The following is a 121,623-nucleotide window of genomic DNA, read 5'->3' on the forward strand; positions in this document are numbered from 1 at the left end:
ACCATACAACGCTTCATAAGGGGCCATCCCTATGCTTGCATGAAAGCTGTTGTTGTAAGTGAACTCGATCAATGGCAACATCTCATCCCAGCTGCCTTTGTGATCCAGCACACAAGATCTTAGCAAATCCTCCAAGGATTGGATGGTCCTCTCGGTTTGCCCATCCGTCTGTGGATGATAAGCGGAACTCAAATTCAGCCTGGTTCCCAAAGCCCGCTGCAAAGCTTCCCAGAAACGCGAGGTAAACCTCGGGTCTCTGTCCGACACAATGCTAGATGGCACACCGTGCAAGCGTACAATCTCAGCAATGTAGATCTCCGCCAACCTCTCTACCTTGTAGTTCAGATTGATTGGCACGAAGTGAGCAGTCTTCGTCAATCGATCAACTACAACCCAAATTGCATCGAACTTCCTCCGTGTAAGCGGCAACGCCGTCACGAAGTCCATGGAAATGCTATCCCATTTCCACTCCGGGACATCCAATGACTGCAGCTTCCCTGCTGGTTTCTGATGTTCCACCTTCGCCTTCTGACACGTCAAACATGTCGACACATACTCAGCTACTTGTTTCTTCATCCCAGGCCACCAGAAATGAAGTTTCAAGTCCTGATACATCTTATTCATCCCCGGATGAATACTCAATCTGCTTTTGTGACCTTCATCCAAGATCAGCTTCCTCATTACTGCATCATTGGGTACACAAACTCGTCCCTTACAATGCAGAATATTGTCGTTCCCAATAGCGAACTCATACGCTTTTCCTTGTGCCACAAGCTTGCGCCATTCAATCAACCCTTCATCGGTCTCTTGTTTCGACTTTATCTCATCCAAGAGTCCACTAGACACCGTCATCATTCCAAAGCTCAGCTTCCCCGGTGCGAGTTCAACATTCAAACTCAGATCACGGAAAGCCTCCAACAATTCTAACTCCTTGACCATCAACGAGGATACATGTATAGCCTTTCGACTCAGAGCATCAGCTACAACATTGGTCTTCCCCGGATGATGCTGTAATGAGAACTCATAGTCTTGCAGAAACTCCATCCACCGTCTCTGCCTCATGTTCAGATCCTTCTGATCAAACAAGTACTTCAAACTCTTGTGATCACTATAGATCGTGAACGTACTGCCATACAAGTAATGTCTCCAGATCTTGAGAGCATACACTATAGCAGCCAACTCCAAATCATGCGTAGGGTAATTCTTCTCATGGACTTTCAACTGTCGCGAAGCATAAGCAATCACCCTCTTCTCTTGCATCATCACACAACCCAAACCATTATGCGACGCATCACAGTACACGTCGTATGGTTCTCCCTCCTTTGGCAAAGCTAGTACAGGTGCGGTGGTCAACCGCTTCTTCATTTCTTGGAAGCTAGCCTCACACTTCTCCGTCCACGCAAACGGTTGATCCTTCTTTGTCAAATGAGTCAACGGTGCAGTCAACTTGGCGTAATCCTTCACGAAACGCCGATAGTAGCCAGCAAGCCCAACAAAACTTCTGATATCACTTGCTGTCTTCGGTTGTTCCCATGCCAAAACTGATTCAATTTTGCTGGGGCGTTACAGCCTTCACTACCATTACAACTTTTAGGCGCACACTTGCTTCAAATCCTATATATTTTGGCTTGAGTTTCAACTTTCAAATTTTTAGTGATGATGACTGTAACATTCCCATGATATTCTACAAATCACATGCAATTGTAGTGCCATGGTAACTGCCCATTTAGTGCTGTAATAATAGTGTAATAATTTTCAACTCTAGAAATTCTACAACAGAATTGAGCCTCTAAAGTTCAGCTACTGTTCATGTACTGTAAAGAATATTTGCAAATGATAATCTTTGAATTAGAAAGGGTGAAAATTAAGAAGCTGAAGCAGTAGAGTAACATAGCTTGACAGTCACATTAAAATCTGAGGTGGCGAATTTTAGTAATTGAAAAACAATGAGATGTGAATATCACTCTCGCGCTTCAGAATTAATATAGATATATAGATAGATAGATGGGTAAAGGATTAAGACTCTATTATCTGCTCCAAAAGTGTCTCATTCTATGTCTCACCAATAGAATTATATAATGTCAATTAAAAACTACTCACATAAATAGTTTACAAATGAAATGCCCATGGATTTTTTAGTTCACGTGCCATAATTATATTGATTGGGACAGGAAAGGAAATTACACCCATTGAAAAGAGAAGATCTTAGTCCATGGATAGACATCTAAAAATTAGACGCGCGGTAGCGTACATATTGTCTGCATGAAAAAATATCGGTTCAATTCCACCTTATCTCCAAATATATTTATATATAGGCTATGTATATATCTGTTTCTTCGATCAGAGGGATAGAAATAACAATCAGCCATGGATCTGCTACTCATTGTCTTAGTCAGTGCAAGCACTCTAACTTTCTTCATCTTTAGATGTTTGTACAATCAAACCAAAAGTTCTTCCAATCTTCCACCAGGGCCACGCCCCCTTCCAATAATTGGAAACATTTTAGAACTTGGTAGGAATCCACCCATAGCACTCTCCAAACTCTCCAAAATTTATGGACCCATCATGACATTGAAACTAGGCTCCATAACCACCATAGTCATCTCTTCTCCACAATTAGCCAAACAAGTGCTGCAAGAGAATAGCCAAGCATTTTCTAGCAGGATAACTCCACATGCTGTTCAAATATATGACCATCACAAATTTGCAATCACCTGGCTTCCCCCAACAGCTCAGTGGAGGAACCAAAGAAGAGCTTGTGCCACAAAAATATTTTCCCCAAAAATGCTTGACTCCACAAAAGTTGTCCGTCAACAAAAGCTACAAGAATTATTGGATTATGTAAAGGACAAAAGCTTGAAATGTGAGGTTTTGAGTCTTGGTGAGGCTGTTTTCACGCCTGTACTTAATTCATTTTCAAACACTTTCTTCTCTTTGGATTTGTCTCACTCTGCATCTGATGAGAAGTCTCAAGAGTTTAAGAACATTATTACGGGTGCAATGGAAGATGCTGGAAGGCCAAACGTTGTAGACTTTTTTCCCATTCTTGGTCCACTTGACCCTCAAGGTTTTCATGCTAGGATGTCCATTTCTTTCATCAAGTTGCGTAAAATTATTGATGCAATTATTGAAGAAAGAATGTGCTCAAGAGTTTCAAAAACTGATTCCGGATTCGAGGTGGCCAATGATGTGTTAGATTCACTTCTTAGCAATGTTGGAGGTAGTTCTCAGCTGAGCCGCGAAGAGATGTTACATCTATTTATGGTTAGTACTTAGTTTTCCGATCGCTAATAATACGTGAACATTCAAAATTTTAAGACACCCAAACTCACCTATCTCCAATGTGATTAGATGATGAGTTATTTAACCCAAACTTTATCATGGGTCATTTAGACAACCTCATTTTATTTTCCTCTATTTCTCTCATCTTACATATAATTGCATCAATAACTTCTCTCTCATCTCTTCTTTCTCACTTTAGATATCTACTAGATATAATATTCGAGCGTTGTACGGGTTTTTTACAATATTTTTCAACATTATATAAAAAATATTATACTTTATATGAATATTTAAATAATTTTTATTATAAGTATTATAAAATAAAAAATAATTATCTTGAGACAATTTAGAGTTTTTTGTGTGTATAAAAATACATACTAAAATTTAATAATTAATATTAAGTTAATTTTAAAAACTTTAATAAGTCATTTATTTGTTTGTATGAAAAATAATTATGCAAGTTTGAAATATTTTATATTAAATAATAAATTTTTAATATCATCAAATGAGTCATAATAATAACATAATTTGTGTGTTTTTTATAAAAAACAAATTAAAATTTTAAAATTATACTAAATTATAAATTTAATAGCTTTGTCTGAAAAAATTTAAATAGCGCAAAAAGTTAGTTACAGAATTTAAATTTATATAGTTTTTTTGTAATTAATTTCCTTTATTATGTCTTCTCAAGTCATTTTCATTCATATATAATAGATCAGAAAATATATTTTATTTTATTTCAAATAATATATAAATACCTTATTTCGAAAATTTTAAAAATATTTTGTCTAGATTATTTATAATAATTAATATTTTATTACTATTATTTAATTTTCATTCTTGATGTTAATTTGTTTATGTAGGCAGATTTGATTTTTTATCATGAAGGATAGTGAGTAAGTACTATGAAAAATGAAAAGCCATGAGTTTAATTTTTTTTCATGAAGGTGAATAGGGTGGTCTTCATTTCTACTATATTGTATTTAATGCTATAGTCCAAGTCTCGTTTACATATATGTACACGATTCGAACCCGGGACATTACTTAAGGTGAATAAAACATCTACAAATATACTTTAAATCATTTATTAATATATTTATTTACATAACTCATTTCTAATATTCTTTTATTATTATATAACTAAAATTGTTCACATGTAAATTATGGGTACTTTTATAAGTGTAACTTTTTGGTCGATAAACGTCAGTGTAATTTTCTTTTATTGGAGTGTCTTATTTCACTCATTTTTGGAGAATTAAGTGTTATGTCCTAAAGCCTTTTGTCATGTTTTGTTTTACATTATACAACAAATATAAAAATTAGTTGGTAGTTGAATAACTTATTGATTTGAAAATTGTATTGATCAGTTTTTAGTTTAATGTATATAATACAAAGGAAATTTTTTAATTTTTGATGTATTTATAACAAAATTTAAATTGAGTTTTACATTTTAGTAGGTAGTTGAATAGCTAATGACTTAGGCAATTTTATTCAATTTTAATATTTTAATTTAATTTAAGGAAAATGTTAATACAAAGGTTCAAAGTGACTATTACATTTTAGTAGGTTGTTGAATAGATTATTACTTAGAAAATTATATTTAGTTTTTTGTTTTATTATTTTAGATACTAATACAAAGGAAATGTTTTATAATTTAATGCATTTAATATAAAGGAGTGCAACTAAACTCAAGTCTCCTTAACATATGTACTAGAAATTAAACTCGTGCGTTGCACGGGTTGGTTTTTAAGTTATGTGTTAAATCTATCTTGGCATAAATAATATATGTAATAATATAAGAAACGTATTGTGTAGTAGATAATTAAAAATAAGATAAATATATAAAATGTAATTACATTGATATAGTTCAATAAAAGATCTATTTTAAACTAAATTTTTAGTATATTAAAACAAATATTTTATGTTTGCTTAATAAAACTAATTTTCAATTCATTTCGTGATTATATGTTTACATAGTAGTACACTCTCTATAATAAGTAAAAGGAGGAAAATATATAATTAGAGTTGAATAATTTGGTCTGTGTTTTGTGTAAAATTTTCTATATAAAAAAATATTTTTATAAATGGTGTTTCTCTCTCTTACTTTCAAGTTTTGGCCTTGAAAGCAATGTTTGTGGTTGAAATTTTATGGGAGCTGTGGTAGTATAGAAAGTTTAATTCTGAAAAATATTCTTAGTCATATGCATATAAAAAACTATATTATTTATTGTATAATGAGCATTTAATTTGTTAATATACAGTTTGTAATAGAATTTGTTTTTTAATGTAATTAGTTGATAAATGGATTAAAATAATAATTTATCTTATTCAATATATACTTTTACAGTTTTGTAGATAGTAAAAAATTGTGAAAAATTCATAAGCGCAATTTACAAACACAAATCGTTCTACCTGATGTATATTTATCATAGTGGTTAAAATTAACTTTTTAACCCCTAAGATTTGATCGTTAAGAACCGCACTCTATGAGAGAGCTTTGACTTTCATCGCACTCAAGTAGAACATAGTAAACTAACACAAATTTAAAGACTTAGTTAAAAAACTTCATAAGCTCCTCTACTATGACTATAAAGATAAAAATATGCAAAAGTGGAAGTTGGTTAGGAATAATTTTTATTTTTTATCAATTAAGAAAAATTGTAGGTATGTCAAATATATTTTGCATTTAGAAAGTTCATTAAACACTTTATTGGATACTATTTTTTCTTGCCTATTATAGGTGATTGCAACCATGATAAATCTCAGGGGAAGTTAGTGCAATATGTCCATATTTATGTAAAATCATATTAAATATTACTACTAAAAACATATTTTTAATCAAAATTATAATAATTACTAACCAAAAATTTCAAAATGATAATATTTTGATAAATAAATTTATTTGAATTATTCTATTAATTTTTTATAATATACTACATGATATGAATAATATTTTATATATATTATAATTTAATTTATTTATGATCATATCTGTATTTAAATAGGAAAATTACTCTATGATAATCAATAATTACTTGATAAAAATATAAAAATAGAATTATTAAGAAGAATCATTAAATGATAACCACAATATGTATTTAATGTAAAAACTCAAGTGAGCTTTACACACACATATATATATCGAAGATTGGATGATTGCATTATACTGATATCTACATATCATTTTCCTTTTCCAATAATTGCCTTTAATAAGTTATAAAGTTCTTACTTTTCTTGCCATGTATGATGTCTTCTTAGAAATTACAAAAAATACATGCTATTATAGGATTTATTTATTGCTGGGATCGATACAACAGTCGTCACAGTTGAATGGGCAATGTCAGAGCTATTGCGTAACCCTGATAAATTAGAAAAAACAAAAGATGAGTTGCGTCAAGCAATTGGTGAGGATGCAACACTTGTAGAATCACACATATTAAAGTTGCCTTATTTACAAGCAGTTGTAAAGGAAACTTTACGCTTGCATCCACCAGCTCCATTTCTGGTACCACGCAAGTGTGATGAAGATGTCAGCATATCTGGCTTCCTAGTGCCAAAAGATGCACAAATCTTAGTCAACCTATGGGCCATGGGGCGAGATCCAATCATTTGGGAAAATCCAAATATGTTTGTGCCTGAAAGATTTTTGGATTGTAAAATTGATTTTAAGGGTCACAATTTTGAGCTTATACCCTTTGGGGCAGGAAAAAGGATGTGTCCTGGATTGCCATTAGCTTATAGGTCAGTGCATTTATTGTTGGCATCTTTTTTGCACTACTTTGATTGGAAGTTAGCTGATGGATTGACACCTGAACACATAAATATGGAGGAGCGTTTTGCTGGATTATCCTTAAAGAAGGCCCAAGCTCTTCGAGTTCAAGCTATTTCAATCAAGCAATAGTTAATTACATATAAGAGTAATGTTGTTGCATTTTATGTGGATGTCTATTTAGGAATAGATATGTGTGAGGGTGAAATGCAGTAGTTGCATGTGTTACTTACTCCTATTAAGTAATGAAGGGTGGAATTATATTTATCTACTTATGTAGCAAATTCATTTTTCTCTATTATAATTTGTGATGTCACCATATAGTAATTTAAATAAAAACATGTTATTTCAAATTTTCTCTATATATAGTACAGTTACAGGTTTGACTTGACCCATACTGTTTGTCGTGATTTTTACTTTGAGAAATGCTTGAGATCCAAGGATCTGAATTTAGGTTTATGGTATCAAACTTCAAAAGTAAAATAAAACTTGAATGCCTAGAAAGAAGTAATAAAGTTAGACAATTTCTTAAAATAAATGAAAGGAATAAGATAATGTAAAGAATGAAACAAGTTCAAATTATTTTTGCCACCGTCTTCAGGACAACAATACATTATACATGTTCCTGGTGACGGTTAAAAGTAACAACAATATTGGCAGTTCAATAAGTAGCAGGGAATCTGTTTGTGGGAAAGAGGTTTTACAGGAGTCCTAAAACCGCCACAAGATGCATGGCCTAAGGATTTTGGTCTTTGGATGTGTTGCAACAGTTGAAAACTCTCACAAAAACTACAAGAACCTACCACGGTTCACACTCCGGTAACTATCGATATGTTTTATAAAAATTTGTGGTGGAACACGAATATGAATAAATTAACAGTTAAATAAATAAGGACAGATATAGCGAAGAAGACAATGCAAAGAAAATATTAGAACACATTAATCTGCAAATGAGAAATCATTCTAATTCATAGAGAAAGTTCATGATCTAAAGATAAAATGGTGCTAGATATATAGATCAGATATTAGCTAGGAAGAAGGATAGGCCTTGGAAACACTTTGGTAGAGTCAAATTAACACTACAAATAAATCATGTTTTTGGTAGCACCTCATTAATGGTAATTAAAACGCCACTAATTACTGTATTTCTGTACACGTTTAGTGATCCTCTTCCCCCTACTTGTTTGGGTTGTTGAGAGCTCGTCTTTTGTTTGCATTTCTTTTTTCCTCAAATATCAATTTTGGCACATCTCAGCCTAATATGGTAATTTGTTATCTTGTTCTGATTTTGTGAAGAATTGATGAGGTTGTTTTTATTTTCCAGTCCATGAATCCTCACTCATTTTCTGTCTGTGTTATGAGAACCTTCAATGAGGCACCTCTTTGTTAATCCTATTGCAACCAAGCATTGGAACGGTTCTGGAATGAACATTCAAGAAGGCTATAGGCTCCAAACCCTAGCAGAGCAAGGGTGAGGTAATAACCTAATCCTTCAGATCAAATGTCAAAAAGTCTTTTACAATGATTATAAAGTCCCCTCTTATAGAGAGATCACGGAGCCCTAATTCTGTCACAAATGGGGCTAGTTGGGCCTTAATACACTCAGTCCAACTCTCTTACAAGTCCAGATCGCCCCCGACATTCTCCCTAGGGGTGTCCCTAATCTTCCTAAGTCTTTTTCCTCACCCCTAGCAGGTTCCATTCCACTTGATCTTTACTGCCCCTGGGCGAGTCCCTCTAGGGGATGGGGATCTCGCTCAGTCCACAAGACATCGAGCTTAAAGTATGAGAGCGCAGTGTGTCTTTAAAATGCCTTGATCGTCGATTCTTTTCAATTCCTAGTCAATCGCCACTAGGTAAACGTCTTTCACCCAGTCCACAAGACACTGAGCTTGAAGTATAAGAGCGCAGTGTGTCTTTAGAAACTTGCTCGCCTCTATCATTGCATTGGAGATTCCTCAAGCAGATTTCCCTTTGCTATTTTCCACTTGCTACGACGTTCCTCGGTTGGCAGTTTCGACAAACGTGCAGAAACTATTCCCAAGTTTCAAGTTACAATAGCTTCTCCGCCAAGGGAATCACACTTTGCTCGCCTATCTTCTTTATCTATTGTACTTCGTTGCTCGCCGTATTACCTCATTAATTTGTTTGCACGCCTTTTGTCTTTGTTTTTCATTTTACCTAATCTCTGACATTTCGCCAGAAACACAACAATTCAAGTTAGCAATAATTCAAATTTTTTCATGGTTTTGGTATACCTTTAACAGCTTTTGGCCTGGCACGCCAGCTGTTCTTCCCATTTCCGGCCAAGCCACGTGCCTCATCGTTTCCCGTCCCCTGGCGAATGTCACACTCGCACTAAACCGTCACATCAATATCGAATCAAGTCATTAAAAGCTTCGCATCTTCCCAAGGTTATAATCATTAGGTGTTTCAATTTCCCCCCTTAATTCAAACGACGTGCGCGTCCAGGCGACGCGCCCCATACCAAAGGTTTTTCTTTTGGCTATAAAAACCCCTCCATAACTTCATTTACCACTTTTACTGCTGAGACTTTTGCTCCTCCATCCCTTGCTCCAAAATCTCTTATCTCCCTTCGTGCCAGTGCTCCCTGCTTTTGAGTTTTCTTCTCCCTTTAGCCCCGAAACACCGTCTCCTCCGGTGAGTCCCCTTTCCTTCCACCTTTTGTGTTTGTCTTGTGTTTTCCATTTTATCCTTTCTTTACACTTTTCTCTCTGCAATTCCGATCTCAATGGAGTCTAATAATCTTGAAAATAACACCAATGTGGTAATTTCGTGTCGGAATCTAACCATGCGTCAACCTTCGGCGGCGGGACCTTTGTATCGCCCCCTCCCCCTTCATCTAGAACCTTAGGAGAAATACTGAAGAATCAAGCGCCATGATGCCATTTGTAAGACCCCGAAATAAATGACTAGTTTATTTATTTAATTTCATTATATTAATTAATTGAGTGTTTATAATCTATTATTTTTAAGTTATTTTCCTGACTCGATTTTAATTATGAATCAAGGAAATCATTTAAATGATAATTAATTTCAAGATATTTTATTTTCTATAGTTTCATTGAAAATAGAAATAATATCATTAGTCTTCTTATTTTTAATAAGCCATAACTTTTGTTTTATTCAATAAACTCAATTCAACGCTCCGTGAGCTATATGACAATTGTCTTTTCTCTCAAATGATGATAAGTACTATTGTCATTTTCTTATAATTTATACTTAGCTTATACGCATAATATGACGACGTCATATTTGTTCTAATTGTCTCACAGTTATTCTTTAGCTCAGTTTCTACTTATTTCTTAGTTTATGAATCATTTTATTTTGCTCAAAGTGATTCAAATTTATATTTCATCATTTCATAGAGTTCCTCATAATTTTTGATATAGTAATATATCATCTTTATATTTTTTTCTTAATTCTATGAGTTAAATCATTTAGTGTCTAAATCAATTTATACCAATTTACAAAATATCTTTCCTAAATATCTATCCATCCTTATCCCTCCACCAATCCGTTCCTATCCTCACTCTGTCGACATCTCTCTCTCATTACACTTTTCATTTTCCCTTCCTTCTTCTTCTTCTGCAGACCCATTTCCTACTTCTTCTTCTATATATATTATGTCTTCTTCTCCTTTCTTTTCATTTTTCTTTCTTTTGTGCAGCAAACACCACCACCAACATATATCAATTTTATCTCCATTCACCTCACAAAATATGTATCCTCACGCTGCTCTCTGTTTCTCCCACTCACGATTTCTTCTCCCATCATCACCAATATTTTCTTCTTCTTTTCTCCTCCTCCTTATTTCTCCCAAGTTGCAGCACCAACACCAACACCATGTTCTCCTTCCTCTCACCATGGACGAACCACCATGGCAGCACCTCAACCATCATCTTCTTCTCCATTCACTTGCAGCAGCTACACAACTCCATCCCCATCACCATGCTTCTTATCTTCCACCATGAAACAACCATGGAAGCCAACCACCTCCATGGCCACTCCTCTTTTCTCATGGCCGAGTGCCACAACCACCACGCATACAAGCTCCAGCAAAGGTCACTTCTCCAACCACCATGGACGGCCACACCTACAACACGCACAACCATGCCTCCTGCCTTCATGAGCAAGCCGCCAACACTCCTTCCTCTCACGTGAAGGCCACCAACGTTAGCCATCACCACCGCTGGTCACAACAACCACCACCTTCCAGCCGAGAACACCATGGCGAAGCTCCATGAACAAAAACAGAGGAAGCAAGACGAAGAACAGAGGAGAACGACATCGCCGACGCCGCCGACATCGTCAACTTCGGCCGTCGATTCCGGTGTACTCGGACCTCCGCTCACACCGAGGTTAGTACCGTTGGAACCCTTGCGGCGTCCACAACAAAACCCATATTCCGGATCGTCGTTCCGCCGCCGTCGACCGCCGCTGCTGCCGCCTTCGGGAGCTCTTTCCGGTCAACTCCGGCGACCGATGGAAAAACGGAGGATACTGCTACGATTCTTGCCGTGAGGAGAGCAAACCACTATTTTCAATTTCATATTTGGGTTATTTTATTCGACGACCCCGACGACCACCGTCGACCTTCGGCTGAACTTTCTGGGCAAACCGTCGACTCTTTGGGGAAATGGACAGCGCTGTTGAGTTCCTGGCCGCGAAAGGGTGAAGGAACAACCTTCCTTTGTGTCTTCGGCGACAATCCCTCCGTCAACCCCGTGAGCCGCAACTTTCTCTAACGACCCTTCGCCGACAAGTTTCCGAAACTTTATTTTCGTAAGCCTTCAACTCTTGTATATGTTTTAGCCTCGAGTAAGCAAGTTTTAAAGAAAAATAAATATTTTTATTGCTATTGTGAAAATTGAAGTTTAACAGTTGATTAGGGAGAAGTTGCGATTTGCTTTACAAAATGATTTAAATTTCAAAAGAGATATGTACTCTATTATTTTGTTGTAACTGTTGACTGAGAAAGAGTCGTTTAAATTGCGTGTGCTTCTGGTCAATTGTCTAAAGTCGTAGTTAAGACCTTGAGTTAGTGGGTTAACTTAGTTAGTAATTTCGTTAAGTGTACTTATGAAGGGTACGAATGACGGGAGCGCTTGGCGACGAAGCCAAATAATAAAAGGAAGCAAGACGACGCGGGAAAACAAAGATGTGATCGAAATGAAGTCACCGTTTAGGAAGAAAATTGGCTAAGGTAAGGGTAACTCAGTTTTAGAGCGTCTTTGAGTCTTGCATGCTTTTATCGCACTGCCTGTGTTTGAGATGAAGATGTTTATATTGATTGGCAGATGATTATGATTATTATGCTTGCTTATGTTGACTATTTCTGAGGCTTGTGCCAAATGTTTTCTGAAGGCTTCGGCCGAGTAAACTTATTGAGACGTGTGTCTCCGTTTTCTGAGAGGCTTCGACCGTTTACTGGTTTCTGTCATTGAATTGAGTTGATTTATGTTCGTTGATAATAGGAATAACATGTGGTTACTCCGAATAAATCATTGGTTTGGGCATTGTGGTTGATTGACTTGGCATATAGGGCTTGGTCTTGAAGTGACAATGTGGTGGTGATTGTCCCGTCTTTTAAGGCGTTATAAAGTGGCGGTGTAGTGGTGATTGTCCCACGTGATCGTCCCATCTTTCGGGATGTCCTAAAGTGGCAGTGTGGTGGTGATTGTCCCACGTGACTGTCCCGTCTTTCATGGGCGTTATTAAGTGGCAGTGGAGTGGATATTTTACAGGACTGTCCCGTCTTTCATGGGCGTTATTAAGTGGCATTTAGGGGGTTCGTTCTCCGTCTGTCCCGTCTTTTATGGGCGCTATTTGGTGATAGTTCAGGGGAGTCTGTTTCCCGCTCTGTCCTGTCTTGAGAGACACTATTGATCGATCCATTTTGGTAGCAGCATATAGTTGCATTATAGGGAACTAACACTTGACCCTATGTTGTTGGATTTTGGTTATTGGTTTATTGATATTATATTGTTGTGGTTTTTGATATCTGATTTGATGTCATATGTTAAGTTGTTGATATACGAGTTTAGTTATGTTGCTAGTTCATTTACCATGATAGGTAATTAAATTTGAATAGCATGATTTTCTCTTTCATACATGGTATTTGCATGGAGTTAACCATTTCTATTTGCTACTTGTTGTTTGGGCGCTTAACGCTATTAGGCGATGGAGAGCCTTCCGCTGAAGCTTAGCCGATCGAGTTGGAGACTGTGACCGTGGGCGGTCGTGTAAAGGTGGATGAAGCAGTTGCTTCTTCCTTTTGGTGGACTATGTCTGAGTTTCCTTCCCCATCTGAAAACTCTGTTGTTTAAACTTTATCTCTGCCACTGTTCCAGTGAGCGTACTTATTTTGGAAACCTGCTTACGATATTGTATGACACTATTATTATATGTCGGGAACGGGTTGTTGAATAAAGTCTGTGTTATGTATTCAATTAAGTTCAGTTGTTTCGAAAAGGAAAAAAAAATATATTGTATTTTCTTAGGATTACGAAATAGTCCTTAGATTTTGTTAGGTAACTAATGTGACTCCTCAGTGATAAATTGGGGCGTTACACCATTGTATGAAAAAGTTAAAGGGTTTTGCCACGGCGAGTATGACAAGCAATTGCGCGTCATCGGGTGTAAAGAGGACGGGTTCCCTTTCTTTCGTAGAATTCCTAATGATCCTGCCGCCCACTTTTTCCATGTTTATGACTTTCTCTTCACTGACTTAGGCATCAAATTCCCTTTTTCCCCTTTCTACTGTGAAGTCATCAACTACATCAACGCTGTCCTCGTCCAATTACATCCTGATGCTTGGGCATTCATGTGATGCTTTGAAATTGTGTGCGGCGCCATTTGCTTGATTCCCTCTATCACCCACTTCTTCTACTTCTATGACGTTGATCGCAAGTCCTTGCTGAATTCGGGTTAGGTGTCCATAAAGGCGAGGCCCGGCCGCCGACGCTGCACTCTTTTCAAGAGCAACACCAAGAATGCCTTCGCCCGAAGGTTTTTTAGATTGATCGTGCACCGGGATTACTCCGATCTCTTCACTCATAAAGATGGGACCACCCGATTTCCATTTTACTGGACTGAAAACCTCGTGGGAGTGATTGAGGTTTCCGATGATTCTTGGTGGGAAATCCGCAAGTGTACGAATCCACCCGGTTTTAATTATCGAACCACATGAATTGTCAGTGAATGAATTCAGTTCAAGCCTTGAGTATGAAGGTTTGTTTTATTGAAAAAGAGATATGTCGAAGTAGTAATAAGGAAAAAGGAAAATAAAAAGACAATTCAGAAAATAACATGTTTTGGGTTCTTGTTCAACTAGTCAATTCAAGCACATCATTCTAAGCACATGAACTCATGAATCTATCCTTGATGTTATAGCCTACGCAACTACCTATCGATGTCTCGCATAGATAATTTTTTCAAACCAAAAGATAAGCTCAATTCCTTGTGTACTTAAACATTTGTTTGAAGCATAAAGATTATAAAGTTCAGGCCAACAAACCTCAACCCTTCCTATATTCATAGTAGTCAAGACAGAAGAGGTAATCTCAAATCGGTTCCCTAATCTATAACAAACTTCAGTTCCAATTATAGAAAAGCATAAAGCAAGCATGCATACAAGCTTAGATTGAAATTCAGAAAATGAGATTCAAGGGAAGAAGAAGAACATGTGGGAAATAACTTAAGATTATAACTCAAATATAAAAAGTATTACAAAGAAAACCAAAGCAATAGAAGAGAGATTAGCCAAGTGCTAAGAACCTGAATTACAAGCTTGGATGCCTTCTCTCAATCACCTAGATGCTCCTCTACCTCTGAACTTTTGTAAAAATGGAATAGATATCCAAAATTTTAAAAGAAAACCACTAAAAACCTATTTATAGGCAAAAGAGTCGAGTTGGGGCGCTTAAGCGCTGCCCTGGGGCGCCTAAGCGCTCCCTAGGCAGAAGCCAGCAGCCCACCATCTGGAAGGCTGGCGCTTGAGCGCCAGCTGCTCGCTGAAATGAATTTTTATCTTTTTTGTAACCCCCTTTGAATGCTTCCATCAATTCTCCATGCTCCTTGGCCTTCCTTCTTCAGTAGTTACCATCTGATTACTTTGGACAAAAGCTAGAGAGAAATATCTAGAAACTCAAGAGGTTAATAGCACAATAATCCTCACATTGAGTGGAAAACACATGCAAGTCCTAAACTTACTTAAAATGCAAGAAAGGTCCCTATAAAACTACAAAATTACTAAACTAATGCAAATGCACAAATAAAAGTAAAAATGCATGAAACACTACATAAGACTCTACAAAAAGACTCAAAAGAAGCAAGGAAAAACCCTAAAAAGTAGGACAAAATCCGGGTCATCAATTCTCTTACCCATGAAGATAAGAAAGTCACCGCCTTCCTCGCCAAATTCAACATGCTTGACAATGTGGTTCTCTTGAACGTTGCTAAATACGAGGCGACAAACAAATTTCTAGGCAGATACTTAACCGCATTGTCTCTCCTTTTCTTTTCATTTTACTCGCCATATTCTAACTTTGTTTTTGTTTTTCCAGCCCACATGGATTTCACCGATGAAGCATTGCACGCTGCCCTTAACTAGTCTCACAATTAAGAATTGTTAATAACAATTCTTTGAATTTTCACATGTAGTGAGTGTTTGGATTAGCATTATTAAAAGGGTTAAAAACTATAACCGTCCCTGTACTTTGAGCGAGTTTTGAAAACCGTCCCTCGCCGGAAAATTATCTGAAAACCATCCTCAAACTTTGAAAAACAATATCAACCCGTCCCTACGGCCACCATAGCTCCGGCAACCCCCCTTATGTGGCATTCCACGTCAATTAATGAGATGATGTGTATTTTTTATTATTATTTAAAATAAAAAAAATTCCTAATTATTTTATTTAACCCAATTATCCTAAATTAACCATAAATCCCCAAATTAACCCTAAACCCCCTTTGAACTCAGAAATCTTGCAAGGTTCCATCTTTGTACATTCTGCATTGAACATCGTTCTTGAAACAGAGTAAAAATAGAGCTGGGGAACAACGGGTTCGTGCCTCACCAACACAGCAAGAAAAAGGGGTGGATCATAACAAAGGAAAAAATCAGAAAAATGGCTCCTTTCAGCTGGGAACAGCACTACTAGTATTGTAGAAACAGAGTAAAAACAGAGCTCAGTTCAGTTCAAGAACAATGTTGAAGAAGAGAAGGAAAACACTGCATCAGAAGCAGATTGTGGAACGTACAATGCAGATTGTTGGGTGGGGGCTGGAGAGGGAAGAGAACCAAAAACCACTGCCACCGCCCCCAACCTCACGCACCACCACACACCACCAAGCCCACCCACCACCACGGCACAAACCCATCACCCCCCAACCTCACGCACCACCACGCCCACACACCACCACGCTCACCCACCACCACGGCACAAACCCATCACCCCCAACCTCACCAACCCAGAAACCCATACCCACCTCCAGAGCAAAAACCGACCACCCTTACTCCCACCACCCTCACCCCCATCGAACAACCCCCACCACCCAGAAACCCAAACCCAACCCCACAGATCTGTCAAGAAAACCAGAAAAAAAAAAAGAGAAGAAGAAGAAACTAATAGAGCAACAAGAACATGGGGCTGCAACAAGAAGCAAGAAGAAGATGAAGATGAATGAATATTTTGAAAATGAAGATGAATGGATATTTTGATTCAGGGAGATGAAATGAGATTTAGGTTTTTTTTTATGGAAGGGAAGGAGGTGTGATGAATGAATATTTTGAAAAATTATAAAAAAATAATTAATTTCTAATTAGGAATTTTTTTAAATTTTAAATTATAAAAAAAATCCACGTCGGGCTCTCATTAATTGACGTGGACAGCCACGTAAGCGCTGCCCGGACCTGGGGCTGCCGGAGGGACGGGTCCAAATTATTTTCAATAGTCTGAGGATGGTTTTCAGATAATTTTCCGGCGAGGGACGGTTTTCAAAACTCGCTCAAAATTCAGGGACGGTTATAGTTTTTAACCCTTATTAAAAACAATTTTGGATACACTACAAGAAAAGTCTATTTTAGTGTTAAAATATCAGTGTCAGCCCGACCACAATGCTCATTTTGTTTGTTAGGTTCAGCTCACTTTAAAAATGTGTATTTAGCTCCTTATTATGTCTTTAATAATATTAAGTTTATATAATTTGACAATAAATGATATTCAAATAAATTAAATTTATAATGATAATAATTTGAATTTATATGAAACATCAAATTATAATTAGAAGAAAAATAGTAAAAGATTTAATTTTTTGTTTTTCAAAAATAGGGATTGAAATTTAAAATTTGAAAAGTATTTAATGTTCGCCTTATGACAATTTCACTCTCAGGTGTGAAATATACAAAATGCAATGATTGAAGAGAGATAATGTTAAAAATATTATAATTGGGAGAGTGAGGAGTCACGAGAGTGATTGCCTTACTCTTCAAATTAAGGACTCTAATTTATATGATTCAAAGTAGATTACAGAAGCACATTAGTCACATGCATAATTCTTCAGAGAGAAGCAAGTCTACACGCAAAACATAACCAATCAAATGCTTTCTGAATAATAACTAAACTATAAATATGTACAGCAATGTCATATTCAAAGGATGGAGGGCACCAATAAAATTCAAAGCAGCAAAAACAGAACCTTAATGGTTCAACTTGACTTGATAACATGAGATACCCTTTCGAAGAAGGTGGGGCACATGGTTGGGCTGAACATGATGTCTTCCCTCATCCATTCTGGTGCTACTCTTTCAAATGTGCCTAGAGATAGAACATGGTATAGCAGCTCTACTTCCTCTCCAGATGCTTTGCCAATCCATGATAAACTAAAGGAGTAACCTACAATGATTCCAATAAAAGAAACGTTTTAATCAAACACTTACATTTCCACAAATGTTGAATGACTAGAATTAGACAAAAAGGTTTAGCACTAAAGAAAAGACTCTCCAGAAACTACTAAGATTAGCCGAGTCCATAAGTGACCCACAAAAGAAACAAGAATCCAGTTAAGGTTAACCTTGTGAATTTCTTACAGAACTGAGAAGAAAACAACAAAGTTTTCAGTTAAAAAACCAACAGAAGTGATTCAAAGGATGACTGTGTCTGATCTTACTAAAACTAGAATTGACATTTGTTTGTATAGCTTCCCAAACAAATCCTGTTTGTTTATGCAAAAATTAGATGAGAAAATAGAGACAGGAAAATAAGGAAGATAAAAATATCTTTGGCAACCTTGTATCCAGTTCTCTGTATAGCTAGTTTAATCCAACTATATTACCATCAGTCTCAAGTATGGCCATAGTGCGAAGCGAACATATGAGAATGGGTCAGATCTATTGGTCGACAAACAAGTTAACAACTCTTTTAGAAGGTGCAATAGTAGCTATTGTTGGGCAGATTATGGACAGAGAGACTTTTGTCCCTGGCGCAGCAAGCCTATTGCCTGTATTTTATGTCATTTGAGTTCTGTAATACATTTTTCATCAATTCATTTCTAGTGCTCAATCATGAACCATCTTCACCCACTGTCTAACTTTTTGTGCTGTGTTTTCTTGCTCATCTTTATTCCTGTTTTGATGCTACTTTTTTAATAACTTTAACTCACATTAACTTCAGATCTTTAGTAGCATGTCAATAAACCCAACCGTACTTTTAATATGTTTTTTTCACATGCTTCAGGTAATACAAATCCAGGATCTTTGTACCAGAAAATGTTTTCATTTGCACTTATTTTTCAAAAAATAATTTACCATGACATGAATTGTGAACTTTTGATTAATTAAAGGATAAAACTTAGATCAAGTTCCTTACCTCCATTCCATCAAGTTTATGTGTACTTTTTCAAATTTTGACAATAAAGTCTTAATAAATGACAATTTATTTTTAGAAATAGTTGCACATGTGTCATCACATGATTGGTAAACTTGATGAAATGGATTTAAGGAACTTGATCTAAGTTTCTCCCTTAATTAAATTAAGTAGGTTTTCAATATTTTGTAGTTCCTTTAACACAACCACCATACTTCAGCTATTTATATCCTATGGTTTACATCTCCCTCCCAGACCAATTTGTATGATGGATCCAAGATACGGTTCGTAGTGGCATGGTAAATTTTCACTTCTAAGATGAACTGAGCACTCCTCTAGGTAAACTTACACTCCATATATTCCAATTACTTCTACTTAAATGAAAATCATGCACATCCAAAACTTATTCCCCAAATCTCTAGCTTCCAATATATTCATTTTCTTGACTCTCCATTTGGGACTATATCATATCATATGCAAAATATGCATCATGTCACTCTTTGGTATGTCCAGGAAGCACATCCAAGACAGTCAAAAAGAGTCCAATACTTATATGAAAATCTTTTGTTTTAACCTAAGTTCTCACATTAGGCGTGGCCCCATCATACATATCTTCTATTGTTCTATTATGTACTACTCAAAATCCTACTAAAGTATTAGTTGCTATTTCAGGATGTTGGTCTTTCCAATTTCAATTGCACGATTTTGGTCCATCGACTTCAAATGCTTTCAAACAGTCCAATCATAATCTCGTTATTGTTGGCAATGTCCACACTAGCCTCCCTTGCATCACCCACAATAGCCCTCAAACCCGTATCTAATGAAAGCATTTTAAAACTCGTGCAGCAATTTTAAAGTTGAGGTTATATTGTTGGACCCTATTTTAAGTATTTTAAAATTAAAAGGACAAAAATTCTACAACTGAAAATGAGAGAACACAAATATCATGCAATAAATGTCACAGCTTGATATATAATAGTAACCACTCTTAAGCTAGTCCAGCTCATGAAAGTATTTTGAATCTTCTAAACACCATATATCCTCATTTCCCATTTCTTTAAACTTTGAAGTTTAAACTACCCACAATATTGTGATCTTGCCAGATCATCTAATTGCTAAAATTATATTTATAAGCATTTCAGTACTAAATGATATGGTTGATTGACATCCTATTGCACCATTGACCAGGATATGTTCACTTGAATTGAACCAAAGTCTAAAGAAACAATTTGTAAAACTCCATCTGTTCACAAGGTAATAGGCGATCAAATAGAGCAGAGTGCTAATCTTTCAAAATCTTCCTAACATATATCCATATTAAAACAATATAGACAACCATATTAGCATTCCAAATTAACTCAAAAACAAGGTATAGTAACTAATAAAAACTAATAAGATTAACAAATAATAAGTCAGAATTCAAGTGTACAATTCAAAAGTGAGTTACCGCTTGATTGATGGAGTGCAGACAGGCATACTCGTCCAGTTTGATCCTGGGTGCATAATTTCATGCCCAATGCATGCTCAAAAAGAGCTTTGATAAGCCAGTTACAATGATCACTTTCCTGAAGATCAATGCCTGTGTAACACAATGAAGGTTAGATAAAATATGCCAAAATCTAAATAAAACAATTCACATATAAAGAATCATGAATACTGGTTGCTAACACCAACCTGATTGATCATTTGCCTTAGCACAGCATTCCAGCAGCTTCACAACAAAATGTCAGGATATTAAGGTGCTTACATTTTCCACCCAAATGAACAAAATGAGATGTGCATATATAATATTATACATACATGCTCACATATACACTTCAAATTTTAGGTTTTGAATGTTCACCTTATCGGAAGCCGTCTCCTTGCACAAGTTTTGTGGTGTTACTATCTCCGTAGAATAACCTTCACTATTTTCACACGATATATACCTTTCTTCTTTTTCCAATGCATCCTTCCCTTTACGTTTCCTTGTCACTCTTCCAGAAGTGCTATTGGAATTATCCTTGAATTGATCATCTCCAGTGACCTTACTACTTTTATTTGAACCACCAGAAGTTCCTTCCTTCAGCAGCTTCTCAATTTCTTCAATAAGAGCTTCATCTGCCAAAAGTTCACACCCAAATTTTTATAAAACATGAATCAATTAAAATGAGATCAATTTAAGGGCAGGGGTCCAGGGGAGAATACTGTGGTTAACTTCCATTCACAAATCACATCAAATAATAAAACAATCACATTCAAGCGTGGAATAAAGATTCCCATGAAAGTTCCAAAGAAGAACATTAACTAGTAGCTAACATAATGTTAAACCTTGCTTTACTACTTCAATAAGGACTTACCAGAAAATATGAAAAGTAACAAACAATTTCAAAGTGACAAGCTAAAAAACAAAAAGTTAGTTACATGAAATGAAATTCATGCAAGTCAGAACACACCTGGACGATTACTAACTTATAAAGTTCTTTGTTTATTTGTGATGAAGATATGTGAATATATCATTGAAAGTAAAAATCAGGTTTACTCTGCCAAATAAGGAAATATTGTCTGATATAAGCTGTTAAGCGCAATTTTTAATCTCATAACCTATCTAATATCAAAGATTTGGTTAGCAACATTTTTTAAACCAGCACGCACGGGGTATTGCCGGTAACTATCTCAGTTAAGTAAATGCCTAGCAAAAGGATAACAGAAATGAAAAATGTATATTATGCGAAAGTTAACAATAAGACTGATCATAACATAATCTTCAGAGGAAGAGGGATGCAAATGCAAGAGGTTGAAGATATGTATGTGCTACGAATAGCTTGGTGGGTAAAAGATGCTTGGCCAAGATGCCCATACGACATTGAGGAGCTCACAAGAAACTTGGGAAGCATTCAGTTTTCCACCTCTCAATCTGTTCCTAGACATGTTTCTTGGCTCCCCCCGGATATTGGGATGTTGAAGTGTAATGTTGATGGAGCATCCAAAGGTAATCCCGGAATCAGTGGGGTTGGTGGTGTTATTAGGGACTCAAATAAGAAGTTCCTGGGGTATTTTGCACTTGGAATCGGGTTTGGTTGGGCTTACGAAGCCGAGGTAAAAGAAATCCTACAAGGGCTGTTATTCTGTCAACAATTCCTATTCAGGAATGTGATTCTTGAAAGCGATTCCACAACGGCGATTGGATGGGTAGCTTCAAGAGACAAAAGGCCTTGGAAGCTGATTAATGAGCTGAATCAAATTGACCTACTGATGAAAGAAGTCAATTGCATGGAAATAAGTCATATTTGATCTTTCAAAAAAACAATAAGACTGATCAGAGATCCAGAAACCATGACTGCAGACAGCAGGTGATAAGATGCACAGAGGCGGTAAAAGAAAATAAAGAAAACCATAAAAAATGAATGAATTATGGTCTATCTCAAATTATATAATTAAAATTAACATTTACCCTGCTTTGGATGTACTATAAAAGAATTAAATTAAACCTCACAGACGTGCACAAAAAAATCCTTTAGTTTAAGCAACTTACATTATTCCACTAATAAATAATTAGTGGCAACATTTTAATTTTAAACAATAAAAAAAGTTAATCTTTAAACATCTCAAATCATTAAGAAAAATTTAGGAAGCAATAGCATGATCTACATGAAAACAAATTAAAACCTTGTAAGAAGTATTGTTTCCAACAATTACTTTAATCATCATTGAGAGCATCAAGAACTATGAAAAGTTCTTCTTTGTCACCATCTGTACTAGAGTTATTCAACAAGTATTTCAAGAACCATAAAAATAATTCAGAGTCTCACTTTTCTTGCTTTCCTCCGTCAAAAGCCTTTGATAATCAGCTACTTGTTTGTCTTTAGCAAGCCTGCACAGTAGTAACATATTTGAGTCTTCCAAAGTCCACACAAGAGCCACCAGCGCAAATAAACAAAAGAAATTCAAGGAAGTTTGCAGAACAAAATACAAAACCGAAAAGAAAAAAAAGAGGTGAAATTGCAGAATACATGCCTAACTGAAACCACTTCATTTCTCAATTCATTCAATTGTCCATGCAGCTTGTCATTTTCGCTCTTCAAGTGCTCTATCAACTCTTCCGCAGCTGCAAAATGGGGTTTGACAATAAGGTAAACTAGTTCGCACAAGCATTAAGAATAACACTGAAATAGTGCCTAAGTTTTCTGAATCATCATATTCATACCAGATAAAGATTAGTAGAACTATGAATTCCATCTAAACCTAAAGTCTGCAAAAGTTCAGCACCAATATGCACATTTCCTTTACATATAGGTTTTGAATATGTATGATGTACTTGATACCGATATGCTTGGATAATTCACATATACATATCTGTTACGTGTCCAAAAAGCCATTTTTAAGGGAAAAAATGTCAGATTCTGGCACAACTAGATGCTTTAGGATACAGTAATACAGCTTAACCCCATTTATCTAAACACATGACTCTTCAGTTTCTCTTGCAAGACACAAATTTTTTCTTGTGGCCCGGCATGAATGAAACTCACAACTCTTTACATCTTTGCTCCACGCCCAACTGCCCATATGTGTATGCATCATCTTCTGTTCTCCGCCTAAGTCCATTTCAACGCATGACCCTTTTCATCCTCAGGTCGTTGCACAATTGTGACTTCAAAACTTAGTTGCCGATTACTTTTCTCCCACAGTTATATTGCTACATAATTGTAGTCACCTTCAATAATTCTAATACTCCAAAGTTCGAACACACAACGTGCAGTCAGCATGAACCAAAATCTATTTCTATGAAATACTAATGTCTACGCATGTTTTTGGTTCAGAATTTCTGGAACTGCAATAATAAATTTTATGATTTATGAATTTTTGTTATGCCCATATATATTTTATATGCATATCTTAAATGTATCGTATTTCATCTCAGCACCATTCCCCCAAGAATGAGGCAAATCCCCACACAACTGGCTGTTTCATATTTTTTCCATTTTGAATATTCAAAAGTAGAAATTAGGGAACAAGAACAGGACTAGGCAGAGAGTTCTCCATAACAATTCATTTAACCGAAGAACTCTCATGTTATCTCAAGCTGGTCAAACTCATGTCTTCTAAACACTTGCAAACATGGAAAGAAAAGAAGAAGAAACATTACCAGATAAGTAACTCATGAATTTCACTTCTTGTTCTTTATTTAGCTGATCAATCTCAGAGATTTTCTTAGTCTGAAACAAGATAGAAAAAACAAACACTAAGAATCAAATAATGAAAACCGAACAAGCTATGTCTAAACCGAAGAACAAAGAAAACTAAACCGTAAACATCTCCACGCGAAAACAAGAGCGTCTCTTAGCGAAGATGCGTGAGAGAGAGATAGAGAGAGAGAGACCTTGAGTTTGGTGTACTTGTCGTAGAGCTTTTTGTACAGAGTCTCCATTTTCACTGCACCAAAATTCAAAAAGCACAATTTGATTTATGCAGTAAGCACAATTTGCCTTCACAATTTACATCAATGCGAAATGCAGAATACGATAAATCAGAAGACGAGCAATTGAATAAAAATACTGAAAATTGAGAGAGTTGGATACGAAACCAGAACAAGGAGTTGGAGGCGAACCCTAATCGAATACTGGAGAGTGGAGATGAAGTTAGAACAATTGAATATACGGCTTCGAAAGCCCTCTTCCACAATCTTCAGCGAATTTCCGAGCGAATGGGAGGAGGTAGGAGCAGATCTGGATACGACGGGTTTGAGAGGTTAGAGGCTCACGGCGGCCACCGTGGACGGTGGTGCTTGTGGTGGCTCAGGGTGGGGATTGTGGAGGCGAGAGAAGGGAAGCGGAAGCGGAAGAGGAAGAGTGCGGTGAGGGAGGTTGTGAGGGTGCGCGGTTGCCGGATTTGGGGTTCAGAGAGGGGTTGTCGGAGGAGACGGAGAGGAAGAGTGAGGGAAAATGGCCAGGGTCTTTTGCAACGGATACTTAATTTTTTTAAATTAATATATATACAATTTTTTAAATCTAATTTTAGGTTTATTCACACTTTTGTCTCCCAGATTTCTCAATTGTGTATAATGGATCCCTAAACTTTAAAAATAATATTTTGGTATCCTACGCCACGTTAGGCTCCTAACAACTTTGAGGGTAAATATGTAATTAAGCTAACAAATTAATTAAAATATAAAAAAATGCTGAAAAATATCTCATTATCATCAATATCCCCTCATCATCTTCATCACCTTGCTCAAAAAACCCCAGAAAAGAATATCTTCCTTTCTCAAACATCTTTATCTTCTCCAATTTTTTTCCTAGAACATTAAGTAATATTTTTCAAACCCAAAACATATTACCGAGGTGCATTTTAAATTAGATTGTTAAATTTTATGTTCAGAGAGTTTGATGACTCATTTTCTAACATTTTCTTATGCTTTGTTGTTAAAGGGTTACGTGTGATCTACATTAGGGGTTTTGATCGACTGAAACTACGTAGTTTCTCGAATAGTAGGGACTGAGTTCAAACTTTGCTCAAGAGAGGGATCATTTTCAAACTTAGCGTACTATACAGGGACTAAAATCTTATTTGACCTAAAAATAAAATAAAATATAATATAATACTTTGAAAAAAAAGATAAGAACTCAAACCACATTCACACCTACCTTGGCTAATCCATGAACTTGACTAATTAAGCTTCAATCAGAAGTCTTAGAGAAGGATTTGTACATTGTGTCGGCTACTTGTCTTCAATGAAGAAAGATGAAACATATTCTACGAATTGAAGCAACAAGGGCTGACAGTGGCGGAGCTAGGAATTTTTTTGAGCCTGGGCAAGATTAAGTCTAAGACTAATTGCCCACACTTGACATGTGACCTAAGATTTTAAATTGCGGTTGCGGTCACAGTTTCAGGTGCTGCGGTTGCGGAAATTACGGGGTTGCAGCATAAATAGCGTGTTGCAATGACAAATATGTCTCATTCTCAATTAATCACATAACCCAAATATATAGTTACATTTTTTGTAGTGCCATTCTTAACAAATAAACCGCCGCTAAAACCCCGAAATTTTTGTAGTGCAAGTTCATAGTTACCTGGTTCGTCATACGCTTTGATACGTGGTACGAGTACGCGGTACATGACTTGTAAATTATGCAGTAAAGAAGGGGTATATAGATTAATATCAACAATATAATTAATATAAAAGGCTTGCACCATTTTTTTAACTCTATAATTAATATAAATTAATTTATTCATTGAATTTCATTATATTAATGATAGTATATGAATAAATTAATTAATTTCATTAATTCAAAAATAATATATGAAAAACATACATGTGGTTTGCAACTTCCAAGAATATAACAAAATAAAAAATATCATGTAGTTAATAAAAATACTTATAACAAAATGTAGTTAATAAAAATAAATAAATGTAGTCAATTTTACATTAATTTATTTTTCCAATTCCCCTCTATCTTTACCTCACGTTCCCTCCTTCATTTACTGAGTGATTAGATTCATTCCAAAATAGACTCCTTCCTATTTAGGTCCAGGAAATGTTTCCATTCCTAATATTAATTAGACTAAAAAATCAGGACCACACAAATCAAATTATTTACGTTTCTTTCCTAATTCTCTAATTATCCTCTGTTTCCTTTCTCTTTCACCTTACCCAGTCACACATCAGAAATTCTCACTTCCCCTCCCCAAAGTTACACGACCTTTGCTCTTTCTCCACTATCCCTCACAGTGGTCGACACCATCTACATCACGTCTTCAGTACCGTCCACGGATCTACATGCAAGAAGCAGATACAGGTTTTGCTGAGATCTACATGCAAGAAGGGATTTTTTTCAGGGCTGAACAGAGCACTTTGGATCTAGAAATTGAAGGACAGATGATGAAGCCATGAAGGAAAAAATGGTACAAAGGGAAAGGTAAAAAACTCCTTTGAGAGAACCCATTCAGGGAAGATTCCCTCTGATGCTTCAACCAAAATCGAGCCTGCCCTTGCTCTGTAATCGATTCTCAGTGCAAGAAACCCTTCATGTAAATTTTGTTGAGGATCCACGGAGCTACACCTCACCAACTCTTCACTCACTCACTCACTCACTCACCCACCCTCCCACCGCCTCACTCCCTCACCTACAGCGACACATCTGTCTCCCTAAATTTTGCCCTTTCTCTCTTCTATTTTTTGGTCCAAAAACTGACCTAGTCCAAAGAAAAAATTAAAAAAAATTCCTAGAGCCAGGGCAAAGGCCCAGGCAAGCCAGGTGGTGAATCCGCCTATGAGGGCTGAATCTCAATGGATCGTGGTAGCAAGGTCACTTTGCCACTTACAATACCTCATCGCGTATTTAAGTCTTCTGCAAAGGATTCTACCCGTCGCTCGATGGGAATTGCGCTTCAAAGATGTCCCGCAAGGTGTATCCACCTAGCGAGTGTCGAAGATGAAATATATTCTAGAGGGTAAAATAGAAAAATAAATAATATTTTTCTAAAAATTAACAAAATTAACTGTATGTTTAATATGTATTTCTTCTCTATTCGAACAATTAAATTAGGATGGTTTTTGTTAATCAATTTCTGTTTGTGACTTTTGTAGAGTTGATCTAATTATATAATTTTTTAAAAGTGACCTAATTATAAATGGTCTACTAAGAATTTGGTCAAACAATCCTACACCTTGACTTATATATTTTAGTTCAAATTAGCTCTTTCCGGTGAGGAAACGTACTAACATGTTTTCCACCATGTATGATTAGAGTTAGTTAATGATTAGGGGCCGTTTGTATACTGTATTAGACATGATAGTATAAGTTTATATAATGCATTATGAATTTATCTATTGTTTGGTGCTCACATTGTATTGTATAAGTTTATACATCAATCTCTTCTTATACATTAAAATGATGAATTATTTAATCTACCCTATAGATGATGGATATGACATGATAAGGATGTGATGTATAAACTACTTGAATATATTTAATCAACCTCCACCACCACCATCGCTGCCGCCACTACCACCACCATTGTCGTCGTCACCACCACCGTCGCAGCCACCACCACCACGCTCTACCACTGCCACTATCGTTAATACCGTCATCGTTATCGCTACTACTACCACCACCACCCTCCACCACCATCGCCACCACCGCCCTCCACCACCCTCCACCACTGCCACCATCGTTGATACCGTCATCATTATCTCCACCACCACCACCCCTCCGCCACCACTACTTCCACCACCACCATCGCCACAACCACCACCGCCGCCCCCACCACCACCACCACTGTTGCCACCACCCTCCACCACTGCCACCATCGCCGCTACTACCACCACCGTTGTAAGACCCTGAATTAAATAACTAGATTATTGATTTATTTTCGATTTATTAATTTAATTGAGTATTTATATTCTATTGTTTTTATGTTTGTTTATGGCAAGTGTTCCATTACAAAACTTTTGACTGTAAGATCGATATGTTTCGCTTTCCGGAAATCCGATAAAGTTAGACCTTATCTCCGCAGGGACTTGCGAGACCCTGAACCGTGTTCGAAGCTCCTTTCGGAGTTTTTGTCCGCGTTGTTTTAATCCTTTCATCTCTATAAATCTTTTCCGTGAATGAAGTTTTCTCATCCGGAGAATATTTCCTTAATCAGTTTTGTGTCAGATTTTGGAGCAGGTCGTTTCCAAAATATTTTCTCCTCAAATGATAATAATCACTATTGTCATTTTCCTATAATTCATACTTAGCTTAAACGCATAATATGACGACGTCATATTTGTTCTAATTGTCTCGCAATTATTCTTTAGCTCTGTTTCTACTCATTTCTTGGTGCATGAATCATTTTATTTTGCTTAAAGTGATTCAAATTTATATTTTATCATTTCATAGAGTTCCTCATAATTTTTGATATAATAATATATCACTCTTATATTTTTCTCTTAATTCTATGAGCTAAATCATTCAGTGTCCAAATTAATTTGTACCGATTAGTAAATATCTTCTCATTTATCCTTGGATATCCCTCCTCCACGTCCCACATGTCAAGGTACCACCAATCAGATTTCCAACCTCTCATTCTCGTCCACTCTCTTTGACTTTTCCTTCTTTCTATTCATAATATCTTTCTTTCTTCTTCTGCAACAAACTTCTCTTTTCTTCTTCTTCCTCTTTTCTTTTATTCCTTGCAGCACTTCTTCCTTCTTTCATTTCTTTTGCTGAAGCACCCACACCACCATGGTACCTCTCACTCACGTCCCCTTCTCCCTCTCCACGAGATGCTACTGCTGGCCACCATCACCATGTCTTCTTCCTCTCAACACCATCGTCCCTCCTCCTCACCGTGGCTGTATGTCCAGCCAAGAGCCACCACCACCTTGACTTTTCTTCTCCTTGGACAACCAACCCATGAGCCACCACCATATACAAAAGCTCCGACCATGGCCACTCCAAACAGCCATGAACACGCGAGCACCACAGCCACCGCTGGTCACCACCGCCACGCCTCCTTTCATGAGCGAACCACCATGTCTTCTCCAATCTTCAAGGCTGAAGCCATTTTTCCTCAAAGCTTTCCTTTTTCGTGCTTTTCTCCTCTCACACAAAGAACAAACAAGGTAGCTTATGTCAAGGGCTTCAAACCTATGCTTTTAGTTTTCAATTTGGTTAAGTTTTGAAAATGTTGTGCTAAAAAGTTGTTTGGACCTCTTTCTACTCTTTGCTAAGCTTAATCTTTATGTGGACAGTCTTGTGGTGATGCAAAGTTTTTGAGGAAAAGATGAGAAAAGCTTGTTATGTGACTGTTAAAAATTAAGTTTTGAGTTAGTGATTCTAGTATGTTATTTCTAGTGGTAATAGCTTTCTATTAATGTAAATGTTTTATGAAAAAGTTGAAATTTTACTCATAAGTGATTTTGGAAAAAAATAGCTTTTCATAGAAAGGGTTGGAAAAGATTGTTCTTGGAATTTTTCTAAGCTTAGGCATGTAATTTATTTTGGGAAACATCAATTCTTGAAAATTTCTTAAATTGTATGAAAAGAATTTTGGGGCCTAAAACACAACATGCTTAGAAGTTTTGGGTTAAACTTGAGTTTTAAAAGTCTTGAGGTTTGTTTGATAAATTTATTAAAGATTGAGGGTTGAAAAAGAACTTACTTTTATGTGAGGACCTTTTCGTGATTATGTGCTTGTCAAGGGACTAGAGTTGAATTACTTAAAAGTTGAGGAGTTGTTTTCTAAATGGGCATTTAAAGGGGCTTTTCTTTAAAAAACAAATATTTTATCTTTGGACTTTAGTCCTTGAAACATAAAGTTTGTGCATTTAGCCTAAGTGAGCGAGAAAGATTGGCTAAGTTTGTTATGGAACTTTAGATGTGACTTTAGAGGCTAAGGTTTAGTATGTGAACTTGTGAAGGGTACGAAGGACGAAAGCGCCTTGCGACGAAGCTAAGGAATAGAAGGAAGCGAGCCGACGCGAAAAACAAAGATGAGATAGGATTGGAGTTGCAGTTTAGGAAGAAAATTGGCTAAGGTAAGGGTAACTCGGTTTTAGAGCGTCTTTGAATCTTGCATGCTTTTATCGCACTGCCTGTGTTTGAGATGAAGATGTTTATATTGATTGGCAGATGATTATGATTATTATGCTGAATTTGGAAAATGTTTTCTGAGAGGCTTCGGCCGTTTACTGGTTTCTGTCGTTACTGCTTCCTAGTGGATGGAACATGTGGTTACTTTGGATTGGTCCTTGGGTGGGCTTTGTTATTGTCTGACTTGGCATATAGGGCTTGAGTCAAGTGGCGATGAGGAGGTGTGTCCTATCATTGTCCCATCTTGCGAGGTGCTAAGTGGCGATCAGGAGGTGTGTCCTATGATTGTCCCGTCTTGTGTGACGATAAGTGGCGATGAGGAGGTGTGTCCTATCATTGTCCCGTCTTGAGAGACGATATTGATCGATCCATTTTGTTAGCGGCATATAGTTGCATTATAGGGAACTAACACCTGACCCTATGTTGTTGGATTTTCGTATTGGGTTATTGATATATGATTTGATGTTACATTGTTGAGGTTATTATTATCTGAGTTCGATATATGTTTAAGTTGTTGATATATGAGTTGTGTTATGTTGCTAGTTATTTACCATGCCAGGTAATTAAATTCGAACAGCATGATTTTCTCTTTTATACATGGTAATTGCATGGAGTTAACCCTTTCTATTTGCTACTTGTTGTTTGGGCGCTTAACGCTATTAGGCGATGGAGAATCTTCGATGAAGGTTGACCTTCGTACGAGTTCGAGATGAGGACTTGAAGAATTATGGAAGACTCAAAGAATAGAGTCGGGTCTAGGGATAGAGCCTTGGGTTAGAGAGCTTACCGTTATTGGTTTAAGGTTGAGATAATGATTTTATGAATTTATATTTGAGGTTTCGGGTAGGTTCCGATGCATTGCTTTCCTGCGGTTCCCCGATGTGGAGATCGTAGGGAGTATTTCGGATTTATGGTGTCATTGCATAATAGGTTCTTTGTTGAGTTGTTTCTATTGGTTAGGTTTTGTAGGTTGGGTGATTTCGGGTTTACTTTCGGGTACTCGCCTTGTTCAAGGCTTGATGTAAATCCCATTGTAGTTGGGAGTATGCATGACATGTTTTGGAAATACATTTGAAAAGAAAAAAATAATACTCGTGTTTATGTATCATTTTGGAAAACATTGCATATTTACTTTAATAGGTTACTAAAGTGACACCCGAAATTCGGGGCGTTACAACCGTCGTCGCCACAACCATCAACCACCACCGCCATCATCACCTTCCAATACCACCACTATCATCACCACTACTGTCGTCACCATATTATACATGCTTTATCCTATCAGACCTCATACAATCAGACCTTATACTATCAGACCTTATGCTATACAACATATCAAACGAGCCTTTAGTATTGATTCTGCTTCAAATATACGAATAGTTTAAGAGTACTTTGTCGGCATACATAAAACATTTTATATTTACTCTCACATTTTTCTTTATAAATATGTATATCACCTATTTAAGTTTTTGTTTCTAATCTTAGTTACATTATATTTCCATTTTTTTCTCCTAATTTGTTATGCTTTGAATCAATATACTAAAACCATTTGAATCTTCAAGATGTATATACTAAAACATAAAATACAAAAAATTTGAGTTAATTTTTGAATCAATCCTTTAAAACTATTTGATATCCATTTTTTTGGCATATTTGATATCATTTTGAACGTAAGATATTGCATTCAATTTCTTATTTTATAATATAAAAAATAACTATAATCATTAAAAAAATGACTTTGTCAGCATACATTTTAATGGTAGAAAAGTCACAATATACATTTTTTAATTATTCTAATGTTAATTTCAAAAAAAAAGTTATTCCAATGTCATTAAAAACCATTAAATGTTAAATTAATACAGTGATTATTTTTGAAAAAAGATATAATTGACTAGAGCAACGCTATTTGGTACGAGCTGCCAAGGCACGAGAAAGCACGAACTAAGCAATTTCATTAATTTTTATTTTTTTTAAGTTTTTGAACCCCTGATATTTACTTCCTCGCGTCCTCGACCCACACCTCGCGCCTCTCCTTCGATGGCAGCTACGTCCAATGGGATTTAGAAACCGACATGTTGTGTTTCACCGCCACAAACGACGAGGGTGTCGGTGCATAAATTCCCCTCTGGTAGAGCTTCAATTTCCCCACCAACACCCTCGTCCAGGACCAGAAGTGTAGAACCTCACCACCGACAAGTTTCTGGTGTCCCTCAATAGCCTCTACTCGTTGCAATTAGCCAACAACTTCATGGGCCTGTATGCAATTTATGATGACGAAGAGGACAAAGAGTTTTCAAGGCAGATATGTACTTGAATCACAGGTGATGGAAACAAAAGATGAGATAAAGGATGGCAAGACACCCAAATCTTGTGAGTGTTGGTAAGAGCAGACAAAAACCTGCAGAAGAAAGCAATTCTTGCTTCAAAAACACCCAAATCTGCTTCATCAATTTCTTCTCCCTCAATTTCCCTTCCTCTTCTCACCTGAACCCCTCTCAAACCCGCGATCTCTACATGCTGAATCTTCAAAGTCCCACATCGTGAAGGTGAAAAGTCCTGTCGTGGATTTGAATTTACAGAAGACAACACGTCATCTCGTGCCTATTCGTGTGTCTATAGCTCGTGCTACATATCATTTTCCAATTGACTATTATTAATTATTTTAATGTCATTAATAATTATTAAATGCAATATTAATAAATTAATTAGTTTTGAAAAAATGGCTTTAGTTAATATTTAATTTACTAAAAAAATAGAAAATATAAATATGACATCATCTACCTACTAATTATAGTATGAGAGAGAAAACCTATGAAGAAATACATAAAATGAAGGGGTGACAATTGTCGGAGTTGCTACTCTTTGGTTTCATAAATAATAATATATGTCTCCAAAAGATAGCTCAAGTGGTAAGAGTTATAAACATAAGGGTTGAGTAGAATGAGCGGTGAAGGGTCCAGGATTCAAATCCTGAGGATGACTAATTTACTAACATTACTAACAACTAATATTTGCCTGTAAAAAATATAATATATGATGATTTGAAAAATAAAGAAATAACATTATATTTTTATTGGGAACCATTGCGTTCATAAAGATAGTCCTAAATTCCAAAAGTAAACATAAACCATGACATGGAAGGCTAAAATAAAGGTTTTACACTAATCGTTGATAAACTATATTCTCTTTAATAAATAACCATCAACAGTTGACGAGAAATAAAACAATTCACACATAAGATCCCCCTGTAAGCTGGATGTAATGTGACAATATATTATCTTTATTCCTATTCGTAAGATGTACTTTAAGAAATTTATGGAGCTTAGGATAGCTTAAGTGGTGGGAGTTGAGGGACATATGAATTGGGTAGAAGATGTCCAGGGATCAATTCCTAACAGGTGCAATTTATTTTTCTGATGTAAAAATAAATTATGCAGTATATATTATCCTTAATATTTAATCTTATATATATATATATTTAATTGCGTAACATTTATCCATAAACTCTTATATTTTTGTATAGAATAATTTAAGAAAAATAATATATTTTTTTAATAAATTTAAACCAATTAGTAACTAATTTATCGAATTTTATTAATTTGTATAAAGGCCAATTATGATAGAACAAGTTAAAAGCTAGTCCATAAATGAACCATATTTTAATTACTAAATTTTAGTACATATTATTTACAATATATATTCTTCATGTGCTAAAATTAAATTTTCAAGAAACCTTTTTAGCTTTCAGAGCATTTTTTTCACGGTATATGAATAGTAACACAGTGTACAATGCTTCAAAACTAACATATGTTGAATTAGTTGGAAAAAACGAACAATTTTAATATTTTATCTAAGAAATTAATGTTCGACTTGTGGTGTCTATGTGAGGACTGTATTGACAAATAATCTTTAAATATATCTATAAACAAAAGTGATCTCGAAGCCCGAAGGTTCGGGAGGGATAGTATGTGGAAGTCATGTCTAACACCCAAACTTTCATTAAAAAAACTGTTAGAGAGCATCTTACCGGCTCCACTCGTTCCCCACACGATTTCAAACGTTATCCTCTAAGTGTCGGGTGCTGGATTGCTAAAAACAGGTGAAAAAATGGTGTCCTTGATTTGTGCATACTTATTCTTTTTATTACATCATCTATTGTACTTATCATTTGTTACTTTTATTTTTTTCCTATCTCTTACTTAATTAAGTTAAGTGTGATTGAAGTGTGAATAACATTAATCCAAAATTTATCTTAACATAATTATTCCAAAGGTTAGGTATTTTGAGTAATAATATATATACACCTCATTTTTTAAATACTCAATTTCCACATATTTTTATTTCTATCTCTCTCATCTTATCATCTATCACATCTCATATTTTCTCTCTCTTACTTTTTCTTTTTTTCCTATCTCTCTCACCATTCCACCTCTCCACCTCAAAAGAGAGGTGTGGATAAAACATTACGCGTTAGGTACGTACTTCATTATTAGTTAGATTGTGCGCAGATCTATTGGCAAGAATAGCTAGCAGTCTGGAGCCACACATGATTTAAATGTTGAGAGTGGCTTTCCAATCTCTATCTGGGTATGATACCATTAAATGCAACGACTTTCATCTTAATATAAGTTTTCTGTTTAAGTTTTCTTTTCAAATGAGTGCTATATATAGCTTTACTTCTTCAAGACTATAGTAAGTGTAAGGTTCAAATGAGTTCTCACATACAGAGATGAAATGTTTTGTTGACAAAACGACAAAACTACTGTTGAAAATCAACATGAAGAATGAGAAAGACTAATTCAAAGCAAGAGATGAAACCCCGAAGATAAGTCAGCTGAAGTTCACAAAACCAAGTGCTATACTTGTCAAGCAGTATCTATCTTCTGGTATCGTCCGCACAAGCATAGTCGTCTCACCTCTATCGTTCAAGAAGACATTGTCCATTTCACTATCTTCCGGCTACAATCTTCAAGATCACAATCGTCTGACCATAACACTTATGCAAAAGGTTCCTATTACAAGATGAACTACAGTCATGAAGAATGAGCTAAGAAAAAGAAAATCAATTCGCTACTGAAGAAGGTGAAACAAAGAGCAATATTTTTTCACAAGTGACTTGCCTAAACACTGTCAAATCATCAGAAATCTATGAAGCACGAAGAAAAGTCACACCTGACACTTAGCATCAACGGCCAAGAAGCTTTTTAGACTCAGCGGTAGCTCTGAACATTTATGGTTGAAAAGAAGTAACAAAAGTACAATTCACAACTATCATAGACGATGAAGACATGCTGAAAAGCTTACCTTTGTACTATTAAGTCTTCATCTATCTGATACAAGCCATAACAACTGTTTCGACAGTACTTGTGGTCAGAACGACTCTTTTCTACTCTCTAATTTCTACAAGAAGATCTTCGGCAAACTACCGAAACATACAAGCCCTTGCAACGGTCATATGCTGAAGACTGAGTATAAATGAATTGATGAGAAAAGATCTGGGAGAGTTGGACAGCTGAGAGTGAGAGAGTGAAAGAGAGACACCTAGAGAAGAAAATAGAGATCAATAAAAGATGAAAGAAAAAAGAATGAAACAATGAAAGATACACCATGCACAAGTTGAGGGGGAGTATACTCAAACGACTTTGAAGTGCATTACCTTCATGAGTCTACACAAGCTGAAATTGTTCATCAATACAAGAAGCATGTAGGCAGTTCATACAACTCTTGGAAGCGGAGGTTCTACTTAAGCAAGACTATGTATTTGAAGACCTAAAATAAAAGAGCAAGAGTGGAGTGGAAGAAAAAGCAAGGCCCAATTGAAATAGATACAATGTCTATGCATGTGCTAGAAAAAGCAAGAGTGAAAGAGAAAAATGCCCAAAATAAAATATACAAGTTCTAAGTCTTAGAAAGAACAACAGAAAGTGACAATGATCATGTATCTTCAATGTCCACTCTACTAATTGATCAAGTCATAGAGATTAGGATTGAGAGCACCATGAAAACACCAACTCTATCCTATACAACTCATTGAGATGAATGTTTTTGCAAGATCTGTAAGCATCTCTAGTGCATGTATAAGCCGCACCTCTTGTAAACTAAATGTAATTCTTGGAAGCCTGATGAGGCTTGTACAATAATATATGCAAGGAGAAGTCCTAAGAATACTCGTTAGTGCCTGAAGAGGCATGAGAAACAATACTTGAATGTACAAAGAGTCAAAGAATACTTGTAAGGAGAAGTTCGAAGAATACTTGTTAGTGCCTGAAGAGGCATGGGAAACAATACTTGAATGTGTTTGAAGAGGCATGGTAAAAAAATACTTGTAAGGAGAAGTCCTAGGTACTTATTAGTGAAAAGCTTGGTGGATACGAAGGACTGGATGTATCCCTCTAACTTTGGGTGAACCCGGATAAAATATGTGTGTACATTATCTACTGCTCTCTATATCACTTCTACTGTCATCACTGCACTTCATTAGATGACGCATTCATCTAAAGCTATTAGTAGCATCCATGAAAGATCTAGTTAATCGCAATCAAATTCCATAGATACAATCCAAGCTCCCCATTGCTGTGTCCTTGTGGTTTTTCTAAGTAGGGTTGTGCTACTCAAACATTTCAAAGTTAGGACATTCAAAACTTGTCTGAAATTAGTTTTTAAATAAAAAATCTAAAACATAAATCAAGAGATGTTTTGTTTTAAAAAATGAAAGGATGAACTGTTTCTAAAAACAGTTTTTAAAAATACATTACATTTTTTTTGCTTTTAGCAACTGTTTGCTACAAATCGGTAAAAATTGTAGTAAAAAACGCATCAAGAATCAGTTCTCACCTGTTGCAAAAAATGGTTTAAGGCAGCACATTTTTCACAATACTAAATAAGTGTTCCATACAATAAGTTACACTTTCACAATGTTATCATATAGTACAAAAAATTGCTATCAAAATGAGTAGGTAACACCGGAACATGAGACCTTTAGAGACTGTTGCGTAAACTTTAAGACATATTTTATGTGTCTATTTGAACTGTTGCTAAAGTGATAGATTATTTCTAACAAATTTGCAAAAAAATTTCAGTTTTTAAAATCGATTTTCAAAAGCTACAAAAGAACAAAACCTCAATCAACACACCTAGTTTTGGTGACTTTTAAGGGATTTGGATCCCCTCGTATGTTAATTTCACATGATCATGTCATGTGAAAGATCTAAACCATTAATTACTTTTTTTAATGAAATCTGATGGTTATTATTATTTTCTGCACAATTTTAATTTTCTCTCTCTCTATATATATATCCATTAAGGGTCCAAATTTCATTAAAATAAAATTAAAGGCTGAGATCTTCACATGATCATGTTATGTGAGATTAACACATGATGGAATATAAATATACTTTTAAGTGTCATATATAGATTGTATAATTAAAACAAGACGTGACAAAAAGAGGGCTTAATTGTAACGTTGGTCCCCGACGTTTACCAATACCACGATTTTAGTCCCCCACCTAATTTAATTACATGGATGGTCCCCGACGTTGTAGGTCGTGTGCAACGTTAGTCCTACCGTTTATTTTTTAATGGAGGAGGCTTACGTGGACGTCAAATTGGAGAGAGAAAGGAGGTATGAGGAGAGAGGGAAGCATGTGAGTATCACGTGACCCTTATCTGAATCCATTATACCCAAACCCCTGACCTCCCTAGAACGAAGAAGGTAACACGATTTAGATCCCTAAGGTTTCAGATTTGGGTATAATGGGTTCATATAAGGTTCACGCGAGTTCACGTGATACTCACGTGCTTCCCTCTCTTCTCATACCTCATTTTTCTCTCCAACTAGACGTTCACGTAAGTCTCCTCCATTAAGAAATAAACGGTAGGACTAACGTTGCACACGACCTACAACGTCGGGGACCATTCATGTAATTAAATTAGGTGAAGGACCAAAATCGTGGTATTGGTAAACGTCGGGGACCAAAGTTGCAATTAAGCCAAAAAAAGAATGGGAGGTGTTTCAATTTTGAAATGTCAAAGTCTAACCATCATTTTCCATTACACATACCAAGGGATAGAACAAATATGATTCACATGTACTACTCAGATTTTCTACTAGTTTTGTGGGAAAAAAAGCTGCTATTATTGTCAAGATAAATAATTGTATCTGACCCGATTCATGACTATTCCACGCTTGATATTTAATTAATAATAAAAATAGATTTATTAATTTCCTGTCAAACTTCATGTAATTTCACCATGTAAATATTTTTTATATTCTTTTATAAATACTAAATAGGTGAAGTTTTATTAAAATTTGTAAATACACGCACGAACAACATGTTTTATTAAGATTTGTGTCAACCATTGTTGTGTAAGTTTCAGGGGAAATAGTGAACTGGTTTGAGCTTGTTAGTCCTCGGATTGTGCCTATTGGTGTTGACGGATGGACTTGGGATGATAGTGACTCGGGAAAATACAGGGTGAAGAATGCTTATGCATGGCTACATGATCAACACCAGCCTTCTACACTGGGAATGGATTTGGAAGCTCCCTATTCCAAAAAAAGTATGGATGTTTGTGTGGCTCTGTATGCATGAAGCTCTTCCATTCAACTCTAACCGGTTTAAATGCCACATGGCGCTGTCAGAAGCTTGCTCGCGTTGCACTACTCTGCGGGAAGATGATATTCATGCTTTGAGAGATTGCTCTATCTCTCTCGCATTATGGAATAAGATGGAAATTTCGACCTGGCCGGGCTTTGGATCGCTGGGCATGGCAGAGTGGATTACTCGCCAAGCCAGAAGCACTCATGCTCTTCGTTTCCTCGTCGGGCTCTAGGGCGTCTGGAAGTGGCGATGCAATGCGATTCTGGACACGACGCCTTGGCCCTTGGATGTTGCGTGGCGTAAGATCTGTCAGGAACATGATGTTATCCTCCGGGCTCAACGTCCTGATGGTATTGAGGGAGATCATGACAGGTTGAGTGTGGTTTGGCAGACACCTTCAGTAGTCATTAAGCTTAATGTTGACGACAACCACCGGGAGGAGAACAATTCCATGGGTGGTGGTGGTGTGTTCCGGAATAGTTCTGGCGAGTGGATCAGTGGGTTTATGTCTCATGCTATGAATGAGAGTCCCTTTTGTGCAGAAGCCCTTGCATTGCGTGATGGGCTTCAGCTGGCGTGGAGAGAGGATTTCGTAAACTAATTTGTGAATCAAACAACTTAGAGGTGGTTAAGGCTGTGCAACATTGGGGCAGCTTGGACACCCACGTTCATGGGCAGATTCTGAGCAAAATTCGTGAGCTTCTGAACAGGAACTAGCGTGTGGAGCTTGGGTGGGTGGCTCGTGAGGGAAAATGGTTGCGGATTGACTTGCGAAACAGAGCTCTCTTATCTCTTTATTTGGGTTTAATGTGGTTGAGGTTTGTACCGTCATGGACTTTGAACTAGATGGTCAGATCCCTACCGAAAGGCCAGGCTGCCGTCCGAAGTTTGGACTAGACAGGTGAAGTTCGGGCTTACATGCTAGAAGACTAATGTAAAAGCCCACTCCATTACGAATACATCCAACCGCTGATAAGGACGCAACCCGACTGTTGATCACGCGCTTGGTCAAAGGTCATGACTGTCGCTGACCAACACAGTCTGGCACCAAGTCAGCCGACCAGGTGATGAAGGGCTTCCTTGACAGACGGGATTGTTTCACAAGTCAACCGACACAGTAGTTATTAAGCCTCATTAACGGGCATGATTGGTCAATTGTAATAATTACATTCGTTAGGGTTTAGAGGTTGACCTTCTATAAAAGGAAGACCTCCCCCTTCTATGTAGATCATCGGATAGACACTGAAATAATACTATATACCTTTTCATAGTCTTTTATGCTTCTGACCCCTTTGGAAACCCTTGTCGGAACATTGGCGCCCATGGGCTTTTACATTGCGTCCTTATCAACGGTTGAATGTATTCGTAATGGAGTGGGCTTTTACATTAGTCTTCTAGCATGTAAGCCCAAACTTCACTTGCCCAGTCCAAACTTCGGAGGGCAGCCTTGCCTTCCGGTAGGGACCTGACCATCTAGTTCAAAGTCCATAACGGTACTCAATTTTTTTTCTTGGTTTAACGTTTGTTGTCGCCATTGTCACCCTTTTGCCCTATTGATTCTACCAAGCTTTCTTTCATGTTAACATATTTAGCGTGCTCTTCTATGGAATTCTGCCATATCTTGCTTTGGAGACTTTTATAGTGAGGTGTGAAAAGTATTTCAACTCTGATTGCTTACCAAACTAGATGGAGTTTGAATTTTTGGTCCAAGCTTGGGACTAGTGTCGCTTTTGTCAAGAAATCTTACAACCATTCATTTTTTCCTCGCAAAAGCTTTCACAAAGTATGAGAAATCTTTGATAAAACCTTTCTCATAATGAAATGACGAATGAATTGAGTTGACAGTTCCTCATAATCCTTATTCCTAATGGAATTAGGAGATAGTGGCTGAAATCAGTGAATAACCGCTTTCCTTAAAGTAAGCGTAAAAGTTTGGCAAACTAGAGTGTTTGAAGCTCATAGAAAAGACTTCAACGTGAGGATTGCATCCAAATGTTAGGTTGGGTTAGTATCCCTATGTATGGTTCTATTCTGTTCGACTTTCAAAAGCCTTTTGGAATATCTATCGTAATGATTTTCGAGGAGAAATGGTTTTGGATCTTCACCAACAATCCTCCGGTTCGGCATGATCCTTCTTTAAAATTAGTTGCCATATTTACACGGCTACATTCCGGTACCTCTTGCTTCCTTGTCCGCTCATGACAAATTGGTATTTGCGATATGTGGATAGATTTTTCCAACTCTTTCACCCTCTTTTTGATTTGCCAAACAAATTCATCAAGCTTAGGAGTTAGATCTTCAGCATTGGTCCACTCGCGACATTTTGAGAGAATGTTCCTTTAGTGGCAAATCCTCATCAGACAATTATCTTCTATGTGTTTGAACCATTGTTGTAGCAGTTTGATGATATTCCCCACATATGAGGACAAATGTTCTTTCATAAATTAAACAATGCACTCTGATCCGCCGCAGAGCACACCACAGAACGACAAGGTGTACTTGGAAAAGACACTGTGATGCTCAAGTCAGTTTCTAGATCAGAGAGAGCAAAATGAGTAGTGCTTTTGTAAATGAACGAACAAACTTGTATTTATTGGCAATGATCGTAGTTTGCGTGAGTTGAGGTCTTTGGGAATGTCTTCTGAGATAGATGATTATCTGTAGATAATTTGGAAGTGTTTCATTAAACATGTCAGTTTCATCCGCTCGGTCATTGTTGAGACAAGATGTTCCTTGATTTAGTCGTTTAAGCCACCATGGCTCACTTGACTATGAGACCTTTGGGTTGTCGCAAATGCTATTGGACTTTGTGACCATTTGGAATGGTTGGAACAAAATAAAAATAGACAACACTGGCACACAACTCGGTGACTATTTTGTGAATAAAAATAAAAAATTAGGAAAGAAAAAACTAATAGTAGTAACTCATACAAAGCTTTTGTCCGACTCTTTTAAAGTAAAAGATTTACTTTAATAAAGTAAGTTATTATAATTATTGATTGAATTGTTGTATTGACTTTCCAAAACAGATAACCATTACTAATGATTATGATAATTTTAATCTCGAAAGCTTCAATGATGATTATCAGCTTGTTAGAAAAACCATCACTCTTGTAACATGATAACTTATTTTATTTCTTATCTATCAAAACTAGGCTTCTAACTCTTCAATTTCAAGGACGTGTATCCTGGATATTCACGTATATTGAACCAGTCAATCAGAGGATTTGTTCTTTCCTCAATCAAAAAGCTCTTCCTCCACATCTTCAACATGATTTTTTATTTATTTATATCAAAACGTGAAACGTGATGTATAGTTATTTTATTGATATAAGTAATTTGCTTGTGAAAACGGTCCTACTAAAATACCTTAACCCCGCTTGCTTATTTCAAAATCATGGTTGAATTCCTGACACCAGAATACATTTGGGTTTTAAAAAGCGCCCTCAAGAACAGTCAAGTGTGGGTGGGTGGGTGGGCGGCCCCGTTAATATAAATACTTAAAAAGGTCAGGCCAATGAGTTGGTTTATAAAAAAAAAAAAACCTTAAAACGGTGAGGACTGACTCAAACTTTAACGTTGATTTTGAAAATAACATTTCTTTCTATTAGAAATTTGTAGTATTTGTAACAATATCTAATACTAAGATATGTATGCGTGGTTTTTGCATTCCTTTGTGGTTTTTTTAATTTTGTATAGTGTCATCGGTTTAGTTTTCGTATTTGTGTTTTGTTGATTCTGGTGTTTTGAGTTGTACAAAATTCATTGTCAAGAGGGTCTATATCTTGACTTATTCAGCATTCAATAAATTTTTACTTTTGAAAAAATAATACACTGGAAAAAATAATACTCTATCCGTCCCTAATTATAAGTTAACATTGAGTTATATGTGATGTCACTAGATACTCATTCGTTCCCATTTATAAGTCACATTTTGAGAGTTTTTTGTCCTAAAATATAAGTCATTTTATAATACCAATGTACCATTTAATACATTTTTTCAAAGCTACCCTCATATTTAATATGAAAGAAATAGTGTGATTTTGAAGAAAATTAATTTAGAGAGAGAAATTCATGGGCAATCTGGAAAAGTTCATAAAACCTTTTACCAATTTATTGCTTGTGACTACTTTTCTTAATCAATAGAGACTTATAAATGGGGGCGGAGGGAATATAAGCTAACTATGCAAAAGCTAATAATAATAGAGACTTATAAATGGGAGCGGATGAAGTATTTGTTTCCATACTTGTCCTTGCATTTATTATTTTTTCAATTCCAAAATTTTGAAATTAAAACTCACTTTTACTCTCTTTCCTCCTAGAACTATCACTTAAATAGGGGAAAATATATAAGATTGTACCATTTTTATAGAAATCAATGCATCAATTAAGACTTTCTTAATAAACGTGATTTTTACAACTTTAACTTATAATTAGGGATAAAGGGAGTATAAGAATGTGTTGATCTAGTGTAAGCAAGTTTCACTCCGTGAAGTTGAAAACCTATTAAATCCTCGACAAATTATTTATTGGGAGGCGCATTTACAATTTCCAAAAAGAGTGAGAGTAACCTATGAGATTATGATCGGTGGCTTCATGCTACGCGGTTGCTGGACTCAGGTGTTACTGGCAGCAAACGTTGGAAGCCTCCTCCTCCGATTCGGTTTCTTTTATGGTGGATGGTGCTTATCACATCGGGCAACAGCGTATGAGCACTGGTGGGCTGGTTCGTGATTCAGTGGGGAAGTGGCTTGGTGGTTTTTATGCTGGAAGATATGGCAGGGATCCGTTGTTCGCTGAGATTCAAACAGTTTTGCAGGGGTTGAGGTTTCTTTGGCAAGGAAATTGGCGTAAAGCTGTTTGTGGCGTTGATTGTCTAGCTTTAGTCCCAGCCCTTGGAAAGAAGAGTTCTGATTACCATGGTAGCTATTTAATGGAAATTCAGCTTATGTTATCTCGCAATTGAGATGTTCACATTTACCATGTGTCTTGGGATGGTAATGAGCCTGCTGATTGTCTTGCAGGGATTGGTGCTAGATTGGAATGTGATGTTACTGTCCTGGAAGACCCTCCTCCCGAGGTCTTGCCTCTCTTGCTGAAGGATTTAGATCTGGTTTAGTTTCGTTGTTTAATTTTCCTATATACCAAAAAAAAAAATATATATATATAATCTGTTTTTGTTTTGGAAGCATATATGTATATGTAACATAATTAATATGAACCTCACCTACAAATATCTCTATATATATCCTTTTTATCTTCAAAGGGAGATAAAGTTAGCAGTCATGGATCTGCTATTGATTATAACCTTAGTGTGTGCAGGCACTCTCACCTTCTTGATCCTTAGATTATTATTCAATCAAACCCACCGCACCATCAAGCTTCCACCAGGGCCAAGTTTCTTTCAGATCATAAGAAACATATTTGAACTTGGTAGGAATCCACACATAGCATTTACAAAACTCTCCAAAATTTATGGACCCATCATGACATTGAAACTAGGCAACATAACCACTATAGTTATCTCTTCTCCACAATTAGCCAAACAAGTGTTGCTAGAGAATAGCCAAGCATTTTCTAGCAGGACAATTCCACATGTTATGCGTGTATTTGACCACCACAGAAGCTCAATCACGTTTCTTCCCCCATCAGAGCAGTGGAGGAACTATAGGAGAGTTTGTGCCACAAAAGTGTTCTCCCCACAAAAGCTTGACTCCACAAAAATTATTCGTCAACAAAAGCTGAAAGAGTTGTTGGGTTTTGTAAAGGACAAAAGCATAAAAGGTGAGGCTCTAGATCTTGGTAAGGCTGTTTTTACAACTGTGCTTAATTCAATTTCAAACACATTATTCTCTAAGGATTTATCTGACTCTACATCTGATGAGAAGTCTCAAGAGTTTAAGAACATTGTTGAGGGTGCCATGGAAGATGCTGGAAAGCCTAACATTGTGGACTTTTTTCCCATTCTTGGTCCACTTGACCCTCAAGGCCTTCAAGCTAGGATGTCCATTTATCTCACAAAGTTGATTAAAATTATTGATGGAATTATTGAGGAAAGAATGTGTTCCAGAGTTTCAAAAATTGATTCTGGATCTGAGGTGGCCAATGATGTGTTAGATTCAATTCTTTGCAATGTTGAAGCCACTCAGCTGAGCCGCAATGAGATGACACATGTGTTTCTGGTTAGTACTTGGTTTTCTAATAATTTCATTTTATAAATGATAAAGTTCTTAATAATACTTTACACAGTTTTCATCATTTAAATTATAAAAAGTTTGCTATTTTTTAAAAATAATGTTCCACTATAGGATTTATTTATTGCTGGAATCGACACAACAGTTGTCACTGTGGAATGGGCAATGGCACAACTATTGCGTAACCCAGATAAATTAAAAAAAACAAGAGAAGAGTTATGTCAAGCAATTGGTGAGGATGAAACACTTGAAGAATCACACGTCTCAAAATTGCCTTACTTGCAAGCAGTGGTAAAAGAAATTTTTCGCTTGCATCCAGCAATTCCATTTCTTGTACCACGCAAATGTGATGAAGATGTAACGATATCTGGCTTCCAAGTGCCAAAAGATGCACAAGTCATAGTCAATTTATGGGCCATAGGACGAGATCCAACCATTTGGGAAAATCCAGATATGTTCTTGCCTGAAAGATTTTTGGACTGTGAGGTTAATTTTAAAGGTCACAATTTTGAGCTTATACCTTTTGGGGCTGGAAAAAGAATATGTGTTGGAATGCCATTAGCTGATAGGGCAGTGCATTTAATGCTGGCCTCCCTTCTGCACAACTTTGAATGGAAGCTAGCTGATGGCCTAACACCAGATCACATGAATATGAAGGAACAATTTGGGTTATCCTTAAAGAGGGTCCAACCTCTTCGAGTTCAAGCTATTTCACTCAAGACTTAATTATATTTAGGAGTAATGTTGTTGCATTTACATGGATATGTATTTTATATAGATAGATGTGTGTAAGAGGGGAGGGGTGAACAAGTTGCATGTGTATTCCTATTTGTTAATAAAGTATGGGATCATATTTATCTACTACTTATGTATCTATTATGTATGTCTCTCTATAATAATTAGGAAATTGTTGTGTGTTACAGGAACAAAACCTAACGAACGCCTAAGCAGAAATAAATTCGAGCACCTATTTATAAAAGGATAAAAAGGTGGTCACAACATGAAAATTTTGCTAGCTATCTAAATTATAGTGCCTGCATTTTAAATCAATTAGTTCTGGAATGCATACTCTAAACCTATCATATACTTTACATTCTCAAGTAGGTTGTAGATTAATTGTACACAACCAACTAAGCAGTAGAGTCTTTGGCACTTTGTAAGTGTTGGCATAGCTAAATCTACATGACCAGTCAAAATATAAAACTAGTCTCAGCTGGTTTTGCTTTAGATTGTAGTTGTACTATGATAATAGAACCTAGAAGAATATATCTTTGTTTTTTTCAAAATCTAATCTCAGTTAGTGTCACTTTTTGACATAATAAAACAGAATACTTTTTTCTGTTGTCCTCTATTTGTCCCTTATAATCTCTTCCTGATCATTGTTTTCTGTACTATTATACGTTCTGCTTTGATTCACTGCAAGTGGACTCTTATGCCACTCGTGTTTTTAATGCATCTAATTATAGTGACTTCAAGTGTGGTTGTTGGTCTGCTACTTTATCACATATTGAGCTGTCTTTAATTGCTTAATTGGCTTGATCATGTATTTAATTTGAAGGAGTGCTGTTCATTTAGAGTAACCATATTAGCTTTGAAGGTACAAGTCTTTGTTCCAGTTGCTTACACCAATTTTGATACTCATTACAAGACTAAAGAATTTGTGGTATCTACAAATTCAGTTCGGGAACTGTTAAGACTTGCAATTTTCAACCTACCAAAATTTTCACTTTGTAGTAAGATGCTGGTGTTTTATCTTTTGCCCCAATGCTATTGCTTCTTTGTTTATGCAACTAGCATTTTTTTTGTCTTTTTTCTTGATAATTCAAGTGGCTTTGGTCATGTAGATGTGTTCAGCCAATGCTTAACTTTGGTGTCATGAGGGTAGTTTTACTGAGGGTCAAAAGGTGTTGAACTAGGCTAATTTTTTTTAACCAAAAATAGATTTGTTAAGGCCAAAGGTCAGGAAAATTCCATTCCAATAAGTGAATTTCTTGGAGAAGGGACTCTGGCTTCTCTGTTGGCTCAGCCATGCACGAACATAGCATAGACCTCTCTCTTTACTATATAGTTAATTCTGTGTGTATTCAGTTTCTTATTTTAGTGTAAATATGCAGGGCAGATTGATTTGGTAGGAGGGTATTGTGATGCTGGGGACAGTGTCAAGTTTGGTTTTCCCATGGCCTTAACCACCACCATGCTTTTATGGAGCGTTATTGAATTTGGTGGGATGATGAAAGGTGTTATTAAACTCTCGGGCCAGCCCGACACTACCTGCAGGGCCGGATGATTTTGGTGCTGCTATCATTTTCTCCATATGTAATTCTAGCCTGCTGGTGTGGAACTTGGTAATTTTGGTGCTGCTATCATTTTCTCCATACGGTTACTCAATTACTAGGAGTTGAGCTGGTGATGTTTTGACATATGGAATGGGTTATATGGGTAGTAGTTGGTTAGTCAGCAGTTGCTATTGCTTGGGTGGGATATTTTGTGGCAGGGAACTAGTGCCTTATTTTTATATTGTCCTTGAGATTGTATTTGTTACATTTGCTTTTCTTCCTCCTTGTATTTGGGCATAGCACCCCTTGTGCTATTTTTGAATGCAATTCTTTAGCTTATCAAAAAAAAAAAAACTCTGAGAAATGCATGACAGGCCGGGTTGATTCGCATGTTGCAATCCAAATTGTCACTTCTAGAATTACTAGACTAAGACCCGCGCGTTGCGCAGGCGGATACAATTGTCTCAATATACTGTAAATTTATTATAATAGTAATCATTGTTATGAGGTGCTTTGTTTCCTCTCGAAAGGCACATATTGAAGTGCAAATGTGATATATATGCTCTACAAGTCACTTTTGTCCTTGCAAGATTGAAGCAGTTTACAATGTAAGAGCTTTACGCCAAGCTCGAGCTTTTCGTCATAATGTTTCATCAGTGAGATTCCGCCAAAACCACAACATCTAGATGTTCTGCCATGGATGTCAAGTGAAACTAACCGCTCCTTTTTCATTCATTTCCCAAGGCCGTTCAATCACTATTCTTGCTGATCCCACTACTGTCTCGTATGTCATCATTGGTGTACATAGAACCAAAGCCAATATTGAAGGTAAATAGTAGATGCATATGAGATTATTTGTTGGAGTAGTCTTTTAAAGCCATTGGCAATGCACAAAAGCAATAGTTGTTCTGTTCGAGTACTCTTTTGAAACCAATAGCAAGGCACAGAAGCTACTGCTATCTTGGCTCAATCGGGTTCACGTAATTGGACATTGTTTTACTGCTATCATTTGTTGTCTTGGCGCAAGCCAATACAACATTCTCAAATATTGATGTTGGAGATGTGCATATTGGGTATGATGTTCTAGAGTTTGAGGAGCCAATGCATTCTTTAGGGGTAGAGGGATTTTATCTGAGGTACCAACATGAGTTTGTTCCATTAATCTATCTATCACAACTTCACAAGGATACCTCATATAAGAGCTAGAAATCTGCTTCCTCACTTATCTAACACTGAAAACAGCTTGAATCCTTATGCCACCCCTCAATGACATGGCACCCTTCAATGACCTCCTGTCCCTTTTCTTGATTTTTTAAAAATAAAAGAGGCAGTAAGTTAAAGTGAAAGGTATAAAAGATCTATAAGAATGGAGAAAACATTCTTAAAAGAAGCTACCTCTAAGCATTGAGAAAAATCAAAAGTCAATTTGTATATAACTTCTCCTGATGTAAGTGCTAGATACAAGCTAATGCTAAAGAGTAGATACAATGTCTACAATACATATCTATTAGAAAAATAATTGCGTTAATAATATGAATCAATTTTCTCAGGTTCTTAGTTACAACAGTTACTTCAGAAAATTTTTATCAAAAAAAAAAGTTAATTTGGAATATGTATGGTACAAAAGTATTCTGCTATGTATTTTTTTTTTCCTTAAAAATGTCTACCATAAAATTTTACCCAAAGATGCAGATACCAAACTCATCTGTTTAATGTAAACCTAATTGCATACCTTTGAGTATCAAATCCAAACATCACTATTATCTCTTTTTCTCAAAGTCATGTCATTCATCAAGAGTATAAAAGGTTGGCACCATAGAAAAATAATTGTTTCAGCCAAAAGAATTGATCAAGCCCCATCAAGGGTGTCAATTGTAAAATGTTGATTTCGCTTACTATGTAGCACCGCCTGCAATGAGAACATACACTTCATCTTCTACAATACCACCAACCTCTGATATCCATGAATGACCAATTACCTTTTGGAAAGTAAAACTTTAGTTAAACAAAATCGTTCCTGACATTTAGTGAAACATTGAAGTGAAATACATGTTCTAGGAAAAGTGGTACCACTTGGTGGAGATGCTCTATGAAAGGGAGTTGAAGGATAGCATTGCATGGAGTTGGACAGAGGCAGACAGTCCTCTTCAGATTGTAGATTTGTAGGTAGATTGCAGAGAGAGACTGAAAATCAAAGAGTACTTTGTATAGGCAGCCACAAGAATATCACTGCCCCATAACAAAGGAAGTTATTAAAAACAAAAAACTCACCATGCCAAACACATGTTATTGCAAAAAAAAAAATTTGGCACCATACTAAATAGTTGTTAAGAAACATTTTTTAAGAGAACATAAGAAAATGCCAAAATAGTATGGGAAAAAAACTGTTAAAAGAAGATTATAATAACTTATTTGCAAAGATGACTTATCAAACATTACTTCCTTGGGACAAAATGTCAATCAAAATAAGGCATTCATGTCTCAGTTTCAAAGAAAAATGAGAATTTCTCTTCTTCCAGGTATCAGAGTATGGACTTTCCTTACGCTCTATATGAATTTGTATACTATCTTACAATAGAGAGAAGGAATACTTAAAATCGACATCCATGAGTGAGCAGAGTAATACCTTAATGTGTGAATCAGGATAAAGTCACCAAGAGATGGGTCAAGAGTGAAACCATTGAATTAAGATGAACACTTTTAGCACTTCATTCTGGTGGTAGCAAGACAAAACTGAGTGATCAATTGATTTATCCTAGACATGGCTAAGAGAAGTTATGGCAATTAACTGATACATCATATGAAGAGAATAGAAAACAATACTCAGTAAACAGTGAATTTTTGCTATTAGTCATTACCTGAATGCTTGGAGATATGGTGTGGTTCAACAACATCAAGATTTTTCAGTTTCTCACCACATTTCTGACATATCAACATTGAAACAACATCAGAAGAATCTGTCTGATCCAATATCCTTGTAGTTGTTTCTGCTGTGCTTAACACAAGTTGCAAAATAATTGTAATTTTAGAATGAACACAGGAAGCTCATGATTTCCAAACAGAAAAAGAAAAAAAAATGAAATTGTTCTTTCATGCAGCCTTCCCCCAAAAGAAAAATAAATTTTAAAATATACACAAGAGAAATGATAAAAAGGGATACTGGTTGATTTACATTATACGGTGCAAGAGCTTCCATACATACAATAACCAGCAGCCACCATGTTCTTCCCAGGTTGCAGGACATCTGCCAAAGAGAATGAAAGAGAGAATGAGAGCTGCAATATCGGTCGAAGTCTGATGCTGTCATGGTGGCCGCCAAAATTGAAGACGGCAGTGGTGTTATTCCCGGCGAGAGTAGGCAGCGACAGACCTGGATCAGAAAATCAACACTGGAACGCTGCGGTTGTTAAAACGATTAGGCGGCATCGGAGGAAGAAGTGGCAGCGTCGCCGTCGCCGTAATTGCAGGCAGGGGCTGCGTCTTCGTGAGGCTGTCGACCAAGAGAATTGGGAAGAATAAAATAAGGTTTTTACTGGTTGTCTAGCTCTGTGCAATCCTGACACGTGATCAAAATTGCTGACATGGACACAATTGTTAGGGGTAGAAACGTTGAGGTGGCGGCGTTAGATTGCGCGCTTCTCAATTCTTATATTATAAATAGATTGGTAACGCTTGGAGTTACACATGTATGTATAAATTAAAGGATTAAAATTCTCTACCGCAAAAGTATCTCATTTCATGTCTCACCAATAGAACTAGGGGTGCACATTGGTTGGGTTGGATGAATTTTTGTCAACATAAAATCCGAACCAATCAAAATTGTCTGGGTTGGGTTGGATTTCACGAATTTCTTCTTCGGACCCGATCCGAACCAACCCGACGAAGTTCGGATTGGGTTGGATGGATTGATTGAGTCACTATATTAAAATAATAATATATCTGAAATATTAAAAAATCTTGTAAAAATTATTATAAATTCAGAAAAAGTTATAAAAAATACTAAATATATTATAATACTAAATAGCATGAAAAAGACACAAAAAGTGATATCAAATAGCATGAAATAGTACCACATAAATGACATATAGCCAAATATCATGAAAATAAAAAACTTCATTACCAAATGATATGAAACAATCTAACGTAAATAGTACCTAAAAAGTGAAAAACAACACTAAATGTCATGACATGATACTTAGAACTTAGATAATAGATGACTCCAACATGCCAAATAACTATATATAAATATGTAACAAATAAGTACGAACAAATACTCTAAGTTCTAATATGACAAATAACTACAAATACTTAAGTCTCAAAATTTCAAAAGTCATCACTCCGACACTAGCACTCCAAGTATGAGTAAAATTACAAAAACATTATTATTATATGTATGGATTCTAGGTTGGGTTGGATGAATTTGAACTGAATCCGAAATCCGATCCGAACTTAGTTGGATTGTAGTAAAATCCATCCGATTAACCCGATTGCCCGATCCAACCCGCATTTTTTCTATTGGATCGGATTGGATTGGACACTTGGACGGATTCATTGGATCTACCCGGCCATGTTCACCCCTAAATAGAATTATATGTTATGTCCATGTATTATTTAGTTCACATGCCATAATTAATTTTATTGATTAGTACAGGAAATGGAACCCATTGAAAAGACAAGATCATAGATCCATGGATAGACATCTAATAATTAGACGGTAGGCACATATTGTCCGCATATGTGGCTAATATCGGTACACCTTATCTCCAAATATATCTCTGTTTCATCAGAGGGAGAGAAATAACAATCAGCCATGGATCTGCTACTCATTGTCTTAGTCTTTGCAAGCACTCTAACTTTCTTCATCTTTAGATGTTTGTACAATCAAACCAAAAGTTCTTCCAATCTTCCACCAGGGCCACGCCCCCTTCCAATAATTGGAAACATTTTAGAACTTGGTAGGAATCCACACATAGCACTCACCAAACTCTCCAAAATTTATGGACCCATCATGACATTGAAACTAGGCACGAAAACCACCATACTCATCTCTTCTCCACAATTAGCCAAAGAAGTGCTGCAAGAGAATAGCCAAGCATTTTCTAGCAGGATAACTCCACATGCTATTCAAGTATATGACCATCACAGATTTTCAATCACCTGGCTTCCCCCATCAGCTCAGTGGAGGAACCAAAGAAGAGCTTGTGCCACAAAAATATTCTCCCCACAAATGCTTGACTCCACAAAAGTTGTCCGTCAACAAAAGCTACAAGAATTGTTGGATTATGTAAAGGACAAAAGCTTGAAAGGTGAGGTTTTGGATCTTGGTGAAGCTGTTTTCACAACTGTGCTTAATTCAATTTCCAACACTTTCTTCTCTTTGGATTTATCTCATTCTACATCTGATGAGAAGTCTCAAGAGTTTAAGAACATTATTTGGGGTGCAATGGAAGATGCTGGAAGGCCAAATGTTGTGGACTTTTTTCCCATTCTTGGTCCACTTGACCCTCAAGGTGTTCATGCTAGGATGTCCATTTATTTCACCAAGTTGCGTAAAATTTTTGATACAATTATAGAAGAAAGAATGTGCTCAAGAGTTTCAAAAACTAATTCCGAATTCGAGGTGGCTAATGATGTGCTAAATTCACTTCTTAGCAATGTTGGAGGCAGTTCTCAGCTGAGCCGCGATGAGATGTTACATCTATTTGTGGTTAGTACTTAGTTTTCAATTAATAATAATACTTGAACATACAAAATTTGGAGACACCCAACATATATCTTACCTTTCTCTATTTCTCCCGTCTTACATTATTGCATCAATTACTTCTCTCTCTGATCTCTTCTTTCTCACTTTAGATATCTATTGGCTGATTGCATTATATATATATATCTGCATATCGTTTTCCTTTTCCAATAATTGCCTTTTATTAATTATAAAGTTATTATTTTTCTTGCCATTTATGTCTTTTTTAGGAATTACAAAATATATATGCTATCTGATGAAATAATGTTCTATTAGGATTTGTTTGTTGCGGGGATTGACACAACGACAGTCACAATTGAATGGACAATGACAGAGCTATTACGTAACCCTGATAAATTAGAAAAAACAAGAGATGTCAGATGAGTTGTGTCAAGCAATTGGCGAGGATGCAACACTTGAAGAATCACACATCTCAAAGTTGCCTTATTTACAAGCAGTTGTAAAGGAAACTTTTCGGTTGCATCCTCCAGCTCCACTTCTTGTACCACGCAAGTGTGATGAAGATGTAAGCATATCTGGCTTTCTAGTGCCAAAAGATGCACAAGTCTTAGTTAACCTATGGGCCATGGGACGAGATCCAACAATTTGGAAAAATCCAAATAAGTTTGTGCCTGAAAGATTTTTAGAGTGTAAGATTTCAAAAAAAAGGTCATAATTTTGAGCTTATACCATTCGGGGCAGGAAAAAGGATGTGTCCTGGAATTCCGTTGGCTCATAAGTCAGTGCATTTAATGGTGGCATCCCTTTTGTATTGCTTTGAATGGAAGTTAGCTGATGGACTAACACCTGAACACATAAACATGGAGGAGCATTTTGGCTTATCCTTAAAGAAGGCCCAACCCCTTCGAGTTCAAGCTATTTCAATCAAACATTGTTAATTATATATAAGGTTAATGTTGTTGCATTTTATATGGATGTCTATTTAGGTATGTGTGAGGGTTAAATGCAGTAGTTGCATGTGTTACTTACTCCTATTAAATACTGAAGGATGAGATTATATTTATCTTCTTATTGGAGCTTAGCTTGTGGGTATGGGAACTATTTAATCTTTATAAGAAGGGTTATATAACATATTGTTTGTTTTCATCTGTTATTTATTTATCTTTTCTATTTTAGTGATATCTGTTACAACAATATCTTGTATTTTCTCTTCTTATTGTATTTGGGTTAGCACCCCTTGTGCTATTTGAATACAATTGCTTGGCTTATCAAAAAAAAAAATTTATCTTCTTATTTGGCTAATCCAAACATGTTATTTCAAATATTCTCTATAGTACAATTACAGGTTTGACCCACATTAATGTTAGTTGTGTTTTTTACTTTGAGAAATACTTGAGATCCAAGGATCTGAATTTAGGTTTATGGTCTCAAACTTCAAAAGTACAGTAAAACTTTTTTTTGAAATTAAAAGTACAATAAAACTTGAACAGCAAGAAAGAAGTAAAAAAGTTAAACAATTTCTTAAAATAAATGAAAGGATTGAGATAATGTAAAGAATGAAACAAAGTTGTAACCAAAAAGAATGAAACAAGTTCAAATGAATAATCTTGCCACCGTCTTCAGTACAACAAAAAAGTTAAACAATGGCAGTTCAATTAAGTAGCAGGGGAATCTGTTTGTTGAAAAGAGATTTTACGGGACTCCTGAAACCCCCACAAAATGCCCTTAAGGATTTTGGATGTGTTGCTACAGTTAAAAACCATAGCAAAAACTACAAGAACCTACGGTTCACACTCCGGTATCTATCAATATGTTTTATAAAAATTTGTGGCGGAACCAATATGAATAAATTAACAGTTAAGCAAATAAGGACAGTTATCCTCTTCCCCCTAGCTACTTGTTTGTGTTGTTGAGAGCTCACCTCTTGGCCGATGAGATAGGGTTGTTGAGCTTGTGGAAATGCTGTCGGTTTCCTGCACAACACTGCTTCTGCCGTCGAGCTTGTTTCAGGTATGTCACTATGATATTTGTTGATTGAAACTTAGCTATTGCTGGAAATTGCATTTATTTTTTGCTCACATATCAATTTTGGCACATCTCAGCCTGATATGGTGATTTGGTGTCTTGTCCTGATTTTGTGAAGAATTGAGGTTGTTTGACTTGTTTATATTTTCCAGTTTCATGAATCCTCATTCGTTTTCTGTCGTGTTATGAGAACCTTCATTGAGGCACCTCTTTGTTAATCTTATTGCAACCAAGCATTGGAACTTATACCATGATTTTCAATGACAGGGAAATTGCATTATGTTTCCATTGAAATGCTTTTTGGGCATTTGAGTTATTTATTCAAAATGGCTTTTATTTTATTCATTCAGGCGGTCAGGCCACAGCCACACTATTATGATTTTTACATTTTAGCAGAATTATGGTTGTATTGTATGTATGTTGGTTAGTTTCCATCTATTGTTTCACAAGAATTTGATTTTAATTAGGAAAAGCAGTTTTCATTGGGATTAGTTTTCCAAATTTTTCTTTTGATCATTACTCTCCTAATTTGATTTATATGTAACACTATCTGATGGTCACTTGTTTACTGTAGTCTTTGCTCAGGTGCTGAGATCCTATTACGAATAGTTCGTGAGGCCATTCCTCGCTGTATTTTGAGTTTGGTATGTCTGTGGCAGCAGCAGAACTGGTTGTTAATGTGCATGACTTTCTTCATAAGAAGCTTTGTGAAATGCATGTGTCTTCTTCATTTCCTCCAGTATATATATTAATTTTTTTTTTGAAAGCTGATTATTATATCATCAGAAGAAAGCATACAAAACAAGCAAAAGAGGCCAAAAAGTTCAAAAGGCCCTTTTACACACAAAACAGACGTAGTACAGTAGGTAAATGAAAGAACAACAACTACAACTAAGGTTACAATAGCAAAGGACAATAGGAAAAGAAGATAGAAACGCTGCAAAACCAGATACAGTAGCAAAAGAGCACAAAGCAGCAAGGCCATAGAGACTGGAAACTAAGAGGCTTGCCAATTAAATGCAAAATTCCCCCCCCCCCCCCCCCCCCAATAATCGAGCTTCTTCAGAATGTGGCCAAAACACGCAGCAGAACAGAACCCGGTAAATTGATACCAATCAGAGGCAGAGAACTAGGGAGCAACATCATAAAACCAGTCACACTATAGTTTCTCCCACAGAGGAACAACGCGATCACAACCCGATTTAGCTAATTCATCGGCTTCACCATTAGCTTCTCTAAGAGTATGAACCACTCCCACACAATTCACTTCCTTCAAGAGCCAATCAATAGCGTTCAGATCGTTAATGAGGGCCAAGGGCCTGTTAGATTTCCCATTCACCCACCCCACAGCGAGGGTGGAATCACTTTCGACGAGCAGCTGGGAAAAACCAAACTCTTTGGAGAAAGACAGCGCCAAAAAGATGGCTTTCACTTCAGCCTGATGAGCCCAAAGAACCCCCAATGACTTGGAAAACCTCCCCAAGATGGTTCCAGCCGCGTTTTTCAGTATTCCGCCAGCACCACTAATGCCTGGGGCGCCCCTCGCAGAACCGTCGACGTTGAACTTGAGAGTGTTCACCGGCGGAGGGTTCCAAACACACTGCCTCACCTTCCGCACCTTCCCCATGGTTTTTATGTTTACAAAGTTTAGAGAGAAATCAGTGGAAGAATAGGGGCAATCTTTCCACCATGCCTTGGTCCACCACATATCCCTCATCAGCTGAAGGTCCCAAATGGTCTCAAATACGAATTCCTTTTGATTAAAAACCAGGTCATTTCGGGCAAGCCAAATTGACCAAACCACTGCACATGGCACCAATTCCCACAGCACTCGGTCCGATATAGCACGTAGGGAAGGCCATTCCTTAAACAAATCAAGAACAGATCCCGGAATACACCATTGGACTCCTTCCCTCGCCATAATTTTGGACCAAAACCTCCATGGTGTGTCACAACAAACCATCATATGTTGAACAGATTCAACACACAAGCCACATAGATCACATAAACCAGCATTTTCGATTGAAATACCTCTTTTTAACAGATTTTCCTTAACCGCCACTCGATTCTCCAATAGTTGCCAAACAAATAGCCCAACCTTGGGGGGGGACAATTTTTCTACATTGGTTTGAGATCAGCCACGAAACAGGGCCAAAAATATGCAATTCAGCAGCAGAATATCCTTCTTTGACAGTGAAAACTCCATTAGAAGCTCCCGACCAAACTATGGTATCTTCATCATCACAAGGGAAAATTAAATTCAGACTTGACATCAGTTCATGAAACCACGAAAGCTCCCAATCGAAAAGCCGGCGACAGAGACCCAAGTCCCAGGTCCAACGCCCAGCTTGGAAAGAGCCTAAATCCGCTACCATGGCATTTTTGTTAGTGGCAAGGGCAAACAGACGAGGAAAAATCGCATGAAGCGGAATCTTGTCAAGCCAAGGGTCATTCCAGAAGCGGATATTGTTGCCCCTCCCAACACAGCAGCGGCAACCCTCTCTAAACACTCTAGCAAAAATCGAGTTTTGGAACAACACTTTAAGGATATCAAGAACCAATATGGAACAGCGATTTGACTTGATTGCAGCAAGGTGTAAGAGCAGAATTCTACCATCCCAACCGTACTTTGCACAAATGACCTTTCTCCACAAATAATTTTTCTCCCTCCCAAACCTCCAAGCCACTTAAGGATCAGAACTTTGTTTTTCCAACCGAGGAAACCAACCCCAAGCCCGCCAACCTGAGCACTTTTACAAATTTGCTCCCAAGCCATCCAAGAGATGCCTCGGCCGCCGTCCAACCCCCCCCATAAGAAAGACCTCATTAGTTTCTCAAGTTCACCCACCACCCCAATAGGCGCCAGAAATAAAGACATGTGATAAATAGGTATGGCGCTCAAAACCGCCTTGAGCATCACAAGCCTTCCGCTAAGGGAAAGATACTTGGACCCCCAAGAACCTAGCCGCAATCGCATATTTTCGAACAGAGGCTGCCAAAACCTTTTCCTACGTGGATTATCACCAAGAGGTGCACCGAGATACTTAATTGGAAAAGTACCAACCTGCACACCAAGAACATCCGCTGCTCGAGACAGATCATCATGAGAGACATTACAACCAAAAATATGAGATTTGGAATAATTAACTTTGAGACCAGAAATTGCCAGGAAGACTTCAAGAGCAGCCGCTATGTTTTCCAAGTGCGAGATATCAATCCCACAAACGATAAGCGTGTCATCTGCGAACTGTAAGTGGTTGATCCAAAGGTCATCCGCCACACGAAAACCACACGGTTCCTCAAAAGAAAGTAGCTTATTTAAGATGCACGATAGCCCATTTACACAGATATTGAAAAGTAGCGGAGATAACGGGTCTCCTTGACGAAGCCCTTTTTCTATATTAAAGAAGTCGGTGGGTGACCCGTTTACCAAGACCGCAAGAGATGCCGTAGAAACACACTCCTCAATCCATTGGATCCAACGTTTGCCAAAACCCAATTCCTCCAACATATCTAGCAAGAAGCGCCAATCGATGTTATCATAGGCCTTAGCAAAATCCAATTTCACAATCAGCCCCCCTTCCCTTCGACCTTCCATGGCATGAATAATTTCACTTGCTATTAGAATGCAATCAGCTATTTGACGTCCCGGGGTGAAAGCAAATTGATTTTCAGAGATGATGAGAGGCAAGACCTTTTGGAGGCGGGAGGCAAGGACCTTAGAGATGAGCTTATATACACTTCTGATCAAGCTAATCGGACGAAAATCAGAAATAGAGCTTGGATTCCCACTCTTTGGAATAAGAGCAATGAAGGCCGCATTCATACCCCTCACAAGTTTCCCATGGGAATGGAAATCTTGAAAGACTTTGAGAACATCATCTTTTAAAGTATCCCAAAAAGCTTTAAAGAAATTCAGATTAAAACCATCCGGTCTCGGGGCCCTATTTCCATCGCAAGACTGAATCACTGACCAGATCTCTTCCTCTGTGAAAGAAGCTTTGCATGGTGATATCAGCAGCACATACCCTTGGAAGGTTATCACACTCTAGTTTAGCTCCCCACCTCGGATCCCTCTTGAAGAAAGCATGGAAATGATTAAAAATGGCCAATTTTATTGCGCCGGGGTCAGATAGACAAACACCATTGAAGATCAGATTGGCCAAACTATTATGAGATTCTCTAACTTTGCAAGAATTATGGAAGTAATGAGAATTTTTGTCCCCCAGTTTCAGCCACCTCAACCTCGATTTCTGAAGCCATTTGCTCTCCTCTTTCCTGTATTCAGCCCAAAGATGATTTAGAATTGCCAAACGCCCTCTTCTCAACTCATCGGACACACCTTCCCGCTCCATCCTTGACATAGTATCATGGAGTTTCTCCTCAAGCTCTTTAATTTTCTCAGACCCCCAAGCCCCCTTTCTCAGGCGCCACTCTTTAATTTCCCCTTTGAGACCTTTTAATTTTTCTTGGAGCATGAAACTTGACCAGCCTTCAACCAAAGCTGAGTTCCACCACACCTCCACAAGGTTCTTGAAACCCTCCTCCAACAGCCAACAGTTAAAGAAAGTAAAAGGTTTCGGACCAAAATCATGAGAGCCAAGTTTTAAAGTTACAACCCTATGGTCAGAGATCCCCCAATCTTCCACAGATTGACAAGCCCCATCAAGCCGCAAGATTGCCTCACCATTTAACAACCACCTATCTAACTTGCTCCACAGCCCCCCACCCCTTGTACTACCCCAAGTGGAATCCCCATTCCTGAGAGGAAGATCAGTAAGCTCAAACTCTTCGACAAAGCTTTTGAACGAAGCGTCTCCCACACTGTTTGCTTCCTCGCTACCACTTCTTTCGCCATCATTTAATATGGCATTAAAATCCCCACCCAGAATAATACTTCCAGTTGCCATACGTAAATCAGCACCCAGGGAATTAAAAAAAGCTACTCTATCCCCAACATTATTAGGCCCATACACATTACCAACAACATCAATACCAGAGGAATTCCTAAACTGGACAAACAACAGAAGATACCTTTGATTTTTCTTTGTCTGCACAACCTTGAGAGCAGATTTTCTCCAAAGAGACACCAAGCCGCCAGCCACGCCAACCGCAGGGACATAATCGAATTCCATTCCAAGAGATTTAGCCCAGCTCACAAGCAACTTCATTCTGTTCTCATCTAATTTTGATTCCTGTAGAAAGCAGACTTCTGGCTTGATCTTCTTAAAAACCTTCTTTGTTGCCTCCCTCTTTGTGGAGCTACCCAGGCCCCTCACATCCCAAGAGGCCTACACTCTACCCATCCTCACAACACCACCTTAGCGACTTGATCTTCGTGCGGAAATTTGTCTAGCAAAACCTTCAATAGCTTCAGACTCGGTGCAATTGAAAACCACACCAACTGCTATTCCAATTCTGTAAGCACGACGAGCTTTCACAGTAGTTGGCGAATCATTACAAGGAGTGTCTTGTTCGCCAGATAAAAGGTCACTTGCAACCAGAGACGCTACAGGGGAAGAAGAAGACAGGCTCACGGCTTGGTTCCCAGACAACGAGCGCACTCGTTTGGATCTCCTCGTGGTCAATTTTCCCCCCAAAACTTTCCGGATGTTGCGTTGGAGGATAGAACGAGAAACACTAGGATGGGAGACAGGGGAAAAAATGTCTGATGAGTCAACAATAAGATTGGAGACAACGACGTCGTGTTTCAACTTTAATGCTGGAGAATTGTTAACCACAGAACTGTTGGTATTGATTAATATTTCATTATTAGATACCTGGACTTTACCCAAGTCCACAGAAAGATGAATACTTGGTTCAAAAGATCCACACCAAGGCCCAAACCCACGAGGCCCAGATGTAGAGAAACCTGTTGAAAGATTGAAACCAGTAGAAAGGGACCCATCATATGAGCTGTGCATAAGCAACCTAGAGGGATGAAGGACCGTTGACGGGGCCAAGTTTCGAAAAAGTCTCTCCCAGTTCACTTCATCGAGGCAAAAACGCAGAGCAGGGGAAAGCACAAAAGGTGGGATCTTGATAAGGATGCTACCCTCTGCAAGAAAAGAGACTCCCTGAAAGTAGTCATCAGTATCTCTCATGACCATAGGGATATTCAAATTATTTCCTAGGTAAGGTACTGTTAGTGTGTCACCACTGTAACACGTCAGAGCCCATCGCTGTCCTAACTGTACTCCGGCGGCACAATCCACGCACGGGGACCCAGGAACGCTATCATCGGAACTGATCTCCGCTACCCCGGAACCCCTAGAGGAGGTCACCGTTACAAGCTCCTCTGTCTCTTGAACCACTGTCCCAGAGCAAGAAAAAGAGCCCCCGGGAGGAGGGCTAGACTCGTTGTCGGACATACCTGGCTCGCAGGAAGAGGCACAACGGTCTACTCCGCCGCCGTACTCCACCTCCATCAAAATTCTTACCTTCACATCATCAATATAAACATCCATGTACCTATTTTCCAGGGTTGGGGAAGACGAAATAATCAACATCCTTGCAAAATCAAGGTGCCTGCGTTCCTTTGTCCCAGCATCAACTCCCACAAAATTCCCCATAGAGCATCCCACTGCTTGAAAAATGCCCAGATTCCAAGCCGCGAGCGGAATTCTAATTTATTCTTGGTTTCATGCTGTTGAACTTTAAAAACTGGTTAAGAACATATCATCAGGTGGAGAATTCTAGACACTTTTCCTACCAATGTAGGTGCGCGCAAGGGGGAGTGCAATCGGAGGATTTGCACTATGTTGGGCCAATTCTCATGCACGCACTAGAAGAGGTTTGATATATAAACTCTTTGAAAATTCTAGGCACAAGCAACATCGGACTTGAAACTTTTGAAATATCACATATTTTTCCAACATAGGGTGCTGGCCAAAGTCTTCCGTGAAGACACCCGTTGCAAGGTGGGTAGCGGGTCTTATATTCGTTTTTGGAGAGATCCATGGGTAGATCTAATCCCATTATCTATCAGATTTCCACGCCTTTTTACTCTTGCAGAGGAAAAAGAGGCTAAGATCAATGAAGTCGGTGTCTTCGCAAATGGGTCTTGGACTTGGAACATTCATTTTAGAAGACGTTTATTTGATTGGGATTTTAGAAGACATTCATAAGGTGAGTCAGAGGATCACCTTATGGCCCACTGAGAAGGTAATTCTATGGCGGACTATTTAGCCAAATCCGGCTGTGATAGGGTATTGCCTATGTGGGAGTGGGCTGTTTAATTGCTGGTATTCTAGTAATGTGCTGGTGTCTTCTGTTCACCCTGGTTCTATCCGTTTTCTCATGTGCTGTGGGTCTGTTATCTCCTCTTGGCTCCTCGGATTTCCTTGTCAAATTTCATTGCTACAGTGGGTTGAACAAGTGTGACACCTCTTATGGAAATGGTTCCTCTGAATTCCTCTCCTTGCTTTCTCTCGGTATATCTTGGCTTGTGCTCTGTGTGAGGTTGGAGGGCAGTACAAGGTTGGCAGAGCTGCATTTTTTATCCCCTGGTCTACTAGTGTGTGTTCAAGGATTGTTATATTCTGGTCTTGTGTAGCTATCCCCTGATGCACGTAGCACACATCGAAACTGGACCCATTGGGATAATTCTCTCCAAATTTTTTGAGGATTTTACATCAAAAATGGGAAGAGGCATATGATTTTACATCAAAAATCTTGGTAGAGCAAAGACACCATTCTTATTTGAGCTCGAAACAAGCTCACCATCCATCTCTTGGCCGCATTAGAAAATGCTCCTTCCACTAATAGAGCTAATATTGATAACACAGTACAAACAATATTTTCCTTGGAGTGTCCTAAGACAAAGGCAAATGAAAGTTCTCATTTTCTTCTTCTATATGCTTTCACGTTTCTCTCATTTTGAGGACTCATCCCTTGCACATAGGAAGTCTCATCCATGTTCAAAATTTCTTATAAGGTACAACCTTACTCATTTTGCTTATTATTTGTTTATATAATATATATTTTATTGTATGTTTGTCTTAAATTTTGTTTGAGCTAGCTTTTATTAATTTAGTTAATTATCCAAACTCTCTGCTTCCCTTTCTCCTTTATTTTTCTTCCTATTTCTCTATAATGTTCCTATCATACCTATATTGTTGGGAGAGTCACGGCGAAGACCCATGGGCCAAGGCCGAGAGGAGACACCAATGAGATCTTGGACACCACATCTTAACCCAAAACTTTAAGGCATTAGGTTTATGGGTCACATCTCTTATAAACTCTCCCTCTCACCTTGACTTCTCCGCTGTGGGACTTGACTCCAACACTTGATTCCAATAATCTCCCCCTCAAGTGTGAGTCCCTCAACCACATCACCCATGGTCCTCTCGTCTGCAGAAGCTATCCACCTTGCACCGTCGTTCGCTGCCAACGGAACCCGCCGCCTAGCCACACTGCTAGGAAGACTTTCGACACAAGGAGCCGTCATGGTCCCACGAACCATCGGCTCTGATACCACTTATTGGGAAAGTCACGACGAGGACCCATGGTCAAATCCGAGGGGAGACACCAAGAAGATCTTGGACACCACATCTTAACTCAAAACCTTAAGGCATTAGGTTTATGGGTTCATCTCCTTATAAACTCCTCCTCTCACCTTTTGACTTCTCCGTTGTGGGACTTGACTCCAACACTTGATTCGAACATATATCATATCTCTTATTCTCACTCTTCTCTTCCTATATCTTAAAGAAAATATAGGTGGAAGAAGTGTCACAACATTTTCCTTAAGAGAGTTGTTATTCGAACCCCCCACATCTATAGGTATCATGTTAAATTCGTAAAATCAAAAAATGTCCCTAATAAAAAAAATTCGCTCGCACTTTAAAAGTGAGTTATCTACGCACTTTCAAAGTGCATTATGGTCGCACCTCTAAAATGCGTAGTGCGAGCGGAACGCACATGTTTCTTTTTTTTCCTGTTTAATTTTTGGAAGGAATATGAGACTGTCACTTCTTGGTTAAGGTAACAGGACTATTTAGAGCTCAAATATGCAGTCAGAATTTTCAAATTCCTACACCTTCTAGGAGTCGTTTCACAATCAGGAGCGATACGGTTTCGAAAATGTGACCATTTTTTGTCTCGAATGTGAAGTCAACCAACTACAAAGTTGTAGAAAATAATAAAGTAATTGGTCTCCTGGTACCTCCGGTCCCAAGCTATGTGGAATTTAGCCAAATTCCTTCATCTGGTATTTTATTTTCAATTTTAAAAAAAAAATATTCCACCATAAATCTCCAAATATTCTATCTTGATTTAATGTGGTGGTCTCATAATTTTTAAAAATTATCTGATATCAATTTTGTTAAAAGTGCGTTAACTTCGCACTTTAGAAGTGCATCAGTCACGCACCTCTAAAATGCGTTAGTTGCAAAAAAAAAAAAAAAACGATGGTAACAACCAGGGGCGAGGGACAGCGGTGGCCCACCGTGGCCAGGTCCCTCCCCCATTTCTTGATTTTTAATACATACTATGTAAATTTTTCATATGGTTCCTGTCAAAGTGAAATGGTGTGAGGTGCAGAGATTGCGGGGTAAAGCTTTGGATGACTGGTAACTAATAAAAGTAACAAAAGCAACACTGATTTGGAATCATATATTTACCTCGAGGGACCTAGCAAAATAGTTGACCATTGGGCTAGCTATTCTTATGTCTATGGGTTCCACCGAGTTCTCTTGCTTTCGCTCAGGTCTCATCCTCTGAATCTCGCGTCTTCCCTCTCGAATTTTGGATTGTGGTCTCCCTCTGAACTTGCTTGCATCTTCCCTCTCTCATATAGTTCTCTTCCTCTTTGCATTCGCTTACCTTCAGAAGAGGAAGTTTTGAGGTTTAACCGTTACGCTTTGCTGAGAGAGACCTTTTCACTTTCCCTTTCCCTAAAAAAATCCAACGGTTACAATTAGAAGTAGTAATCAATGGTTATAATTGAGTTACCCTCTAATTTTTTTTACAACGATTTACCCTCTAAATTACATATATGTCCATGGAGAAATTTTCATTTATGTGCATTAATTTGTTAAATGTCTGTTTTACCCTCAAGGCTGCAAAAACTCTCCCTTTATATAGTTTACTAGTATTTTTTACCCGTGCGATGCACGGGATATTCATATTTTATTTTTTGTGTGAATTTTTTAAATATGTGTTATTTTTAATGATATTTTATGGATTAATAGACACTAAATCATTTTTTTTTATAATTATAATAATTACATTAAGAATAAAACTGAGAACGAATTGTTCCATATTTCAGGTAAAAGATCTTCATCATATGACATTGCAAAATACTCCTTTGTAAACTACATTTGAAGTACTATGAGAATTTTTGGCACTATCGCAAAATGAGGATTTTTGATCATTTACAATGCGTGATCTAGAGAATGCTACATATAGTTGGCCATGTGAAAACACTGATTTTGACAAATATAATCCCACCTTTTTTAATGATTGTCCTTGGCTTTTGTTTATTGTCATGACAAAAGAGAGTACTATAGAAAATTGTCTCCTTTTAAATTTGAAAGGAATTCCCCTATCTGATGGAGTTAATGTTAATCTTGTTATGAAAACTCTTTGTTCTGGATATAACCTCTATTCCAAAATATATGTTCTCATTCGAGTAATAATCAGACGTGTATCATTACACAATCCAGCTGATTGCCCTCCAATTTAAAAAGTATTAATAAGAATTTCATAAAATTGTAAATTTCCATCTAGCAATTTAAATTTAAATGGTTTGCACCAAAATAATTGAAATGTTTATTCGCTTGTTCGGTTCTTAATAAAAAATAGGCTTAAATAAGTTTTTCATCCCAGCAAAATTTATTAATTTATTAATTTTTTGTTTCATCTCTGGAAAATATTTCAAGTCTAAACCAAAGAATCATGATTTTAGAGAGACCTAAAACATGTTTAAGCCTAACTCATTCCAAAATTGTATCTTTTCCCATGTACCCATGACAAACCTTTCAAGTGTGTTCATATATATATAAATTGAAAATTTTCTCAACATTAATAGCCTCTACTTCAGATTCCAAAGCCAGCCTTATTAGTTATTTCCTTTCACCTCACATTGAGATTCCAGTTTCTTAACGTTAGACTTCAATGTGGCAATTTCTTCTGTTAGTGCTTTATGCTTCTCAGCATTGCCATTTTTATCATCCTCAAAACTTTTACTTGGTTTCTTAACCGCTTCCATGGCCTTCCTGAGTAAACGAAGCTCTCTTATGTAATGGTGCAGTCTATCAATCATCAGAGACAGGAACAACACAAAACTTGTGTACATTTGATAAAAAAACAAATTCAAAAACTTAAATATAAAAGTGAAAAGAATTTTAAAAACACTACAGTAGAAACATCCTTCTAACAACACTCATGAAAACTAAAATATCCGTGATGAAAGGAAGGAAGGAAAAAAGAAACAAACCTACATACAAAAATCATGTTAAAGCTTCTTTGAATTTTTTTTTCCCTTCATAAAAGAGTTCGACCACAAAGGCAATGTCTATTTTGGTTCTTGGAGGCTACACAACAGGGGTGCATTTCTTCTTCCAAATATTAAATATTAATACATCAACATCACTGTTACCCAGTCTCAACAGGTTCTGAACCAAAGAATCTGAACAATTCTCCTAAGTTCACTATGAAGCATTTGTTAACCCATATTACCAATTTATGACGCACTAACTAATTGAAGGGAAATTTACCATGACATGATTCACTTTCATGACAATATACACCCCCCACTAACAAAATGCAATGTAAAGTTTAGACAAACTTTGTGATAATATGGAAGAAAGCATGGAATAAACCAATTGAGCAACTCTTTCAGCTGCTACTTATATAATAACTGATGGCAGCAAAACAGAAGGACCAGAAACCCCATAACATTGAAATGGGAAAAACCTCCAATAACACAAAAAGATGCCAAAAAGATAGCTTAGCTTGGTACGATTATTCTTCTATTTAAATAAACGACTAAAATAGCTTTTTCAATGAGAACACTTCTATCCTAATTGAATCTTACTAAGCATAGGTACCTGCTTGTTGGTTTCCTTTCATACTTAAAATATTTATTATCTAGTAAATTTCAGCTTACATGGAGTGGGAGGGGCTGCATTCATTCAGCTTCATAATTAATAACATTTTCTTTCAAACTAACATATTTTCTATCTAATAAATTTCAGCTTACATGGGAGGGGGATTTGTTTCATTGATTCAGCTGCACAATTCATAACAGAACACTTTTCGTAAATAAAATGTTATATTTTTCTGCATACACGAAAGACAAAATATTTTGTGGCATCTCACATTTCGAAATACTACACTTTACACAATCAGTTTCAGATGTAGTGATGCAATAGAAATATACCATCAACATTTTATTTTAGCCATTACCAAAACAACATTTTATTTTGGTGTTGCAACTCCATACACAGTGAGTCACGCTTATATTTGACAGCAAGGGCTACAAAAAGAAGGCAAGAATCAATGAAAAGTTTTAATTACAGATTAGATGTTGCCATTTAAGATTCCAAAAAAAAGTGACTCTTAGATATACCATTTCCCAAACAGTGTTTCTCTAAACAACACAATCTCATCCTGACACACACCAATCAAGCAAAATTAAGAAAAGCGAAAAAAATGTGATCCATTTCACTGAAGCTGCTAATTCTGGTAATATTCTTTTGGGACACAAAAGGGTCCTCCCAAAAACATACTGAATTTCATATAGGCAAAATGAAGCATATAATGAAAATGAACTAAAATAGTTCTATACAAATTAAACCAAGACAGGCAAAAATGCAGACTTTGGGAGCTTACTTCATATAAGAGAACAATCTTCTCACTCCAACTAAGCCCACCTCAACAATTCTCTCACATGAACATCCAGTTGCAATGCGAAGCACAATCCAGTGCAACAGAATCACTTACCCACATACCCCTAACATTTTCATTTAAAAAACCATAAAAAATATTTAAACTCAAATCAGAACCTCAACTGAAAACACAAAATCATTCCTAAAGCGTTTGCCAATAGCTGCACAATGCATTGCACCAGTTGCTGAAGGTTTCTTAATGGCTAAACATATGCATATGTAAGTGCTTACCCAAAAAAAATATGCATATGTAAGTGGCACCTGGTTATCATTCATCAAAATCATATGGAATGTTTAGACTAATTAATAATTATGCAAAGAGTAGTGTTTACCCGGAAATGCCAAATTAAATATAAAAACTAAGCAAGCAAACATATTATGTTAAAGAGGATTAGTATCAGCTAAAAAAACTGAGGAGGCAACAGTGATATGAAAGCTTTTCTCTTAAATATTTAAAAGTTTCTTATGTGATTATCAATTGAACTCATAATAAGAACCATTACCTGATCTCAAAGGGAAAAAAAATTAAGTTGCAGTTCATTCAAGATTAGTTGGAGATTACTTCTTATAATAAAGAATTGATATCAATATATAAGACTGAGACAACGGTGCAAAACTTAATCTGCAAAAAATTAGATACATGTACAGCCATGATAGTTCTGCTAAAAGTATAACCAACCTGATTACAACTGATAGCTTAAGTGAAAATGTCAACCATGTTTCTGTGCAACATTTAGGGGAGAAAAAAAACAAAAAAGAGAGTAAAGTGAACCTTCTTCTTTCCATCTCCATATTTGACAGGCTCTTGCAGGAACATGGTTGTCTATGCCGCCAGGAACCCCACTTCCTGATCATCTCCACGGTTATGCTTTTTGTGGAATGCTTCAGGAGATGGAGTTTTTTCTCTACTACCCCTGCATTTCGAAATTTGATTTTACATTTAATAAGTAGCACTTTTGTTTATTTTCCATGCTTTTGTTTCTGGATAAATATAATTGCAGTGTACTGTTATAGGCTACTGCTGCTACTTACCCTGCAAAAGTTTCACCAAAACTGGCCAAAAAACTCTGGCTATCCTGTTGTTTCCTTTCATTCTGGATTCATGCTTGAAGTACTTCGACTTCTATAGCCTTCAAAGGTGAAGTGCTGCTATAACCAAAGGGACGCTCCACAATCCTCTCCATTGTATTCATCATTTGTTGTAGAGTGGTTCAACAAAACTACAAAAAGAATGTCATCTTTATCAGTTTCCTTGAACCCCATGTTTGATGAAGGAATAAAATGACTGGGTATCCTAATTCCTAAGCCCACAAAAGAAAGAAATTGGAAAAACATGAAAGTTGGATGTACTTGTAGTCCAAAAAAATTATCTGAGCACCCATCATGGATAATAAAATAAATCCAACTGATTACCCCCGTCAAGCAATAATTACATTAAGGAGAGGGGAAAAGAATGAAACCAAAAAAAGAAGAAGAGAAAAGCAAACCTTCTTCTTCTGCTTGCCACCGCCAAATCTGGGTTTTGGACTACTAACTTATGAGTTATTGAAGCAGCAAAATTACAATAAACTGAGATGTTTACAATAACAGTTGCATATGGTCAGAGATAATGTAATAGAAAATCTGACTGACTAATAATCAAAGAGATTCGTGTTAACCAATCTACTAACCTTCTGAGCCTCAAAACTCTTCAAAGTTTCTAGGCACCTAGCTTCCCTTCTTTGTTGCTGCTCCCAATCGCTTGCTCTCCAATCGCTTCCGCTCCATAGACCCATTTCAGAAATTGACTTCTCAAGTAACCTTCAACAAATATCAGAAAAGCAAAGAGCCTCGGAAACCTTCATTTCAGATTGAATGGGGGCTTTAGAAGAAGTGGAAGAATCAACGCATGAAACCCAAATTGAAGGAGGTTGTGTCAATTTGGGTGGAAGGTGGGTTTGGCAGCGGATTCACTGGGACTGGGTGGTGGAAGCGAGATGTGGTGATGGAAGATTGGGGATGAAATAGTTCTTAACAGACGCAGTGGGAGAGCATGAATCGAAAACGGAAGAAAAATTGAAGAGGGAATCGAAAACGGATGTCGTTAGAAGAGGTGGAAACGAAAGCGACATACAATAATAAGTGCCAGCGAAATACTGAAGGCAAAATGGAAAAGAAACAAATGGCCGAGATTGAAAGATTGAAAGGGAAGGACGGCCAAGATTAAATCCTGAACTAATTATATTGAGATTTACCAAATTACCCATACAAAAATTATCATTCATGTTCAATCATTTATTGAATTACAAAATTGCCCTCAAGGCTGCAAAAACTCTTCTTTTATATATAGTATAGATAGATAGATAGATAGATAGAAAGAAGATAGATAATAACTTACTTATTAATTGCTATTATATTTCTTATATATGATTTGATTTGTTCACATTTAATTTTCTTTTTGATTTCATTTATACCCAATTTTCTTTTTATCTCACTCTTATTTTCATATCACATCTATCACCTATTATATCTTACATTTTTATTTCTTATATTCATATCTTTTTTAGAGTGTGAGTGAAATGAAAGTGAATGAAATATTATTGTACTTTTTTACTATTTAAAAACATTTATTGGTTTTTATTATCCTTATGGACACCGTCAACGAGCTTATAAGTTGGTTAATATCTATTACATTTAATATCAATTACACTCAAACTAATTATATATTTTATATGCTTATAAAAATTAATTACTTATATCAATTAATACATATATAGTGTTTGTGAAAAAAATCTTATGACTCATCGTGGATATTTGGATACGGAGTAGAAAATCACGTTAACGCTAAATTATGGTGGACAAAACAATCTCTTATAATTGTTGTTTTTGTTCACTATAATTTTGACTTCACGGTAATTTTTACTTTTGTCCATTATATTTTTGCATTGCTGTGATTTTTATCATATATCCAAACATACACGAAATTTATTTGATCCCGGCCCTCGTGTAGTTGAAATCTTGGCTCCGCCCTTGGTAACAACGACGACGGTGATGGAGGAAAGATGAGAGAGGAGAAGATGGAGGTTGTGGTGGCGGTGGCGGCGATGGTGGTTGTGGTGGTGGTGGTGGTGGTGGTAGTGGTAGTGGTGGTGAGGGAAGAAAGAGTAAAGAGGAAAGAGGAAAGAAGAGAGAATGTGAGGATGAGGGTGAGAATTTTTTTTTTCATTAAAGATATTTAAGTATTTTTGCAGTTTAAAGGGGGTTCAAATAGATGGGGGTCCAAATAACAACTCTCTTTCCTTAATTATCACTATCGTTGTTATTTTGATAGGTGAATATCTTGTAATCGAGTTTGGAGGCTACATATCTATTTGTAAGGGATTGAGATACAATGAGGAAAAAAATGTAAAAAATGTCTCCTCCACTTCAATTTTGTTAAAAAAAAAAACTTTGTGCTTGGTTTCGTTTGTGCTTGAATGAATTTTTAAAACTTTTTAGAATATTTACTTATAAATAATTTTAATTATATTATATTACGGAAAATTGTTAGGAAGAACAAATCCTTGCAAGTCTTTCTCATTGTGGATAGTAAATAAGGTTATATTTTTACACCACTAATTCTCTACTAGACTACAAAAAATATTTTTTATTTTTAACTTGTGTTTTTTTAAATACTAATTAACTTAATTAGTTTAAGGAGAAACTACAAGTAAGCTAAAAGATGGAAAAACATAAATAAAATTATTATATCAAAATGTATCATCTCCAACACTAAAAATGTTGGACGTAGTGAATAACTTACTTCGTTTCTTAACCATGAGGTCAATGTTCAATCTTTGCCAATAAAAGTGATTGATTACTACTATCGACATTGGATATCATAGGCTCACCAAAAATATAAAAAAAAATGTTCTATAACCAATATTGCTCTCTATATTCTTCTACATCGTTACAATGACAATATAGTGAACTCATTTTATTTTAAATAATTATGATCTTACTCTGCTTAATTACTTATTTCATATTTTCAAACAAATGATATATAAATTTTATCGCCTCCGGTTATGGATTTCCTGCAACAAAACAAGTTTGGATTTGGCTCCCTTGCGCCTATTATCGGGCTGTCCGTTGCTTCGTTCTAGCCGAGCGAAAGAGAGGGAGAGCGAGAGCGAGGGTGGGAGAGCATCTGTTGCTGCAGGTTGTAGTGACTTTGTTGTTGCTCTAATTTCGTTGTTTGGTGTGCTGGTCCAGCCGATTTAGAGTGTGAAAGAGGTCCTTCGGGTGTGACTCGCTCGCTCCTAGAGTTTTGGACTGGTCATTGCTATCGTGCTCAGAAGTATGGTTCAGTTATGTTGTTTTCATCTTTGGTCGATGTCTCGTGCTGATTCGCGTTTCCTCCAATGCCGAGATGATGCTCCGTTTTTGTTGGGTTTGCGAGGCTTTCTTCTCGCCACTTCTAGGTCCCCGATATATGTCTCTTCTCGTTTTTCGTTTAATGCTTGATCAAGGGGTTTGCCTTGCTATTATTGTAGGGATGTTTAAGTTGTTGCCTTGTATTGCTTATGGGCGAGTTTGGCTTTAAGTTTTGCAATGTTAGCATTGGGGGTCTTTACTCACATGTAATTATGTGTTGACCGTAAAATTGATCATTTTCCATCTAATAAAAGCTTTTGTTTTTTTTTTTAAAAAAAATTAATAAAATTTGTACAATATTCTCTTATACCGTGCATCGCATGGGTTTTAAGTTTGTTTTTTTTTTTTTCTGGTAAGAGTTTCTAAACATAGAATAAGCTAATATATTGTTAACCAGAGGGCTAGTGCTCTAAAATTATTCGCAGAACTGGTAATTAAGCTTGTTCCTGGAAACAAATTGGGTAAGGGAATGTGTAGGGGGAAAACGTCCCCTAGTTCATGTCTACCGCAAAAAGAGGAAGAAAATGCGGCCAGCCACCAGTCTGAATCCCACTTGTTTATTTGAAAATCTTGTTTGAACACAATGGGATGGGTGGGGCTCTTAGTGATTCATTCGCACTTCGCTTTCTCTTTTACCTCATTTTTACACATTTTTTCTTTTTATCTCTTTCTGTATTTCATATCACATTACAAATCATATCAGTCATTTGTCTCTTTTATGTTCTTCTTTGCTTGAGGTGGAGGTGGAAAAAGAAAGTCAACCCAACATTATTCGTTATATAAATACTTCAGAGATGAGGAGACTTTGTGTTTTATATAGAAAAAACTACTCAAATGAATTCATCAATACTTCTTCATGTATTTTTCCTTATTGCATTTATTGGTTGCCAATTTTTTGTTTTAAACTATATGTATCATGCATCCAATGAGATAATCTTGTATTGTTTGAGCTGCATAGGGCCACAATGGACAACAAAAGTATCACTATTAAGTATTTAACACAGTTTCATTTATATGGACTTGAACTCGAGACATATCTACTTAAGAGGAAAGGAGAAATGAGATTAATAAAAGAGAATTATGATTAGTGAAATTATGAGTTGGTATCGTGAGACATTATTACAATAGTTATTTGAATTTTGAAATAATTATAAATAATAATTAAATGAGGGTAGTTAAAAAGATTATGATGTTTACAAAGCCTATATTCAGTCTGCTTTTTCTCAAAAGACAAACATACAATTCTCAAATCTTTAAAGTGTGTTTGCCACGAATTCTTTTCGAGGACAAACATAATTAATATTTTCAAGTTTTGTCAAAATTAAATTTAATCACATTGGAATGATAAACTATTAGTATTTTTTGATACATCGGAAATATAAATTACAATTCTTTAGGATTGATCTCTGAACGTCCCCTTTTCCAACTCATATATTAACCAGTTCTTGTTACTTAAGCTATCATTCAGAAACAAATAAACCATTAGTTTAAAAGTACTATTCATTTTTCAAAAATATTTTATTATTATTTTTCATAAGTAGTCTTAAGCGATTCTAAAATAAATTTCATTACATCGTGTTGTTACAACATGATTATGCACCACTATGATTATTTTTATTTTAGGCTCAATTACACTTTTGGTCCCCCAACTATTGCCTTCCTGTGAAAATCGTCCTCAAACTTTAAAATTAGCAAAAAAACGTCCTCCAACTATACATGCCGTTGCACCTTTGGTATGCCGTTTGCCTTCCGTGAGAAAACTAACGTGAGAAGCTGATGTGGCTCCCTCACGCGTGTCTCACATTACTTTCTTCAGAGAGCTTGATGAGTGGACAAGTCACATGCTTCTCACGTGAGTCTAAAAGGGGGTAATCAAGTCTAATTAGGGTTTGCAATTTCATAACCGTTGGAGCCTTTTAGAGTCACGTGAGAAGCATGTGACTTGTCCAGTCATCAAGCTTTCTGAAGAAAGTCACATGAGACACACGTGAGGGAGCCACATCAGCTTCTCACGTTAGTTTTCTCTTGGAAGGCAAATGACAGACCAAAAGTGCAACGACATGTATAGTTAGAGGACGTTATTTGCTAATTTTGAAGTTTTGGGACGATTTTCGCAGGAAAGCAATAGTTGGGGGATCAAAAGTCCAATTAAGCCTTTATTTTAAATAAGATTCATACAACAAATTTGAGATCCGCATCTTACCTAACACCATCCAAAATGTTCCTAGCATGTGGTTATGATTATTCACAAGGTTTATCCACAAATGAAGTTGCCGATCCCTCTAGGCTCATTGCGGTGGTTATGGGCTTTGCACGCGATGGTGAGCTGGTTATAAATGATGGAGTACAACGGGGGAGGTATCTGCATAAACACTCTGGCTTCAGGTAAGTTTAGAATCAGAAAGAACTTAAAGTCTAGAAATATAGTTAGGAAAATGAATGCTCATGTAACTAAACGATCAAACGTGTTTTTATAGAGTTTGGTCTAAGTTGTGATGGAAACACTTAGCTTTAGTGAAGCTATCATAAAGAGCTTCTGAGATGATGGCCACACTTGGGTCACTTTTAGATCTTTAGTCGTCATATCAGTTTTTATTTTTCTCGACTAACTTTTGTTGGACGAGATAAATTCTCGTTTTGGTCGATCTGGCCGGCCAACATGACGTTCACTTTGTTGTGAATTTTTTGGGCTGACCATCCACAACACTATCGGGCATTTCAGTCGGCCACAACAAGAGCCCCCAGCTTAACATATAATGTAATGTAATATTAAGTTTGACAAGTTCATCTCAAATGTAATGAAGCATTTAATAATAAAATGCCAATTTGAAATCCAATGTAGACAATCTGAGATGAAAAAATATTTTAAATTGCTAATTGGATTTGAAATAACTTTTTGTTTTAACGTTATCTCACTGCCGAGATAAAATACATTGAAACTTATTCTACTACTCGATCCCCTTAAATTTTTGAAACTTGAACCGCTAAGATTAAAAAGTAATCGTGATTGATTTGATCATAAAAACATGTAATAAAGTCGGCAAAGTAGCTTCTTTTTAGAATTTGTCACTAGGGTTATTCCTCCCAAAGTTAGATTTCACATCTGTTCATATTCCTCATTTATTTTTTAACTTTTAAATTGCGGGAAAGAAGATTTAGAAAAAAATTCCTCATTCTCCCCGCACCCTAAGTCTTGCACCATGAAAGAGTAAAAACGACCTATTACAACATGTAATAATTACCCGTTAAAAAAAATAAAAAGGAAGTTTACAAAAATAACCCTTTTAATATTCTACATTCTATCTCTGCATCTCCTAGTATGTGGTGGGTTTCTTACTAGTAGGTGGTTCATTGATGCTATCTTGTAAAAGTTACTACTGTTAGTTTTCTTTTTTCCTCTCTTCCTACTTGTATTGGGTTGAAGTACTCCTTGTACTTCTCTTCAATATATTTCATTTGGCTTATAAAAAAAAAATCTGCATCTCCTCATTGATGGCACTTAGCGCGCTACCAGTGCCTTGCCTCCTCTGTGCCGAAACTCTTATGATGCCGCAAGCCATCCTTCACAACGGTGAGTACAGCTGTAACACCCCAATTTCTCAACTGAGGAGTCACATTAGTAACCTAACAAAGTCTAAGGACCAATCTGCAATCCCTAAAAACCAAGGGAATTTTTTTTTCTGTAAAACAACTAAACACTTCGGCTAAAAGGTTGGAAACATACCATAACTTTATTTAGATAACTTGTTTCCCGATATACAGTAATAATAGTTTACAATACCATAAGTAAGGTTCAGAATGAACATGCGCACTTTAACAGTGGCGGAAGCAAGACTTTAATAACAGAGTTCTCATAAAGTAAAAGAGACTCCAACATAATCCACAAGAAGAGAAGCAAAGCTGCTTCTCATACCTCTACTCCACCGCTTACAACTCGATCTCCAACTCGAGTAGCTATGCCTCGGCGGAAGGATCTCCATCGCCTAATAGCGTTAAGCGCCCAAACAACAAGTAGCAAATAGAAAGGGTTAACTCCATGCAATTACCATGTATAAAAGAGAAAAATCATGCTGTTCGAATTTAATTACCTGGCATGGTAAATAACTAGCAACATAACTCAACTCATATATCAACAACTTAAACATAAATCGGACTCAGATAATAATAACCTCAACAATGTAACATCAAATCAGATATCAATAAACCAATACGAAAATCCAACAACATAGGGTCAGGTGTTAGTTCCCTATAATGCAACTATATGCTGCTAACAAAATGGATCGATCAATATCGTCTCTCAAGACGGGACAATGATAGGACACACCTCCTCATCGCCACTTATAACGTCATACATGACGGGACAATCATAGGACACACCTCCTAATCGCCACTTAACGTCACACAAGACGGGACAATCATAGGACACACCTCCTGATCGCCACTTAGCATCTCGCAAGATGGGACAATGATAGGACACACCTCCTCATCGCCACTTGACTCAAGCCCTATATGCCAAGTCAGACAACAACAAAGCCCAACCAAGGACCAATCCAAAGTAACCACATGTTCCATCCACTAGGAAGCAGTAACGACAGAAACCAGTAAACGGCCGAAGCCTCTCAGAAAACATTTTCCAAATTCAGCATAATAATCATAATCATCTGCCAATCAATATAAACATCTTCATCTCAAACACAGGCAGTGCGATAAAAGCATGCAAGACTCAAAGACGCTCTAAAACCGAGTTACCCTTACCTTCGTGAGTAGAAGTTGGGCATGGAAATTGCGAACCTAGAACAAAGAAAACACAATCATCAACACAAGCTTCACTAGGAGCAACACGATCTACTAATACTAATCGAAATCGTAAAGAAAGCCTCTAAAGCTTCAGAGTTCCTATTTAGGCACAAATTGACAACGGAGACTTCGTTCGCTAAAACGAGCATAACTCGAGCTACAGAACTCAGAATGACACGAAACCGGCGCCAAAATTTCGACAATTGAAAGAGCTACGCAATGGCTCAGGTCATAGAGACCCAAAAATTATTTTTGGACACGGTACCCAAGCAATTAGGTTTCGGCCACTATGGAAAATAGGGTTTTCGAACTTTTTCTTCGATCTAAATCAATTCACAAGGTAGTTTTAGGGTAAAACTAAGGCAAAGAAATTGTCGGAACAATTTTCGGACAATCGGGTCGAAATACGACTATCCAGGGGCATTTTGGTCCAAAATAAAGGCTCAAAACTTCAAAGTTATCAGTTCGGAAAACAAATTTGACAGCATTGATCCTCATGACATCCGTGACAACAAATCCTAAAGGCACGAAGTCAGATTACAGCTTTTCGACAATAAAGTTTCGAAATGTGCGACTAATGGGGTTTTGAATCAATTTTTCAGATCTTGGACAACTGAATCGCAATCGGCGATTACTGACAGAGGTTTTAGACTCATGGGAACATAAGGAACATAACCCAACCAAGAAATCAAGGAAATCGGACAATTTTAGAAAAAGCTCAAAACTGTGAGCACAGAAACGACTTCAGAAACGCAACAGAAACAGTAAACAGAGGTAGGATTCATGCTAGTTACCTCAATACCTAGAAGTAGGGACGAACTGCACGAAGATTGGTCAAGTTTTCGCGAAAATTTCTCCTCTCCTCCTCTCTCCTTGCTCACGGCCTTGAATGGGTGAGAATGAAGAGATTTTGCTTTTTCGAGCTATTTATAGGCAGGTGAAATCGCGGAAAAATGAAAATTTCGCGATTCCGATTTTTGCAGCATGTCCACCGAGGAATTCTAAGAGAGATTCTGGCGTCAGAATTCCAGAACTCAAAACAATTATCTATGATTTGGGAAAAACGATATCTAAAATCCCAAAGGCGGTGTAAGTTAATCTGTCCCGTTAAACTACTTTTTGCTGTGATGCTCAGACGACAAAACTTCCTTCTGAAGAAAGATTGGAAATGTCGAACCAAATCTGGCAACGCGGATGGAAACTTCGTTAGAAGTCCCGAATAGAAAAAGTCTTCATCCATCGCTCGAATCTAGGGTTTCGAAGCAAGGAAATTAGCGTCGTCGGACTTCCGAAAAGTGAATGCTATCGTGCGTACAGTCTAGAGTTCCGAAATGAAACGCTGGTCGAAGGAAAAATAAAGAAAATCTTTAAATTTTCCAAGGATTCGAAATCTCACTTAAAACGTTGCTCTAAAGCGAAATTAGCCTATTCTGGACACGCTTGCCATAAGGCGGGTGTGCAGACGACTCGCTCTAATTCCTAAAATGACTACGCAACATTCCTCAAGCAATTCCTGAACTTTCTTCTTCATTAATCTTTCTCAAATATCAAACTCCTGTCACGCTTACACTGATTCTACGCGTGAGTCGGAAATTAGCTTGTTCTGAAAATCCAGGTCTTACAACAGCAGAATCCTTCTCCTTATCGTCGCTGACCACCAATTTAGAGAGAGTGAGATGAGAGACATTGCAGATCTAGGGAGAACCACCTCCACCAATTCCTTACCCTCTTCCATCATATCATTCGAAATCACAACAAGAAATAAGGAAAAGCCAAGATCTTCATCGATTTTAACCCTAGTCTTTCTCCTTCCATTCTTATCGGTTTTCCTTTAAAGTTGACTTTTCGGGTTGTGGAAGGAAAACTCAAGATAACAATCAATGGATCCTTCATCATCTTGGTTTGAGGATCATCTTCTTCCTTTGTACCCACCAATCCCATTCCCACCTCTCGCCCCACTCCCACCCAGAATCCTAATATTAATCCTAATTCCAAACTCGTTCAACAAACATCAGGTCCCCATTAACGAAGTATTTGAGGTCATCATTCTCGATCTTCAAGGAGCCAACATTATTGTTTTCCTCTCCCGACCCAGATCTATGTCTTAGACATTGCCGGTGAACAAGACTAAAAGGCCATCAGAGATATGGATGTGTTTTTCACCCTTCTTCATCTTCCTACTTCTACAAGATCAAAGCTCAATCACTTCCCTTCATCCTTCGCTTGATTCGCTCGATCTACTATCCCAAAGCTTCGAGTTTTCATCATTGTCGGGTCCATTGTGACCTCTATTCGTTAGACCTAGAGACCAGAAAGGTTGGGTTCCTTGCAAAGGTTTTTCATAGGAAGCAATACAATAAAATGTTTTTCAGTTCTCCCTGTTGTTCGATTGTTTTAGATTCTATGTTCAAAACCATATCTTTGTTCAATTTCAGCAGATCTGGTGTATGGAAAAATACAAGAAATGGCTGATTTTGTGGTGGTCAAGGCCTATGGTCATGGGGTTTTGTTGGCTGAGATTATGGTGGGTCTTGGACGACGGGGTCCGGCTGGTGGAGGCGACAGTTGGTGGTGGTTGTGGAGTGTAACGCCTCAATTTCTCAACTGAGGAATCACATTAAGTAACCTAACAAAGTCTAAGGACTAATTTGAAATCCTAAAGAAAACATGATATATATATTTTTTTGAAAACAACTAAACATAATTGAAAACATAACATAGTCATAATTAAACAACCCGTTCCCGACATATAGTAATAGTAACTTACAAAGACATAAGTAGGGTTCCAAAATAAGTATGCACACTTAAAACAGTGGCTAAGACAGGGTTCCAGTAAAAGAGTTTTCAGAGTTTGAAGAAGACTCAAAGCATAAACTACTAAAAGAAAATCAAACAGCTTCTTCCATCTCTGCTCCGCCGCTTACTGTCCCTCCTCCATCTCGATTATAGCTAAGCATTGTCGGAAGGCTCCTCATCGCCTATTAGCGTTAAGCGCCCAAACAACAAGTAGCAAACAGAAAGGGTTAACTCCATGCAATTACCACATATAAAAGAGAAAAGCATGTTATTAAAGTTTAAGTGCATAACATGGCACATAAGCTAGCAACTTAATTCTAGATAGATGACGACATATATCTAACAACATAAAATCAAATCAGATATCAACGACATAAAATTTAATCAGATATCAGCAACATAAAATTTAATTAGATATCAGCAACATAAAATTTAATCAGATATCAGCAACATAATAACATATTTAAATCAGACAACAATAATCTCAACGATATAACATCAAATCAGATATCAACAATCTCAACAACATAACATCAGTTAAGATATCAACAACCTCAATGAGTGTCCTGTGGTACAACTATGTGTTACTGTCAAGACAGGTCCAATCAAAAGCGTCTCGCAAGACGGGACAGTCACCTGGAACGAAAACCATTGACCTGCCACTTAATATGCCACGAAGGCCCCACCACAATAAGCCACACAGGCTCCACAATATAATCCAATAACGCATATGCACAAATATCAACACAGCATATAGCTACTTAGCACACACTTAGTATATGATCCATCCCAACATCAACCACGACAACAATCAAAACATCCACAAGAAAGCAGTAATGATAGAAACCAGTAAACGGCCGAAGCCTCTCAGAAAACGTAGACACACGTCTCAATAAGTTCACTCGGCCGAAGCCTCCAGAAAACATTTTCCCAGTTCAGCACAACAGTCATAATCAAATGTCAATCAATTTAAACATCTTCATCTCAAGCGCAGGCAGTGCGATAAAAGCATGCAAGACTCAAAGACGCGCTAAAACTGAGTTACCATTACCTTCGTGAGTAGATGTTGTGCATGGAAGTTGCGAACCTAGAACAAGGAAACACAATCATCAACACAAGCTCTACTAGAAGTAACACTATCTAATAACGCTAATCGAAACCGGAAAGAAAGCTTTTAAAGCTTCAGAGTTCCTTTTTAGGCACGAATTGACAACAGAACTTCGTTTGCTAAAACGTGCATAACTTGAGCTACAGAACTCGGAATAACACGAAACCAAAGCCAAAATTTCGACAATCGAAAGAGCTACGCTATAGCTCAGGCCATACAGACCAAAAATTATTTTTGGACAAGGCAACATAACACTAAGTTTCGGCCACTTTAGAAAATAGGGTTTCCGAACTTTTTCTTCGATCTAAATCAATTCCTAGGTGTTCTTAGGTGATATCTAGGCCAGGGAAACTCTCAGAAAAATTATCGGATCGAAAACTAGAACAGGGGTATTTTGGTCAAGATTTTTAGCTCGGAAATTCAAAATCGGAATTTCGAAAAACAAATTGGATGAGGTCGATACCAACAACGTTTATGACGACTAATCCTACTGACGCTAAGCTCAATCGAGAGTTTTTGATTCAAAAAGCGGAACCTTAGCATAAAATGGGTATTTGAGCAGAATTGAAGTTCTGCGGCGATTCGACGAGATTCGGCGAAATGTAATCCGCTAAACATGCTCTTGGGCATGCAGGGAATAAGTTTAGACAGAGAAATCAAGTTATTTGGACAGTTTTACAAAAAGCTCAAAACTTTGAGCACAGAAAGACATAGATAAAAGCGACAGAATTTACGATCAGAGGTAAGGAAAAGCATCAGTACCTCGAGGCCTACGTATAGCAACTGTCAGTGCGAAGATTAGTCAAGGATTGCAAAAAGCATTTCTCCCTCTTCTCCTCAAGCTCACCCATGGCCAAAGCATGGAAAATGATGAAGATATTTCAAATTTTGGCTATTTATTAGGTTGGTCAAAAACACGGCAAAACAAATATTTCCCGATTCCGATTTTTCCTGTGCAATACTCCGTGAATGCTGAGTGGGTTTCCGATGTCAAGTTTCCAGAACTTGAATCAAGGTTTTTCAATAAATGAAACAATCCAAAAAGCGGTATGAAATAATTCAACCCGAAAAACTACTTTTTGCAGCGAATGTCAGATGCAGAAACTTCCTTCTGAAGAAAGGTTCGTATCATTAAACAGAATAAGACAACGCGGATGGAAACTTCGTTTGAAGCTCCGAATAGAAAAAGTCTTCATCTACAGTTCGTTTTAAGGTTCTTGAGCTACCAGGAACTCGGTTTCGGCAAACTTCCGAGAATCGAAATCGATCGTTCGTACAGTCCAGGGTTTCTTGTCGAAACACTCGTCATGGAAAGGAATAAGAGAAGTTCTTATATTTCTCTGAATATTTTTGAATTCTGCTTCTACAGTGCTTTAAGAGCAGATTAGCCTTTTACTAACGTTTTCGCCCTAAGGCGGAAGTGAATAAAACTCGTGCTATAAACTATAGCGACTATAGTACCATTCTTAGTCATTTCCTGAATTTTCTTCTTCATAATACTAATTCAAACATCAAACACAAGTCAAGTTCCCCTCACGCTTACACAGAATCATATGCGTGAGTTGAAAATTAATTATTTATTTAATTCTAAAATCTTGGGTCTTACATGGAGGTTGATCATGAGTGTGTGCTGCCGTGTTGGGGAGGTTGAGGGTGTGCTGTCGAGTTGGGGTTGATCGAGTGTGTGCTTCCAAAGAATGGAGGTGGAGAAGGGAAGAGAGAAGCAGAAGATGAGGGCATTAGAGTTAAAGTGAAAAAAATTAAAAAAAATTACAAATACAATATTACCTTTCACCATATTAATTACTAATAAGACATCTATATTGCATATTCCATTTTTGTGGCTAATAATGCATCATGCATCGGTGCAAGACCTAATGCATAATCCACATTAGACAATACCAAAATTTGAATCCTCAAGGAAAAACTTTGCAGAAGTTATAACCATTGACATTAAAGTGTCACTAATGTATTAAAAAAACAGGTGTTGGGATAACTTGGAAATCACTTGGAAATGGTTCACAAAATTAAAGGTGCACGTCCTGCATGTACAATGGTTCACAGATCTTTATCTAACGAACAAAAAGAGTAAAAAAAAATTTCTGGGATAACTTGGAAATCAAACATCAATCAATTCGATAGCTTTTTTTTCTTGACCACATGAATTTCTTAATAGATCAGTTTGAGTTGGGTACGATTATTTTGGTATGGATCATAAAATCGTCCTTTTATTTAGTATCATAGTCATAGTCATTAGAGAATTTTAACACACTGATAATGAGTAGAAATGGATAATTAGTTGCGGGCAGAATTATTGGCTGCACTTGGAGTTACTCTTTCACACGTATGAAAATATTTGGTCATTTTCTACAAATATATAACCAGAATCAAAGGGAAAGATAACAAATCAGAATCAGCCATGGATTTGCAACTGGTTACCTTAGTGTGTGTAAGCATTCTTACTTTCTTCATTCTTAAATTATTATACAACCAAATCCAAAATTCTACCAATCTTCCACCAGGGCCACGCCCCTATCCAATCATAGGAAACATCTTAGAACTTGGTACAAATCCACACATAGCACTCACCAAACTCTCCAAAATATATGGACCCATCATGACACTGAAACTAGGAAGCATGACGACCATAGTCATCTCTTCACCACAATTAGCCAAACAAGTGCTGCAAGAACACAGCCAAATCTTTTCAAGCAGAAAAGTCCCACATGCAGCTCAAATATTTGACAATCACAAATTCTCAATAGTGTGGCTTCCCCCATCGGCTAAATGGAGGAAGCTTAGAAAAGCTTGTGCAACAAGAGTGTTCTCCCCACAAGTGCTTGACTCCACAAAAGTCCTTCGCCATCAAAAGCTGAAAGAGTTATTGGATTTTGTAAAGGAAAAAAGCATAAAAGGTGAGGTCTTGGATCTTGGTGAGGCTATTTTCTCAACTGTACTCAATTCAATTTCAAACACTTTTTTCTCTATGGATTTGTCTCACTCTACATCTGATGAAAAGTCTCGAGAGTTTAAGAACATTATTGAGAGTTGCATGGAAGACGGTGGAAAGCCAAACGTCGCAGATTTCTTTCCTATTCTTCGTCCAATTGACCCACAAGGTTTTCAGGCAAGGACAACCAATTATTTTGTGAAGTTGGCCAAGATTGTTGATGGAATTATAGAATGTAGAATGTGTTCAAGAGATGATTCCAAGGTTTCCAATGATGTGCTGGATTCACTTCTTACTGAAGTTGAAGGCACAAGTTCTCAGTTGAGCCGCAAAGAAATAATGCATGTGTTCTTGGTCAGTACTTAGTTTTCAAATAATTGCATGCATGTGATTCCATAATTGCACATGTAGGTGACCTAGGTGACCTTTATCTTTGAGAAATGGTGGATAGACATACCATTTTTATGCAACATCAGATAGTCATACACTTAATTCTGGCTTCAACCACTGCAAGCCAGCAAATATTAATTGTAGTTAAAAACCACCCCAAACGCAACCCATGTGTCAGATGGTGTAGACCAAAATTGTATGCGTCTACTAATCTCACTAATTTTCATGGCATGTCTTTAATATTATAGACCATTTCATTTGCTAATGCTATAGTTATATTTCTTAGATTTTTTAAACGATGTTCCAACAGGATTTATTTGTTGCTGGAATTGACACAACATCAACCACACTTGAATGGGCGATGGCAGAGTTATTGCATAACCCTGAAAAATTAGCAAAAGTAAAAGAAGAGTTGTGTGAAACAATTGATGAAGATGAAACACTTGAAGAACAACACATCTCAAAGTTTCCTTACTTACAAGCGGTGGTGAAGGAAACTCTTCGCTTGCACCCACCAGCTCCATTTCTTGTACCACACAAGTGTGATGAAGTGGTAAACATATCTGGCTTCCAAGTTCCAAAAGATGCCCAAATATTGGTCAATGTGTGGGCGATGGGACGGGATCCAACCATATGGGTAAACCCAAATATGTTCGAGCCTGAGAGGTTCTTAGAGAGTGAGATTAATTTTAAGGGTCATAATTTTGAGCTAATACCATTTGGGGCAGGTAAAAGGATATGCCCTGGATTGCCATTTGCTCAAAGGTCAGTATGTTTAATAGTGGCTTCCCTTGTGCATAACTTTGATTGGAAGCTAGCTGATGGCCTAATAACAGAGAACATGAATATGATGGAGCATTTTGGATTAACTTTAAAGAGGGTTGAAACTCTTAGAGTTCAAGCTATTCTAGCATAGTAACTATTTGTAAGAGTGATGCTCTTGAATTTATGTGTATTTACGTGGTTGTCTAAAGTACCCCAACTAAAATAAAAATAGGTAGTGTACGGTACACTAGTACTTATAGTTTGTATAGTAGTTGTTTTTAATATTAAAAAAAGATTGTAAACTTAGATGATAAGTTAAGAAGTTTTAATCACAAACTATTGTAGCTTGGGTGGCTTACATAACTTATTTTGCTTTTGTAATTTAGACAGTAGATATACCTGTGCTAATCCTAATCACTAATAATTGATGGGGTTATATTCATCTGCTTATTTTGGGAATACATATTTCTTCAATTGCTGTTGTACTAATATAGTAATTTAAATTAAAAGATACTACTTTAAATTTTCCTTTTAATTTTTTTATAAGTTAAAGAATTGTATTAAAAGGGAGTACTAGTTCCCTTAATACATAGAAAGAAACAACAAGAAAGGAAGAAAAAAAATTAGAGAGACAGAAGAAAACAGAGCCAAATGTAAATTAGGCAGAAAAAGAATAAAACAATCACTCTCTGACATGTGGCTCAATCTCACCTGGGGTCTACCGTAGGACAGTGGTTCGCAAAGCACTGGATTACATGCATTAACCTTGGCCCAATCGCTAGCGGACACGTGGCAGGGGCATGCAATCAACTTTTCATCAGCTAGTGAGAGAGACGGACGCAAGGATGGAAAAAGCAATTATATATATATAGGTTTTGTTTGGGGTTTTGGAAGAACGAGAACGTTGGCAGACGCAGTGAAAGGCAGTAGCAGCAGCGTGAACGACGTTAAGGAGAAGAAGCTTTTCAATTTTCCATTGATTTGATAAGTTCTTTTTCTACTTATGTGTTGGCTAAACCATTTTCTTTAGCACGATGCTTAGTCTTTTAGATTTTATGTTTTAATTTGTATTTCGTTTGTGTGAAGAATTTTTGTTAGAATCTATGAATTTCATTTAAGTTATAATTTTATTTGATTGAGAGCAATTTACCTTATTAATTTCTCTTAGACTTAGAAGAGCGATTAGAAATTGAGGATTCAAGGGGACGGAATTTATTAGCTTTTCTCTACGACCTTAGGAATGAGTGTAGTGTAGGAGTTAATAGTGGTGGTCGGAATTATAGTTTGATCTTTAATTTGTTGGTTTAGGTGCTCGTAACACAGACTTAATATTCAGATTAAAAGTATTTCTTGTATAAGGAATTAACAAGTTAAGAATTTAGGCTAGATCACCCTAGAGAGTAATTTTTGTTTCACACAGACAAGTTTTACTAGGCATAACCCATGTGCTATTTTACCAAATTAAGTTTCACAAATTCTATTAGCTTTCTATAATCGTTTGCAATTGAACATTGAAATCAAACCCCCAATTTTAGTTTAAAACTAGTAGAACTGATAATTGAGCGCACCTCTTGTAAACGATATCTTTTATATTACTTCGGGCAAATCTGTATACTTGCAGATTGGCTTATCATTATGATTCAAAATATAATAAACGGTATATCTAACATTTGAACCTAACAATCTCCATTTTTTTATGATAACAATTTTAAAGAGAAAAGCAGGGAATTATACATTTTAAAAAGATGTAAAATACTCCCCTGAGTTTTCTACTTATGTGCTCCCTAAAGTTTACACATTAAGCACATTTTTTCAAAAGAAAGTTGAAAACAAGTTTCATAAGATAAATGGTATATCTAACGTTTGAACCTAACAATTTCCCCTTTTTTTTATGATAACAATTTTAAAAAAGAAAAACAGGGAATTATACATTTTAAAAAGATGTAAAATACTCCCTTGAGTTTTCTACTTATGTGCTCCCTAAAGTTTACACATTAACACTCTGTTTGTTTGAGGTGAGTTAGAAGAGAGACAGATGGAAGGGAGAGAGATAGAGGAGAGATGGATCAAGCACCCTTGTTTGGTAACCAATTACTGTAGAGAAGAGAGAGATAAAAGGTGAGTTTTGATGGCTTTTTGTAGTCTTCGTGTTTTGCGAAGAGATTGGGGGCCAGCTCGTTTTTTATTTTTTTTTCTTGTTCTCAGCACTTAGTGGCGGTTTATGTGCTTCTGACCCACTAAAGTCCACTTTTCAGATAAAAAAATATTGGTGCTTGCTGTGGTACCTTAAGCCAGACTAAGGTGTGGTACCCAAAATGAGTCGGTTTTAATAATAAATACTCATGTACCGGTTAAAATTTTGATTGTGTTCTATCGTAGTAATGCAACGTTCCATTCTTAGGGACGTGAGATTTGAAAGTTGTGTTTTCTGAGCTTTGTGCATCCACCAACCATGGTCATTTTACGCGCATCTCCATCACCATTATTCGTTTCCACCACTCGTATATTTTTCATCAAAAAATGAATTTCATGAGATAAAGTTAATTGACAAGTAAAGTAAAATCTAATGATGTAGTATTTACCTTGAATAACATGATAATAATCTATAGAATTACTTAATAGGGTACCATACCCAAAAAAAATTGAGGGTACCACAGAATTTACCAAAAATATTTTTTTATTCAAAAGTTAATTTTTTTCTCTCTCTTCCACCTCATTATTTCTTATCTCTCTCTCCTCTATCTCTACCATACCAAACAACCTCTAAATCTACTCTATTTCTCACCTATTTCTCTCTACTCAACTTCTCTCTTCTCTACTCTCTCTTCTCTATCTCTTCTCTATCTCTCTCTTCTCTACCAAACAGAGCGTAAGCACATTTTTTTCAAAAGAAAGTTGAAAACAAGTTTCATAAGCGTTTGTTTTTTCTTTTTATGATCTTTTGAAAAATTTCTCTTAACTTTTCAAAGCATTTTCATATAAAGATTTTTTGGCGCAACTTCTTCAAAACAACACTTATCCATAGAGATTAGTAAACATTTGTCAAACAAACATTTAAACATAATACTAAAGTATTTGCTTTTAGAATATTTTGTTTTTTCTCTTACTCTCCCCTTTTGGCATTATCAAAAAGCATCGCACATATTAAACAATAAAGCACTAACCAATAGCATGGCAACTATAATCAAATGATAACATGCATAAAGGCCAAAAGTATGGCAACTGCAATGATCAGACGATAGTGATGCATAAGGTCTAAACACATAGCATCTAAATCATGACAGAAATCCTTTATCTTTGATCAACAAGTTATTCTCTCCCTTAAAGCACTTTTTGAAGAAAAGTATTTAGAGACCAAGAAAAACTTTCTCCCTTTTCTTATAACAGGCTTTTGACAGAAAAAAATATATATAAAGAGATAGCGGAGTAAACTTGCAACACAGAAAATATTAGATCTATGCAGAAAAACAATGCATATATGAACTAGAGAAGGGAGCATAAAGGATCAACAGTTATATCAGTGCATTAGGTATTCAGAGAATGAACGGAAAGTAAAATTGAAAGAGAATTGTAACACCCCGGTTTCTCAACTGAGGAGTCACATTAGTTATCTAACAAAATCTAAGGACTAATTTGTAATCCTAAGAAAACACGATAATTTTTTTCCTTTTCAAAGCAACTAAACACAGCTTAATACATAACATAGTCTTAATTAAACAACCCGTTCCCGACATATAATAATAGTGTCTTACAATATCATAAGCAAGTTTCCAAAATAAGTACGCTCACTTAGACAAGTGGCGAAGACAAGGTTTAAACAACAGAGTTTTCAGATGGAGAAAGAAACTCAGACATAGTCCTCCAAAAAGGGAGAAGCAACTGTTTCATCCACCTTTACTCGACCGCCCACGGTCACGATCTCCGACTCGAACAGCTAAGCTTCAGCGGAAGGCTCTCCATCGCCTAATGGCGTTAAGCGCCCAAACAACAAGTAGCAAATAGAAAGGGTTAACTCCATGCAATTACCAGGTATAAAAGAGAAAATCATGCTATTCAAATTTAATTACCTAGCATGGTAAATAAACTAGCAACATAACCCAACTCATATATCAACAACTTAACATAGATTAACTCAGATAATAATAACCTCAACAATGTAACATCAAATCAGATATCAATAAACCAATAACTAAAATCCAACAACATAGGGTCAGGTGTTAGTTCCCTATAATGCAACTATATGCTTCTACCAAAATGGATCGATCAGCAACGTCTCTAAAGACGGGACGATCACGTGGGACAATCACCACCACACCGCCACTTAACACCACTACGGACGGGACAATCACGTGGGACAATCACCACCACACTGCCACTTTAGGACATCTCGAAAGATGGGACGATCACGTGGGACAATATCCACCACATCGCCACTTTATAACGCCTTGGCAGACGGGACAATCACGTGGGACAATCACCACCACACTGCCACTTTAGGACATCTCGAAAGATGGGACGATCACGTGGGACAATCACCACCACACCGCCACTTTATAACGCCTTAAAAGACGGGACAATCACGTGGGACAATCACCACCACATTGCCACTTCAAGTTCAAGCCTTAAATGTTGAGTTAGTCAACAACAATCCTCAACCTCAGTAATCACTCGAACAACAGTCTCAAATCCAACAATCAAATCAAGGTAACCACATGTTATTCATAACCTCAACGAACATAACTCAATTCAATGCATACCAACTCAGTTCGATGACAGAAACCAGTAAACGGCCGAAGCCTCTCAGAAAACGGAGACACACGTCTCAATAAGTTTACTCGGCCGGAGCCTTCGGAAAACATTTGGCAGAAGCCTCAGAAACAGTCAACATAAGCAAGCATACAACATTGCAAGCATAATAATCATAATCCAATGCCAATCAATATAAACATCTTCATCCCAAACGCATGCAGTGCGATAAAAGCAGGCAAGACTCAAGGACGCTCTAAAACTGAGTTACCCTTACCTTCGTGAGTAGAAGTTGTGCATGGAAATTGCGAACCTAGAACAAAGAAACACAATCATCAACACAAGCCTCACTAGAAACAACACTATCTAATAACACTAATCAAAATCATTAAGAAAGCTTTTAAAGCTTCAGAGTTCCTATTTAAGCACAAATTGACAACGGAGACTTCGTTCGCTAAAACGAGCATAACTCGAGCTACAGAACTCGGAATGACACAAAACCGGAGCCAAAATTTCGACAATTGAAAGAGCTACGCAATGGCTCAGGTCATAGAGACCCAAAAATTATTTTTGGACACAGTACCCTAGCAAATAGGTTTCGGCCACTCTCAAAAATAGGGTTTTCGAACTTTTTCTTCGATTTAAATTGATTCTTAGGTATTCTTAGGCGATATTTAGGCCAGGGAAACTCTCAGAAAAATTATCGGGTCGAAAACTGTCGCAGGGGTATTTTGGTCAATATTTTTAGCTCGGAAACTCAAAATCAGAATTTCGAAAAACAAATTAGATGGGGTCGACACCAACGGCGATTATGACGACTAATCCTACTAACGCTAAGCTCAGTCGAGAGTTTTAAGCCCAAAGGACGGAACTTTAGCCCAAAATGGGTCTTTTGAGCAGAATCGAAACTCGGCGGCCTTTCGACGACATTCGGCAAAATGTAATCCGCTAAACATGCTCAGGGGCACGCAGGGAATAAGTTTAAACAGAGAAATCAAGTTATTTGGACAGTTTTACAAAAAGCTCAAAACTTTGAGCACAGAAAAGCATAGAGAAAAGCGACAGAATTTACGATCAGAGGTAAGGAAAAATATGCGTATTCCTCGGAGAATTCTAAGATAGGTTCTGGCGACAGAATTCCAAAACTCAAAAGAGGTTTCTTGGAATTAAATCAAACGATCCAAAGTCGGTGTAAATCGGTTTTACCCGAAAAGTTACTTTTTGCAGTTGATGTCGGATGAGAAAAATTCGTTCTGAAGAAAGATTAGAAACATCGAGATAAATAGGTGTACGCTTGTGGAATCTTCATTTGAAGCTCCGAATAGAAAAAAATCTTCATCAACCGTTTATTCTAGGTTTCTTGAGCTATCAGGGTTTTGGTTTCGGCAAACGTCCGAGAATTAGAATCGGACGTTCGTACATTCCAGGGTTTCGTATCGAAACGCCTGTCATGGAAGGATTAAGAGAAGTTCTAACATTTCTCTGAAGATTTTTGGAATTAGTTTCCATCGTGTCTTTAAGTATAAATTAGTCGTTTACTAACGTTTTCTTCTTCATAATACTAATCCAACCATCAAGTACAAGTCAAGTTCCTCTCACGCTTACACATAATCCTATGCGTGAGTTGGAAATTAATTATTTATTTAATTCTAAAATTTTGGGTCTTACAATACCACCCCCCAAAAAGAAAGTTTCGTCCTCGAAACTTAAGGCTCAGTGAAGAGTTCCGGATACTGTTCCTTCATCCTCTCTTCTAGTTCCCAAGTAGCATAGCCCGTGACTTGGTTCCAAATCACTTTTACCAGAGGAACCTGCTTGTTCCTCAACTGCTTGATCCTACGTTCCTCAATCCTCATTGGTGCCACTTCAAAAGACAAGTTGTCTCTAAGTTGGATGTCATCTTCCTTGATGATGTGAGAGGGATCAGGAATATACTTCCTCAATTGTGACACGTGTAGCACATCATGAATCTTGGAAAGAAAAGGTGGCAACGCAATCCGATAAGCTACTTTACCGACTCGCTCGATAATTTGATACGGTCCAATGAACTTCGGTGTCAGCTTCCTCGACTTTATCGCTCTTCCCACTTTAGTAGTAGGTGTCACGCGAAGAAACACATGATCTCCCGCTTCGAACTCTAACTTTCTCTGTCGTGTGTCAGCGTAACTCTTCTGTCGACTCTGTGACGTCCTCATCTTCTCAGTAGTTTGTTGCACTAATTCAGGTCCAACGAGAAGATGTTCTCCATCTTGAAACCAACATAGAGGAGTTCTACATCTCCTCCCATACAAAGCCTCATAAGGTGCCATTCCAATACTAGCCTGAAAATTGTTGTTATAAGTAAACTCGATCAACGGCAACAGCTCATCCCAACTTTCTTGACTATCCAGAACACATGCTCGCAGCAAGTCTTCCAAGGACTGTATTGTTCTCTCGGTCTGTCCATCTGTCTGAGGGTGATAGGCAGAGCTCAACCTCAACTTCGTGTCAAGCGCCTCTTGCAAGGCCTTCCAGAAATGCGAAGTAAACTTCGGATCTCTGTCAGAAACAATACTCGAGGGTACTCCATGAAGTCGTACAATCTCAGCGACATACACTTTTGAAAGTGCCTCCACATTGAACGTGGTCTTCACCGGTATGAAATGTGCTGACTTCGTCAGACGGTCCACAATGACCCAAATGGAATCAAATCTCTTCCTCGTAGCTGGCAAAGCTACCACGAAATCCATAGAGATACTGTCCCACTTCCACTCCGGCACATCAAGTGACTGTAACATACCCGCATGCTTTTGATGTTCTATCTTCGCCTTCTGACATGTCAGACATGCCGCCACAAACTCAGCTACATTCTTCTTCATTCCTGGCCACCAAAACATCTTTGTCGATCCCGGATGAATACTCAATCTACTCTTGTGACCTTCGTCAAGAATCATCCTTCTCAACTCCATGTCCAATGGCACGCAGACACATCCTTTGCAACGCAGAATGTTGTCGGTTCCTACCTCGAAATCCGGCGCTTTTCCCAAAATGATCAAGTTCCGTTTCTCGATCAGCTCCTCATCTAACAGTTGCTTTACTTTGATCTCGTTCAGAAAATCACTAGTGATTGTCACTATCCCAAAGCTCAATTTTCCAGGTGTCACTTGCATACCCAAGCTGAGGTCGCGAAAAGTCTCGATAAGTTCCAATTCCTTAATCATCAGCGATGAAACATGAATTGTCTGGCGACTCAGTGCGTCTGCTACAACATTTGCTTTTCCTGGGTGGTACAGCAAAGTGAAATCATAGTCCTTGATAAATTCCATCCAACGCCTTTGTCTCATATTCAGATCCTTCTGATCGAACAGGTACTTCAGGCTCTTGTGATTACTAAAAACAGTGAAAGTGCTCCCATAAAGATAGTGCCTCCAAATCTTGAGCGCAAATACCACAGCCGCTAACTCCAAATCATGCGTAGGATAGTTCCGTTCATGTATCTTCAAATGCCTTGAAGAATAAGCCACAGCTTTTCGGTGTTGCATCAACACACAACCCAAACCTTGGTACGAAGCATCGCAGTAAACCTCATAGGGTTCCTCCTCTTGTGGTAATGTCAGAACTGGCGCGGTCGTCAAGCGCTCCTTCATATCCTGGAAACTCTGTTCACAATCCTCTGTCCAAGCGAAAGGTTGGTTCTTCCGGGTGAGTTTCGTCAATGGTCCTGCAATCTTAGCGAAGCCTTCAATGAATCGTCGGTAATATCCAGCTAAACCGATGAAACTCCTTATATCTGTCATAGTCTTAGGACGCTCCCATGCAAATACCGCTTCCACTTTACTGGGATCCACAGCAATACCCTCCTTTGAGATGACATGTCCTAGAAACTTCACTTCTTCGAGCCAAAATTCACACTTTGCCGCGTTAGCATACAATACCTTCTCCCGAAGAACTTGCAAAACTTGTCGTAGATGTTCCTCGTGTTCTTTCCGATCCCTCGAGTAGATCAAGATGTCGTCGATGATCACCACAACGAAGCGATCCAGGAATGGATGAAAGATCCTATTCATGTAGTCCATGAATACAGCTGGTGCATTCGTAACTCCAAACGGCATCACCAAGTACTCATAGTGCCCATAGCGTGTCCTAAACGCCGTCTTTTGGATATCCTCATCCTTGACTCTAATCTGGTGATATCCCGATCTCAGATCAATCTTCGAGAAAACAGCAGCACCCTTCAACTGATCCATCAAATCGTCAATCCTTGGCAACGGATAACGATTCTTTATTGTGACTTTGTTCAACTGTCGATAATCCACGCAAAGTCGCGATCTTCCGTCTTTCTTCTTCACAAGCAGAACTGGTGCTCCCCACGGAGAAACGCTAGGTCGGATAAACCCCTTCTTGGTTAAATCTTCGAGTTGGCTCTTCAGCTCAGTCAGTTCTGCCGGTGCCATACGATACGGTGCGATTGATATAGGTCCAGTGCCTGGGACTATATCAATGGTGAACTCCATATCTCTGATTGGAGGTATTCCAGGTACGTCTTCGGGGAATACATCCTCGAAATCTTGCACAACAACAACTCCTTGTACCTCGTTCTCCTTAGCTTCCATCACCGTTGTTGACAAAAGGGAACTCAAGGCTCCTTTCCTCAAAGAGAGCTTCGAAAAGTACGAGTTCAGAAACTCGGCGAGTCCAGCATCGGGAAAGATAACTACCTTATTGGCGCAATCAAGAAGAACATGATGGTGGGACAACCAATCCATGCCTATGATCACATCCAATCCCTTGAGAGGTAAACAGATTAAGTTTACTACGAACTTCTTATCTAGGTACATCCAAGGACATCCCAAACATGCAGTGTTAGTTACTAAGCTCTTAGATGCAGGGGTAGACACTGTCAAGTCAAACGGTAACTTTGACACTTCTAGCTTTAACCTTGTCGCACAAGCTATATCTATAAATGAATGAGTAGCACCAGAATCAAATAGCGCGATAAGAGAATTACCCGCAATCTCGCAGGTATTGCGGATCAGACCATCGTCTTCCTCAGCTTCAGTTCCACTGATCGAGTAGACTCTTCCACCAGCAGTAGGCCTCCTAGCCCCAGTAGTATTCACAGCAGCCTCAACTTTAGGAGCCCTACACTCTACAGCAGTGTGACCAGGCTTCTTGCAGTTCCAACAGATCCTCATGTTCTCAGGACAACGATTTGCAAAATGCCTCGTTTTGTTGCACTTGAAGCAAGTCACATCCTCTAAACTCACTGCTAGAGGTCTCGGTGCAATAGCACTCCCACCCGTAGGATAAAAGGAACCAGAAGTTGTCCCTCTACCCTGGGAACGAACATACGACTTCTTCTGGAAATGCCTACCCTTGTCACCTCTTCCTTGGTTAGTCCTAGTCGGACCTCCACTTCCTTGGTAAGGCTTGTTCAGACCTTGGAACTTGCCCCTTGCATTATCAATAGCCTCAATCCCCTTGGTTTTCTCCACCAACACTTGGTAGCGATTCAGCCCTAGCGGTTGCACCGCCCTCTGTAGCTCATAACTCAGCCCATCAATGAAGCGCTCACACATATAGCCTTCATCTATCTGTCCTCTGAAGTAGCGGAAATGTTTAGCCAACGACTCCAACTTAGAAGCATACTCAGCTACAGTCATGCCTCCTTGACGGAGTCTCAGAAATTGTGCTTCCTTAGCGGCTCTAGCACTCTTAGGAAAGTACTTGTCCAGGAAAGCTCCACGGAAACACTCCCAAGTGATGGCTTGATGGTCGGCTTCCATCATAGCTCTAGCCCCACGCCACCAATACTCAGCTTCACCAGTCAGCAGGTAGGTCGCATAATCCACTTTCATCTCAGTAGTGGTACGCAGAAAGGTGAAGATCTTCTCCAACTCTTGGAGCCAAAGGTCAGCTTCTTCCGGATCGAAGCCTCCAGAGAACTTCGGCGGATCCTGACGCTTGAAATCGTTCAGACCCCTGGTATGAGCAGCAGCTTGTTCACGCTCCTCACGCTGAACACGGCGAGCATTTTCTTCAGCATGGTTTTGTGCAGCCACCAAAGTAGCAGTAGCAGCACGTTGAGCTTCAGCTTCTTCCCTTGCGGCAGTATTAGTAACTTGTTGTGCCATAAGGGCAGCCAGATTAGCAATAGCTTGCTCCATAATCCTATGCGTGAGTTGGAAATTAATTATTTATTTAATTCTAAAATTTTGGGTCTTACAAGAATTGTTCTACAAGAGTGCGAGCGAAATATGATGAGAGTCTTTAAAAGTTGATGGTTGAGAAGATAAAGCCTCTTAGGGGAGTCTGTCGATGATCTTGAATAAGACTTCTTTGATGGTAAAGAGTTCCTCCTCAACATGCGCTTTAAGCTCCTCCAATGCTCGAGTGGACTGGGTAGTAGGATCCACTTTGAGTGGTGCATCAGCATCGATATCAGCTTCCAGAGGTGCGAGATCACCATCTTCAAGTGGCGCAGTATCGTCATCTTCTTCATCTACTTCTTCAATTTGGACTAAGTACTGAACACCATATCCTCTTAGTATCTCTTCAGCAATCGAAACAACCTCTAACCCTTCACCCTCATTTTCTTCTGGTTCTTCAACAATATACTCCATTTGAGCATCAGACTGAGCAAAATTCGGAGTAAATTGCAGCCTCTCTGGCCTTTGTGATCTACTTATATAAATTGGAATTGATGACTGAGAGAAGAGACAATTGATTTCATCAGAGCCAGGGAAATGAAAACCTGCAGGAAACAAGATAAACAGCCAGGAAGCCCATGGTGCTATAAAGGCCCATGGTTTATGGATTAGGAGGTATGATGACGTTCCCAGATAACCAGAAATAGGAAAGAGTTGCCTCCGAGTATGATCAGGTTCAGGTGCTGGTGGAGTATTTCTCCATGCGAACAAGGTGAAGCTCGTTCCAGGTTCAAATTCCATGTTGCATTTATGTGTAGCACAACCAAGTTGGGATTGATCCATCCGTTGTCCAAGACCGTGTAGAAAAGAGGGCTCAGACGCAGACACCTTTGCAGAAATGTTGATCTTCTTCTTTTTCAATGACTTTTGCACAAGTGTTCGAAGACGTCTCTTGCGAGCCTTAGATATTGCAAGACCAAAGTGTGCATTTGAAGAAGATGCCATTGTTAAATTGTTCTTGAGATAAGAAAAGAATGGTAGGGTTTCCTTCAAGAATTCTTGAGAGATAGTTCTCTCATTGTCAGAAGACTCAGTTGAGTTCATTTCAATTGAAGATGTCAAGTTGTGAAAACCTTGTTTTTCACTCTTAGAGCTTGTAATGTAAATGATCTCCCTAGAAGCAGCGTTTGGGTCTTCCGGAGGAACAACATGATCTTCTTCTTCATTAGTTTCCCCATAGGTGATGATCTTTCTTTGTTCTCGAGCAGAAGGTCCGACTCTCGTTGTGAAGGAAGATGGAGTAGATTCTTCAAGTGATCCTTTTCCAGAGTCATCGGTTTGAGATGCACCACTTCGATCAGACGAGGAAGAATGTACAGGAAGAGTTCTGTGAGCCGCTCGTCGTCCTACAAACCAAGGTGCTCTGCAAGTCATGATAGTGATCGGAAGGAGTTGAAAGCTTTTTGGAAAAGTTTGAAGGTTTCGGTGAGAGACGAAAATATTGGAGGTTCGCAGTCAGTCAAGATTAGATTGCTTTTGGTATTTTGACAAGGGTAGGCTGACAATTGAGTAAGGAAGATAAAAGGTTTGAAATGTGGATATTGATTTGACAAGGTAGGGGTTGACGATTTTGGTTCAGTTAATGAGAGGTAGTGAAGTAAGACGAGAGTTTAGGGGAAAGAAGATATGTTCAATAGCAATCATCACGAGCCACCTGGGAAAGTTTGGATATGGATGTGATATGTCACGCCCTGATTCTCGAGTGTCACACAGTAACCAAACATCATAGATTTCGCAAGGAATTTTCGTCGATTCAATTATTAATCTTCAATTAATGACAAAAGTTCAATTTTACGAAACTCTTGAAACTTAACCTTTCTAAACACGCGGAAGTAATCAATAACGCAAAACTTCGAAATTTAATAATTATCGGGAAGAGTATGAAATAAGTATTCAGAAGAAAACCTCAAGGAAAATTACATCAAATTAAAATATCTCAACTAAAAAGTAAAAGAAATAGTTGAATGCCCACTCGGTACTCTCAACTCGAAAGGAAGTGAATGAAAGTCCCCCAACCCCATAACCTTACTCATCCGCCTCGTCGTCATCGTCATCTCCGTCCTCTTCTTCATCAATGATGGGTTCATCGTCCGGTATCGGCTCATTTGTGAACTCTCTAAGCATGTGATTCCTCAAGCCCCGGTAGATGTCGCCCTCTTTCTCAAAGTAAGACTCGACTAGCAGACGGAAGAAGCTCTGAACCCTCCGCTCACTCTTGCTACGGTTCTCGCTAACCTATTCCTCGCCTTGCGGCTCCGGAAGCTCCTCTTCTTGCACCTCAGGTTGTGGTGGCTCCTCATGCTCCACTGATGGCCCCTTCTGCACAACCTCCATGTCTTCGGAAGGATCCAGCTCCGACAAGGTCTCTCGAATAGAAGATGTCTCTGACTCCAAGTCCATAGGGGTTTGGAAACGAAGGGGTGCAAATGGTAGCTTCACCCTCCCGTTATGTTGCTGGACCTCGACACACTCTCCCTTCTCGTTGTCTTCCCGAAGTCTAGCACCGCCGACGTAAATGCGACGAACCTGGTGTGAGTCGGACACCCAAGCCTCGTCCTTATCCTCTCCATGGAGAGTTAGCTTCTAGGAACGCACCGTGCTCGTGGTCTGCACCATCTGCCCCCCCCCCCCCCCCAAACAACAAGTAAACACATAAAGAGGGTCAGTTCTCATGCAAGACTCACAAATAACACAGTTCGAACATATGTATACAAGTAACAAGGGTCTCAAGGTCTCATATCTCAAGTTAGTAACCTAAGGTTTAGTTAGACTAACGTCCTCGCCATTTCACACAACCACCTCAACACCTTGGCCAATCTCGATCATCCGCAGATGAACACGCAAGGGGACCACACAGTCAACCCAAGTCACGTGGAGACCACTAAGTCAATCCACAATCCAGAATTCTCCAAAACTGTTTCCCCCATCGCGGCGCGGAGCAGTTTTTCCCCCATCGCGGGCAGAAACATCATGATGCAGGACTCTCCAACATTGTTTCCTCATCGCGGCGCAGAAACAAATACTTCCCCCATCTCGAGCGAAAATACCATGATGCAGGATCATTCAAGATTAGAATAACTCCCTTGCGTGCAAGCAACCGTTTGTCTCTAACGGCACCATTGTTCTCATGGTCCATAGCCTATACCCTAGCACTATAACCATCACATCACTACTTACAAGCGAAGTTCGCATCTCAAGGTTAATTACTAATGTCATAACTTAGGGCAAAATAATAGCTCTTCAAGTATAGTATATTCATCAAGAGTCTTAGGGTTTCACCCCGTTCCTCACAAAAATAGCAAGTATTTAAACAATCACATGTAGACAAATCGATGCCCAACCCTAGAGTGTAATAGGGTTTCGGCCAACCTTCATAGCACATCAAATAATCATGCTTTTCATGTACCAAGTAGCAAAATATCAGCAACATACATCAACTCAAACAAATAAATCAAAGGATAAGAAAAATCGCCTAAACCCTAAAAAATTAGGGTTCGGCTGTGGCATGCTTTAGGTCTAGGGTTTTCAAAACTTTTAAACATGCTTGATCATGCCTCACATATCAGTTTCCAGCAAGGTTCTCAATCGTACACATCAACTTACAACCCATCTTAATACATGTTATTGACTAACAATTCAGATCTAGACATATATGACAAGTTTAGCAAGTTTTGAATAAAAATCCTCATGGATCATGGCATCACGTGATTAGGCATACCAAAACAAAACATTTTTACCCTAAACATGCATAAAAGGATCTCTAAACATTCATACAAGCCCCCCATGTTAAAGATCATCAAAACTCATAAGTTTTACTTTTTACGTCTTATTATCACTACTTTTATATTTTCTTAAGATATCGTTAGTAATTACAATTTAAATAATAATTATTATTATATTTTATTTATGAAAAGCTGAAATTTCTTACAATTAGTAATTAACGTAATGTGTAATATTAAATATTAATAACTATTAATATTGATATTAATTCATAGGTCAAGTCAATTTTATTTCTTAATTATTTTTATCATTATTTTTATAAATTCTTTTAAGAGGTCATTAATAATTACAATTAAAATTGTAATTGTTATTATTTTTAAATATGAGAAATTGAAATTTCATGCAATTAGTAATAATATCTTGAATAATTTTAATTATTAATAAATAGTTAATATTGATATTAATGTATAGGTCAATTTAGTTTTACTTTTTACATATTATTATCAATATGATTTTATTTTTTATTAGAATGTCATTAATAATTATAATTAAAATAATTTTTATTATTATTTTATAATATGATAACCAATTCAATTTCTTACCATTAGTAATTAATATAATGAATAATATAAAATATTAATAACTAAATAATATTAATATTAATGTATGGGTCAATTTTACTTATATATATATATATATAGGTGATTGTACAACTTTGCATCTTCACTGAAAAGATGAAATTTCTTACAATTAGTAATTAACATAATGAATAATATTAATTATTAATAACTATTAATATTGATATTAATGCATAGGTCAAGTCAATTTTATTTTTTAATTATTTTTATCATTATTTTTATAAATTCTTTTAAGAGGTCATAAATAATTACAATTAAAATTGTAATTTTTATTATTTTTAAATATGAGAAATTGAAATTCCATGCAATTAGTATTAATATCTTGAAAAATATTAATTATTAATAAATAATTAATTTGATATTAATGTATAGGTCAATTTAGTTTTACTTTTTACATATTATTATCAATATGATTTTATTTTTTATTAGAATGTAATTAATAATTATAATTAAAATAATTTTTATTATTATTTTATAATATGATAACCAATTCAATTTCTTACCATTAGTAATTAATATAAAATATTAATAACTAAATAATATTAATATTAATATATAGGTCAATTTTACTTTTATATATATATATATATATATATATATATATATATATTGGTGATTGTACAACTTTGCATCTTCACTGAAAAGCTGAAATTTCTTACAATTAGTAATTAACATAATGAATAATATTAATTATTAATAACTATTAATATTGATATTAATGCATAGGTCAAGTCAATTTTATTTTTTTATTATTTTTATCATTATTTTTATAAATTCTTTTAAGAGGTCATAAATAATTACAATTAAAATTGTAATTTTTATTATTTTTAAATATGAGAAATTGAAATTTCATGCAATTAGCAATAATATCTTGAATAATATTAATTATTAATAAATAATTAACATTGATATTAATGTATAAGTCAATTAATTTTTACTTTTTACATATTATTATCAATATGATTTTATTTTTTATTAGAATGTCATTAATAATTACAATTAAAATAATTTTTATTATTATTTTATAATATGATAACCAATTCAATTTCTTACCATTAGTAATTAATATAATGAATAATATAAAATATTAATAACTAAATAATATTAATATTAATGTATAGGTCAATTTTACTTATATATATTGGTCATTGTAATCTTTGCATCTTCACTGAAAAGCTGAAATTTCTTACAATTAGTAATTAATATAATGAATAATATTAAATATTAATAACTATTAATATTGATATTAATGTATAGGTCAAGTAAATTTTATTTTTTAATTATTTTTTTCATTATTTTTATAAATTCTTTTAAGATGTCAATAATAATTACAATTAAAATTGTATTTTTTATTATTTTTAAATATGAGAAATTTAAATTTCATGCAATTAGTAATTAATATCTTGAATAATATTAATTATTAATAAATAATTAATATTGATATTAATGTATAGGTCAATTCAATTTTACTTTATACATATTATTATCAATATGGTTTTATTTTTTATTAGAATGTCATTAATAATAACAATTAAAATAATTTTTATTATTACTTTATAATATGATAACTAATTCAATTTCTTACCATTAGTAATTAATATATTAAATAATATAAAATATTAGTAACTAAATAATATTAATAATATTAATGTATAGATCAATTTTACTTATATATATATATTGGTGATTGTACATCTTTGCATCTTCACTGGGAGAGATAATAAGCAACCATGGATATGCAACTGCTAACCTTGTTGTGTGCAAGCATTCTCACTTTCTTCATTCTTAGATTTTTATACAACCAAACCCAAAATCCTACCAAAATTCCACCAGGCCCTCGCCCCTATCCTATCATAGGAAACATCTTAGAGCTTGGTAAGAATCCACATATAGCACTCTCCAAACTCTCCAAAATTTATGGACCCATCATGACATTGAAACTGGGTACCATAACAACCATAGTCATCACTTCTCCAAAATTAGCCAAACAAGTGTTGCAAGAGAATAGCCAAATCTTTTCTAGTAGAACAGTCCCTCATTCAGCTCAAGTATATGACAATCACAAATTCTCAGTTGGGTGGCTTCCCCCATCAGCTAAGTGGAGGAATCTTAGAAAAGTTCTCGCTACAAAAGTATTCTCCCCAGCAATGCTTGACTCCACAAAATTCCTTCGCCAAAAAAAAATGAAGGAGTTGTTGGATTTTTTAAAGGAGAAAAGCATGAAAGGTGAGGCTCTAGATCTTGGTGAGGCTGTTTTCTCAACTGTACTCAATTCAATTTCAAACACTTTCTTCTCGATGGATTTTTCTCACTCTACATCTGATGAAAAGGCTCGAGATTTTAAGACCACTTTTTGGGGTGTCATGAAAGATGCTGGAAAGCCAAACATTGCAGATTATTTTCCTATTCTTCGTGGAATTGACCCACAAGGTATTTATGCAAGGATGGGCAGTTATTTCGTGAAGTTAACAAGTATTATTGATGGAATTATTGAAGAAAGAATGTGTTCAAGAGCTTCAAAAGCTGATTCCAAGGTTTCCAATGATATACTAGATTCACTTCTTAGTGAAATTGAAGAAACAAATTCTCAGCTAACCCGCAAAGAGATAATGCATCTATTTCTGGTTAGTATTTAATTTTTAAGTATGTCAATTTTTAAGGGGTTCCATACCTCTTTTTTTTTTTTTTCAATTTTCCATGTTTTCTCAATAATAAATATTTTAAAATTTACAATATAGTCTCTTGTATGCTAAAAAAATAAACTAAAGGATATCAAACCCTGCCATTTTTAATTGATACATTTATATTACCTTTGTCTATTCATTTCACTCATTTTCATTGCATGCCTTTAATCTTTACTCTAGATTATTTAATTTGCTAATCTCATATGTATATTTGATAGATTTTTTAAATTATTTTCCATTAGAGTTTACTTGTTGCCGGGATTGATACAACATCAAGCACTGTTGAATGGGCGATGGCAGAGCTACTACGTAACCCTGATAAATTAGCAAAAGCAAAAGAAGAGTTGTATGAAGTAATTGGCAAAGATGCAACACTTGAAGAATCACACATCTCTAAGTTGCCTTACTTACAAGCAGTGGTGAAGGAAACTCTTCGCTTGCACCCACAAGCTCCATTACTATTACCCCGCAAGTGTGATGAAGCGGTAAACATAGCTGGCTTTCACGTGCCAAAAGATGCTCAAGTATGGGTCAATGTCTGGGCCATAGGGCGAGATCCTACCATTTGGAAAAATCCAAATATGTTCGAGCCTGAAAGATTTTTGGAGTGTGAGATTAATTTCAAGGGTAATAATTTTGAGCTAATACCATTTGGGGCAGGTAAAAGGATATGTCCTGGATTGCCATTAGCTCAGAGGTCAGTGCAATTCATAGTGGCCTCCCTTCTGCACAACTTTGAATGGAAGCTAGCTGATGGACTAACACCAGAAGGCATGAATATGATGGAGCAGTTCGGGTTAACCTTAACGAAGGTTGAACCTCTTCGTGTGCAAGCTATTCCAGTGAAGCTCGGTTAATTATATATCAGAGCAATGGTCCTGAGTTTATGTTGATTTATATACTTCTATGGGTCGTGTAACTGACATGTGTAATTTGACATTGAATATGTGAAACACTTGCATGTGTCATTTCTAATAAATAATAAAGAATGAGTTATTTTCATCTACTTATATTGCTGATACATATTTCTCCACAATGATTGGCGATGTGCCAATAGTAATCAAAATTGAACGATATTACTTCAAATTTTCCTTTTAGTTTCATTCAGATTTCAGGGTGTGTATGCCAGATTCTTACTAGAAAAAATACTTGATAGATTCAAGAAGCTCAATATGATCCCTAACTTGGAATTTTGTTTGCCATCAAATAAAAGGTATTGATCATAAAAAATGATATATACGAAGTTCAATCAACAAGTAGGGTCCATAAATAATCAAATTCAAAACTTCTACCTTTCATGATTTCACAACTTCTTTCTTGGATTTCCCTAACTAGATATGTGATACCCACAATTGACATTCAGAAAGAAAGATCACCATGAATCCATTAGGCTAATCACACAAGTTTATGTTTTTCAATCAAGCCAAATATCAAACATTCAACACACAATGCATTGGAACCTAATTACAACAAGAGTTTCACCCATGTTCAACCACTAAATCACAATGAATCAAACTTGCTACCTCCCTAAACAAATTACCAAGACGACATGGTCAATTAAGAATCACTAAGGGCTTGCTAGGGTTATAATGTGGGTCAGGTTCCAAAGAAGACTGTTTGTTCTGGATATTCAAAGTACTTGCATATTAAGAGAGAAATCACAAAGAGATTTACTCAATATATCCCTGATTTCATACTCACTTCACTCTCCTTTCACCAAACCCTTTTTGTCCCCCCTTTTTACATTTCAAACACATAACCTTTATTTTCTCATATCACCATTTTCTGATTCCCTTTTTTTCACTTTACTCTTTTTGTTCTCTTTTTTTTATCACACATATTTAACAATATATAATATATACAAGGAAATTTAAAGTTGCATTTCATTGCTTATCTTGTTTGAAATGCACAACACTTGGAGATGTAGTGGAAAGCACTGATACGATTATCAATTTTGTCATTAGTTTTCAATAAGTAAACACTTTATGTCAAGAAGGAAAAATAGTTGTCACCGGATGATAGCTTAAGTGGTAAGAGCTTCATATGGATTGGGTGAAGGAGATCAAGGGATCAATTCTTAGGGTGCAATTTATTTTTTCAATGTACCAAAAGGAAAAGGAAAAGTAGCTGATATATTCATCCTCTGTTTCGGGCGGCAGGGCCTCATTTAAACAATCCCAGACCAGGTTCCTTACATCTTTCACCTATTTCATTCGGTCTCATGCCTTGGATCTACTGGAAAGAAAAGTCGAATTTGTTCCCTCGTTTCGATCGTCATCATCTTCCATCATTCTCCTCTCCTCTCCTTTCTATCAAAGAGAAAGGGAGTGGTGGTCAGGTACAGGGTGCTAAAGACCGCAGCAGAATAAAAGGAAATTTTTCAAATGCTATTCATTCAAATGTTGGTTTGCCGGCTTTGGAGTTGAGTGTGATTTTTGGAAAAGGGAAGTCATTAAGGATAACTCTTAATGGTTGCATTAATGTAGCATTTGGTAAACAAGTGAGAAGAGAACATAACAGGACATACAGGTTTGTTTCTGTGTTTGTCAAAACAGAACCCTCTCTTAAAACTTTTACAATGTATACAATGTAAAAAATGCTCTTAATGTATATTTGAAATCTTTAGTATCTAAATAGTTTAAAATCACTCCTTAAACTCAAAAACACTTATAATATTTATAGAGAAACATTAAGTAAATTTCTACTTTTCAAAAAATCACTTACAATAAATCAACTATTTTTTTCAAAAATAAAAATATTTTTTAAGCAATGACAAACGAGACAATTGTTGTTCACTTTAAAAACATTAGAAATAATTGTTTATTTCAAAAGCTACTACCAAAATTGCGTTTCTTTCAACTTATGATTTTAATTAGTTATACAAACACAAATCGAGCTCATGCGTTTCTCAAAATCTCAAAAAAATAATCTCTTTTTTTAAAGATCTAAAAATCATTATTTTTAATTTGAAACAAATACACTCTAAATAGCTTAAAGAAATAATCAGATATTTGCTTTTATTTTCAAAGCATACACAAACAGAATATGTAAGTGAGTTTTTTTCTTAAAAAATAAGTGATTAATAACAAAATAAGCAATGACAAACTAGATCTATATTTCATATTCAGTTGAGTTCAATTTGTTATACTTAATGAAGTATTAAACATGAAGGGTTATATATGCAATTAGAATTATGATTTTGTTCTAATGACTTGTAGTTACCAAACACAACACACAAAATATCATTGTCATGCTCCATCTTGTTCTGTCTCGTTCCGTTTTGTTCTGTCACCAAACACAACCATAGTGTGAAGTGAGTTTTCGAATCACAATCGGAGACGATGCTTGAGGGTACTCTATGAACTCGTAAAATCTCTACTATGTAGATTTCCGCAAGCTTCTCCATACTAAACATAGTCCTTACTTATAGAAAGTAAGTAGATTGGTCAATCGATCGATGTTCAGTTCAACTCAAACCGTGCTCCTTCTAAGTCCCGAGGTAAACCATGTATACGCTATCTCATTTCCATTCTGACACACATAAACTCTGAAGCATCCTTGTAAAAAATTATTTCTGTCACTCTAACAGAACCACATTTTCCTATTGAAACAAGTGCAAAATAGATCTACATGACCACACATGCTAGCGTTATTTTTACAATCCCAAGGGAATCCCAATCCCTTTATCAATATACTTTTGTTTGGATACGGGCTTATTGAAGTCTATCTACTAAAAAGTGCACTAAATAAATTCTGATAGATGTTTTTTTATTTGCATTCAAATAGGCAGATAGTCAATCATGTAAACATTGAGTTGTGACTGCATTTTCTTCTAGATGTGTTCCCCCCGTAACTGAACCATTTTCATATTTATTTACTTGAATTTGTAAAAGTTAATTAATTATACCATGTCATTTTGATTGGTGTTTCAAAGGACTAAGAATTGGAAAAATAATTAGGCTTAAAGGGTCAAATGACCCCTGAAATTACAAAGGGAATCAGTTCCAGGACCTAAAAATTTTTTACATCAAATTGGATCCCTAGAATTTTTTTTTTAATTCAATTAAGGACAAAGTGTGTCAGACGGTAATGTGGCTTGATTTTTAGCCTACTCAGCTTTTCCACGTGACATTTTAATTATTTTTAATTGAATAATTCCAAAACTTAATCTTTTAATTTAAAGTCATAAATTAAAAATAAAAACTTAATGCAAAACCTAAACTAATCCCAAATAATCCCCTTCAACAAAAGCACAAGAAAACCCCTCCTCCACTATCGAAGCTTCATCACAGCCAAGCTCCAATTCCATCTTTCCTTTGCAGCAACCAACAGTAGAGAGACAGTAATCAATTGCCCTTGTAGCCATGAATCCAGGATCTCATTTTTTTCCTGCAACACCTGAATCATTCATCTGTTCTTCTTCTTGTTCAACACTCACCCCCCTTAGCGATTGAAACAGAGGCAAGGGTTTGTTCATAGATCCAAAGTTTACAGTTTAAAATCAGTGCTTTTTGAGGTTAAAAATCGAAACTTTGCATGCAAAGGTGGGTTCTGGAGTTTGCGGTGGAAGGTGCAAGGCATGGTGGTGGTCCACCGTCTCTCGATCTTGCTTCGCTGTCTCTCGACTCCTCGCACTGTGCCGCTCCATCTCCCCCTCTGTCTCGATCTCGATGGAGGTTGGGGTGTGAGGGTTCTATCTGGGGTTCTCTGTCTCTCTCAATCTCTTTCCCTGGATCCCTCCTTCTCCTTCCCTTGTCTGTTTTTCTGGGCTCTGTAGAAAGGATGAAGGTTCTGGGTTGTGGTGATGGAGGCAGTTGTTGCTGTCGGTGCTCATCAAGGTTGTAAGGTTGTTGGGTTTGGGGTAAAGATTGGAGATGCAAGGGAGAGGGAAAGGTTGGAGTGATTAAGGTTTTGACTGTGAGGGAAATGGAAGATTGGAAAGGTTGGGTCGAGTTGAGTTTGTTGGTGGGGTGGGAGTTGGGTTAGGTTTTGTTTTAGATTAGGTTTGATATTATTAGATTAGGTTTTTCTTTAGATTAGGAATTTTATTTAAAGAATTTAATGGATATGCACTAGTTTTACACTGACATCCAATTGAATTCCGCCAAAGAAGCAAATATATTTTTATTTTAATTAAAATTAAAAATGAATGTAACTCTCTTTCTCCTACGTGGCAACCATTGATTGAATATCAGTGTAAAATTATTTTACACTGACGGTGCATATCCATTAAACTCTTATTTAAATTAGAATTTTATTAAGTTTTTTTTTTCTGCTTAAATAATTGAGTTGGAATTAAAAAATAAATTTTTCTAATTAAAATAAAAATAAAAATAACCTCCCGGAATTGCTGACTATGACAAAATTAAAGGCTGGCAGCATTTGGTCTTAATTGAATTAAAAAAATTTCTAGGGACCCAATTTGATGTAAAAAAATTTAGGTCCTGGAACTGATTCTCTTTATAATTTCAGGGGCCATTTTGACCCTTTAAGCCAAATAATTATTAACACCACAAATCCCCTCACACCCAAAGATATGGAAATAGAAAAACTAGAAATAAGAGAGATGATGGTGATATGTTCCGCAAAAAGAAGAGGGACATAAGGACATAAAGTGAGTGAAAATGTAATGAAAAAAAACTGAATGAATCAAAAGCATTAAGAATTCATGCACGAAGTTCTGCTCCATTTCAACTAGTTTTGATATATCACAAGTTTTAAGGTGGACTGCATGAGTTCACACTTTCTATTTTCTAAGTTAGAGCAAAGCTGAAAGCTAACCAAGGAAAACATAGATTAAAGAACATAAATCATTTAAACAGTAACCTCATTCCAAGAAAATATTATCCTTTAAATTTTAACAAAAGTTAGCTATCCTATCAGTTATTGGCTTTTCATGGATCATAATATAACTAATGACAAATTGCCTCTGGCTCTGAATGAAGAAAAAACTCATCTCGTATGAAGAAAAATGAAAGAACCAGGATGTTGTCTTCTTTATTCAGGCAATGCATTATCTGCAGCTTGAAAAGACTCTAAGCAGAGTATGTTTGACAACATGCAGCAAATGGTTCAAGGGTTCAAGGGTCCGATGTAGGCGCAAGAGGTGGAAGGTGACTTCCTGGCCTTGATGACCATCTGTTGCGACTCCGGTATGCCTCAATAGCCTGGAGTCTCAGTCTCTCCTGATAAGCATCTTGAGTATTCTTGAATGCCTTCATTAGACAAGAAAGACCATTTCCTCACATTAAATATTGCAGGATTCATTGTGGAAAGCTAGGATGTTCAAGTACTTACCCTTGGAATGGCAGCTAACTTTGGTGGGGCTTGTACTACATCTCCAAATTTTATCTTTTCATGTCCAGGAAAGTCCAATTCATCTTCTTCATTGATCTTTTTGTGCTTCTTCTTTTTTGATTCCAAATACCTGAAGAATTTTTATCATGCATGGTTGAGATTACAATAAGCTAAAAGATTTCAGAAGTTCAAAAAACATTTATCATGGACCTGCGTATGTACTGCATTATTATTTTTCTGAAAAGATTTCAGAAGTTCAACTTCAAATGCCATACAAGTTACATCAAACATAACAAAAAGTATTCATATCATTATGGATACTGATATACATTTAAATTAAATATGGGTAAGAAATATGGGTATAATATCTGCTTTTTCTAACTTCGAATACATCATAACATCATAATATAAATGGAAGGAATAGAGCTACTAAAACTTGCATTCTGATTCTGTAAAGGAATCATTTTGATAAATACAAATCATATAGTCCCTAATTAGTATCTCCAAACTAAAGGCTGTTTGTTCCAGTCTTGCTGACAAATTCATCTGAACAAAAAAACTATTGAGCCTAGTTTGAACTGTAGATCATTGAGGTATCTACATGGATACAACCACAAATTCTTCAATGCAGGATATTCGAAACATTTTTCATTCTCTTTTTAATGCATTGTTTTCATTTTAAACGAACTGCAATCTACAATTAACTGACAGGAAAAAAATATTAAATCTGTTAATAGAATTTAGTACATTACATGGAAAACACATTCTCATCTCTCACGACTCAATAAAACGGACGAATTAGATGGTTTAAATTCACTTACTTTTTCTTACGCTCCTTTTTTTTTAACTGGGATCTCGTTTTATCCATTTCCGCTAGAAACCTGAGATCTTTAACTTCTTTTCTCTTTCTTTTTTTCTTTTTCTTATCATTTGCACTACTTGGAATAAGCTGTTCATGACCATTTTCAGAATGTTGAGTTGCCTTCAATTGTCCACTAGTATCCACCTGTTTAACATGAGCAATTCCAACATTAACATTGTCGTTTAAAGAGATCTTCCCACAAATAATCATTCAATAAATACCATTAGAAATAATCCAATAATATATAAATATAAAATCTTGAATCTTGAAAACCATCACGGATACTGTTATCTGTTACCATAGGTTGCAATTCCTTATGTTGGTGGGAATTTCTTTCTTATTTTTATCGGACCCATTAAGAAAATAACTATCTCAAGAGCTTAAACTGTTTCGTAAAGATACATTAATAATTTATAAGTTATATTATATTTCTAACATGCTCCCTTAAGCAAGAGCCATTTGGGCTTAGATCATTGACAATGCACATGTCCACCTACCTCATATTGAAATTCAAATATTCAATCATTTATATGAAGCACGGACACCTCTGAGATAAGAAGTGTCCCGTGTCGGTGTCCGACAAATCTCAGACATTGTGTCCAAATAAAATAATTTTGTTTTGCGGCTCAGACACTAACTTATATTGACTTTGTCAATGTCGATATATCTATCTATCTATCTATCTATCTATATAGATACTCTATAATAAACATTGCTCTCACTTGATACGCTCCCTATATATATATATATATATATATATATATATATATATATATATATATATATATATATATATATATATATATATATATATGTGCGGCATCCACATGTCCTACTTTTTGGAGGTTAGCCATGTTAAGGTGTCGGTGTCGTGTCGCAGACTAGCGGTGTCATGTCGGTCGGTGCTTCATAGATATTAGGCAAAGGATCAAACTCGAGATCCCTTAGTTATAAAGGCTTTAATATAAAACCATGAATCAACTATTACAAAAGCTCAAGCTATTGGGTGAAGACAAGTGAATGGTTTTGAATTATGTTTCTAACATATACCTTCAGTTGCACTTAGAGTCACAAGGGTTAAACATAATCTCAAAGGATTAACTAATAAAATCAATATACATGTGCTAATCAAAGAAAATGCAAAGCTCAACAAATCCCATGAGAAAAAATATCATGCCATGCTCACCCAACTCAAGCACCATCAAATTATTCATCATCACAGCAAAGGAACCAATGAATGCATCATCCACTCACACTACCATAGTTATAAGACCCTACTATGCAATTCAAAGACAATAAACAACATCTTCACTAAACAAAAACATAACACATTCTTACAAACCTATAAGAACAACTCAACCAACTCATGTCTCCTATGTCATTCATTCATAAAACTTCACAGAGAAGCAATTTTTAACTAAAAAACAGCATAGCTAGAAATTTCAAAACCAAATACATAAATAAAACACGTTATAAAGGTTACATTTTGGGCATGCCCATCATCTTTTTTCTTGAGTTCTGAGGCGGCAGTAGCACCTGAAAAATTGGGAATTCATTGAAAACCAGAAAAATAGAGAGTGAAGAAGAGAAAGGTGAAAGGGTAAGGAGGAGAAAAGGGACCGTTTTGGTGCCGAGTGATAGAGATGAGTTGGCGGAGTTTTGACGGCAAGGCATCGAGTTGGGAAAGAACAGGTGGTGGAGGGAGGCCGCTGTAGCCACCGTGCGCCGCCTTGTAGTTCTTCTCTCTCCGTCTCTGTCCCTTACCTCCCATTCTCTCTCTCTCTCACACCCAAACCCTAATCCTAATTCACTGGGAGCTATCGCAGTTTCCCTAACGATGTCGTTTCTTGAGTCTTGAAACTTTCTAGGTCACTTGCTGAGTGATATACTCTGCCACCTGCGTAGTTGAGAATGGAGACGTTTCCTCTATTTTATTTCTTCATTTGAAAAAAATAATAATAATAGGGTTAACTGCAAAATTACTCACTGATTTTGTAAGTAAGTTTAATTTTAATCACTCCGTGAAAAAATAACATTTACTGGCCATTATTTTTGTAATTACCGACTATTTTTAACTGTCACTAAACGTCATTTTCCTACTGAATGACTCAAATCTAACTCGTTTATGAGGGTCAGAGACTAATTTAACCATTAAACATATTTAATATTAAGATGATTATAAAAGTAGTTTTAATGATCGATGATTATTTTCCATGATTTGATCCTGGGTAGTGCGTAGGGAGAAAGATTTGGTGAGAGGCTTATTCATTTAATGTGATTTCTGAGTCTCGTGAAGATTAGTCTCATAACTGCTGACTGTGGGGTGGAGGGTGGTGGAGGAGATTGTATGGCGATGGTTGAGGCAATAGAAGTGGTGAAGGGAGGCAGTGGCAAAGGGTGGTGGTTGTGGCGATGACAGTGGTGGCAGTGGTAGTGGCGACGATGTTGTAGGCAGTAGTAGCAGTGGCGAAGGGTGGCGGCGACAGCGGGTGAGAGTGACTGTAGGTGGTGGTGGTGATGATTGTAGAGTTAGTGGTGGTGGTGGAAATGGCGGTAGTAGTGGTGGCGATGAAAGACTACAAGAAAACGTTTTACCAACAACTAAGAGTCGTCTGTAACTGCAAAAAAACGTGGTAACACTCGATTACTAACGACCAAGTATTCGTCGCTAAAACACTCGTCCATAATTTTTTAATGACAGAACGATGTAGACCATCGATGGTTTACGGACGGCCATGACCTAGGTAAATTACTGAAGGTTAAGACCCTCTGTAAATTACTGATGGCGTAGGCTGTCGGTAAATTTAGCAAGGGATGTAACCATCGGTAATTTACTGAGGGTCTTGATCATCAATATATATTAGAAAAGAACAACTTCTAGCATGACGTGTCGCTCTCACAGGCCAAGTTAGTGACGTGTCGCTTCCAGATTAATTCTCACATAATATTTTACATGTAAGCTCTTTCTCCTTGGCCCCACTTGCCACATGTGCCCTGATTTTTCCTTACCTTATTTCTCCTTAATAAAAAAATACATTTTTAAATTTTAGATTTGATTAGGATTTAGATTTTTTATTTCTTGATTTTATCTTAATTTATATTATTATTTATTTTTAGAGTATTAATTATTTTTTATGGTATTTTTATTGAATTTTCGGATTTTTAATTAATTCCGGATTTTATGAGTTTTTATTGTGATTTTCTAGATTTTGATAGTTTTTATCTATATTTATTTAGTACATTTTTAAATTTTAGATTTGATTAGGATTTATGTTGTTTATTTCATGATTTTATCTTAATATAAAATCTGTGATAAGTGATTTAAATCAATAATACATCCCATCAGTAAAAACCTTCTTAAAACCCTGCCTACCTCCACTATCTCCTCCATGGAATTCATCTCCTCCATGCAATTTTCATCTCATCTCTCCACTGAACGGAACCACCCCCACAAAATCGTCTCATCTCTCAACGGAACCATTTTGCCATCGACTTGCAATCGCATCCCTCCGATTTGCTGCCTTGGACTGATTGGGAAGGTTGCAGATGGAGGTTTCAAATTATTTTCTTCCTTTGCTTGCATAATATGTTATGGTTTTTTTCAATTTTATTTTACTTTACCTTTAACTTTCATTCACTCATGTTTGACTTCAAGGTCAATTTCGTTCATCACTTGCCATGCTAATTTCAAATTCTTTTCTTCAGGTTTTTTTTATAGATATCCCACCAAAAGAGATTCTTTGGAAGCCATGGATGGTGAGTCCATTTTATATTATATATGGAATTTTGCAATATTTTGATTTGTTTTTTATGTTTTCTGATTCTCCTTTGTATGTGATTCTATTTTATTCGTTTTTCTTAATTTGCAACTAAAATTTGTGTCCTATGTTATAGGAGGTGAAACATTGATCTGTGTATGTTTTGATTAACCTAATCATTGTCAGTGAAGTGGATTGAGGGAGTGAAAGAATTGAGGGGAGAGAAAGGAGAAGTTGTAGATTTTTTTCCTTGCAACTTTTTTATTTGGTAATTTTTTCTTTTTGCCTGCTTCTTGCACCGAGGAAATTAATTATTATTGTTGGTGCTTGCCGTTACAACTACAGAACTACATATCATGGATGAGATTTTACTGCTTATCTTTGTTCGCTCAAGCTATACTATTGAGGTTAGACTTTTAAAACTGGTGATATCCTTTCTAATATGCTAAACGCCTAAACCAATGTTCTAACAATAAATTGATTTCCTTGGCTTCCCTGGAAACATTTGACATGAATTTATCCGTAGGTACAGAATGACAATGAGGTGCATACCTCTTTCTGACTACACTCTCTGATTCTCATCTAGCTGAAGATGAAACATGATTGATGACTCAAGATCTTATCTTGCTCTCTTTTCAAGTAAGCCACGAAACATGTGAGACCAGTACTCATGGAGGTTTTTCTCAGTCCATTATATGTATATATTCACCAGATAAGAGATAGAGATGTGTGTTTGGTGTTGCACTACTGTGATGCATATGTATATATTCACGAGATAAGAGATAGAGATGTGTGTTTGGAGTTGCACTACTGTGATGCATATATAGTTTTACTGACTTAGTTCATCAATTCTACATCTATCTATCATCATTACATATATTAAAAGTCACTTTTCGAAGGCAATGTTAGATTTTATAATTAATCATTGTTCTACTACGGTTCAATTAATCAAACTTTAGTGTGATTGGAAGTCTTGCTTGCATGAGTGTGTAATTATCACATTACGATTTAGTATCAACATATGTTTTTGATTTGGTTATTGTACTTTCAACAACAGTGCTACATAAAACAAATAGTTGTTTTAGCCGTTCAACAAATATAATGAGTCTAAAATTTCTAGAGGGGTTTTCTTCCATTCATCTTCTTTAGTAGCATGTGATTAGTTTCCCCTTACAAATAGATCTGATTGGTTATGGAAACCACTGGAAGACCATAGTCAAAAAGTGGCTTCAATTCATTCTTTGGCTTTCATATCTGTCTGCAAATTTAATTGGTATCTTTGCACTATCATAGCTAGATTGATGTTGCACATATTACTATTATGTTTGGTGGTCTTTAGTCTATCCTACTCTAACATGTCTATCAATATCACTTCATGAGTTCTTGATTTTCTGTTACTTAGAATGCAGATACGGCTGGAAGCTGCTGATTTGGAAGTAAGTTTCATTTGAATTAGCATGAGTTCATATTAATTCATGTTAAAGCTGGACAACAATCAGGAATAGCACCTAGGATTGCTGTTGATTTGGAAGCAAGTTTCATTTGATTTTTTAATTATAAATATATATTTTAATGATTTAAATTCAAAATGTGATACCTTCTTACTTTATGAAGTGCTTTTTTATGCCAGAGAACAAACTCTGGTTGCAGTGAAAACAAAATTTGCATATGATGTTAGGTACTGTGTGGAATTTGTGAGTGTGTTTGTGGATAATTTATAAGAAAAACGGTGGTGATAGTGAGGTAGAGAAATCTGAGAGAGATTTTGATGTAAATGGAGATTTTTCTTTCTTATGAGATTGGACTTTTAACCCTTAGGCTTAATTCCAGTTTGGGTCCCTGATGTTTCACAAATGTGCGGTCTGCACCCCCTGTGTTTAAAACGTGCGGTCAAGGTCCCTCATCTATCTAAAATGTGATAACGATGTCCTTCCGTTAACTTCAGCTAGGTTCCGTCTGTTGACCAAACGGAGATGCTGACGTGTCACTTATTTAATTGGTGACGGAAATAATTTGTCACAAAATCCTTCAGCACTTACATCTCTCCCTCTCACTCTCGTGTTTTTCTTCTCTCCCTCACAATCTCACATTCATCTTCATCCATCTTTTCTTCCTCAGATCTAACATCAGCAAGATGAAAATGGTTGAAATATCATTTGCATACCATCACCCTTCGGCCATCATCCATGTTCCTCCATCCATTTTCAGTCATGTGCATCACAATGGTAAAAAAGTCATAAACTTAGTAAACATCAGATAACAAATTGGGTCTTAGCCAAGAAAAGAACATCTTGCATGCTTAAGCCCATCTTATCATATCTTCTACGTTTTTCTTCTGGAAGCTCTGGTAATTAAAGAATTTTGAATACCATCAACATATTCTTGGGAAACAATTATAGCTCTTCTTCTCATTGTAAGGAACCCAAAACGAAAAATGAAATAAATCACAAATCCATAAACCCATAACCCAGAAATCCCCAGAACCAAACCCAAAAATCCCCAGAATTGAAGGCAACAAAGTGAAGAAGAATAGAGATGAGTCTTCTCCATCAGTGCCACCCTCCCGAATCTGTGGCCAAAAGAGAGAAAGAGAAGTGATGCAACAAGAAGCAGGGCGAGAAAACATGAGTGACCCATCATATTTTGGAGGCTTTTAGGAAATGGGTATGTGAGGAATTGACGAATCTCTGCAGAAATTGTGTGGATATAGGTGAAACCAGATCTGGTTCTTCCTCAGGCGCAAAATATGAACCTGGATCCACAATCTTGCCCTGATTTTCCCACCGACCCACGAAGCAAAAAAATCCATATCTAAAATTGATTCAGAAACGACCAGACCTTGTTCAATTACTCCTTGAAGACTTGCTTCTTTCTGGCGGTGAACCAGTTGTTGGAGACGACTTCTAACATGGAGGAAGGCTCCTTGGTGGCGGCGCCGGGGACTACCCCGCTGTGGAGGAGGAAGGAGTCGTCGGAGTGGGGGAAGGAGTGAGGGAGGTTGGAGCCTATTGGGAGGTGGTAGGTGATTTCCACGGTGAGGGTGAGCCTGTCCATGTTTGTTTGTGGTTTTCTGCTACTACTATAGGTTTGGTGTTTTAGGTGTTTGATGATGAAGTTTTTTTTACGTTAGATTACTCACTCAGATTCTGAATCAATTTTGAAAGGAAAAGGAAGAACAGATGCCATCAAACTGAAGTAATACTGAAGGGTTTTGTGACGGATTATTTCCGTCACCAATTAGTAGCCTATATTTTATGAATTAAATAAGTGACACGTCAGCATTTCCGTTTAGTCAACTGACGGAGATGAACGGAAGAGCTTCAATCGACCGTTTTAGATAGATGAGGGACCTTGACCGCACGTTTTAAACACAGGGGGTGCAGACCGCACATTTGTGAAACATCAGGGGCCCAAACTGGAATTAAGCCTAACCCTTATCCACACCATTCGAAATTTCCATTACTATTATTTTCGACACTTATGTCACTGACAAATAATAATTAGGTTCTGATGTAATGTATATTCTTTGTAATGGAGAATTAAGTAGTTGTTTTTAAGAGTCTTTTATATATAATTCAGATGCAAACAGTATGCACTCAGCTATCACTTGAGCACTAGAGCAAGTAAAGGGAGCATACTACGACTGCTTTACTATTCTGAATTTTTTTATCGCAGAAATGCTCCGGTAAGTACAACAAGCTCAAAAGCATAATAGCATGATGAAACTACTAGATATTATTAATGAACCAAACCTTTCAGTTCCAAACTGTCAAGACCTTCGCTAGAAATTTGTTCTAAAGTACGCTCATTAGTACTACTATAAGAGCAAAGCAACATGCTTCTTATATTGGGAGATAGACAAAAGCAGAGGTTGCCTTAGTAAGCTTTCTCACCTGGATCAACATAAAAAGCAACTGAAACTCGATCGATGAAAGTTGGAATGGCAAGGTTTACTCTTAAAGTCTTCGGCAGGAGGAGGATACAAGAGATCGACCTTGAAGCAAGCAAGGTATGGTGGGTGTCATCATCTTCATCGATATTACCCACCAGATAGACTTGAGAAAAGACTTTCAGGCATCCTGAGAGTAAGGAGAAGCTGGATCTAAATGTATTAGAAAGAGCCTAAAAGCTTTTATATATAGGAAGAATATTTTACATGAAAATACTTCTACATAAAAATAAATGTTAATAAGATTTCATCGGAATTTTTTTTTTGTTACAAGAAAAACATAATATAATATAGTTTGATGTTAATTTTTTACTACATAATAATATAGTCCACTTTAATATTTTTGTATAAATTATTATAGGAGTTAAATTCTCCTGCGGGAAGAAATATATTTTAACAAGAAAGTACCTTCATTAAGTATTAATTAATGTATCAGGGAGCGTATCAAGTGAGAGGAGTAGTTTATGGTGAGAGATGAGAGAATAATTAATAGCCCTTGGATTAAAATAAAGGGTTCAGATTAATTCTCACTCTTAAAAGACTCACGTGACCCTCGCTTTCCCTATTCTCTCTCATTTTGTTCAGTCCCCAGAAACACGATGATGTTCTTCCTCTTCAATACCCAGACCCAGCCGGAAGGGGGTTCCCCGGCTACCGGAATCTGACAGGAGTGGTGTAGAGGGCCCTGCCGGCGGTGGAATTGGGGACGGCGGGGTCGCCGGTGAGGTGGGCATCGCCGAGGAGCTTGAGGGTTCTTACGGTTATGGTGGCGAAGTCGAATTGTGTGACTGCGTCGGCGAAGAAGAAGTTGAGAAAGTAGAGGATCTGAAGATGGAGATCATGGGAAGTGGTGGCACTTCCGCCACCAAAAGCCTCCGATCTGGCGCACCCACCCACTGAAACAGTTCAGCGACCAACCCCACTCTTCCCCAATGCTCTGTTCTCCATTGCCATCAACTCTGCAATCTAACCAGCCTCAAAATCACATAGCCACCCAGTCAACGAACAACCCTGAATTTCTCTTAATCATTAGAAAGCACCTACCATACTTCAACCCCACAATTTTTAACGCGTACATGTGATTGAAGTGAATTTATTCAGAGTTGAGGTGTTTGGCTTTTAAGGGAAAAAAAAATTTTACAATAACAGAGATATATGTTGAATTGATGAAAATGAAAAAATCTTCAGAATTGGATGGAATGGGAAAAGCTCGAAAACATGGCAAGCAATCGTAGGTTGAATTGATAATCGAAGGCTGGTTGTGGAGCTAGGCTGAGATTACGGATTTTCGGTGGAGGTGTCGTCGGAAAGAATGGTGACTGGATTTTTCCGATCAGGTAGTGGGCGGAGAAGAGCCTCTGTGTGCTTGAAAAAACTGGAAAAAGAGAGAAACAAACAAGGGATTTTATTAGGGCCAAAGTTTAAAAATTCCTTCTGTCAACAAATGAAAAAAATTGATGGCTTTGCAATCAAGATTTGGAATTGCTAGTTGAGATTTTGAATCTGGACCAAATGGAAAAGAATTGCTGGCTTAAGGCTTTCATTCTTGACAGAGGTTTTGTGCAGAAGAGAAACCGTGAAGAAGAAAGAGGAATGTGGCACGTGACAGTTTTAAATGAGATTAGATCTGGACCATATATTTTAAATCAATGGCTATCATTTAATGCTCTCATCTCTCACCATAAACCACTCCTCTCACCTGATATGCTCCCAATGTATCAAATACAATAACAAATTTCGCGGTACATTCTTTTTTTTTCTAAGATTAAAATGTGTTCTGAATGCTTTATTGGTGATTCTTCATATCTATAATTTGTGTTATTGTCTTTAGACTCATGAAGAATGTGAAACGACTTCATATTGATATGAGTCAAACTTAGTTTATTTTATTGTGTAAAAAATGAACTCTCATAATCACGTACATAAAGAATCTTTTTTCTCTTTTTTTCATTGTAGATTAAATCAGCTATTGTTTATTAGCCATCATTAAACCACATCCCCTAATATGTTTTGCATAATTTGAGATTTGGTTAACCAATTTTTTTATTAGTTATTCAATTGTACGAAGTTCAATCTATGCAACAAGGGTTTTAATTTAAGACTTTTTGTCCGCTTTGCTCATCATTTCATACTCTTCTATTTCATCAGTTGTTTATTATATTTTTAATGATCAAGGTATTAATTGACCTATCAAATATAATAGATGTATTCCCCGTGCAACGCGCGGGTAAAAAACACTAGTAATTAATCATTTGAAGAATAATCGGTTGGCATCTTTAAATATGTTACTCATTCACATATTAACACAACATGCACTATGTTAGGGAGTAGTTAGCACACGACACGTACTCATTTCCATTATCTCCTGTAAACAAATATAGATCCCTGCGATAACAAATGTCTTCCAAATCTTTTCTTGATTTCTCATTATCATTTGATTTCCCTTCACATCCACAACTGTTAAGAAGACATTCTCAAAACAATTCTTTTTGGTGTGCATAACATCAATGTTGTGTCTCAATTCGTTGGTCTTCTAGTAAGGAAGGTCCCAAAAGATGCTTGTTTTATCCCAATTGTGAGTTATCCCATGTCCAAGAACCTTCACTTTTTTTCCTATTTCTATCAGATTAGGGATGTCATAAACGATAGCTGAAATCATGTCATTGAGCAACATAAGTGGAGGTAAATCATGCTCAACTCTATTTTTGGTAAAACACTCTTATTCCTTCTAAATTCATGATCAATCAGTAAGAAACGACGATGACAGTCAAACCAACAAGGTTTTCCACCATGCTTTCAACTGAAAAGACTCTGTGTCGCCCATATAGTATGGACATGAAAACTGATCATGAGTGCTCCACCCAGACTGAGAAAGAATGAAGGAACACAAGAAAAGGGGGTTTTCGCAAGGTTTTCACGTGTTCATGAGTTTAAGAAAAAAAAATTAACCTATCACATCAAAGAGAACTCTTTCATCCTACTACACACGAAACTAAAGGATTTATGTGAAGAGCTCAAAACCTATTAAAAGGCTTCTCAATACACCCGTGGGGCGGCAGAGGAGTTATCTGGCGAGTGTGAAATAGAAATGATGCATCAATGTTTTTTGGGTCTAAACTCTTAATGATCTTTATGAAGTGGTCAAATCACAAATTTTGACCATGGAACCACTTCCAAGTTTGTCCAAAGCATATGCCTAGGGAAGAAAGACAATTGTTGATGACCTCTAACAGGGACCTAAATGTTAAGGTCGTTGCGTTTACCGAGAGGAACACAAAAACACATGAACGAGGAAGTTTATATCCAAAATCATCTGAGCAAGTGAAGATCCAAAATTTGAAGGATATAAAGATATCCTATCTGAAGAATGAACAACTTAAAAATATTAATCATA

At 36.8% G+C, this 121,623-nt stretch overlaps 7 protein-coding genes, 4 long non-coding RNA genes and 1 pseudogene across 16 annotated transcripts; 7 read left to right on the forward strand and 5 right to left on the reverse strand.

Moving 5' to 3' along the window:
• The first annotated feature begins 2,367 nt into the window (after nt 1–2,367).
• Nucleotides 2,368–7,357, forward strand: LOC130732296 (cytochrome P450 76T24-like). The gene is made up of 2 exons (XM_057584375.1): nt 2,368–3,264; nt 6,569–7,357. Exons 1-2 carry the CDS (start codon nt 2,368–2,370, stop codon nt 7,181–7,183), a joined length of 1,512 nt encoding a protein of 503 aa, XP_057440358.1. The 3' UTR covers nt 7,184–7,357.
• A 3,301-nt stretch (nt 7,358–10,658) lies between these two features.
• LOC130728158 (uncharacterized) lies at nt 10,659–13,533 on the forward strand. Its single transcript, XR_009015584.1, has 3 exons — nt 10,659–11,857; nt 12,161–12,278; nt 13,253–13,533. It is a non-coding gene; the product is annotated as an uncharacterized LOC130728158 (long non-coding RNA).
• Nucleotides 13,534–17,492: 3,959 nt separating this feature from the next.
• LOC130728159 (uncharacterized) lies at nt 17,493–24,875 on the reverse strand. 2 transcript variants are annotated; one of them, XM_057579525.1, is made up of 9 exons: nt 24,527–24,875; nt 24,299–24,351; nt 24,065–24,134; nt 22,936–23,026; nt 22,731–22,792; nt 20,783–21,039; nt 20,614–20,650; nt 20,387–20,518; nt 17,493–17,970 (listed from the first exon to the last, which is right to left on the reverse strand). In XM_057579525.1, exons 2-9 carry the CDS (start codon nt 24,344–24,346, stop codon nt 17,783–17,785), a joined length of 885 nt encoding a protein of 294 aa, XP_057435508.1. In that variant the 5' UTR covers nt 24,347–24,351; nt 24,527–24,875; the 3' UTR covers nt 17,493–17,782. The 2 variants fall into 2 exon arrangements, with proteins under 2 accessions (XP_057435508.1, XP_057435509.1); XM_057579526.1 differs by having other exon boundaries at nt 24,503–24,875.
• A 3,915-nt stretch (nt 24,876–28,790) lies between these two features.
• Nucleotides 28,791–31,608, forward strand: LOC130728160 (uncharacterized). 2 transcript variants are annotated; one of them, XR_009015586.1, is made up of 3 exons: nt 29,035–29,530; nt 30,329–30,445; nt 30,540–31,608. It is a non-coding gene; the product is annotated as an uncharacterized LOC130728160 (long non-coding RNA). The 2 variants fall into 2 exon arrangements; XR_009015585.1 differs by having other exon boundaries at nt 28,791–30,445.
• A 12,738-nt stretch (nt 31,609–44,346) lies between these two features.
• LOC130728161 (geraniol 8-hydroxylase-like) lies at nt 44,347–46,158 on the forward strand. Its single transcript, XM_057579527.1, has 2 exons — nt 44,347–45,282; nt 45,409–46,158. Exons 1-2 carry the CDS (start codon nt 44,386–44,388, stop codon nt 46,018–46,020), a joined length of 1,509 nt encoding a protein of 502 aa, XP_057435510.1. The 5' UTR covers nt 44,347–44,385; the 3' UTR covers nt 46,021–46,158.
• Nucleotides 46,159–49,156: 2,998 nt separating this feature from the next.
• LOC130732297 (uncharacterized) lies at nt 49,157–51,229 on the reverse strand. 2 transcript variants are annotated; one of them, XR_009017001.1, is made up of 5 exons: nt 50,743–51,229; nt 50,429–50,560; nt 50,197–50,283; nt 49,641–49,799; nt 49,157–49,549 (listed from the first exon to the last, which is right to left on the reverse strand). It is a non-coding gene; the product is annotated as an uncharacterized LOC130732297 (long non-coding RNA). The 2 variants fall into 2 exon arrangements; XR_009017002.1 differs by having other exon boundaries at nt 49,158–49,549; nt 50,197–50,335.
• A 1,057-nt stretch (nt 51,230–52,286) lies between these two features.
• Nucleotides 52,287–54,411, forward strand: LOC130728162 (cytochrome P450 76T24-like; annotated as a pseudogene).
• Nucleotides 54,412–59,240: 4,829 nt separating this feature from the next.
• On the reverse strand, nt 59,241–60,467 carry LOC130713636 (uncharacterized). The gene has a single exon (XM_057563420.1). It carries the CDS (start codon nt 60,465–60,467, stop codon nt 59,241–59,243), a length of 1,227 nt encoding a protein of 408 aa, XP_057419403.1.
• Nucleotides 60,468–66,878: 6,411 nt separating this feature from the next.
• LOC130728163 (uncharacterized) lies at nt 66,879–70,286 on the reverse strand. Of its 3 annotated transcripts, XR_009015589.1 has the most exons (6): nt 69,860–70,286; nt 69,677–69,758; nt 69,222–69,409; nt 68,962–69,103; nt 68,134–68,254; nt 66,879–67,777 (listed from the first exon to the last, which is right to left on the reverse strand). It is a non-coding gene; the product is annotated as an uncharacterized LOC130728163 (long non-coding RNA). The 3 variants fall into 3 exon arrangements; XR_009015588.1 differs by lacking the exon at nt 66,879–67,777 and having other exon boundaries at nt 67,800–68,254; nt 69,860–70,285; XR_009015587.1 differs by lacking the exons at nt 66,879–67,777; nt 68,134–68,254 and having other exon boundaries at nt 68,788–69,103; nt 69,860–70,284.
• A 13,415-nt stretch (nt 70,287–83,701) lies between these two features.
• On the forward strand, nt 83,702–85,538 carry LOC130713647 (cytochrome P450 76T24-like). The gene is made up of 2 exons (XM_057563433.1): nt 83,702–84,586; nt 84,933–85,538. Exons 1-2 carry the CDS (start codon nt 83,702–83,704, stop codon nt 85,536–85,538), a joined length of 1,491 nt encoding a protein of 496 aa, XP_057419416.1.
• Nucleotides 85,539–102,395: 16,857 nt separating this feature from the next.
• LOC130728164 (geraniol 8-hydroxylase-like) lies at nt 102,396–104,365 on the forward strand. Its single transcript, XM_057579528.1, has 2 exons — nt 102,396–103,303; nt 103,606–104,365. The coding sequence occupies exons 1-2, from the start codon at nt 102,410–102,412 to the stop codon at nt 104,218–104,220; spliced, it is 1,509 nt and encodes a 502-aa protein (XP_057435511.1). The 5' UTR covers nt 102,396–102,409; the 3' UTR covers nt 104,221–104,365.
• A 4,794-nt stretch (nt 104,366–109,159) lies between these two features.
• Nucleotides 109,160–112,426, reverse strand: LOC130728165 (uncharacterized). Its single transcript, XM_057579529.1, has 5 exons — nt 112,143–112,426; nt 112,006–112,058; nt 110,482–110,666; nt 109,661–109,790; nt 109,160–109,578 (listed from the first exon to the last, which is right to left on the reverse strand). Exons 1-5 carry the CDS (start codon nt 112,291–112,293, stop codon nt 109,444–109,446), a joined length of 654 nt encoding a protein of 217 aa, XP_057435512.1. The 5' UTR covers nt 112,294–112,426; the 3' UTR covers nt 109,160–109,443.
• Nucleotides 112,427–121,623: the final 9,197 nt, after the last annotated feature.

This window comes from Lotus japonicus, chromosome 1 (genome assembly GCF_012489685.1).
Source record: "Lotus japonicus ecotype B-129 chromosome 1, LjGifu_v1.2".
Taxonomy (NCBI): Eukaryota; Viridiplantae; Streptophyta; class Magnoliopsida; order Fabales; family Fabaceae; genus Lotus; species Lotus japonicus.

What these genes read in the sequence shown, in the direction of transcription:
- LOC130732296 (XM_057584375.1), top strand. Translation starts at nt 2,368, where the DNA reads ATGGATCTGCTACTCATTGTCTTAGTCAGTGCAAGCACTCTAACTTTC. An exon ending in AGATGTTACATCTATTTATG is followed by an intron (nt 3,265 to 6,568) that starts GTTAGTACTTAG and finishes ATGCTATTATAG; the next exon opens with GATTTATTTATTGCTGGGAT.
- LOC130728159 (XM_057579525.1), bottom strand. Translation starts at nt 24,346, where the DNA reads ATGGAGACTCTGTACAAAAAGCTCTACGACAAGTACACCAAACTCAAG. An exon ending in ATTCATGAGTTACTTATCTG is followed by an intron (nt 23,027 to 24,064) that starts GTAATGTTTCTT and finishes CCCATTTTGCAG; the next exon opens with CTGCGGAAGAGTTGATAGAG. An exon ending in TAAGGCAAATGATCAATCAG is followed by an intron (nt 20,519 to 20,613) that starts GTTGGTGTTAGC and finishes TGTGTTACACAG; the next exon opens with GCATTGATCTTCAGGAAAGT.
- LOC130728161 (XM_057579527.1), top strand. Translation starts at nt 44,386, where the DNA reads ATGGATCTGCTATTGATTATAACCTTAGTGTGTGCAGGCACTCTCACC. An exon ending in AGATGACACATGTGTTTCTG is followed by an intron (nt 45,283 to 45,408) that starts GTTAGTACTTGG and finishes GTTCCACTATAG; the next exon opens with GATTTATTTATTGCTGGAAT.
- LOC130713636 (XM_057563420.1), bottom strand. Translation starts at nt 60,467, where the DNA reads ATGAAGTTGCTTGTGAGCTGGGCTAAATCTCTTGGAATGGAATTCGAT.
- LOC130713647 (XM_057563433.1), top strand. Translation starts at nt 83,702, where the DNA reads ATGGATTTGCAACTGGTTACCTTAGTGTGTGTAAGCATTCTTACTTTC. An exon ending in AAATAATGCATGTGTTCTTG is followed by an intron (nt 84,587 to 84,932) that starts GTCAGTACTTAG and finishes ATGTTCCAACAG; the next exon opens with GATTTATTTGTTGCTGGAAT.
- LOC130728164 (XM_057579528.1), top strand. Translation starts at nt 102,410, where the DNA reads ATGGATATGCAACTGCTAACCTTGTTGTGTGCAAGCATTCTCACTTTC. An exon ending in AGATAATGCATCTATTTCTG is followed by an intron (nt 103,304 to 103,605) that starts GTTAGTATTTAA and finishes ATTTTCCATTAG; the next exon opens with AGTTTACTTGTTGCCGGGAT.
- LOC130728165 (XM_057579529.1), bottom strand. Translation starts at nt 112,293, where the DNA reads ATGGGAGGTAAGGGACAGAGACGGAGAGAGAAGAACTACAAGGCGGCG. An exon ending in ATGATGGGCATGCCCAAAAT is followed by an intron (nt 110,667 to 112,005) that starts GTAACCTTTATA and finishes CATGTTAAACAG; the next exon opens with GTGGATACTAGTGGACAATT. An exon ending in AAAAAGGAGCGTAAGAAAAA is followed by an intron (nt 109,791 to 110,481) that starts GTAAGTGAATTT and finishes AAAATTCTTCAG; the next exon opens with GTATTTGGAATCAAAAAAGA.